This window comes from Maylandia zebra, linkage group LG13 (assembly GCF_041146795.1).
Source record: "Maylandia zebra isolate NMK-2024a linkage group LG13, Mzebra_GT3a, whole genome shotgun sequence".
Classification (NCBI taxonomy): Eukaryota; Metazoa; Chordata; class Actinopteri; order Cichliformes; family Cichlidae; genus Maylandia; species Maylandia zebra.
In genome coordinates this window covers 22,746,953-22,887,373 of record NC_135179.1, presented here as the reverse complement: position 1 = coordinate 22,887,373, position 140,421 = coordinate 22,746,953, and the positions used below count along the sequence as shown (strand labels likewise).

Sequence of the window (140,421 nt, the reverse complement as noted above, 5' to 3'; positions counted from 1 at the left end):
GCTATTTTTGAGTGCAAAAATGTGTGGTCTCCAGCTAATGGAAAAGGCTGATCGCGTAGTGCTCTTTAAATAGAACAATTTGCCCCATTCTCTTCGCCCGTCATGTGGCCACATGTGGCGGGCTAGCAGGCTAGCAACATACAGGCCCGGGTTCGAGCCCTCGGCTCACTTCCCTCTGTATGTTCACCTGCTAGGGGGAGGTCCAGGCGGGCGATCTTGGAGTGAAAATTCCAAGGGATGACCCCTCGTAGCCTGGGCTTCCCCTGACTTTTTTTCTTTGCTTTGCTTTTTTTCATTTACCTGCCAGCAACAAACACACCTCCTTGTTGTCATGGCTACCAACGACCACTCTTCTTGTGCCAACAAGTCATTGCCTGACAAAACATTATTTCCTATGTTTCCCTGGCTTTTTTGCCTTTTTTATTTCTTGTGTTTTAGACAAAAAGAAAAGAAAAAGATCTACAGATTCAGGCTTTTCTTTACCTGTGGTAGTCGGGTAGAATGACGTCACTGACACTATTTAATATGAAAACAAACTTTCTCAAACAAAAAACAAAAACAAAAAAGGAGTGGGTCGGTGTGTCATCTTTACCGAGCACCATACATGTTTTGCTTCACATTCAAATTATTATTTTTCCTTTTCAAAAATAATTCAGAGAAAAAAAAAACAGAGAAGTCAAATATATCAAATTTGCACGAATCTTCTAGTGAAGGTGCCTCCTCCTTCTGACCTTAGGGTAACTAATTTCTCAGACAGTGACATGACAGTGCGCTGGGAAGCTGCAGCTGATGATGATGTTTCTTACCTCACTAAGTGGAGGCGACCTGAGACAGGTGGGGAAGAACTATTGGATTGTTGGGGTACATATTATGAAGTAAAAAAAATACAATATCTCAATAAACTGTTGTCCTGTGTCTTAAGGAGTATGAGATATCACTGTCTGCACTCTATGGAGATGGAGCTCAGAGTGAAGCTGTGGCCATACGCTACAGCACCTGTGAGTCACACATTTTCTGATCCTGAACGTTTGTCAAACTCAGGAGGGGAGAGCCTGAAACCATTTACCTAAGTCACATTAGCAGCAGTGTTCAGCCTAAAAAATAGACAAGTTAAAAGTCATGCATCCATATTATTTGTTTATTTATTAAATTATTTTCGAGACACTGTTAGTTGTTAGAAGCCAGTGTTTTAATGACAGGACATATATGACAGTAATGAGACAACCTAAGATATCCAAGATTAGCACAAAAACACAAATAGAATCACAGAAAGCGTGTTTCTCTCCCGTTAGTCTTTAGGCCCAGTTACCTTTTACTTTTCTGTGGTCAGTAGCCCTTCATGTCATATTCTGTCTCTATGTACAATATAGCATTACTAATACAATAACCTATATGTAAATGAACTTCATTGTGTAATTGATGGCAGTTCTCAAAGTACTAGTCACTTAAAGGTTAAATTTCACATCGAAATTCTCATATTATATTGTATTTGAATGTTTAAAAAGAAAAATATCACAGTATTTATGCTTTCACTGAGCATATACCTGCATCAATGATGAACTCTCAAGGCTGAAAAGTCCTGGCTTTGGTCAGCCACGGTCCACGCACACGCACACGTCACCAATCCCTGACTGCTTGATCATAACAGCAATTGGGCTGCTGGGAACATGACGGGCGTTCTTCTTGATGTTAACAAGGTGCTCACCAATCTCCCTGGGAACAAACGAGATTCCTAAGACAGACCGACAAAACAGATGTTAACAACGCTTATTCTTGTGTGTGCATGCAGCCCGTTTCAGTTGCTCCTGCTTCTTTCTCCACGCTTTAACTTTTATTACTTTCCCCCTCTGTCTTTTACTTAAGGGTTAATAAAGTATTTGGATTCTGATGAGTCTCATTGTTTAGCAAACTTCTCACTTATCAGACGGACACTCACCAATGTGAGCGTTACGCAGCATCTTCAGCAGGCAGGGCTCCTCTGGGCCTGAGGGTGTTGTAAGAGGGGCTGTCAGCTGGCTGAGGTCAAGCTCGCCTATGTCCAGTGGAATATCTGCAGCAGAGCCCGCCTTCAGTGAAGTATGTTGGCTGGAAGGCTTTCAGGCCCGTCTTTGCCACTCCAGGGTCAGAGACCTTCACCTTGTTTGGATGACAGCCTGCTCTGATATTCATCTGTGGGCACAAACACCAAAACTCAAGAGACTTTTCAGTGAGAAGAAAAGGCAAACCTTGCATGCCAGAGTGAAAGTGAGAGAGTGTGTGAGTGCATACTCACCCTGAATGGACTCTCAGGGATGTTAGCGTCTCCCCAGGAGACCATCACAGTGTGCTTCACAGGCTTACGTGGGGTGCAGGTGTATGTGCTGTTGCTATTATCCTTAACCTGGACATCCACAGAATTGACTTCACCATCCTGTGCAGAAGACAAGGGATTATAGTTCAATCAGATTTAACACACTGTATTTTTCGGACCATAAGGCGCACTGTCGATGAACAGGTCTGGTTTCATACATGAGGCGCACTGGACTATAAAACGCATTAAGCGAAACAAAACAGCCAGATAAGTCAAACTTTACTCAACTCTTTCTTCTTGCTTCCTCCACTTCCGTACCATTGATTCATTCATGTTGAAATCTCTCGCAGCTGCTCTATTCTCATGTTCTACTGCATGACTGACAGCCTTGAGTTTGAAATCCGCTTCGTCAGCATGTCTCTTAACAGGTGGCATTTTGGGGTCATGATCCACACACAATACAGTAATATTATGTTGCAGCACAGTACGTATCACTCCGCCAGGCTCCTGACTACGTAGCCGTAATGCTCCGACAATCCATCAAGCGGTGCGACTTCATAGCTTACCAAAGTCGTACTAAAACATTTTTTGACAGATTTTTAAGCGCCGTGTATTACATAAAATCGGTTCAAGGTCAATAAGCACAACCAGAATTCATACATAAGGCGCACTGTCGATTTTTGAGAGATAATTAAAGGATTTTAAGTGCGACTCATAGTCCGAAAAATACGGTACATACAATATATTTAACATATTTGTGATCATATACAAAGCCAGATACACCTGGGCTATAATTTTCAGAGGAGCTTTTCCTCCTTGCTTGGCATCAACTGTGAGTTCACTGGGTTTTCCAACAGCCAGACCACTGCTCTGTAGGCCTGGACCGTACGCCTTAACCTAGAGAAAACTATTTTAAACAAACAATTAAAAAAGGAACAAGTCAAAGATCTACTATAGCCAAAAGATCATTTACAGACTATAGCGCTGTGAAAAAATATTTGCCTCCTTTCTCATTTCGTATCTTGTTCCATATTTGTCACACTTACACGTTTCAGATCAATAAATGTTAATATTAGACAAGAATGTCTAATATTAAACGGCAGTTTTCAAGGGGAAAAAGCTATCCAAACATACTTGGTCCTATATGAAAAAGTAATTGCACCGAATTAAATAAATTCTAACAACAGCTTATCAAGTTTAAAGGCGCTTCTGCTGTTTAACACGACCTCTGCTAGTTTCCTCTTTCTGGCGCAAAGCGGGAGATAAACAAGCAAGAGAGACGGGACTTGTGGCAGAAACGCCGATCAGCTGATCATTGATCAGTTTCATGATTGAAGTAGCAGCAGGAGAGGGAGAACGAGAGAAGAAGAGGCAGCTGTGCAGCAAAGACACAGAATAACTCCAGCTTTTTGTCTTTTTTTAATTGTAGCTGAAGTACGGGACAAATCGCTTTTATTTTCAGCTCAATACAAAACACATAATATTAACTCTGAATACCAGAGGATTCCGTTTTTTATGGCACGGTTGGCTCTACTAACTAACCATATGAATAAAATAAAGTTCACCAGTAACATCATAGCACCCACCCAACTGTACAGAAACTCCATCATGCTAGCTAGTACACAGTACGAGTTATTGTAACTGACTGTAAAAAGTTAGCACAAGGAAAATAAACTCCACCTAAACTTGGTTTGACCCAGATAGACTGCAGGTCATAACTTCTTACCTGAAGCTCATTTCACCTGACAGTCGGACTGGCGGCCGCCTTGCGTCTCTCCACCTCCAGTCCTTTCCCCCATCTGGCCTCCACCACTTGCTAATTTGACTGAATGTGTGAAAGCTCCACCATAGCCACTACCAAACAACTGAGTTATTTTTACACGTCTGCCAGCATCTGTCCAATCCGCCACCTTTCACTGTTTACACAGTTAGGAAAAAAAGACAACAACAACAACAAAACATTGGGCCATTTAAAAGGCAAAATTAGCATCGGCCCACCGGGCAAATGGCCGGTATACCCGATGCCCCACAGACAGACTGAGGCCCCGCCGCTATTTTTGAGTGCAAAAATGTGTGGTCTCCAGCTAATGGAAAAGGCTGATCGCACGATGTGCGCGTAGTGCTCTTTAAATAGAACAATTTGCCCCATTCTCTTCGCCCGTCATGTGGCCACATGTGGCGGGCTAGCAGGCTAGCAACATACAGGCCCGGGTTCGAGCCCTCGGCTCACTTCCCTCTGTATGTTCACCTGCTAGGGGGAGGTCCAGGCGGGCGATCTTGGAGTGAAAATTCCAAGGGATGACCCCTCGTAGCCTGGGCTTCCCCTGACTTTTTTTCTTTGCTTTGCTTTTTTTCATTTACCTGCCAGCAACAAACACACCTCCTTGTTGTCATGGCTACCAACGACCACTCTTCTTGTGCCAACAAGTCATTGCCTGACAAAACATTATTTCCTATGTTTCCCTGGCTTTTTTGCCTTTTTTATTTCTTGTCTTTTAGACAAAAAGAAAAGAAAAAGATCTACAGATTCAGGCTTTTCTTTACCTGTGGTAGTCGGGTAGAATGACGTCACTGACACTGCTTTAATATGAAAACAAACTTTCTCAAACAAAAAACAAAAACAAAAAAGGAGTGGGTCGGTGTGTCATCTTTACCGAGCACCATACATGTTTTGCTTCACATTCAAATTATTATTTTTCCTTTTCAAAAATAATTCAGAGAGAAAAAAAACAGAGAAGTCAAATATATCAAATTTGCACGAATCTTCTAGTGAAGGTGCCTCCTCCTTCTGACCTTAGGGTAACTAATTTCTCAGACAGTGACATGACAGTGCGCTGGGAAGCTGCAGCTGATGATGATGTTTCTTACCTCACTAAGTGGAGGCGACCTGAGACAGGTGGGGAAGAACTATTGGATTGTTGGGGTACATATTATGAAGTAAAAAAAATACAATATCTCAATAAACTGTTGTCCTGTGTCTTAAGGAGTATGAGATATCACTGTCTGCACTCTATGGAGATGGAGCTCAGAGTGAAGCTGTGGCCATACGCTACAGCACCTGTGAGTCACACATTTTCTGATCCTGAACGTTTGTCAAACTCAGGAGGGGAGAGCCTGAAACCATTTACCTAAGTCACATTAGCAGCAGTGTTCAGCCTAAAAAATAGACAAGTTAAAAGTCATGCATCCATATTATTTGTTTATTTATTAAATTATTTTCGAGACACTGTTAGTTGTTAGAAGCCAGTGTTTTAATGACAGGACATATATGACAGTAATGAGACAACCTAAGATATCCAAGATTAGCACAAAAACACAAATAGAATCACAGAAAGCGTGTTTCTCTCCCGTTAGTCTTTAGGCCCAGTTACCTTTTACTTTTCTGTGGTCAGTAGCCCTTCATGTCATATTCTGTCTCTATGTACAATATAGCATTACTAATACAAGAACCTATATGTAAATGAACTTCATTGTGTAATTGATGGCAGTTCTCAAAGTACTAGTCACTTAAAGGTTAAATTTCACATCGAAATTCTCATATTATATTCTATTTGAATGTTTAAAAAGAAAAATATCACAGTATTTATGCTTTCACTGAGCATATACCTGCATCAATGATGAACTCTCAAGGCTGAAAAGTCCTGGCTTTGGTCAGCCACGGTCCACGCACACGCACACGTCACCAATCCCTGACTGCTTGATCATAACAGCAATTGGGCTGCTGGGAACATGACGGGCGTTCTTCTTGATGTTAACAAGGTGCTCACCAATCTCCCTGGGAACAAACGAGATTCCTAAGACAGACCGACAAAACAGATGTTAACAACGCTTATTCTTGTGTGTGCATGCAGCCCGTTTCAGTTGCTCCTGCTTCTTTCTCCACGCTTTAACTTTTATTACTTTCCCCCTCTGTCTTTTACTTAAGGGTTAATAAAGTATTTGGATTCTGATGAGTCTCATTGTTTAGCAAACTTCTCACTTATCAGACGGACACTCACCAATGTGAGCGTTACGCAGCATCTTCAGCAGGCAGGGCTCCTCTGGGCCTGAGGGTGTTGTAAGAGGGGCTGTCAGCTGGCTGAGGTCAAGCTCGCCTATGTCCAGTGGAATATCTGCAGCAGAGCCCGCCTTCAGTGAAGTATGTTGGCTGGAAGGCTTTCAGGCCCGTCTTTGCCACTCCAGGGTCAGAGACCTTCACCTTGTTTGGATGACAGCCTGCTCTGATATTCATCTGTGGGCACAAACACCAAAACTCAAGAGACTTTTCAGTGAGAAGAAAAGGCAAACCTTGCATGCCAGAGTGAAAGTGAGAGAGTGTGTGAGTGCATACTCACCCTGAATGGACTCTCAGGGATGTTAGCGTCTCCCCAGGAGACCATCACAGTGTGCTTCACAGGCTTACGTGGGGTGCAGGTGTATGTGCTGTTGCTATTATCCTTAACCTGGACATCCACAGAATTGACTTCACCATCCTGTGCAGAAGACAAGGGATTATAGTTCAATCAGATTTAACACACTGTATTTTTCGGACCATAAGGCGCACTGTCGATGAACAGGTCTGGTTTCATACATGAGGCGCACTGGACTATAAAACGCATTAAGCAAAACAAAACAGCCAGATAAGTCAAACTTTACTCAACTCTTTCTTCTTGCTTCCTCCACTTCCGTACCATTGATTCATTCATGTTGAAATCTCTCGCAGCTGCTCTATTCTCATGTTCTACTGCGTGACTGACAGCCTTGAGTTTGAAATCCGCTTCGTCAGCATGTCTCTTAACAGGTGGCATTTTGGGGTCATGATCCACACACAATACAGTAATATTATGTTGCAGCACAGTACGTATCACTCCGCCAGGCTCCTGACTACGTAGCCGTAATGCTCCGACAATCCATCAAGCGGTGCGACTTCGTAGCTTACCAAAGTCGTACTAAAACATTTTTTGACAGATTTTTAAGCGCCGTGTATTACATAAAATCGGTTCAAGGTCAATAAGCACAACCACAATTCATACATAAGGCGCACTGTCGATTTTTGAGATAATTAAAGGATTTTAAGTGCGACTCATAGTCCGAAAAATACGGTACATACAATATATTTAACATATTTGTGATCATATACAAAGCCAGATATACCTGGGCTATAATTTTCAGAGGAGCTTTTCCTCCTCGCTTGGCATCAACTGTGAGTTCACTGGGTTTTCCAACAGCCAGACCACTGCTCTGTAGGCCTGGACCGTACGCCTTAACCTAGAGAAAACTGTTTTAAACAAACAATTAAAAAAGGAACAAGTCAAAGATCTACTATAGCCAAAAGATCATTTACAGACTATAGCGCTGTGAAAAAATATTTGCCTCCTTTCTGATTTCGTATCTTATTCCATATTTGTCACACTTACACGTTTCAGATCAATAAATTTTAATATTAGACAAGAATGTCTAATATTAAACGGCAGTTTTCAAGGGGAAAAAGCTATCCAAACATACTTGGTCCTATATGAAAAAGTAATTGCACCGAATTAAATAAATTCTAACAACAGCTTATCAAGTTTAAAGGCGCTTCTGCTGTTTAACACGACCTCTGCTAGTTTCCTCTTTCTGGCGCAAAGCGGGAGATAAACAAGCAAGAGAGACGGGACTTGTGGCAGAAACGCCGATCAGCTGATCATTGATCAGTTTCATGATTGAAGTAGCAGCAGGAGAGGGAGAACGAGAGAAGAAGAGGCAGCTGTGCAGCAAAGACACAGAATAACTCCAGCTTTTTGTCTTTTTTTTATTGTAGCTGAAGTACGGGACAAATCGCTTTTATTTTCAGCTCAATACTAAACGCATAATATTAACTCTGAATACCAGAGGATTCCGTTTTTTATGGCACGGTTGGCTCTACTAACTAACCATATGAATAAAATAAAGTTCACCAGTAACATCATAGCACCCACCCAACTGTACAGAAACTCCATCATGCTAGCTAGTACACAGTACGAGTTATTGTAACTGACTGTAAAAAGCTAGCACAAGGAAAATAAACTCCACCTAAACTTGGTTTGACCCAGATAGACTGCAGGTCATAACTTCTTACCTGAAGCTCATTTCACCTGACAGTCGGACTGGCGGCCGCCTTGCGTCTCTCCACCTCCAGTCCTTTCCCCCATCCACCTGCTGGCCTCTGTCATGATATGAGTGAACAGTTGTTGTTTAAGGTGCAGTTCATGTGGAAGCCACCGGAGGGTGGTGTGGAGATAATAAAAAAGTGATGGCTAAAACCTAAGACGGTGTCATGTCTGCTCCCTGAAGTAATATCGTAACATGGTGTCAGAAGTGAACTGATAAGGCTATAGAAGAGTGTCGCACACATGGAAGGGCTTAAGCCGCCAGCTGGACTTGATTTGCTGCAAGGGAACCTCTCGGAAAATTGGAGACGGTTTCGGCAACGGTTCCAGCTGTATCTCGCGGCTACAGGAGGTGCTAGCAAGCCACCCAAGGTACAGTCTTCACTATTTCTTCACGTTGCTGGAGAGGAAGCGGTTGAAGTGTATAATACCTTCACGTTTGCGGAAAATGGTGATGAGCATACGCTGACGAAAATAATGGAGAAATTTGAGGAATACTGTAGCCCAAAGAAGAACATAACCTATGAAAGGTACAAGTTTTTCACGTGTGTGCAAGGGGATATGCCAATTAGCCAGTACATCACGGAGCTAAAGCTAAGGGCCAAGTCATGTGAATTTGGACAACTGCAAGAATCCCTCATCAGAGATCGGGTAGTGTGTGGAATTACATCGGATGCAATGAGAGAAAGGCTGTTAAGAGAAGATGATATTACTCTCGAAAAAGTAGTTCAGCTTTGCATTGCAGCTGAGACCACAAAAGCTCAAATCAAGCAAATGCATGAGGAGGATCAAAATGCTCAAGTCTCTGCACATGAAAGTAAAGACGTAGATGCAGTGAGACATAAGCAGACATGCAAAAAAGACAGACAAAGTAAGATGAAACTGAACGACAAAGACCAAGCAAGCACGTTTAATTGCAAACGATGTGGAACTAAGCATGCATTACGCCAATGCCCTGCTTATGGCAAACAGTGCAAGAACTGCGGGAAAATGAATCACTTTGCCAGAATGTGTAGATCGAGAAAAGTGCACACTGTCGCCGATGAAGCTACGGATCAGCAGGCAAGTCTGTTCATTGGAGCTGTAAATGCAAAAACACAGACACGAACAGATGAATGGACTGTAGAAATAAAAGTTGGCCACAAACCTGTGAAATTCAAACTTGATACTGGTGCACAAGCCAATGTGGTTCCCTACAGTCTACTACGAAGAATAGGAAATAAGCAAATGCTTAGACCCACAAATGTCAGGTTGTCAACATACACCGGAGACAAAATAGCAGTTAAAGGAAAGTGCACTTGGGCAGTGAAATACAAAAAGAAAAGTTTTGCTTTGGAGTTCATTGTCGTAAAATCAGAAACCAAGCCAATTCTGGGAATTCAAACATGTGAAGAAATGGGACTCATCAAGAGAGTGATGGCACTGAATAAAAGTGATGAAATGGACATCTTCAAAGAATTTGCTGATGTGTTTGAGGGTATAGGTTGCCTTGAGGGAGAACACACCATTCAAATTAATGATAGTGTGGCACCAAAAGTTCATCCACCGAGAAAAATCCCCGTCACTTTGAGAGAAAAACTCAAGGTAGAACTGGACAGAATGGAAAAAATGGAGGTGATTACAAAAATTGAAGAGCCTACCCAGTGGGTAAATCCAATCGTCGTTGTGGAAAAGGCTACTGGACGACTGAGAGTCTGCCTAGATCCACGTGATCTCAATACAGCAGTCATGAGAGAGCACTACCAGTTGCCAACAGTTGAAGAGATAACGAGCCGACTGGCAAAGGCCAAATACTTCACTGTGCTGGACGCAAGCTCAGGATTTTGGCAACTTAAATTGGATGAAGCCAGCTCTCGTCTCTGTACATTCAACACACCTTTTGGTCGTTACAGATTCCTTCGCCTGCCTTTTGGAATTAATTCAGCTCCAGAAGTATTCCACAGGACGGTGAGGCAGCTGTTTGAGGGGATTGATGGCGTCGAGACATACATAGACGACCTTTTGATCTGGGGAGAGACTAAAGTACAGCATGACGACAGACTGAGGCAAGTGCTGGAGAGAGCAAGAGCAAAAAATTTTAAGCTGAACAAAGACAAATGCAAGGTAGGCCTGGAGGAAATTAAATACCTTGGCCACATCTTCTCGGCAGATGGTTTGAAACCAGATCAGAGCAAGATAGAGGCAGTAAAGAAAATGCCTACACCAGAGTGCAAAAAAGATGTGGAGCGATTTCTGGGTATGGTGACATACCTAGCAAAGTTCATTCCAAACATGTCACAACACACAGAGCCATTACGCGGCCTTACCAGAGATGATGCTGCATGGCAGTGGGAAGGTGAGCATCAGCACGCATTCAACAAATTGAAAACAATTCTTACTGAAGCTCCTGTGCTCAGATACTATGATGTACAGCTTCCAGTAACACTATCTGTCGATGCTTCTAAAAGTGGACTCGGTGCTGTCTTACTACAAGATGGCAAGCCAGTTGCTTATGCATCACGCTCATTAACAGAGACTGAACAGCGTTATGCACAAATAGAAAAGGAGATGTTGGCAATTGTGTTTGGTGCAGAGCGTTTCCATCAGTATGTGTATGGCAGAGAAGTGAACGTGGAGTCAGATCACAAACCACTAGAAGTGATAATGAAAAAGCCGTTGAGCAGTGCTCCAGCAAGAATACAGAGACTCCTAATGAGACTGCAAAAATATCAGGTACAAGTACAGTACAAGCCAGGAAGTGAAATGTACATCGCAGACACATTATCCAGAGCATATTTGCCAGTGACCAGCTCATCTGATAATGAGATAGAAGACCAGGTGCACATGGTAATTTCCAACTTACCTGTGACAAGTGCAAAACTAAAGGAATTCAGAAAGGAAACAAGGAATGATATGACACTGACTAAACTTACAAAGACAGTTCTGGATGGATGGCCAGAAACAAGAAACCAAGCTGCAACAGAAATCCAAGCGTATTGGAATTACAGGGAACAAATTTCAGTAGTGGATGGAGTTCTGTTCAAAGGAGAGCAGCTTATTGTTCCTGCAGCACTGAGAGCAGAAATGCTAAAGCGCATTCATGAGGGTCACTTGGGTATTGAAAGCTGCCGACGCAGAGCGAGAGAAGTACTCTTTTGGCCTGGAATGTCACAGAGTATCACAGAGATGGTGAACTGCTGTGATGTGTGCAGTACTCACCAGAAACGACAGAACAAAGAACCACTACATCCACATAGTGTTCCTGAAAGACCTTGGCAGAAGATAGGTGTGGACCTATTTACTTTTGACCAGCAGGAATATCTCCTCTTAGTGGATTACTATTCCAAGTTCATTGAGGTTGAGTGGCTGAAGTCAGACACAAGAAGTGCAACAGTTATCACTCATCTTAAGTCACAATTTGCCAGACACGGGATTCCTGAAACGGTGATTTCAGACAACGGACCACAGTTCAGCTCCCGTGAATTCCAAGACTTTGCAAAAGAGTGGGAGTTTTGTCACAACACTACGAGCCCCCACCATGCACAGTCAAACGGAATGGCAGAGAGAGGAGTACAAACAGTGAAACTCTTGTTAAAAAAGGCAAAAGCCGAGGGGAATGACCCGTATCTATCATTAATGAATCTGAGGAGTACACCGTTGGAGGACATTGGAGCGTCACCAGCCCAGCTGCTAATGGGTCGACGCATAAGAACAAGACTTCCAACAACATCGCAAAGATTGAAACCCCACATGGTCACTAAGACAGTGCAGCAGTTGTTAGAAACAAGACAACAGAAACAGAGAGAATACTTTAACCAAGGAACCAAAGCACTTAAACAACTGCAGGTTGGTGACACTGTCAGAATGTGGCAACAGGGTGTATGGAATCCAGCTCAGGTGACAGGTTTATCTGAACATCCAAGATCTTATGTTGTTCAGATGCCTGATGGACAGACATATAGAAGGAACAGAAAGTTTCTAAGGCAGTCAAGGGACAACCAAAACGTAACACAGCAAAATGAGTGTGATGAAACACAGGGACAAAGTGAGATGGACATGCAAAGTACAAATGTCACTCCCACAGAGTTTCCAAGTTCCCCACCCAAAACTGCGAGTGGACGTATTGTTTCCAAGCCCAGAAGGCTTATTGAGGAATAAAATGAACATTATGTTTTGAGCACATGCTGTGATTAAAAATAAAAAAATAAAATAAAAAAAGTGTTTACTAGAGAGAAATGTGAGTATGCCAAGAGGCATTTTTTTTTTCTCCCTTTCTTTTTTTCCCTCTGGTCATGGGCCTTGAGTGGTGTTGTGAGTTACTTTGTTGTTTGCCCCTGTTGTTGAAAAAAAAAAAAAAAGGGGGATGTCATGATATGAGTGAACAGTTGTTGTTTAAGGTGCAGTTCATGTGGAAGCCACCGGAGGGTGGTGTGGAGATAATAAAAAAGTGATGGCTAAAACCTAAGACAGTGTCATGTCTGCTCCCTGAAGTAATATCGTAACAGCCTCCACCACTTGCTAATTTGACTGAATGTGTGAAAGCTCCACCATAGCCACTACCAAACAACTGAGTTATTTTTACACGTCTGCCAGCATCTGTCCAATCCGCCACCTTTCACTGTTTACACAGTTAGGAAAAAAAGACAACAACAACAACAACAACAAAACATTGGGCCATTTAAAAGGCAAAATTAGCATCGGCCCACCGGGCAAATGGCCGGTATACCCGATGCCCCACAGACAGACTGAGGCCCCGCCGCTATTTTTGAGTGCAAAAATGTGTGGTCTCCAGCTAATGGAAAAGGCTGATCGCACGATGTGCGCGTAGTGCTCTTTAAATAGAACAATTTGCCCCATTCTCTTCGCCCGTCATGTGGCCACATGTGGCGGGCTAGCAGGCTAGCAACATACAGGCCCGGGTTCGAGCCCTCGGCTCACTTCCCTCTGTATGTTCACCTGCTAGGGGGAGGTCCAGGCGGGCGATCTTGGAGTGAAAATTCCAAGGGATGACCCCTCGTAGCCTGGGCTTCCCCTGACTTTTTTTCTTTGCTTTGCTTTTTTTCATTTACCTGCCAGCAACAAACACACCTCCTTGTTGTCATGGCTACCAACGACCACTCTTCTTGTGCCAACAAGTCATTGCCTGACAAAACATTATTTCCTATGTTTCCCTGGCTTTTTTGCCTTTTTTATTTCTTGTCTTTTAGACAAAAACAAAAGAAAAAGATCTACAGATTCAGGCTTTTCTTTACCTGTGGTAGTCGGGTAGAATGACTTCACTGACACTATTTAATATGAAAACAAACTTTCTCAAACAAAAAACAAAAACAAAAAAGGAGTGGGTCGGTGTGTCATCTTTACCGAGCACCATACATGTTTTGCTTCACATTCAAATTATTATTTTTCCTTTTCAAAAATAATTCAGAGAGAAAAAAAAAAGAGAAGTCAAATATATCAAATTTGCACGAATCTTCTAGTGAAGGTGCCTCCTCCTTCTGACCTTAGGGTAACTAATTTCTCAGACAGTGCGCTGGGAAGCTGCAGCTGATGATGATGTTTCTTACCTCACTAAGTGGAGGCGACCTGAGACAGGTGGGGAAGAACTATTGGATTGTTGGGGTACATATTATGAAGTAAAAAAAATACAATATCTCAATAAACTGTTGTCCTGTGTCTTAAGGAGTATGAGATATCACTGTCTGCACTCTATGGAGATGGAGCTCAGAGTGAAGCTGTGGCCATACGCTACAGCACCTGTGAGTCACACATTTTCTGATCCTGAACGTTTGTCAAACTCAGGAGGGGAGAGCCTGAAACCATTTACCTAAGTCACATTAGCAGCAGTGTTCAGCCTAAAAAATAGACAAGTTAAAAGTCATGCATCCATATTATTTGTTTATTTATTAAATTATTTTCGAGACACTGTTAGTTGTTAGAAGCCAGTGTTTTAATGACAGGACATATATGACAGTAATGAGACAACCTAAGATATCCAAGATTAGCACAAAAACACAAATAGAATCACAGAAAGCGTGTTTCTCTCCCGTTAGTCTTTAGGCCCAGTTACCTTTTACTTTTCTGTGGTCAGTAGCCCTTCATGTCATATTCTGTCTCTATGTACAATATAGCATTACTAATACAAGAACCTATATGTAAATGAACTTCATTGTGTAATTGATGGCAGTTCTCAAAGTACTAGTCACTTAAAGGTTAAATTTCACATCGAAATTCTCATATTATATTCTATTTGAATGTTTAAAAAGAAAAATATCACAGTATTTATGCTTTCACTGAGCATATACCTGCATCAATGATAAACTCTCAAGGCTGAAAAGTCCTGGCTTTGGTCAGCCACGGTCCACGCACACGCACACGTCACCAATCCCTGACTGCTTGATCATAACAGCAATTGGGCTGCTGGGAACATGACGGGCGTTCTTCTTGATGTTAACAAGGTGCTCACCAATCTCCCTGGGAACAAACGAGATTCCTAAGACAGACCGACAAAACAGATGTTAACAACGCTTATTCTTGTGTGTGCATGCAGCCCGTTTCAGTTGCTCCTGCTTCTTTCTCCACGCTTTAACTTTTATTACTTTCCCCCTCTGTCTTTTACTTAAGGGTTAATAAAGTATTTGGATTCTGATGAGTCTCATTGTTTAGCAAACTTCTCACTTATCAGACGGACACTCACCAATGTGAGCGTTACGCAGCATCTTCAGCAGGCAGGGCTCCTCTGGGCCTGAGGGTGTTGTAAGAGGGGCTGTCAGCTGGCTGAGGTCAAGCTCGCCTATGTCCAGTGGAATATCTGCAGCAGAGCCCGCCTTCAGTGAAGTATGTTGGCTGGAAGGCTTTCAGGCCCGTCTTTGCCACTCCAGGGTCAGAGACCTTCACCTTGTTTGGATGACAGCCTGCTCTGATATTCATCTGTGGGCACAAACACCAAAACTCAAGAGACTTTTCAGTGAGAAGAAAAGGCAAACCTTGCATGCCAGAGTGAAAGTGAGAGTGTGTGAGTGCATACTCACCCTGAATGGACTCTCAGGGATGTTAGCGTCTCCCCAGGAGACCATCACAGTGTGCTTCACAGGCTTACGTGGGGTGCAGGTGTATGTGCTGTTGCTATTATCCTTAACCTGGACATCCACAGAATTGACTTCACCATCCTGTGCAGAAGACAAGGGATTATAGTTCAATCAGATTTAACACACTGTATTTTTCGGACCATAAGGCGCACTGTCGATGAACAGGTCTGGTTTCATACATGAGGCGCACTGGACTATAAAACGCATTAAGCGAAACAAAACAGCCAGATAAGTCAAACTTTACTCAACTCTTTCTTCTTGCTTCCTCCACTTCCGTACCATTGATTCATTCATGTTGAAATCTCTCGCAGCTGCTCTATTCTCATGTTCTACTGCGTGACTGACAGCCTTGAGTTTGAAATCCGCTTCGTCAGCATGTCTCTTAACAGGTGGCATTTTGGGGTCATGATCCACACACAATACAGTAATATTATGTTGCAGCACAGTACGTATCACTCCGCCAGGCTCCTGACTACGTAGCCGTAATGCTCCGACAATCCATCAAGCGGTGCGACTTCGTAGCTTACCAAAGTCGTACTAAAACATTTTTTGACAGATTTTTAAGCGCCGTGTATTACATAAAATCGGTTCAAGGTCAATAAGCACAACCACAATTCATACATAAGGCGCACTGTCGATTTTTGAGATAATTAAAGGATTTTAAGTGCGACTCATAGTCCGAAAAATACGGTACATACAATATATTTAACATATTTGTGATCATATACAAAGCCAGATATACCTGGGCTATAATTTTCAGAGGAGCTTTTCCTCCTTGCTTGGCATCAACTGTGAGTTCACTGGGTTTTCCAACAGCCAGACCACTGCTCTGTAGGCCTGGACCGTACGCCTTAACCTAGAGAAAACTATTTTAAACAAACAATTAAAAAAGGAACAAGTCAAAGATCTACTATAGCCAAAAGATCATTTACAGACTATAGCGCTGTGAAAAAATATTTGCCTCCTTTCTGATTTCGTATCTTGTTCCATATTTGTCACACTTACACGTTTCAGATCAATAAATTTTAATATTAGACAAGAATGTCTAATATTAAACGGCAGTTTTCAAGGGGAAAAAGCTATCCAAACATACTTGGTCCTATATGAAAAAGTAATTGCACCGAATTAAATAAATTCTAACAACAGCTTATCAAGTTTAAAGGCGCTTCTGCTGTTTAACACGACCTCTGCTAGTTTCCTCTTTCTGGCGCAAAGCGGGAGATAAACAAGCAAGAGAGACGGGACTTGTGGCAGAAACGCCGATCAGCTGATCATTGATCAGTTTCATGATTGAAGTAGCAGCAGGAGAGGGAGAACGAGAGAAGAAGAGGCAGCTGTGCAGCAAAGACACAGAATAACTCCAGCTTTTTGTCTTTTTTTATTGTAGCTGAAGTACGGGACAAATCGCTTTTATTTTCAGCTCAATACAAAACGCATAATATTAACTCTGAATACCAGAGGATTCCGTTTTTTATGGCACGGTTGGCTCTACTAACTAACCATATGAATAAAATAAAGTTCACCAGTAACATCATAGCACCCACCCAACTGTACAGAAACTCCATCATGCTAGCTAGTACACAGTACGAGTTATTGTAACTGACTGTAAAAAGTTAGCACAAGGAAAATAAACTCCACCTAAACTTGGTTTGACCCAGATAGACTGCAGGTCATAACTTCTTACCTGAAGCTCATTTCACCTGACAGTCGGACTGGCGGCCGCCTTGCGTCTCTCCACCTCCAGTCCTTTCCCCCATCCACCTGCTGGCCTCCACCACTTGCTAATTTGACTGAATGTGTGAAAGCTCCACCATAGCCACTACCAAACAACTGAGTTCTTTTTACACGTCTGCCAGCATCTGTCCAATCCGCCACCTTTCACTGTTTACACAGTTAGGAAAAAAAGACAACAACAACAACAACAACAAAACATTGGGCCATTTAAAAGGCAAAATTAGCATCGGCCCACCGGGCAAATGGCCGGTATACCCGATGCCCCACAGACAGACTGAGGCCCCGCCGCTATTTTTGAGTGCAAAAATGTGTGGTCTCCAGCTAATGGAAAAGGCTGATCGCACGATGTGCGCGTAGTGCTCTTTAAATAGAACAATTTGCCCCATTCTCTTCGCCCGTCATGTGGCCACATGTGGCGGGCTAGCAGGCTAGCAACATACAGGCCCGGGTTCGAGCCCGGGTTCGAGCCCTCGGCTCACTTCCCTCTGTATGTTCACCTGCTAGGGGGAGGTCCAGGCGGGCGATCTTGGAGTGAAAATTCCAAGGGATGACCCCTCGTAGCCTGGGCTTCCCCTGACTTTTTTTCTTTGCTTTGCTTTTTTTCATTTACCTGCCAGCAACAAACACACCTCCTTGTTGTCATGGCTACCAACGACCACTCTTCTTGTGCCAACAAGTCATTGCCTGACAAAACATTATTTCCTATGTTTCCCTGGCTTTTTTGCCTTTTTTATTTCTTGTCTTTTAGACAAAAAGAAAAGAAAAAGATCTACAGATTCAGGCTTTTCTTTACCTGTGGTAGTCGGGTAGAATGACTTCACTGACACTATTTAATATGAAAACAAACTTTCTCAAACAAAAAACAAAAACAAAAAAGGAGTGGGTCGGTGTGTCATCTTTACCGAGCACCATACATGTTTTGCTTCACATTCAAATTATTATTTTTCCTTTTCAAAAATAATTCAGAGAGAAAAAAAAAAGAGAAGTCAAATATATCAAATTTGCACGAATCTTCTAGTGAAGGTGCCTCCTCCTTCTGACCTTAGGGTAACTAATTTCTCAGACAGTGCGCTGGGAAGCTGCAGCTGATGATGATGTTTCTTACCTCACTAAGTGGAGGCGACCTGAGACAGGTGGGGAAGAACTATTGGATTGTTGGGGTACATATTATGAAGTAAAAAAAATACAATATCTCAATAAACTGTTGTTCTGTGTCTTAAGGAGTATGAGATATCACTGTCTGCACTCTATGGAGATGGAGCTCAGAGTGAAGCTGTGGCCATACGCTACAGCACCTGTGAGTCACACATTTTCTGATCCTGAACGTTTGTCAAACTCAGGAGGGGAGAGCCTGAAACCATTTACCTAAGTCACATTAGCAGCAGTGTTCAGCCTAAAAAATAGACAAGTTAAAAGTCATGCATCCATATTATTTGTTTATTTATTAAATTATTTTCGAGACACTGTTAGTTGTTAGAAGCCAGTGTTTTAATGACAGGACATATATGACAGTAATGAGACAACCTAAGATATCCAAGATTAGCACAAAAACACAAATAGAATCACAGAAAGCGTGTTTCTCTCCCGTTAGTCTTTAGGCCCAGTTACCTTTTACTTTTCTGTGGTCAGTAGCCCTTCATGTCATATTCTGTCTCTATGTACAATATAGCATTACTAATACAAGAACCTATATGTAAATGAACTTCATTGTGTAATTGATGGCAGTTCTCAAAGTACTAGTCACTTAAAGGTTAAATTTCACATCGAAATTCTCATATTATATTCTATTTGAATGTTTAAAAAGAAAAATATCACAGTATTTATGCTTTCACTGAGCATATACCTGCATCAATGATGAACTCTCAAGGCTGAAAAGTCCTGGCTTTGGTCAGCCACGGTCCACGCACACGCACACGTCACCAATCCCTGACTGCTTGATCATAACAGCAATTGGGCTGCTGGGAACATGACGGGCGTTCTTCTTGATGTTAACAAGGTGCTCACCAATCTCCCTGGGAACAAACGAGATTCCTAAGACAGACCGACAAAACAGATGTTAACAACGCTTATTCTTGTGTGTGCATGCAGCCCGTTTCAGTTGCTCCTGCTTCTTTCTCCACGCTTTAACTTTTATTACTTTCCCCCTCTGTCTTTTACTTAAGGGTTAATAAAGTATTTGGATTCTGATGAGTCTCATTGTTTAGCAAACTTCTCACTTATCAGACGGACACTCACCAATGTGAGCGTTACGCAGCATCTTCAGCAGGCAGGGCTCCTCTGGGCCTGAGGGTGTTGTAAGAGGGGCTGTCAGCTGGCTGAGGTCAAGCTCGCCTATGTCCAGTGGAATATCTGCAGCAGAGCCCGCCTTCAGTGAAGTATGTTGGCTGGAAGGCTTTCAGGCCCGTCTTTGCCACTCCAGGGTCAGAGACCTTCACCTTGTTTGGATGACAGCCTGCTCTGATATTCATCTGTGGGCACAAACACCAAAACTCAAGAGACTTTTCAGTGAGAAGAAAAGGCAAACCTTGCATGCCAGAGTGAAAGTGAGAGTGTGTGAGTGCATACTCACCCTGAATGGACTCTCAGGGATGTTAGCGTCTCCCCAGGAGACCATCACAGTGTGCTTCACAGGCTTACGTGGGGTGCAGGTGTATGTGCTGCTGCTATTATCCTTAACCTGGACATCCACAGAATTGACTTCACCATCCTGTGCAGAAGACAAGGGATTATAGTTCAATCAGATTTAACACACTGTATTTTTCGGACCATAAGGCGCACTGTCGATGAACAGGTCTGGTTTCATACATGAGGCGCACTGGACTATAAAACGCATTAAGCGAAACAAAACAGCCAGATAAGTCAAACTTTACTCAACTCTTTCTTCTTGCTTCCTCCACTTCCGTACCATTGATTCATTCATGTTGAAATCTCTCGCAGCTGCTCTATTCTCATGTTCTACTGCATGACTGACAGCCTTGAGTTTGAAATCCGCTTCGTCAGCATGTCTCTTAACAGGTGGCATTTTGGGGTCATGATCCACACACAATACAGTAATATTATGTTGCAGCACAGTACGTATCACTCCGCCAGGCTCCTGACTACGTAGCCGTAATGCTCCGACAATCCATCAAGCGGTGCGACTTCGTAGCTTACCAAAGTCGTACTAAAACATTTTTTGACAGATTTTTAAGCGCCGTGTATTACATAAAATCGGTTCAAGGTCAATAAGCACAACCACAATTCATACATAAGGCGCACTGTCGATTTTTGAGAGATAATTAAAGGATTTTAAGTGCGACTCATAGTCCGAAAAATACGGTACATACAATATATTTAACATATTTGTGATCATATACAAAGCCAGATATACCTGGGCTATAATTTTCAGTGGAGCTTTTCCTCCTTGCTTGGCATCAACTGTGAGTTCACTGGGTTTTCCAACAGCCAGACCACTGCTCTGTAGGCCTGGACCGTACGCCTTAACCTAGAGAAAACTGTTTTAAACAAACAATTAAAAAAGGAACAAGTCAAAGATCTACTATAGCCAAAAGATCATTTACAGACTATAGCGCTGTGAAAAAATATTTGCCTCCTTTCTGATTTCGTATCTTGTTCCATATTTGTCACACTTACACGTTTCAGATCAATAAATTTTAATATTAGACAAGAATGTCTAATATTAAACGGCAGTTTTCAAGGGGAAAAAGCTATCCAAACATACTTGGTCCTATATGAAAAAGTAATTGCACCGAATTGAATAAATTCTAACAACAGCTTATCAAGTTTAAAGGCGCTTCTGCTGTTTAACACGACCTCTGCTAGTTTCCTCTTTCTGGCGCAAAGCGGGAGATAAACAAGCAAGAGAGACGGGACTTGTGGCAGAAACGCCGATCAGCTGATCATTGATCAGTTTCATGATTGAAGTAGCAGCAGGAGAGGGAGAACGAGAGAAGAAGAGGCAGCTGTGCAGCAAAGACACAGAATAACTCCAGCTTTTTGTCTTTTTTTATTGTAGCTGAAGTACGGGACAAATCGCTTTTATTTTCAGCTCAATACAAAACGCATAATATTAACTCTGAATACCAGAGGATTCCGTTTTTTATGGCACGGTTGGCTCTACTAACTAACCATATGAATAAAATAAAGTTCACCAGTAACATCATAGCACCCACCCAACTGTACAGAAACTCCATCATGCTAGCTAGTACACAGTACGAGTTATTGTAACTGACTGTAAAAAGTTAGCACAAGGAAAATAAACTCCACCTAAACTTGGTTTGACCCAGATAGACTGCAGGTCATAACTTCTTACCTGAAGCTCATTTCACCTGACAGTCGGACTGGCGGCCGCCTTGCGTCTCTCCACCTCCAGTCCTTTCCCCCATCCACCTGCTGGCCTCCACCACTTGCTAATTTGACTGAATGTGTGAAAGCTCCACCATAGCCACTACCAAACAACTGAGTTATTTTTACACGTCTGCCAGCATCTGTCCAATCCGCCACCTTTCACTGTTTACACAGTTAGGAAAAAAAGACAACAACAACAACAACAACAAAACATTGGGCCATTTAAAAGGCAAAATTAGCATCGGCCCACCGGGCAAATGGCCGGTATACCCGATGCCCCACAGACAGACTGAGGCCCCGCCGCTATTTTTGAGTGCAAAAATGTGTGGTCTCCAGCTAATGGAAAAGGCTGATCGCACGATGTGCGCGTAGTGCTCTTTAAATAGAACAATTTGCCCCATTCTCTTCGCCCGTCATGTGGCCACATGTGGCGGGCTAGCAGGCTAGCAACATACAGGCCCGGGTTCGAGCCCTCGGCTCACTTCCCTCTGTATGTTCACCTGCTAGGGGGAGGTCCAGGCGGGCGATCTTGGAGTGAAAATTCCAAGGGATGACCCCTCGTAGCCTGGGCTTCCCCTGACTTTTTTTCTTTGCTTTGCTTTTTTTCATTTACCTGCCAGCAACAAACACACCTCCTTGTTGTCATGGCTACCAACGACCACTCTTCTTGTGCCAACAAGTCATTGCCTGACAAAACATTATTTCCTATGTTTCCCTGGCTTTTTTGCCTTTTTTATTTCTTGTCTTTTAGACAAAAACAAAAGAAAAAGATCTACAGATTCAGGCTTTTCTTTACCTGTGGTAGTCGGGTAGAATGACGTCACTGACACTATTTAATATGAAAACAAACTTTCTCAAACAAAAAACAAAAACAAAAAAGGAGTGGGTCGGTGTGTCATCTTTACCGAGCACCATACATGTTTTGCTTCACATTCAAATTATTATTTTTCCTTTTCAAAAATAATTCAGAGAGAAAAAAAACAGAGAAGTCAAATATATCAAATTTGCACGAATCTTCTAGTGAAGGTGCCTCCTCCTTCTGACCTTAGGGTAACTAATTTCTCAGACAGTGACATGACAGTGCGCTGGGAAGCTGCAGCTGATGATGATGTTTCTTACCTCACTAAGTGGAGGCGACCTGAGACAGGTGGGGAAGAACTATTGGATTGTTGGGGTACATATTATGAAGTAAAAAAAATACAATATCTCAATAAACTGTTGTCCTGTGTCTTAAGGAGTATGAGATATCACTGTCTGCACTCTATGGAGATGGAGCTCAGAGTGAAGCTGTGGCCATACGCTACAGCACCTGTGAGTCACACATTTTCTGATCCTGAACGTTTGTCAAACTCAGGAGGGGAGAGCCTGAAACCATTTACCTAAGTCACATTAGCAGCAGTGTTCAGCCTAAAAAATACACAAGTTAAAAGTCATGCATCCATATTATTTGTTTATTTATTAAATTATTTTCGAGACACTGTTAGTTGTTAGAAGCCAGTGTTTTAATGACAGGACATATATGACAGTAATGAGACAACCTAAGATATCCAAGATTAGCACAAAAACACAAATAGAATCACAGAAAGCGTGTTTCTCTCCCGTTAGTCTTTAGGCCCAGTTACCTTTTACTTTTCTGTGGTCAGTAGCCCTTCATGTCATATTCTGTCTCTATGTACAATATAGCATTACTAATACAAGAACCTATATGTAAATGAACTTCATTGTGTAATTGATGGCAGTTCTCAAAGTACTAGTCACTTAAAGGTTAAATTTCACATCGAAATTCTCATATTATATTCTATTTGAATGTTTAAAAAGAAAAATATCACAGTATTTATGCTTTCACTGAGCATATACCTGCATCAATGATAAACTCTCAAGGCTGAAAAGTCCTGGCTTTGGTCAGCCACGGTCCACGCACACGCACACGTCACCAATCCCTGACTGCTTGATCATAACAGCAATTGGGCTGCTGGGAACATGACGGGCGTTCTTCTTGATGTTAACAAGGTGCTCACCAATCTCCCTGGGAACAAACGAGATTCCTAAGACAGACCGACAAAACAGATGTTAACAACGCTTATTCTTGTGTGTGCATGCAGCCCGTTTCAGTTGCTCCTGCTTCTTTCTCCACGCTTTAACTTTTATTACTTTCCCCCTCTGTCTTTTACTTAAGGGTTAATAAAGTATTTGGATTCTGATGAGTCTCATTGTTTAGCAAACTTCTCACTTATCAGACGGACACTCACCAATGTGAGCGTTACGCAGCATCTTCAGCAGGCAGGGCTCCTCTGGGCCTGAGGGTGTTGTAAGAGGGGCTGTCAGCTGGCTGAGGTCAAGCTCGCCTATGTCCAGTGGAATATCTGCAGCAGAGCCCGCCTTCAGTGAAGTATGTTGGCTGGAAGGCTTTCAGGCCCGTCTTTGCCACTCCAGGGTCAGAGACCTTCACCTTGTTTGGATGACAGCCTGCTCTGATATTCATCTGTGGGCACAAACACCAAAACTCAAGAGACTTTTCAGTGAGAAGAAAAGGCAAACCTTGCATGCCAGAGTGAAAGTGAGAGTGTGTGAGTGCATACTCACCCTGAATGGACTCTCAGGGATGTTAGCGTCTCCCCAGGAGACCATCACAGTGTGCTTCACAGGCTTACGTGGGGTGCAGGTGTATGTGCTGTTGCTATTATCCTTAACCTGGACATCCACAGAATTGACTTCACCATCCTGTGCAGAAGACAAGGGATTATAGTTCAATCAGATTTAACACACTGTATTTTTCGGACCATAAGGCGCACTGTCGATGAACAGGTCTGGTTTCATACATGAGGCGCACTGGACTATAAAACGCATTAAGCGAAACAAAACAGCCAGATAAGTCAAACTTTACTCAACTCTTTCTTCTTGCTTCCTCCACTTCCGTACCATTGATTCATTCATGTTGAAATCTCTCGCAGCTGCTCTATTCTCATGTTCTACTGCGTGACTGACAGCCTTGAGTTTGAAATCCGCTTCGTCAGCATGTCTCTTAACAGGTGGCATTTTGGGGTCATGATCCACACACAATACAGTAATATTATGTTGCAGCACAGTACGTATCACTCCGCCAGGCTCCTGACTACGTAGCCGTAATGCTCCGACAATCCATCAAGCGGTGCGACTTCATAGCTTACCAAAGTCGTACTAAAACATTTTTTGACAGATTTTTAAGCGCCGTGTATTACATAAAATCGGTTCAAGGTCAATAAGCACAACCACAATTCATACATAAGGCGCACTGTCGATTTTTGAGATAATTAAAGGATTTTAAGTGCGACTCATAGTCCGAAAAATACGGTACATACAATATATTTAACATATTTGTGATCATATACAAAGCCAGATATACCTGGGCTATAATTTTCAGAGGAGCTTTTCCTCCTTGCTTGGCATCAACTGTGAGTTCACTGGGTTTTCCAACAGCCAGACCACTGCTCTGTAGGCCTGGACCGTACGCCTTAACCTAGAGAAAACTATTTTAAACAAACAATTAAAAAAGGAACAAGTCAAAGATCTACTATAGCCAAAAGATCATTTACAGACTATAGCGCTGTGAAAAAATATTTGCCTCCTTTCTGATTTCGTATCTTGTTCCATATTTGTCACACTTACACGTTTCAGATCAATAAATTTTAATATTAGACAAGAATGTCTAATATTAAACGGCAGTTTTCAAGGGGAAAAAGCTATCCAAACATACTTGGTCCTATATGAAAAAGTAATTGCACCGAATTAAATAAATTCTAACAACAGCTTATCAAGTTTAAAGGCGCTTCTGCTGTTTAACACGACCTCTGCTAGTTTCCTCTTTCTGGCGCAAAGCGGGAGATAAACAAGCAAGAGAGACGGGACTTGTGGCAGAAACGCCGATCAGCTGATCATTGATCAGTTTCATGATTGAAGTAGCAGCAGGAGAGGGAGAACGAGAGAAGAAGAGGCAGCTGTGCAGCAAAGACACAGAATAACTCCAGCTTTTTGTCTTTTTTTATTGTAGCTGAAGTACGGGACAAATCGCTTTTATTTTCAGCTCAATACAAAACGCATAATATTAACTCTGAATACCAGAGGATTCCGTTTTTTATGGCACGGTTGGCTCTACTAACTAACCATATGAATAAAATAAAGTTCACCAGTAACATCATAGCACCCACCCAACTGTACAGAAACTCCATCATGCTAGCTAGTACACAGTACGAGTTATTGTAACTGACTGTAAAAAGTTAGCACAAGGAAAATAAACTCCACCTAAACTTGGTTTGACCCAGATAGACTGCAGGTCATAACTTCTTACCTGAAGCTCATTTCACCTGACAGTCGGACTGGCGGCCGCCTTGCGTCTCTCCACCTCCAGTCCTTTCCCCCATCCACCTGCTGGCCTCCACCACTTGCTAATTTGACTGAATGTGTGAAAGCTCCACCATAGCCACTACCAAACAACTGAGTTCTTTTTACACGTCTGCCAGCATCTGTCCAATCCGCCACCTTTCACTGTTTACACAGTTAGGAAAAAAAGACAACAACAACAACAACAACAAAACATTGGGCCATTTAAAAGGCAAAATTAGCATCGGCCCACCGGGCAAATGGCCGGTATACCCGATGCCCCACAGACAGACTGAGGCCCCGCCGCTATTTTTGAGTGCAAAAATGTGTGGTCTCCAGCTAATGGAAAAGGCTGATCGCACGATGTGCGCGTAGTGCTCTTTAAATAGAACAATTTGCCCCATTCTCTTCGCCCGTCATGTGGCCACATGTGGCGGGCTAGCAGGCTAGCAACATACAGGCCCGGGTTCGAGCCCTCGGCTCACTTCCCTCTGTATGTTCACCTGCTAGGGGGAGGTCCAGGCGGGCGATCTTGGAGTGAAAATTCCAAGGGATGACCCCTCGTAGCCTGGGCTTCCCCTGACTTTTTTTCTTTGCTTTGCTTTTTTTCATTTACCTGCCAGCAACAAACACACCTCCTTGTTGTCATGGCTACCAACGACCACTCTTCTTGTGCCAACAAGTCATTGCCTGACAAAACATTATTTCCTATGTTTCCCTGGCTTTTTTGCCTTTTTTATTTCTTGTCTTTTAGACAAAAACAAAAGAAAAAGATCTACAGATTCAGGCTTTTCTTTACCTGTGGTAGTCGGGTAGAATGACGTCACTGACACTATTTAATATGAAAACAAACTTTCTCAAACAAAAAACAAAAACAAAAAAGGAGTGGGTCGGTGTGTCATCTTTACCGAGCACCATACATGTTTTGCTTCACATTCAAATTATTATTTTTCCTTTTCAAAAATAATTCAGAGAGAAAAAAAACAGAGAAGTCAAATATATCAAATTTGCACGAATCTTCTAGTGAAGGTGCCTCCTCCTTCTGACCTTAGGGTAACTAATTTCTCAGACAGTGACATGACAGTGCGCTGGGAAGCTGCAGCTGATGATGATGTTTCTTACCTCACTAAGTGGAGGCGACCTGAGACAGGTGGGGAAGAACTATTGGATTGTTGGGGTACATATTATGAAGTAAAAAAAATACAATATCTCAATAAACTGTTGTCCTGTGTCTTAAGGAGTATGAGATATCACTGTCTGCACTCTATGGAGATGGAGCTCAGAGTGAAGCTGTGGCCATACGCTACAGCACCTGTGAGTCACACATTTTCTGATCCTGAACGTTTGTCAAACTCAGGAGGGGAGAGCCTGAAACCATTTACCTAAGTCACATTAGCAGCAGTGTTCAGCCTAAAAAATACACAAGTTAAAAGTCATGCATTTGAGTCATGCATCCATATTATTTGTTTATTTATTAAATTATTTTCAAGACACTGTTAGTTGTTAGAAGCCAGTGTTTTAATGACAGGACATATATGACAGTAATGAGACAACCTAAGATATCCAAGATTAGCACAAAAACACAAATAGAATCACAGAAAGCGTGTTTCTCTCCCGTTAGTCTTTAGGCCCAGTTACCTTTTACTTTTCTGTGGTCAGTAGCCCTTCATGTCATATTCTGTCTCTATGTACAATATAGCATTACTAATACAATAACCTATATGTAAATGAACTTCATTGTGTAATTGATGGCAGTTCTCAAAGTACTAGTCACTTAAAGGTTAAATTTCACATCGAAATTCTCATATTATATTCTATTTGAATGTTTAAAAAGAAAAATATCACAGTATTTATGCTTTCACTGAGCATATACCTGCATCAATGATGAACTCTCAAGGCTGAAAAGTCCTGGCTTTGGTCAGCCACGGTCCACGCACACGCACACGTCACCAATCCCTGACTGCTTGATCATAACAGCAATTGGGCTGCTGGGAACATGACGGGCGTTCTTCTTGATGTTAACAAGGTGCTCACCAATCTCCCTGGGAACAAACGAGATTCCTAAGACAGACCGACAAAACAGATGTTAACAACGCTTATTCTTGTGTGTGCATGCAGCCCGTTTCAGTTGCTCCTGCTTCTTTCTCCACGCTTTAACTTTTATTACTTTCCCCCTCTGTCTTTTACTTAAGGGTTAATAAAGTATTTGGATTCTGATGAGTCTCATTGTTTAGCAAACTTCTCACTTATCAGACGGACACTCACCAATGTGAGCGTTACGCAGCATCTTCAGCAGGCAGGGCTCCTCTGGGCCTGAGGGTGTTGTAAGAGGGGCTGTCAGCTGGCTGAGGTCAAGCTCGCCTATGTCCAGTGGAATATCTGCAGCAGAGCCCGCCTTCAGTGAAGTATGTTGGCTGGAAGGCTTTCAGGCCCGTCTTTGCCACTCCAGGGTCAGAGACCTTCACCTTGTTTGGATGACAGCCTGCTCTGATATTCATCTGTGGGCACAAACACCAAAACTCAAGAGACTTTTCAGTGAGAAGAAAAGGCAAACCTTGCATGCCAGAGTGAAAGTGAGAGTGTGTGTGAGTGCATACTCACCCTGAATGGACTCTCAGGGATGTTAGCGTCTCCCCAGGAGACCATCACAGTGTGCTTCACAGGCTTACGTGGGGTGCAGGTGTATGTGCTGTTGCTATTATCCTTAACCTGGACATCCACAGAATTGACTTCACCATCCTGTGCAGAAGACAAGGGATTATAGTTCAATCAGATTTAACACACTGTATTTTTCGGACCATAAGGCGCACTGTCGATGAACAGGTCTGGTTTCATACATGAGGCGCACTGGACTATAAAACGCATTAAGCGAAACAAAACAGCCAGATAAGTCAAACTTTACTCAACTCTTTCTTCTTGCTTCCTCCACTTCCGTACCATTGATTCATTCATGTTGAAATCTCTCGCAGCTGCTCTATTCTCATGTTCTACTGCGTGACTGACAGCCTTGAGTTTGAAATCCGCTTCGTCAGCATGTCTCTTAACAGGTGGCATTTTGGGGTCATGATCCACACACAATACAGTAATATTATGTTGCAGCACAGTACGTATCACTCCGCCAGGCTCCTGACTACGTAGCCGTAATGCTCCGACAATCCATCAAGCGGTGCGACTTCATAGCTTACCAAAGTCGTACTAAAACATTTTTTGACAGATTTTTAAGCGCCGTGTATTACATAAAATCGGTTCAAGGTCAATAAGCACAACCACAATTCATACATAAGGCGCACTGTCGATTTTTGAGATAATTAAAGGATTTTAAGTGCGACTCATAGTCCGAAAAATACGGTACATACAATATATTTAACATATTTGTGATCATATACAAAGCCAGATATACCTGGGCTATAATTTTCAGAGGAGCTTTTCCTCCTTGCTTGGCATCAACTGTGAGTTCACTGGGTTTTCCAACAGCCAGACCACTGCTCTGTAGGCCTGGACCGTACGCCTTAACCTAGAGAAAACTGTTTTAAACAAACAATTAAAAAAGGAACAAGTCAAAGATCTACTATAGCCAAAAGATCATTTACAGACTATAGCGCTGTGAAAAAATATTTGCCTCCTTTCTGATTTCGTATCTTATTCCATATTTGTCACACTTACACGTTTCAGATCAATAAATTTTAATATTAGACAAGAATGTCTAATATTAAACGGCAGTTTTCAAGGGGAAAAAGCTATCCAAACATACTTGGTCCTATATGAAAAAGTAATTGCACCGAATTAAATAAATTCTAACAACAGCTTATCAAGTTTAAAGGCGCTTCTGCTGTTTAACACGACCTCTGCTAGTTTCCTCTTTCTGGCGCAAAGCGGGAGATAAACAAGCAAGAGAGACGGGACTTGTGGCAGAAACGCCGATCAGCTGATCATTGATCAGTTTCATGATTGAAGTAGCAGCAGGAGAGGGAGAACGAGAGAAGAAGAGGCAGCTGTGCAGCAAAGACACAGAATAACTCCAGCTTTTTGTCTTTTTTTATTGTAGCTGAAGTACGGGACAAATCGCTTTTATTTTCAGCTCAATACAAAACGCATAATATTAACTCTGAATACCAGAGGATTCCGTTTTTTATGGCACGGTTGGCTCTACTAACTAACCATATGAATAAAATAAAGTTCACCAGTAACATCATAGCACCCACCCAACTGTACAGAAACTCCATCATGCTAGCTAGTACACAGTACGAGTTATTGTAACTGACTGTAAAAAGTTAGCACAAGGAAAATAAACTCCACCTAAACTTGGTTTGACCCAGATAGACTGCAGGTCATAACTTCTTACCTGAAGCTCATTTCACCTGACAGTCGGACTGGCGGCCGCCTTGCGTCTCTCCACCTCCAGTCCTTTCCCCCATCCACCTGCTGGCCTCCACCACTTGCTAATTTGACTGAATGTGTGAAAGCTCCACCATAGCCACTACCAAACAACTGAGTTCTTTTTACACGTCTGCCAGCATCTGTCCAATCCGCCACCTTTCACTGTTTACACAGTTAGGAAAAAAAGACAACAACAACAACAACAACAAAACATTGGGCCATTTAAAAGGCAAAATTAGCATCGGCCCACCGGGCAAATGGCCGGTATACCCGATGCCCCACAGACAGACTGAGGCCCCGCCGCTATTTTTGAGTGCAAAAATGTGTGGTCTCCAGCTAATGGAAAAGGCTGATCGCACGATGTGCGCGTAGTGCTCTTTAAATAGAACAATTTGCCCCATTCTCTTCGCCCGTCATGTGGCCACATGTGGCGGGCTAGCAGGCTAGCAACATACAGGCCCGGGTTCGAGCCCTCGGCTCACTTCCCTCTGTATGTTCACCTGCTAGGGGGAGGTCCAGGCGGGCGATCTTGGAGTGAAAATTCCAAGGGATGACCCCTCGTAGCCTGGGCTTCCCCTGACTTTTTTTCTTTGCTTTGCTTTTTTTCATTTACCTGCCAGCAACAAACACACCTCCTTGTTGTCATGGCTACCAACGACCACTCTTCTTGTGCCAACAAGTCATTGCCTGACAAAACATTATTTCCTATGTTTCCCTGGCTTTTTTGCCTTTTTTATTTCTTGTCTTTTAGACAAAAACAAAAGAAAAAGATCTACAGATTCAGGCTTTTCTTTACCTGTGGTAGTCGGGTAGAATGACGTCACTGACACTATTTAATATGAAAACAAACTTTCTCAAACAAAAAACAAAAACAAAAAAGGAGTGGGTCGGTGTGTCATCTTTACCGAGCACCATACATGTTTTGCTTCACATTCAAATTATTATTTTTCCTTTTCAAAAATAATTCAGAGAGAAAAAAAACAGAGAAGTCAAATATATCAAATTTGCACGAATCTTCTAGTGAAGGTGCCTCCTCCTTCTGACCTTAGGGTAACTAATTTCTCAGACAGTGACATGACAGTGCGCTGGGAAGCTGCAGCTGATGATGATGTTTCTTACCTCACTAAGTGGAGGCGACCTGAGACAGGTGGGGAAGAACTATTGGATTGTTGGGGTACATATTATGAAGTAAAAAAAATACAATATCTCAATAAACTGTTGTCCTGTGTCTTAAGGAGTATGAGATATCACTGTCTGCACTCTATGGAGATGGAGCTCAGAGTGAAGCTGTGGCCATACGCTACAGCACCTGTGAGTCACACATTTTCTGATCCTGAACGTTTGTCAAACTCAGGAGGGGAGAGCCTGAAACCATTTACCTAAGTCACATTAGCAGCAGTGTTCAGCCTAAAAAATACACAAGTTAAAAGTCATGCATTTGAGTCATGCATCCATATTATTTGTTTATTTATTAAATTATTTTCAAGACACTGTTAGTTGTTAGAAGCCAGTGTTTTAATGACAGGACATATATGACAGTAATGAGACAACCTAAGATATCCAAGATTAGCACAAAAACACAAATAGAATCACAGAAAGCGTGTTTCTCTCCCGTTAGTCTTTAGGCCCAGTTACCTTTTACTTTTCTGTGGTCAGTAGCCCTTCATGTCATATTCTGTCTCTATGTACAATATAGCATTACTAATACAATAACCTATATGTAAATGAACTTCATTGTGTAATTGATGGCAGTTCTCAAAGTACTAGTCACTTAAAGGTTAAATTTCACATCGAAATTCTCATATTATATTCTATTTGAATGTTTAAAAAGAAAAATATCACAGTATTTATGCTTTCACTGAGCATATACCTGCATCAATGATGAACTCTCAAGGCTGAAAAGTCCTGGCTTTGGTCAGCCACGGTCCACGCACACGCACACGTCACCAATCCCTGACTGCTTGATCATAACAGCAATTGGGCTGCTGGGAACATGACGGGCGTTCTTCTTGATGTTAACAAGGTGCTCACCAATCTCCCTGGGAACAAACGAGATTCCTAAGACAGACCGACAAAACAGATGTTAACAACGCTTATTCTTGTGTGTGCATGCAGCCCGTTTCAGTTGCTCCTGCTTCTTTCTCCACGCTTTAACTTTTATTACTTTCCCCCTCTGTCTTTTACTTAAGGGTTAATAAAGTATTTGGATTCTGATGAGTCTCATTGTTTAGCAAACTTCTCACTTATCAGACGGACACTCACCAATGTGAGCGTTACGCAGCATCTTCAGCAGGCAGGGCTCCTCTGGGCCTGAGGGTGTTGTAAGAGGGGCTGTCAGCTGGCTGAGGTCAAGCTCGCCTATGTCCAGTGGAATATCTGCAGCAGAGCCCGCCTTCAGTGAAGTATGTTGGCTGGAAGGCTTTCAGGCCCGTCTTTGCCACTCCAGGGTCAGAGACCTTCACCTTGTTTGGATGACAGCCTGCTCTGATATTCATCTGTGGGCACAAACACCAAAACTCAAGAGACTTTTCAGTGAGAAGAAAAGGCAAACCTTGCATGCCAGAGTGAAAGTGAGAGTGTGTGTGAGTGCATACTCACCCTGAATGGACTCTCAGGGATGTTAGCGTCTCCCCAGGAGACCATCACAGTGTGCTTCACAGGCTTACGTGGGGTGCAGGTGTATGTGCTGTTGCTATTATCCTTAACCTGGACATCCACAGAATTGACTTCACCATCCTGTGCAGAAGACAAGGGATTATAGTTCAATCAGATTTAACACACTGTATTTTTCGGACCATAAGGCGCACTGTCGATGAACAGGTCTGGTTTCATACATGAGGCGCACTGGACTATAAAACGCATTAAGCGAAACAAAACAGCCAGATAAGTCAAACTTTACTCAACTCTTTCTTCTTGCTTCCTCCACTTCCGTACCATTGATTCATTCATGTTGAAATCTCTCGCAGCTGCTCTATTCTCATGTTCTACTGCGTGACTGACAGCCTTGAGTTTGAAATCCGCTTCGTCAGCATGTCTCTTAACAGGTGGCATTTTGGGGTCATGATCCACACACAATACAGTAATATTATGTTGCAGCACAGTACGTATCACTCCGCCAGGCTCCTGACTACGTAGCCGTAATGCTCCGACAATCCATCAAGCGGTGCGACTTCATAGCTTACCAAAGTCGTACTAAAACATTTTTTGACAGATTTTTAAGCGCCGTGTATTACATAAAATCGGTTCAAGGTCAATAAGCACAACCACAATTCATACATAAGGCGCACTGTCGATTTTTGAGATAATTAAAGGATTTTAAGTGCGACTCATAGTCCGAAAAATACGGTACATACAATATATTTAACATATTTGTGATCATATACAAAGCCAGATATACCTGGGCTATAATTTTCAGAGGAGCTTTTCCTCCTTGCTTGGCATCAACTGTGAGTTCACTGGGTTTTCCAACAGCCAGACCACTGCTCTGTAGGCCTGGACCGTACGCCTTAACCTAGAGAAAACTGTTTTAAACAAACAATTAAAAAAGGAACAAGTCAAAGATCTACTATAGCCAAAAGATCATTTACAGACTATAGCGCTGTGAAAAAATATTTGCCTCCTTTCTGATTTCGTATCTTATTCCATATTTGTCACACTTACACGTTTCAGATCAATAAATTTTAATATTAGACAAGAATGTCTAATATTAAACGGCAGTTTTCAAGGGGAAAAAGCTATCCAAACATACTTGGTCCTATATGAAAAAGTAATTGCACCGAATTAAATAAATTCTAACAACAGCTTATCAAGTTTAAAGGCGCTTCTGCTGTTTAACACGACCTCTGCTAGTTTCCTCTTTCTGGCGCAAAGCGGGAGATAAACAAGCAAGAGAGACGGGACTTGTGGCAGAAACGCCGATCAGCTGATCATTGATCAGTTTCATGATTGAAGTAGCAGCAGGAGAGGGAGAACGAGAGAAGAAGAGGCAGCTGTGCAGCAAAGACACAGAATAACTCCAGCTTTTTGTCTTTTTTTATTGTAGCTGAAGTACGGGACAAATCGCTTTTATTTTCAGCTCAATACAAAACGCATAATATTAACTCTGAATACCAGAGGATTCCGTTTTTTATGGCACGGTTGGCTCTACTAACTAACCATATGAATAAAATAAAGTTCACCAGTAACATCATAGCACCCACCCAACTGTACAGAAACTCCATCATGCTAGCTAGTACACAGTACGAGTTATTGTAACTGACGTTAGCACAAGGAAAATAAACTCCACCTAAACTTGGTTTGACCCAGATAGACTGCAGGTCATAACTTCTTACCTGAAGCTCATTTCACCTGACAGTCGGACTGGCGGCCGCCTTGCGTCTCTCCACCTCCAGTCCTTTCCCCCATCCACCTGCTGGCCTCCACCACTTGCTAATTTGACTGAATGTGTGAAAGCTCCACCATAGCCACTACCAAACAACTGAGTTCTTTTTACACGTCTGCCAGCATCTGTCCAATCCGCCACCTTTCACTGTTTACACAGTTAGGAAAAAAAGACAACAACAACAACAACAACAAAACATTGGGCCATTTAAAAGGCAAAATTAGCATCGGCCCACCGGGCAAATGGCCGGTATACCCGATGCCCCACAGACAGACTGAGGCCCCGCCGCTATTTTTGAGTGCAAAAATGTGTGGTCTCCAGCTAATGGAAAAGGCTGATCGCACGATGTGCGCGTAGTGCTCTTTAAATAGAACAATTTGCCCCATTCTCTTCGCCCGTCATGTGGCCACATGTGGCGGGCTAGCAGGCTAGCAACATACAGGCCCGGGTTCGAGCCCTCGGCTCACTTCCCTCTGTATGTTCACCTGCTAGGGGGAGGTCCAGGCGGGCGATCTTGGAGTGAAAATTCCAAGGGATGACCCCTCGTAGCCTGGGTTTCCCCTGACTTTTTTTCTTTGCTTTGCTTTTTTTCATTTACCTGCCAGCAACAAACACACCTCCTTGTTGTCATGGCTACCAACGACCACTCTTCTTGTGCCAACAAGTCATTGCCTGACAAAACATTATTTCCTATGTTTCCCTGGCTTTTTTGCCTTTTTTATTTCTTGTCTTTTAGACAAAAAGAAAAGAAAAAGATCTACAGATTCAGGCTTTTCTTTACCTGTGGTAGTCGGGTAGAATGACGTCACTGACACTATTTAATATGAAAACAAACTTTCTCAAACAAAAAACAAAAACAAAAAAGGAGTGGGTCGGTGTGTCATCTTTACCGAGCACCATACATGTTTTGCTTCACATTCAAATTATTATTTTTCCTTTTCAAAAATAATTCAGAGAGAAAAAAAACAGAGAAGTCAAATATATCAAATTTGCACGAATCTTCTAGTGAAGGTGCCTCCTCCTTCTGACCTTAGGGTAACTAATTTCTCAGACAGTGACATGACAGTGCGCTGGGAAGCTGCAGCTGATGATGATGTTTCTTACCTCACTAAGTGGAGGCGACCTGAGACAGGTGGGGAAGAACTATTGGATTGTTGGGGTACATATTATGAAGTAAAAAAAATACAATATCTCAATAAACTGTTGTCCTGTGTCTTAAGGAGTATGAGATATCACTGTCTGCACTCTATGGAGATGGAGCTCAGAGTGAAGCTGTGGCCATACGCTACAGCACCTGTGAGTCACACATTTTCTGATCCTGAACGTTTGTCAAACTCAGGAGGGGAGAGCCTGAAACCATTTACCTAAGTCACATTAGCAGCAGTGTTCAGCCTAAAAAATACACAAGTTAAAAGTCATGCATTTGAGTCATGCATCCATATTATTTGTTTATTTATTAAATTATTTTCAAGACACTGTTAGTTGTTAGAAGCCAGTGTTTTAATGACAGGACATATATGACAGTAATGAGACAACCTAAGATATCCAAGATTAGCACAAAAACACAAATAGAATCACAGAAAGCGTGTTTCTCTCCCGTTAGTCTTTAGGCCCAGTTACCTTTTACTTTTCTGTGGTCAGTAGCCCTTCATGTCATATTCTGTCTCTATGTACAATATAGCATTACTAATACAATAACCTATATGTAAATGAACTTCATTGTGTAATTGATGGCAGTTCTCAAAGTACTAGTCACTTAAAGGTTAAATTTCACATCGAAATTCTCATATTATATTCTATTTGAATGTTTAAAAAGAAAAATATCACAGTATTTATGCTTTCACTGAGCATATACCTGCATCAATGATGAACTCTCAAGGCTGAAAAGTCCTGGCTTTGGTCAGCCACGGTCCACGCACACGCACACGTCACCAATCCCTGACTGCTTGATCATAACAGCAATTGGGCTGCTGGGAACATGACGGGCGTTCTTCTTGATGTTAACAAGGTGCTCACCAATCTCCCTGGGAACAAACGAGATTCCTAAGACAGACCGACAAAACAGATGTTAACAACGCTTATTCTTGTGTGTGCATGCAGCCCGTTTCAGTTGCTCCTGCTTCTTTCTCCACGCTTTAACTTTTATTACTTTCCCCCTCTGTCTTTTACTTAAGGGTTAATAAAGTATTTGGATTCTGATGAGTCTCATTGTTTAGCAAACTTCTCACTTATCAGACGGACACTCACCAATGTGAGCGTTACGCAGCATCTTCAGCAGGCAGGGCTCCTCTGGGCCTGAGGGTGTTGTAAGAGGGGCTGTCAGCTGGCTGAGGTCAAGCTCGCCTATGTCCAGTGGAATATCTGCAGCAGAGCCCGCCTTCAGTGAAGTATGTTGGCTGGAAGGCTTTCAGGCCCGTCTTTGCCACTCCAGGGTCAGAGACCTTCACCTTGTTTGGATGACAGCCTGCTCTGATATTCATCTGTGGGCACAAACACCAAAACTCAAGAGACTTTTCAGTGAGAAGAAAAGGCAAACCTTGCATGCCAGAGTGAAAGTGAGAGTGTGTGTGAGTGCATACTCACCCTGAATGGACTCTCAGGGATGTTAGCGTCTCCCCAGGAGACCATCACAGTGTGCTTCACAGGCTTACGTGGGGTGCAGGTGTATGTGCTGTTGCTATTATCCTTAACCTGGACATCCACAGAATTGACTTCACCATCCTGTGCAGAAGACAAGGGATTATAGTTCAATCAGATTTAACACACTGTATTTTTCGGACCATAAGGCGCACTGTCGATGAACAGGTCTGGTTTCATACATGAGGCGCACTGGACTATAAAACGCATTAAGCGAAACAAAACAGCCAGATAAGTCAAACTTTACTCAACTCTTTCTTCTTGCTTCCTCCACTTCCGTACCATTGATTCATTCATGTTGAAATCTCTCGCAGCTGCTCTATTCTCATGTTCTACTGCGTGACTGACAGCCTTGAGTTTGAAATCCGCTTCGTCAGCATGTCTCTTAACAGGTGGCATTTTGGGGTCATGATCCACACACAATACAGTAATATTATGTTGCAGCACAGTACGTATCACTCCGCCAGGCTCCTGACTACGTAGCCGTAATGCTCCGACAATCCATCAAGCGGTGCGACTTCATAGCTTACCAAAGTCGTACTAAAACATTTTTTGACAGATTTTTAAGCGCCGTGTATTACATAAAATCGGTTCAAGGTCAATAAGCACAACCACAATTCATACATAAGGCGCACTGTCGATTTTTGAGATAATTAAAGGATTTTAAGTGCGACTCATAGTCCGAAAAATACGGTACATACAATATATTTAACATATTTGTGATCATATACAAAGCCAGATATACCTGGGCTATAATTTTCAGAGGAGCTTTTCCTCCTTGCTTGGCATCAACTGTGAGTTCACTGGGTTTTCCAACAGCCAGACCACTGCTCTGTAGGCCTGGACCGTACGCCTTAACCTAGAGAAAACTGTTTTAAACAAACAATTAAAAAAGGAACAAGTCAAAGATCTACTATAGCCAAAAGATCATTTACAGACTATAGCGCTGTGAAAAAATATTTGCCTCCTTTCTGATTTCGTATCTTATTCCATATTTGTCACACTTACACGTTTCAGATCAATAAATTTTAATATTAGACAAGAATGTCTAATATTAAACGGCAGTTTTCAAGGGGAAAAAGCTATCCAAACATACTTGGTCCTATATGAAAAAGTAATTGCACCGAATTAAATAAATTCTAACAACAGCTTATCAAGTTTAAAGGCGCTTCTGCTGTTTAACACGACCTCTGCTAGTTTCCTCTTTCTGGCGCAAAGCGGGAGATAAACAAGCAAGAGAGACGGGACTTGTGGCAGAAACGCCGATCAGCTGATCATTGATCAGTTTCATGATTGAAGTAGCAGCAGGAGAGGGAGAACGAGAGAAGAAGAGGCAGCTGTGCAGCAAAGACACAGAATAACTCCAGCTTTTTGTCTTTTTTTATTGTAGCTGAAGTACGGGACAAATCGCTTTTATTTTCAGCTCAATACAAAACGCATAATATTAACTCTGAATACCAGAGGATTCCGTTTTTTATGGCACGGTTGGCTCTACTAACTAACCATATGAATAAAATAAAGTTCACCAGTAACATCATAGCACCCACCCAACTGTACAGAAACTCCATCATGCTAGCTAGTACACAGTACGAGTTATTGTAACTGACGTTAGCACAAGGAAAATAAACTCCACCTAAACTTGGTTTGACCCAGATAGACTGCAGGTCATAACTTCTTACCTGAAGCTCATTTCACCTGACAGTCGGACTGGCGGCCGCCTTGCGTCTCTCCACCTCCAGTCCTTTCCCCCATCCACCTGCTGGCCTCCACCACTTGCTAATTTGACTGAATGTGTGAAAGCTCCACCATAGCCACTACCAAACAACTGAGTTCTTTTTACACGTCTGCCAGCATCTGTCCAATCCGCCACCTTTCACTGTTTACACAGTTAGGAAAAAAAGACAACAACAACAACAACAACAAAACATTGGGCCATTTAAAAGGCAAAATTAGCATCGGCCCACCGGGCAAATGGCCGGTATACCCGATGCCCCACAGACAGACTGAGGCCCCGCCGCTATTTTTGAGTGCAAAAATGTGTGGTCTCCAGCTAATGGAAAAGGCTGATCGCACGATGTGCGCGTAGTGCTCTTTAAATAGAACAATTTGCCCCATTCTCTTCGCCCGTCATGTGGCCACATGTGGCGGGCTAGCAGGCTAGCAACATACAGGCCCGGGTTCGAGCCCTCGGCTCACTTCCCTCTGTATGTTCACCTGCTAGGGGGAGGTCCAGGCGGGCGATCTTGGAGTGAAAATTCCAAGGGATGACCCCTCGTAGCCTGGGTTTCCCCTGACTTTTTTTCTTTGCTTTGCTTTTTTTCATTTACCTGCCAGCAACAAACACACCTCCTTGTTGTCATGGCTACCAACGACCACTCTTCTTGTGCCAACAAGTCATTGCCTGACAAAACATTATTTCCTATGTTTCCCTGGCTTTTTTGCCTTTTTTATTTCTTGTCTTTTAGACAAAAAGAAAAGAAAAAGATCTACAGATTCAGGCTTTTCTTTACCTGTGGTAGTCGGGTAGAATGACGTCACTGACACTATTTAATATGAAAACAAACTTTCTCAAACAAAAAACAAAAACAAAAAAGGAGTGGGTCGGTGTGTCATCTTTACCGAGCACCATACATGTTTTGCTTCACATTCAAATTATTATTTTTCCTTTTCAAAAATAATTCAGAGAGAAAAAAAACAGAGAAGTCAAATATATCAAATTTGCACGAATCTTCTAGTGAAGGTGCCTCCTCCTTCTGACCTTAGGGTAACTAATTTCTCAGACAGTGACATGACAGTGCGCTGGGAAGCTGCAGCTGATGATGATGTTTCTTACCTCACTAAGTGGAGGCGACCTGAGACAGGTGGGGAAGAACTATTGGATTGTTGGGGTACATATTATGAAGTAAAAAAAATACAATATCTCAATAAACTGTTGTCCTGTGTCTTAAGGAGTATGAGATATCACTGTCTGCACTCTATGGAGATGGAGCTCAGAGTGAAGCTGTGGCCATACGCTACAGCACCTGTGAGTCACACATTTTCTGATCCTGAACGTTTGTCAAACTCAGGAGGGGAGAGCCTGAAACCATTTACCTAAGTCACATTAGCAGCAGTGTTCAGCCTAAAAAATACACAAGTTAAAAGTCATGCATCCATATTATTTGTTTATTTATTAAATTATTTTCGAGACACTGTTAGTTGTTAGAAGCCAGTGTTTTAATGACAGGACATATATGACAGTAATGAGACAACCTAAGATATCCAAGATTAGCACAAAAACACAAATAGAATCACAGAAAGCGTGTTTCTCTCCCGTTAGTCTTTAGGCCCAGTTACCTTTTACTTTTCTGTGGTCAGTAGCCCTTCATGTCATATTCTGTCTCTATGTACAATATAGCATTACTAATACAAGAACCTATATGTAAATGAACTTCATTGTGTAATTGATGGCAGTTCTCAAAGTACTAGTCACTTAAAGGTTAAATTTCACATCGAAATTCTCATATTATATTCTATTTGAATGTTTAAAAAGAAAAATATCACAGTATTTATGCTTTCACTGAGCATATACCTGCATCAATGATAAACTCTCAAGGCTGAAAAGTCCTGGCTTTGGTCAGCCACGGTCCACGCACACGTCACCAATCCCTGACTGCTTGATCATAACAGCAATTGGGCTGCTGGGAACATGACGGGCGTTCTTCTTGATGTTAACAAGGTGCTCACCAATCTCCCTGGGAACAAACGAGATTCCTAAGACAGACCGACAAAACAGATGTTAACAACGCTTATTCTTGTGTGTGCATGCAGCCCGTTTCAGTTGCTCCTGCTTCTTTCTCCACGCTTTAACTTTTATTACTTTCCCCCTCTGTCTTTTACTTAAGGGTTAATAAAGTATTTGGATTCTGATGAGTCTCATTGTTTAGCAAACTTCTCACTTATCAGACGGACACTCACCAATGTGAGCGTTACGCAGCATCTTCAGCAGGCAGGGCTCCTCTGGGCCTGAGGGTGTTGTAAGAGGGGCTGTCAGCTGGCTGAGGTCAAGCTCGCCTATGTCCAGTGGAATATCTGCAGCAGAGCCCGCCTTCAGTGAAGTATGTTGGCTGGAAGGCTTTCAGGCCCGTCTTTGCCACTCCAGGGTCAGAGACCTTCACCTTGTTTGGATGACAGCCTGCTCTGATATTCATCTGTGGGCACAAACACCAAAACTCAAGAGACTTTTCAGTGAGAAGAAAAGGCAAACCTTGCATGCCAGAGTGAAAGTGAGAGTGTGTGAGTGCATACTCACCCTGAATGGACTCTCAGGGATGTTAGCGTCTCCCCAGGAGACCATCACAGTGTGCTTCACAGGCTTACGTGGGGTGCAGGTGTATGTGCTGTTGCTATTATCCTTAACCTGGACATCCACAGAATTGACTTCACCATCCTGTGCAGAAGACAAGGGATTATAGTTCAATCAGATTTAACACACTGTATTTTTCGGACCATAAGGCGCACTGTCGATGAACAGGTCTGGTTTCATACATGAGGCGCACTGGACTATAAAACGCATTAAGCGAAACAAAACAGCCAGATAAGTCAAACTTTACTCAACTCTTTCTTCTTGCTTCCTCCACTTCCGTACCATTGATTCATTCATGTTGAAATCTCTCGCAGCTGCTCTATTCTCATGTTCTACTGCGTGACTGACAGCCTTGAGTTTGAAATCCGCTTCGTCAGCATGTCTCTTAACAGGTGGCATTTTGGGGTCATGATCCACACACAATACAGTAATATTATGTTGCAGCACAGTACGTATCACTCCGCCAGGCTCCTGACTACGTAGCCGTAATGCTCCGACAATCCATCAAGCGGTGCGACTTCATAGCTTACCAAAGTCGTACTAAAACATTTTTTGACAGATTTTTAAGCGCCTTGTATTACATAAAATCAGTTCAAGGTCAATAAGCACAACCACAATTCATACATAAGGCGCACTGTCGATTTTTGAGAGATAATTAAAGGATTTTAAGTGCGACTCATAGTCCGAAAAATACGGTACATACAATATATTTAACATATTTGTGATCATATACAAAGCCAGATATACCTGGGCTATAATTTTCAGAGGAGCTTTTCCTCCTTGCTTGGCACCAACTGTGAGTTCACTGGGTTTTCCAACAGCCAGACCACTGCTCTGTAGGCCTGGACCGTGCGCCTTAACCTAGAGAAAACTATTTTAAACAAACAATTAAAAAAGGAACAAGTCAAAGATCTACTATAGCCAAAAGATCATTTACAGACTATAGCGCTGTGAAAAAATATTTGCCTCCTTTCTGATTTCGTATCTTGTTCCATATTTGTCACACTTACACGTTTCAGATCAATAAATGTTAATATTAGACAAGAATGTCTAATATTAAACGGCAGTTTTCAAGGGGAAAAAGCTATCCAAACATACTTGGTCCTATATGAAAAAGTAATTGCACCGAATTAAATAAATTCTAACAACAGCTTATCAAGTTTAAAGGCGCTTCTGCTGTTTAACACGACCTCTGCTAGTTTCCTCTTTCTGGCGCAAAGCGGGAGATAAACAAGCAAGAGAGACGGGACTTGTGGCAGAAACGCCGATCAGCTGATCATTGATCAGTTTCATGATTGAAGTAGCAGCAGGAGAGGGAGAACGAGAGAAGAAGAGGCAGCTGTGCAGCAAAGACACAGAATAACTCCAGCTTTTTGTCTTTTTTTTATTGTAGCTGAAGTACGGGACAAATCGCTTTTATTTTCAGCTCAATACAAAACGCATAATATTAACTCTGAATACCAGAGGATTCCGTTTTTTATGGCACGGTTGGCTCTACTAACTAACCATATGAATAAAATAAAGTTCACCAGTAACATCATAGCACCCACCCAACTGTACAGAAACTCCATCATGCTAGCTAGTACACAGTACGAGTTATTGTAACTGACTGTAAAAAGTTAGCACAAGGAAAATAAACTCCACCTAAACTTGGTTTGACCCAGATAGACTGCAGGTCATAACTTCTTACCTGAAGCTCATTTCACCTGACAGTCGGACTGGCGGCCGCCTTGCGTCTCTCCACCTCCAGTCCTTTCCCCCATCCACCTGCTGGCCTCCACCACTTGCTAATTTGACTGAATGTGTGAAAGCTCCACCATAGCCACTACCAAACAACTGAGTTCTTTTTACACGTCTGCCAGCATCTGTCCAATCCGCCACCTTTCACTGTTTACACAGTTAGGAAAAAAAGACAACAACAACAACAACAAAACATTGGGCCATTTAAAAGGCAAAATTAGCATCGGCCCACCGGGCAAATGGCCGGTATACCCGATGCCCCACAGACAGACTGAGGCCCCGCCGCTATTTTTGAGTGCAAAAATGTGTGGTCTCCAGCTAATGGAAAAGGCTGATCGCGTAGTGCTCTTTAAATAGAACAATTTGCCCCATTCTCTTCGCCCGTCATGTGGCCACATGTGGCGGGCTAGCAGGCTAGCAACATACAGGCCCGGGTTCGAGCCCTCGGCTCACTTCCCTCTGTATGTTCACCTGCTAGGGGGAGGTCCAGGCGGGCGATCTTGGAGTGAAAATTCCAAGGGATGACCCCTCGTAGCCTGGGCTTCCCCTGACTTTTTTTCTTTGCTTTGCTTTTTTTCATTTACCTGCCAGCAACAAACACACCTCCTTGTTGTCATGGCTACCAACGACCACTCTTCTTGTGCCAACAAGTCATTGCCTGACAAAACATTATTTCCTATGTTTCCCTGGCTTTTTTGCCTTTTTTATTTCTTGTGTTTTAGACAAAAACAAAAGAAAAAGATCTACAGATTCAGGCTTTTCTTTACCTGTGGTAGTCGGGTAGAATGACGTCACTGACACTGCTTTAATATGAAAACAAACTTTCTCAAACAAAAAACAAAAACAAAAAAGGAGTGGGTCGGTGTGTCATCTTTACCGAGCACCATACATGTTTTGCTTCACATTCAAATTATTATTTTTCCTTTTCAAAAATAATTCAGAGAGAAAAAAAACAGAGAAGTCAAATATATCAAATTTGCACGAATCTTCTAGTGAAGGTGCCTCCTCCTTCTGACCTTAGGGTAACTAATTTCTCAGACAGTGACATGACAGTGCGCTGGGAAGCTGCAGCTGATGATGATGTTTCTTACCTCACTAAGTGGAGGCGACCTGAGACAGGTGGGGAAGAACTATTGGATTGTTGGGGTACATATTATGAAGTAAAAAAAATACAATATCTCAATAAACTGTTGTCCTGTGTCTTAAGGAGTATGAGATATCACTGTCTGCACTCTATGGAGATGGAGCTCAGAGTGAAGCTGTGGCCATACGCTACAGCACCTGTGAGTCACACATTTTCTGATCCTGAACGTTTGTCAAACTCAGGAGGGGAGAGCCTGAAACCATTTACCTAAGTCACATTAGCAGCAGTGTTCAGCCTTAAAAATAGACAAGTTAAAAGTCATGCATCCATATTATTTGTTTATTTATTAAATTATTTTCGAGACACTGTTAGTTGTTAGAAGCCAGTGTTTTAATGACAGGACATATATGACAGTAATGAGACAACCTAAGATATCCAAGATTAGCACAAAAACACAAATAGAATCACAGAAAGCGTGTTTCTCTCCCGTTAGTCTTTAGGCCCAGTTACCTTTTACTTTTCTGTGGTCAGTAGCCCTTCATGTCATATTCTGTCTCTATGTACAATATAGCATTACTAATACAATAACCTATATGTAAATGAACTTCATTGTGTAATTGATGGCAGTTCTCAAAGTACTAGTCACTTAAAGGTTAAATTTCACATCGAAATTCTCATATTATATTCTATTTGAATGTTTAAAAAGAAAAATATCACAGTATTTATGCTTTCACTGAGCATATACCTGCATCAATGATGAACTCTCAAGGCTGAAAAGTCCTGGCTTTGGTCAGCCACGGTCCACGCACACGTCACCAATCCCTGACTGCTTGATCATAACAGCAATTGGGCTGCTGGGAACATGACGGGCGTTCTTCTTGATGTTAACAAGGTGCTCACCAATCTCCCTGGGAACAAACGAGATTCCTAAGACAGACCGACAAAACAGATGTTAACAACGCTTATTCTTGTGTGTGCATGCAGCCCGTTTCAGTTGCTCCTGCTTCTTTCTCCACGCTTTAACTTTTATTACTTTCCCCCTCTGTCTTTTACTTAAGGGTTAATAAAGTATTTGGATTCTGATGAGTCTCATTGTTTAGCAAACTTCTCACTTATCAGACGGACACTCACCAATGTGAGCGTTACGCAGCATCTTCAGCAGGCAGGGCTCCTCTGGGCCTGAGGGTGTTGTAAGAGGGGCTGTCAGCTGGCTGAGGTCAAGCTCGCCTATGTCCAGTGGAATATCTGCAGCAGAGCCCGCCTTCAGTGAAGTATGTTGGCTGGAAGGCTTTCAGGCCCGTCTTTGCCACTCCAGGGTCAGAGACCTTCACCTTGTTTGGATGACAGCCTGCTCTGATATTCATCTGTGGGCACAAACACCAAAACTCAAGAGACTTTTCAGTGAGAAGAAAAGGCAAACCTTGCATGCCAGAGTGAAAGTGAGAGAGTGTGTGAGTGCATACTCACCCTGAATGGACTCTCAGGGATGTTAGCGTCTCCCCAGGAGACCATCACAGTGTGCTTCACAGGCTTACGTGGGGTGCAGGTGTATGTGCTGTTGCTATTATCCTTAACCTGGACATCCACAGAATTGACTTCACCATCCTGTGCAGAAGACAAGGGATTATAGTTCAATCAGATTTAACACACTGTATTTTTCGGACCATAAGGCGCACTGTCGATGAACAGGTCTGGTTTCATACATGAGGCGCACTGGACTATAAAACGCATTAAGCGAAACAAAACAGCCAGATAAGTCAAACTTTACTCAACTCTTTCTTCTTGCTTCCTCCACTTCCGTACCATTGATTCATTCATGTTGAAATCTCTCGCAGCTGCTCTATTCTCATGTTCTACTGCGTGACTGACAGCCTTGAGTTTGAAATCCGCTTCGTCAGCATGTCTCTTAACAGGTGGCATTTTGGGGTCATGATCCACACACAATACAGTAATATTATGTTGCAGCACAGTACGTATCACTCCGCCAGGCTCCTGACTACGTAGCCGTAATGCTCCGACAATCCATCAAGCGGTGCGACTTCATAGCTTACCAAAGTCGTACTAAAACATTTTTTGACAGATTTTTAAGCGCCGTGTATTACATAAAATCGGTTCAAGGTCAATAAGCACAACCACAATTCATACATAAGGCGCACTGTCGATTTTTGAGAGATAATTAAAGGATTTTAAGTGCGACTCATAGTCCGAAAAATACGGTACATACAATATATTTAACATATTTGTGATCATATACAAAGCCAGATATACCTGGGCTATAATTTTCAGAGGAGCTTTTCCTCCTTGCTTGGCATCAACTGTGAGTTCACTGGGTTTTCCAACAGCCAGACCACTGCTCTGTAGGCCTGGACCGTACGCCTTAACCTAGAGAAAACTATTTTAAACAAACAATTAAAAAAGGAACAAGTCAAAGATCTACTATAGCCAAAAGATCATTTACAGACTATAGCGCTGTGAAAAAATATTTGCCTCCTTTCTGATTTCGTATCTTGTTCCATATTTGTCACACTTACACGTTTCAGATCAATAAATGTTAATATTAGACAAGAATGTCTAATATTAAACGGCAGTTTTCAAGGGGAAAAAGCTATCCAAACATACTTGGTCCTATATGAAAAAGTAATTGCACCGAATTAAATAAATTCTAACAACAGCTTATCAAGTTTAAAGGCGCTTCTGCTGTTTAACACGACCTCTGCTAGTTTCCTCTTTCTGGCGCAAAGCGGGAGATAAACAAGCAAGAGAGACGGGACTTGTGGCAGAAACTCCGATCAGCTGATCATTGATCAGTTTCATGATTGAAGTAGCAGCAGGAGAGGGAGAACGAGAGAAGAAGAGGCAGCTGTGCAGCAAAGACACAGAATAACTCCAGCTTTTTGTCTTTTTTTTATTGTAGCTGAAGTACGGGACAAATCGCTTTTATTTTCAGCTCAATACAAAACGCATAATATTAACTCTGAATACCAGAGGATTCCGTTTTTTATGGCACGGTTGGCTCTACTAACTAACCATATCAATAAAATAAAGTTCACCAGTAACATCATAGCACCCACCCAACTGTACAGAAACTCCATCATGCTAGCTAGTACACAGTACGAGTTATTGTAACTGACTGTAAAAAGTTAGCACAAGGAAAATAAACTCCACCTAAACTTGGTTTGACCCAGATAGACTGCAGGTCATAACTTCTTACCTGAAGCTCATTTCACCTGACAGTCGGACTGGCGGCCGCCTTGCGTCTCTCCACCTCCAGTCCTTTCCCCCATCCACCTGCTGGCCTCCACCACTTGCTAATTTGACTGAATGTGTGAAAGCTCCACCATAGCCACTACCAAACAACTGAGTTCTTTTTACACGTCTGCCAGCATCTGTCCAATCCGCCACCTTTCACTGTTTACACAGTTAGGAAAAAAAGACAACAACAACAACAACAACAAAACATTGGGCCATTTAAAAGGCAAAATTAGCATCGGCCCACCGGGCAAATGGCCGGTATACCCGATGCCCCACAGACAGACTGAGGCCCCGCCGCTATTTTTGAGTGCAAAAATGTGTGGTCTCCAGCTAATGGAAAAGGCTGATCGCGTAGTGCTCTTTAAATAGAACAATTTGCCCCATTCTCTTCGCCCGTCATGTGGCCACATGTGGCGGGCTAGCAGGCTAGCAACATACAGGCCCGGGTTCGAGCCCTCGGCTCACTTCCCTCTGTATGTTCACCTGCTAGGGGGAGGTCCAGGCGGGCGATCTTGGAGTGAAAATTCCAAGGGATGACCCCTCGTAGCCTGGGCTTCCCCTGACTTTTTTTCTTTGCTTTGCTTTTTTTCTTTTACCTGCCAGCAACAAACACACCTCCTTGTTGTCATGGCTACCAACGACCACTCTTCTTGTGCCAACAAGTCATTGCCTGACAAAACATTATTTCCTATGTTTCCCTGGCTTTTTTGCCTTTTTTATTTCTTGTGTTTTAGACAAAAACAAAAGAAAAAGATCTACAGATTCAGGCTTTTCTTTACCTGTGGTAGTCGGGTAGAATGACGTCACTGACACTATTTAATATGAAAACAAACTTTCTCAAACAAAAAACAAAAACAAAAAAGGAGTGGGTCGGTGTGTCATCTTTACTGAGCACCATACATGTTTTGCTTCACATTCAAATTATTATTTTTCCTTTTCAAAAATAATTCAGAGAGAAAAAAACAGAGAAGTCAAATATATCAAATTTGCACGAATTCCACAGGCCGGCAGGTGGCGCAGAGCATTTGCCGGTGTTGTGCCTAAAAGTGATTGTCTGCCAGAAAGTGATTGCCGTCCGCGGGAGCGTGCGCAGCTGCTTAAAGCTGCAGCGCCCAGATTACTTGCGTTTCCAGCTACTTCCGTGCAACTGATATAACGTGGGGCGAAAAAAACCTCCAAACACATTTATGCCTTTGTTGTTAGGAAAAGGTATGCATTTATGGAGCTTTAACGTTTCTTGCATATCTTGTAACCGAATTATGACGTTTATCAGAAGGTTGCTTTCAGTGAGTAGCGCAGTCACGAATGACTACAGGCATCACGATGGAATAATTAATCCCTACAGGTTTAGTATGTCTACCATAGCTGGACTGGCCATCCCGGTGGGCCGATGCTAATTTTTCATTTTAAATGGCCCAATGTTTTGTTGTTGTCTTTTTTCCCTAACCGTGTAAACAGTGAAATTGGCGGATTGGACAGATGCTGGCAGACGTGTAAAAAGAACTCAGTTGTTTGGTAGTGGCTATGGTGGAGCTTTCACACATTCAGTCAAATTAGCAAGTGGTGGAGGCCAGCAGGTGGATGGGGGAAAGGACTGGAGGTGGAGAGACGCAAGGCGGCCGCCAGTCCGACTGTCAGGTGAAATGAGCTTCAGGTAAGAAGTTATGACCTGCAGTCTATCTGGGTCAAACCAAGTTTAGGTGGAGTTTATTTTCCTTGTGCTAACTTTTTACAGTCAGTTACAATAACTCGTACTGTGTACTAGCTAGCATGATGGAGTTTCTGTACAGTTGGGTGGGTGCTATGATGTTACTGGTGAACTTTATTTTATTCATATGGTTAGTTAGTAGAGCCAACCGTGCCATAAAAAACGGAATCCTCTGGTATTCAGAGTTAATATTATGCGTTTTGTATTGAGCTGAAAATAAACGCGATTTGTCCCGTACTTCAGCTACAATAAAAAAAGACAAAAAGCTGGAGTTATTCTGTGTCTTTGCTGCACAGCTGCCTCTTCTTCTCTCGTTCTCCCTCTCCTGCTGCTACTTCAATCATGAAACTGATCAATGATCAGCTGATCTGCGTTTCTCTCTTGCTTGTTTATAGAATAGAATACTTTTATTTGTCAATTTCTTCAAATGTACTTGCCATACAAAGGAATTGAAATTACGTTTTACACTGTCCCATGCGTAGACATTGACAACAATAAGGTGCAGATGCACAACAAAAACAGCCCTAACAATAAGGTAATAAATAGTAATATAATAATATAAATAGTGCTAAAAGAAATACTAAAAATATATATATAGCAGCAGGTGTGTGCAATTGCAATGCAAGTCAGGAATGTTTTCAGTTCTTGGTTCAGAGAGTGTTTCCTTGTTGGAGAGTGTGCGTGGGGGGGGGGGGGGAGTAGAGTCCAATCTGTCCTCCTATACTGATACTCCTATATTATCTCCCGCTTTGCGCCAGAAAGAGGAAACTAGCGGAGGTCGCGTTAAACAGCAGAAGCGCCTTTAAACTTGATAAGCTGTTGTTAGAATTTATTTAATATCACTTTCTAGTAACAGCTGATGTTTGTTGGAGCCACAGCTGTAAAAGCTGCTGGCCATGATATCGGTTTGGTTATCTGGTGAGAGGGAAACATGAAGATGAAACCAGGAGATTTCCTTACTGAATCATCAGCGCTGAACAGGTGATGGAGAAACAGGTTTTACCTTTTAGGTGACATGAATGGGTTGAAGGAAAGCCATGAACTGTTTCTGAGAGACAACTTACACCTTTTCTATGTAGCTGACAGCTGGTAACTGTGCAGGGGCGGGTCTAGCAAAGTTTTGCCATGGGGCCAGGTAGAGCATTAACAGGGAAAGGGGGCACAAAGAAATACTTTTCTTTCTTATTCTCATTTAAAATTTCTAGCTTTCAACAAATAATTATCCGAATCTTACAACCAAAGTTTTCATCCGATGTCAAATTTATAGAAATCCATTATTGTACATAGTAAGTTTTTTTCAGGGTCCCAACATAATTTCTTCAGAAGAAAGTACTGTACATGATGCCAGTATTTTCCCACATTTTCTAGATACTGTACTAGTACTTTGTGTAAAATGCCATCGAAAAGTCAGTTAAGTTTTATTCTTTCTCACCTGTCTTTCTGTCTCCTTTCACTTTTAAAAGGTTGCCATGTTAGAAAAAATATTTTGCCCTGCCATGCTGTTTATTGATGTGGTAAATAAATAGTTTATGAAAATATCACTAAATCTGTCATTTATTATTTTTAATATTCAGTAATGGTCATGTCTCACCTCTAGTCTTCTCTGTCTTAATTTCAGGTTTCCACCATATGTTGTAGATAGTTCAGGAAGTTAACTCAACCAAGCAGTCTTTGGGTTTCGGCTAAGTACTGTTTAGAATACCAGAATAGGGAGGATGGTGTAGGTTTAAGTTTATTAGATTGATACATATGTACCAACAAGACAGTGTACATCACTGTCACAACGACGTTTGTTTTCATTCAAAGGCTTTATGGTTTTTCCTATAATACCTGGTGGGCCGGTCTCTAGTCAAAATGCCCGGGCTGATTTTTTGTCCCAGTCCAGCCCTGATGTCTACTCTTGTTGTTCATATTTGTTATAAGACTGTCGAATAGTAGTTAAAACAATAAAGACCTATTGTGCCAGTATCACCATGACTCTTTCTTGTTTGTTCAGAATAACGACTGAACATGGCATTTTAGCGCTACCAAAAAATTATTGTGGCCTATAACCTGTCACTGAAACAATATTTCGGCTTCAAACTTGTTGGATATATTCCAGAAGGGTTACATGTGATATATTATATCCCAAAAACTCTCCAAGAACTGCTGAATAACTTGTTCAGGAACAGTAAAACTGATAATATGCAATTTCCAACCTGCCAAAAAGTGATTGGCGCCTATATCTTGTCACTGAAAAAATGTTTCTGCTTCAAAATTGTTGGATATCATCCAGAAGGGTTACACGTGACACATTATATCTCAAACAATCTCTAAGGACTGTTCAATAACTATTAAAGGACCATTAATACCCATAATATGCCATTTTCGACTTGCCAAAAAGTGACTGTGGACTATAACTTGTCACTGAAATACTATTTCTGCTTCAAACTTGGTGCATGTCATTCAGAAGGGTCATTGTTACGCCCCAGTCTAGGGGTACAGGGATGCAACATAGGTTTGGAAAATTGCCCCGCCCTGGTCCCCAAAACCATACACAGAGGGAAAACCAATCTCTTAGTGAATGGTGGTTTATTTTTCTACACTGCAAAAATGAAGCTCCGGGGTGAACAAAGGCCAAAATAACAAACAAAACAAGCTAAGTCAGGAGGAGGTGCTATCTAAACCCTATGTGAAATCAAACATCAAACAAAAGACAAGCGCTACACCTAACTCCCTAACTGAAATAAACAGGAGAAAACAGTGCAAGGAAAACAATAAGGCAGCTCACCCCTTCTGTTCCAGTGCTATTTACAATGTGCTATTTACAATGAAAACTAATGTACACACTATATACAGAACTCAGAAGGTCGCACAAATGTCTCAGGTTTTGGAGGCCAGGGTCAGGTCTGCTGCTGCTCCTGTCAGTGGCTGCCCCAGGACAACTGCTGGTGAGGGATTTTGAATGCGACCCATGATCGGCAGACCAATCGGCAGCCGTCTGCTCATCCACTCAGGGACCTGCAAAGACTTAAAGGCACAGACAAAGAAAACAACCACCAAAACAACCACCAAAACAGATTATGGCCAGGGCCATAACAGTCATATGTCAAATATTACATCTCAAACAGTCCCTCAGAACTGCTAAATTACCATTAAGGGAACAATAAAACTGACAATATGCAATTTTCAACCTGCCAAAAAGTGATTGTGGACTATAACTTGTCACTGAAACAATATTTCTGCTTCAAACTTGTTGGATATCATCCAGAAGGGTTACATGTGACATATTATATCCCAAACACTCTCCAAGAACTGCTGAATAACTTTTAAAAGAACATTAATACCGATAATATGTCATTTTCAACCTGTGCATAAAAAGTCAAATTTCAAAAATGTTGTAATTCAAAAATAATACAAAAAAAGGATTAGGAACACCAAGTAATAGGAAAGACAAAACAACGGTAATAAAAATGTCATTCCAATACAGCACTTATTAATTGAAACGAAAACCAAAAACAAATAACAATTACATCCAATTAAAGAAGAAACCACCAGTTAAAATAAACTAACAAATAGACCAGAAACAGGGGGTACAGCGGAAGCTCAACACCAGTAAACCATGGAACAACATATATATTAATTCTTTGCATACAGTAACTATGCTAACATGTTAGGAAACACAAAATAATTGAATAATCCTACAAACAAATTGCAATCAAAGCTGAACTCTAATGTTGTGAACAACACAGAAACACACACAGCAACACGAACATAAATTAATGAATTAATAAACAAATAAACAACCAATAAATATTATAGGAGACAACGATACAAAACAAGAAACATTTCAAAAACATTGAAAAATTGACAGCGACCCTAACTTTCTGACCAGCATGCTTCACAAACAAATGGGGTTTTTTTTGGTCTTGCGGGGCTTCTTGGCACAGCCCCTGTGGTACCACCGTGGGTAAATCTTGCAGCCAGTATGAATTAGACAAAACAAGGTAACACGAGTATTTTGTTAAAAGTGTTATACAAATAAGTATGTAAATAACAATCTTGCAAAATACTAAATCCCTTTGAGGCAATAATAATTTTAGGTTACTTTACAAAAGTAAAAAGAAAAAAGTTTATTTTGTGACCCAGAAAGAGTAATATTTCAAACTCCGCCACTCTGTGTTCCTCCGCCACTGCCTCGTTTGAGTTTTTGGACGAAATGGATTCTGGGATATTGCATTTCGTCATTTCGAGCTGATTGCAGACCAGAACAGGCAATCAGATTTGTCCTTTTTTGTGCTCCTTTATGTCATCTGCACTTGTCTGTTTGTGACGTCTGCACTGTGCCGTGTTTTTGTTATTCAATAAATGCATTGCAAAAAAAAAACAAAAAAAAAAACAGGCAATCAGATTTTTTTTGCATCCAAGTCTGTGATTGGCTGGTTTTGTGGCACAAATATAACGGTGTACAGAAAGAGTTGAGCGTGCACAGGCAGAAATGTTGAGAGCGCAAGCAACACAAGCACAAGTGCAAAAACTGAGCGACAGGGGCTGCTATTGTGTGTGTGTTTAGATAATAGCAAACACTGAAATACATTTTTTGCACGCAGCAATGAATTTAGTTCACTCAAATTTACCTTTTCTTCGCTCAAAATAAATTTCTCCTCAAAATGCAACACTTGCACCTGCATTTTTTTTTACGTGCGCTCAGAATAGTGGCACAAAAATAACGCCATAGAAAGGAAGGGGCAGTGTATGTACAACATTCAAAGGAAAGGAGAAATAAGGAGGTGGTCATATCGAGAATAGGATTTGGACATACTGGTGTGAACACTACACTTTGATAAGGAAAGATAAAACAGGGAAATGTGACAACTGTGGAGAAGACGAAACGATAGAACATGTCATCTTACACTGTCAGAAGTGCAGGTGGAGAGATGATAACTGACCCAAAATCTCAGTAAGATAAAAATGAAACTAGATCTTATTTATTTACTGCAAAAGGACTCTAGAAGTAAAGGTTATCAGGCCTTATTCCAGTTTTTAAAAGAGGGTAAATTGTTTGGGAGGATTTTAGTTGTTGTTTTGTTGTTGTTGTTTTTTTGTTTTGTTTTGGGGGGGGGGGGGGGGGGGGGGGACGTTCCAGTTCACACTTCATACCAGTTGGTGGCGGTAATGCGCCATTCAGTTGTTTACCAACCGTCAATAAAATTTAGAAGAAGAAGAAGTCTAGACTTTCATGACGATTTCGCTGACACCCAATTGGCGCTCCTTGTGTCCGTTTGCCTCACAGGTACGTTGAAGCAATTATAATAAAAAAAAAACTGCGCACGGGTGGATTTGTGACACTCACAACAGGCTGTGTATTTGCTTTTAACCAAGACGTTATTTGGCCGTGACAGTCAAACGTCCAACAGTTGAGCTAAGCTAAGCGGCTATTGCTTTTGCTAGCTAACGTCGGCTAACGTTGAACACCAAAGATGTACACGAGTAACGCGAGATATATAACTTTGCAGGACTTCCGCGTTCGCGTATGCAGGCATGAGAGGGTTCTGTTTTGTTAACTGACCTGTTAAAGCTAACATGACATAGTAGTCTTTTTCAAAAAGCAACTGTATGGTAAGATTTGCTAATCCGCATTTTATATTATATTTGGGCTGGGTTTACCACATGTAAGCACTAGCGTATGCGGATTTTTATCTTGATTTTTTATGTGTCTTTGGCTAAACTTTGAGAAAAACGGTGTGGCTACGTTAGGTATATGTACCAATAAAACATCGAGCATCTTGACAACCGAAGCCGTAAACAGACCGTTTCTGTACCCTGTCTCCAAGACTTGTTTTAGAAGGTAATAATTAGTCCTGTTCATCGATAGAAACGCGCTTTGTTTATGTTTGATTTCCGTCAGCCTGCTTCCCTTTCACAAAACACAGCCGAACTAGTGCGAGAGTGAAGATGAAGAGATCCAAAGGCGGTGGTGACGAGGAAGCTCCCCGGCATAATGGCTCAGCGGGCCGAAGGAAAGCAGACCAGCAGCAAAGTGACGGGGACGAGGGTGGCAGTGACATCGGCCCAGCCGACCTGCAAGACGACGACAATGACCAGGGCCTGAGGAGAGAAATAAGGAGCAAATACAGAGACCTCATCAGCTCAGTACAACGTGAGTGACTACAGGCCAGCAGGTTTGGGGATGGCCAAAGTTGTTGATTTGTATGTATTACAAACAAATCCTTGATGTGCTTTTCTTCTTGTTTTGTTTTTCAGAGAACAGGGAAGATATGCTGAGCCCTTCAAACAACAAACTAACAGAGGTTTTAGAGGAAGCAAACAAACTTTTTAAAGATGGTAGGTCTGATACATGTAAATGAATAACACATGCCAGCAGATCAATCCTTTATACTTTACATTTTTTTGGTTGGGTTTTGGTGGCAGTTCGACAAGCGAGAGAAGCAGCCCTGGATGCACAGCTCCTTGTTGTGGCTACAGACCTGGGGAAGGAGAAAGCCAGCCAGCTGTTCTCCGAGGGAACCGCTTTCGATCCCACTGCTTTTGCTGAGCATCTCGTGAGTATGATTACTGTATCATGTCTGTCCTTCAGTCACCTTGCACGAGTGGTCCATACAGACCTTGCAGTTTTGTACAGTTGCAGTATTTCTGTCTGGATTTGTAACTCGAGCTGCACATGCTTTTCTTTTACCTTAAGTTATGTATGGTTAAAAAAAGGCAAGGAGGGCAAAACAAAGCTGACAGGAGTTTGTTTAGTGGACTCATATGATGGCCAGACAAACCCCAGTAATCATGAATTGTTAAATATCTGTCTGTAGGGCTGTGTGATATGATTGAAATATATCAGATGATGAAATGAAAACATCTATTGTTTCATATTATACGCTATCATTTGTTTTGTGGTATCACAAAATACACTGTTTATGGCAATATTTTCTTAATTGTTTGGATGGTCATCATGTGGATGCAGGCACAGAGAATACCAGCAGAAAGAGTATGGAGAGAGTTTACGGATGAGAAGCAAAAAAATAAACCTTAGACTCAAACATTAGAACAGGCTTTTACCCGCCACACAGCTTGTAAGAAATACAAAGGAAATGGTGGCCGTTACAACTTGTATCTAAAAATATATAGTTTAATGTACTGCCCAAACACTTGACTCCAACTGAAAAGTGAAAACACTTCACACAAGTCGAGTTGCTTGAGATTCACAGAATTTACAGAAAATGGTGGATGAGAAATGTCTTATATTGGGATATGAGTCATATGGCACAGCCCTATGTTTCTTTATGATAACGCGGTAGCTATAGCAGCTTTGTACTAGTTTTTTTCCTGCTCATTTAAGTGAGTTATACAGACACAAATACTAATAAATGTAGGAAAATGTGCGATTTTAACACAACTTCCAAAGCATCACATACTGCAGTGGTCATGTCTATGTTTCTCTACAGTTGTCTTTCATGGGTCTGAACCGACTAGAAGATGATGAAGACGAGCAGCAGAACACCGCTAATGGCTACCTGCCACAGGACGCCTGGCACCGATTGGCCAGGAGAGCAGAGTGCTGCTTTAGGACAGCACCCTCTTTCCACTACATGTGAGTGATTTAGCAAGTCTGTTTACTAGCTGGGACTGCAGTGCCAGGGTCTTTGCCTGCCAACTAAAAATAGACTGATGTTCTGTGAAGAAGCAAATTAATAACACAGAAATTTTCTTTCGACAAGCGCACGTGGTCTTCTGCCAGTCCATAAAAGTAGAATAAGTGGTTCCAGATTTGCTGCCAGCAATCAAAGCGTCCTTGAACAGCTCTTTGTCGTTTCCTAAAAACCTTCCTTTCTCTTATTTTTTTTTCTCTTCCACCGTTTGCTCCTCCTGTCTCATGGAGTGCAAATAACAAGTGCTTGAGTGATGCCAGGTTGTGTCGTTTGCTGTCATAGCCTGGGTATACTCAACTTTGTACTTTTGTCTCAAATGGCAAAACAAGTTTGTTGTTTCTACCTTTAACAGGAGGAGATTTCTTGCATATTTTACAAAGTATTTTGTGGTGTTGGAATTTCTTGGCTGTTGTTTATGCAGTCTGGGATTGTGTCATTGTTGTGCCTGCTGGGAAATGTAAACGCATGACACTGTTGTACCACTCACATCAGGTTGCGACACTTTTATATCGCATAAAAATTTATGCTGGTATATTATGGATGGTATGATGTGGCACCAAAATTATACTGCAGCAGGGTAATGCTTACTCAGTCATACTCTGGCTTTTGTGATGCTATTTTGAGAATTTGATGCTGTACGATGACGTGAATAAGGTCCCAGTCACACAGTCAGCAACCCCCTGGCAACCAGCAGTCGTGATGGAGAGAGATGTGTATTTCCTGACCAGCTGGTGAATGGTTGCTGCCCGTCACATGGTGAAATTGGACACAAAGAGGTCTGCTGTTCTGCACAAATATCCTTCTTTTAATTGTTTTTCACTGGCAGATTGCTCCAGCTGCCTGTAGATTGCATGCAGGAAGCTTTTCTGTAGACACTTGCCAGCAACTCTCCGAGTGGTCATTTTTTTACTACCGCGATGGAGTTAGTTGGTGAGTGTTTGCAGACAAGTTGGTGTCTTCCATGGAAACTACAAAGCAATCTGCAGGACTAAAATGATCACAAGGAGGCTTTTGGTGTGGCACCCTCTTTATGGCTGATTCAACCTACCACTCACCAATCAGTCAGGGAAGACACATTTTTCCCTCCCTGGTGGCGGTGTCATGTCCAATATGGTGGACAACTCTCAACAATGTGAGCAAAATGTCATCAACGCAACCTCACCTGTGGATTTTACATATGAGAAGTTCTAAACAGAAGGCGCATTGTCAAATTATGGCATAAGATGGAATAACACAGTGGTTTTATGTGGATACGTTTTCTGATTTTCGGTTTTTTTTTTATTTCTCATCCCTCTGGTTCTTTGCAGGATGGGCTCGTTCTATGCAGAACCACCTCCCCCAAAACAAAGGATAGAACGGCAAAGAAAAGCACCCAGCAAAGAAGCCAAAAGGATAATGCCTACTCAGGTAACTGAAATGACACTTCCATGGCTGCTGTTACCTACATGTAGTTTAAGATAAATGTAGTAGCCACCCCGTCCCTGTTTCCATTTTCCACACATACACAAAGTTTCGCCACATTATCCACCACAATGTTGGTATTTGGACCAAATGATCCCTGTGAATCTTCTTCTGTTGATTTGGAACCCCTGGAAGTTTATTTTAAAGCTATTATTAGTGATCTTGATTTGAAGTTGGACAGTGATGTTAAATTAGACGGTAAATCAGAGCGGTCGTTAAGTCTAGTTTTCATCATTTAAGGCGATTGGCAACAGTCAATTTTTTTTCTTTCTAGGCAGCACTTTGAAACAGTGATCCATGCTTTTATTTCATCCCATCTGGATTACTGCAACTCTCTTTATGTGGGAGTCAGTGAGTCGCTACTCTTGCGCCTGCAGCTGGTTCAAAATGCGGCTGCACGAATGTTAACAGGAACTTGTAAAACAGAGCATATAACCCCTCTCCTGGCCTTACTTACTGGCTGATCGTATATTTTAAAGTTCAACTTTAATCTTTTCACAATCTTACCCCACCGTACCTCTCTGAGCTTCTTCACCCCTACACACTCTCAAGTCAGCTGACCAGCTGCTCCTGGAAGTACTGAGATCCACAAGGAATGTTAGGGGGACAGGGCCTTTTCTGTCGCTGCTTTAAATTATGGAATAACTTTCCCTTACATGTTAGAGAGGCCCCTTCACTGTAATCTTCATCTTTCAGTGCATATCTTGACTTTTTATTATCTAATTATATTTCTTACAAATGAAATCAACAGATTTTTAAATTTATTTTTTTAATTTTGTGGACCTATCCCACTTATTCGGTGTGTCATTAAATGTCTTTTAGCTGAAGAAAATGGAAGAGTCGCAACAAGAAGCGACAGAAAAAGAAGTGGAAAGGATTCTGGGGTACCTGAAGAGTTATTACCAAGATGATCGTGAGTTTGAAGTCGACCTCAGAGACATCGCACGGCTGTGTAAACTATTAGTTGCTCACGTGTACTTTTTTCCCCTCTCCTTCTATCACAGCAACCTCACCAATATCATATTACGAGTTCGTCATTGACCCCAGCTCCTTTTCCCGGACAGTGGAGAACATCTTTCACACTTCTTTTCTGATCAGAGTAAGGAATTTACTAAAGATTTAAAGTGAACTCCAGTGCCTCCTGGTGACCATAAACAGGCATGACAGTTTCATTTGTGTTTCAGGATGGACTGGCAAGAATGTATCTTGATGAAGAGAAATTGCCATGTATAGGTGAGATGATGTGACACTTGTACTGTTCTGACTGGGGGATAGCATAGAAAATCCCTTGAGGTAAATAATGAAATAAAACAATGTTTTCATGTTTCAGCTCCTGTAGAGGAGGGGGAGGTGGAAGCCGGAGGTTCCACCAGCCGTAAACAGTGTATCCTCTCTATCAGCCCAAAGATATGGAAGGTTAGCAGGTTTTGGCCTGAAGTGCACATTAATTAAAAGCACGGTAGCTACAATCAAGATTTTGTTTTGTGCCTGTGATATTAATTGTAAAGTTTGCTTTGTCCTTCTCAGGAGCTCATAGATGCCTTCGACATCAAAGATTCAATTATTCGGCCTCCAAACACACAGAATGACTGACAGACTACACCATCTTCCCCACTGAAAAACCTAAACATTGTTCTTAAACGTTTTAATTAATAAAATTCAAGTGATGTGTTACAGTTTTATCAGTTGAGGTCAATGTATAATAATCGTTCTATTGCACATTTGTTTATTTTCTACTGTGTTTTAAGTTTGAATAATAAAAAAGAAATGAATAAAAGTTTTTTAAAATTATTTTATTGCAACTCTTGAATATTGATACACAAAAGCCTTAACATAATATGCTTCTGATAATCTGAGCTTTGACATAACACATTGGTAGAAATGAAGGTTCCATGACTGGCAATGATCAAACCGGATATTAGCACAAACATCTCACACTAACTCGCCATGGTGGTGGAAGATTTTTATTTCGGCTTGGTTAGCAGACACATGGCTTGGGTACCTTGGATTTACTCAGTTGACCTTGAACTTCATTGTGAGGTCATCTGTACAACAGTTAAGATTTAACCAACATGGGTAATGTAACAGGACAATGATCCCAAGCAAGCAGCAAGTATGCAACAGAAAGGCTGTAAAAGAGAAGAATGGAAGTGTGGCAATGATCGAGTCAAAGTCCAGACCTCAAGCTGACTGAAATGCTGTGGCGAGACCTTAAAAAAAGCAGTGCAAATGCCTGCAAACCTCAATAAAGTGAAGCAACATAAAGACAAATGGGCTAAAGTTGTTCCATAACAATGTGAAAGACTGATGAAGTCACATAGATAGTGATTGCTTTAAGTTGCTGCTGACAGCAGTTCTACTTGCAGCTAATTTATTTTTCACAGAACTGTATATCGTTAGTGCAAGAAAGTTTGCAGTAAGGATTGTTTTGATATTTTGTTCATATCCCATAATTTCCTATGACGGATTAGTCTGTCCATGACATAGGAGTCTTAAGTCTTGCGCGAATCAAGGGAAAGGGAAAGTCAGGTTTCTTTTTACACTGGTTTTCTTCATGTAAACCTACTATGAAGCGTGATCACTGGAGTGCCGGTTTCTGCAGCTGGTCTGATCCCTGGACCATGTCAGAATCTTTTATCTGCCTGTATTTATGATGCATGGTTGTCTCAACTGGAAATTTTGTGAGTTGCTCATTTTTAAGGAGCCAAAATGTTATCTTAGTGATATTAGACTGCATACTGATGTTTTGGCCAACCTACCCTTACATATTTTTTAACCTTAGAGGTTCTATATCACTTCACAGTGTATTTATACACATACTCACGCACAAGCAGCCATTCAAAGCCCTGGCCTGGCACCGGGAACAATTTAGGCTTCAGTATGTCCAAGACCAGTCTGTTTTTTGCTTGTTTGTATAATTAGATTCCTTACAGTGGAAAGTCATGCTACATTAGACACAACCCAGGCCAAAACAGGCCAGACACAATGCTTTTCTATTGATCCTCCAAGTTTGGAGAGGAGGTTTTCATCACAGAAGAGACCACTCCCTTCAGGAGAAGAATGATTCATCATAGGATAAAGGTGATATCTCAAAACAACTTTGTAGAATCTGCCTTTATGCCTCTTTCTAAGGAGAAAAGGGACCCAAACAATGCCTGCAAAATACCTCCAGAAGCATAACAGGGAGCAGCCTCTGACCTCCTCTCTGTAGATGTCAGGAACTCATCAGGTATAGATATATCACTGTTACTATGCTACAAAAATGTAACAAAAAGGTTGAGTTAAACAATAAACAGCTAAATCGATAAACAGCTAAAAGATAAAAGTTCTTTATTCTGTTTTGCTATTGGGTTTCTTTGTTATTCCATATTGGCTGAGTGAATATCAGTATGATCGAATTCATTTGGCTGAATGCACTGATACTATCAAACATACCCATCATGATGATGTACCAGCATCATCTTGGTTCTTTTAAAGAGACAGGCACACTTCGTGCTGCCTCCCATCTCTTCCTCTCTCCCACTCTGAGCTTTTTTCTCTCCAAAGCAGTGCTTCAGTCTGCTCACCCTGTGCACTGATGTAGAGTGAGGCTGCATTAAGACTGGAAAGAGTGGCTCCCTTTTTTCACTCTGATTTGATTTAGGTTGGACTCCTTATGTAATGTAGATTTTATATAACAATGGCTTGAAAATATATGTCAGAGGGACACCATGGGCAATGCAATGCAGAGCGTTTATTAGTCGTTGAGGGACACACTCACACAGACACAGAGGCGTGCACACCCTCACTCTGTAGCTCCTGCAGAGATCTTCCTGCTTTGGCAATGCTGAGTCTGACTAACAACGATGCAGTTCTGCAGAAAGGTGCTTTGCCAGCCGTGTAGTGCCAGAGTCACTTCACCAGAGGAGGACATGGAATACAAGATGGGGAGCTGCATCGGAATCCCACACGGCAAGGTAAACAGAGGAGAGGTGGAAAACTGTGGGGCTGTCAGAGACTGGCTGCAGCATTGCATCCATGTCTGTGGGACTGAGCAGGGGATAGCATGGGAGAAGAACCATAGCAGGTTTTACTGGTCAAGTGCTGAGTCTTTACTGAGGAGAAAGCGGGGAGAGGGAAAGTGCATTCAAGTGTTGGAGGAGGGGCGATGTCAGCAGTAAAAAAGGAGCTGCAGAGACAGATCAGGGAGTAGGGAAAGGAGGAGCTGAGTATAAACGTGAGAGTGTGAGGCTGATCGTAGTCGAGGAAAGATGGGAGACAGACTGACAAGAGAAGGGATTGTTTACATCTGCAGATTCATTTAGTCCATAGCCTACAAATAAAGAAAATCTATAACAAGTGTGTTTGGTGAACAATGCGTGTACTGTTATTTATAGGGATGATGCTATCAGCACACACTGGGGCGCTTGGCTGAAAATAGCCTTTGAAGATGGCAGATGAGAGGATCCAAAAAACATTTAAAGCCTCTCTGTTGTCAAATCTGTAACTGGGGCTCCTGTTTGTTATTCTTCCCATCTGTCAGGTTGCTGTGTGAGTGTGTTGGTGTTGTCCTTACACGTCAGTCACAGGGAAATCTACAGGGAGGTGTTGGACTTAAAAGAGGACCACCAGACTGAAATCGAGGGGATCAGTAGATGTTAAGGTGTAGATATTAAAGGATGCTACAGGTGGTTTGGACACTTTAACGCCATCTGCAGCCTCTTATGTGACAAGTGAGGTCTGACATGCCGTCCTCCTCTCCATAACGTGTGTCTTTGTTTACAATCCCTCGGCCCACTGACTCCCTGAGCAGACATGGCTTCCCCAGCTCCAGTTCGGTCTCCTCCCCTCCCTCCCTCCCTTGATCCTGTCCCAACTTCTGTCCCTGTCCTGCGTCCAGTGCAAAAAATAGCAACAGAGGAACCGGGGCTCCTCAGAAGACAGGACAGAAACACTGGCCTTGAGTCTGACAGTAAACACAGGTTGGAGGGGTTTGTCAAAGCTGGGGGGCACACACTGTAGCAGAAAAAAGACTTTTGTTTGGCGTGGTGAGTAGTTTTTTGGTGAGTTGCAGCTGTGTTAAAACTTTGGATTATATTACGGTGACATTGTTAAAACCTGTACTGAGATTAGTGTGACTGTATTCGATTAAGTGTGAGTGTTTACGGTTACTGGTGGTGTGATGGTGAATATGGGTTTAATCACAAATGTATCAACTTTATATGCACATCAATGCTTTGCAAAGTTCTGAGAAATTACGTGTTGTGTTGTTTAGTTTGGCGGTTTGTTTACCCGCTGATGGACAAACTCATATTTGTCTGACCAAAGACATTCATGGCTCTGAGCCAAACCCGTGAACTTAAAAGATTACTCACGTTGAGTGATGGTCAGGCCGTGATGAGGTGAGAAGAGACCTGGCAACAGCCTAATCACATGATTTCCCCTCAGTGCTTTCTGGGCTGCCAAAAAGCCCCGAAACACTGCTGCCACTTAAAGTGCACACGTGTCACTATAGGGGCTGAAATTACACCCCAATCACACAAATAGCAAGCAGGCGAGCAGGGCCGATAAGCTGCCGCAGCACAGAATAGGTGTGATTTAATATGTGAGGATAGGATGTCCATTTTGTCTTTTGTTTTAATGTAAAAATGTGAGACAAAAAATGATTTCAGGCCATGCTTTGACTGCACGGATGGACTATACGGCCTCTGCGTTCTTTTGGAAATCTAGTTTGTGTGACAAAATTGTGCATAAGACTGTAATAAACGTCAACAGCAGTGAACAGGGCAAATATCTATTTATAAAGTCTTGCATATTCAGGTCAGTGCTTTCTGACTAAACAGAGCTACCACGCAGTCCCTGCAGTCATACAGGGAATGCATTAACGGGCCTTTCCCTTTCACGGCTCAGCTGCATTACAGACAACACAAAAGTATCCTCACGAGACAGGGAGATGATTGTGAGAGAATATTTCTGCATCTGATGTATCCTCCAATGTGCTGATGCATGGATGCTCTGATGCTGGGAGTCCGTTTGTTTCACGTCTTTTAGACACGAGGTTATACAAAGTTACTGCAGCTGGAGATTAATCTAACTAATACACATTTCTGTTTAGAACAATTAAAAAAAATAATTCAACTGTCCTTCTACCAACGAAGCTCCAGCTTTCCCACATTTAAGGCCACATCAGCAGACTTGAAACCTGCACTTTGGTCTTGGTGTAAGGTTCTTGCATCAGACGTCCCTAATCTCTAAAACAACACACACTTACAATTCCCCCTCACTCCACAGAAGTTTAACCTCATACCAAAGACTTTTAATCCTGTGACGCAGGAGTCTGTGACTACTGAGGGACGGCCGTTCAGACTCCAGGTCTCCTTGTTGACCTTGCTGTACGCTGATGGTGTCTCTGTTGCTAGTTTCTTACAGCCAGCTGATGTGAGAGGCTGTTGCTCTGGGCAGTTGTGGCCCTGCAGCTGGGTAAGCCATGGGGAACGAGAGCAGCACGACTGAGACATTGGTAAGGGCAAGCTTGCAGACGTTGGATAGCTAGGATCTCTACTTGCTGCTATGCACACCTTGAGCTCTTTTAACTAACACAGTCGCATGATTACTAACTTTTTGCTTCGGTGAAATACACGGGCTTTAAATGCTGAGGCTTGTCTAATGAGCATTTAGATAAGATAACATGGCTTGTCTTATTTTGTGATTTACCCTCGTAAAGCTGCGATAACGATAAAGATCAGATGTGTTATTTAATGACTCACAGCATGTGTCTTAATCTATGCCCATTGCTACACACCCTAATAATAATTCATGCCTTTATGATGTTTAGAAGGCCGTTGCGTGTCTCATTATTGCAATGTTGCTGTTGTGCACTTCTAATAACAAAGACAAACATACCAGAAGAAGGACACCTATAGAAAAACGGGAATTTAAAATGTGACTGAAGGACTTCAGAAGTGGAATTCTGGATTAACCTAATAGGATTAATTTAAACATTTGACTCATGAGCTATATGCTCCAGCACTAAGTACTCACAGACTGACTGAGCTTAACATGCTACTCCTCTTAAAAAAAATAGTGGCGAGTTGTTTTCAGTGCACTCTGCATGCAACTGCTTCTATCTAATGTAAAGTTGTTCCTTTAAAAATCTCTTTGTGAACCATTTCATTCCCTCGTTACAGCCAGAAGAGGGCGCTGCAGAAAATGTTGTTCTGTTGCCACCTAAGGAAAGTCAAAATGACTCCGTGCAGGTACAATGTGTGTGTGTACGTGTGACTGCCACTTTGATAATATTAGCTTGTGTGTGGGTACGATATTTGTAGTGCTCACAGGAACGGATGGCTGTGGCTTTTGTTCTTGTTTTTGCTTTTTTGTTTTTTTTTGTTTTGGGGTGCGGTATTACCACTCAAACTGTGCCTGTTCGTAGCAACTTTCATCATGATCAAGTCACCATAACCCATTCATGCCATGTGAAAGGTGAAAGTTGTTTTTTTTTTCATGGTAAAACCTTTAAAAACAGTGAACTGTCATATCAGTATGTTTAATCATGTGGTGATGACGCACGTGAACCTCATCGAAAGGTCATATTTAAAGCAGGAAGCTGCGGTCAATGCAGGAAGAAATTGTGGTGCACATTCATAAGTTTTTTTTAAACTACTCAACTATTATTGTGTGATGTGCAATGAACAATGAAATGAACGTTTATGCATATAAACATTATTTAACATGTTTTCAATAGAGTGTAATATTAGATGAAAAAGACAGAGAAAATGAAAAAAGAAAAGCAAGAATATCATAGCATTTATCATTTTAAAGATTTGATATAAAATTTCAATTTGTTCACGATAATTTGAGGCGTGGTTTCATAATTCTGCTTTGCATAAGAAATGTGGCTATACACAAAATAACATTACAGCACAATTAGTAATTTTTGTTTTATAAAATTAGGCCAAATCAGATTCTTCTTGGTTGTTATTTTTATATTTTCATTATTATTAAACTCTAGTCTTATGTCAGTCAGAGTTTTAAAATGAGTCTGTTGATTGAGTTTTTATTAAATTCTTGTTTTGCCTTCTGTGGAATAGTTTATCCGTGAGACGGCTTCTTATGGAGCTGTTGTTAAGTTTCTTATCCAGAATTGACATCCCTTGATTGACAGCGGGGTGAGCTGTGGCTCTAAAGGGCATACATGCCCACGTTTACGTGTAACCACAGCTTCCTAGAGCGTAACCTGATCCTCTCTTTGGGGGTCACTGCAGGCCTGATTCTTGGCCCAATTCCCAGCATTCACCTGCAGAGGCACTGTCAATGCTACCAACCACAAGACACAGCAGCAAGAGAAAGGGGGAGGAGGTGAATAGGGAAGGAAAGAAAAGAAAAGAGGGAAAGTTCTTAGACTAGGAGGAGGAGACAGAAGGAGAGCTGAGTGGAAAGAGTTTACAGTAGAGGGGGAGGAGAATGCTCAGCACTTCCACGAGGCCAGCACAAGTCAAGTTAGTCAGTCTCAGCAGCAGCAGCAGGTTTGGTAGTGTAGTGTTTCTAGAGACCACACACACACATACACACACTGGAAGAAACAGAGGAGGCTCATGGAAATTTAAAGGGGGAGCGGCAGTGACTCTACAAAGAGGACAGGGCTGTGGAGAGGAGGAGAAGGAAGTACAGGAGAGGAGGAGCGGGAGCGTCAGCAGCATGTGTTGCAGCATGTTTGTGTTCTCGACTGCCCTCCTTCAAAACACAGAGCCCTGCAGAGCCTGCCTGCACAGTGTGAGCATAGTATAAGGGTAGCAGAGAAGCTGCACTGCACTGTAGAGTCACCTTCAGGACAGTGGAGCACACTGCTGGGTAAGTGCAAGAGAGATGAAATGAGATAAAGCTCGTAGGACGTGCAATCAAAGGTGTGTTTTATACAGGAGGGTGGATGGAGTGGATATGTTGAGTCGGTTTTGTGTGTCTGTGGGTGAAGAGGGGACCTGTTCCTTCTTCAGCACTCCTCTTTCATGTTTACAGCAGTCATGTGTGAAGCATTAAGGCTTTTTTTCAGGGCTCGAGCATTGACGTTTTGAATAGAGAGTATTTGCTGCACAGGCAGTAATAGCCAGTCAGCCTCGCTGTCTCTCACTGTGGCTTTTCGTTTAGTTCCTGTGGGTTAAATATTAACAAAAGGTGCTTTCTGCGTAGGGATCGAACAAACAAAGAGCAGGTGTGATTTTCCACCTTCTTGACCTTTTAAGAAATGTTGAATGAGTGTTTGCTGTAAACTTTGGCGTGCTTTTCCTCGTCATTCTCTCATTTGAGAAAAGGTACGGGTTGTATGTTTTCTGTCTTTTGCATGACAGGCAGGAAACAGGAAACTCGACACATGGCAACATACAGTTTTCTCATGACTGTGCTGATCCCAGCGTGCATCACTGTTAAGGAGTGAAGGAACTGTTTTAACACCTGATTATATAACATTAATCCAGAAAATAGGAGCAGCAGGGAGATCACAGACATTCAGAGTGACACTCATACCTGCAGCAGGCCTTTTTTTTTTGCATCCGGTTTCTTTTAATGTTTTATCTTCTCTTCTGCAGCCAGTTGTGTAGCTGGGTTTCTTGCTACAACGAGAAAAAAAAGAATCTAAATTAGAACATTTAAAAATAAACTAAGACGGCATGACACCATTCTTGTGCAAATGTCTTTTAAAAGTCTAGCACACAATTTTTGCGTGTGTTCATGCAAGCACATTCTGTGCTTAACATGTCCCACAAAGGAGGCTCTTTGTGGTCACACAGGTGAGGCCAGTGACTCAGAGCCTGCAGCCCAAATTTATTTGTTAATGTGTCTCCAGTTTCCACATTAAGGAAATACAGCGCTAAAGCGAAGCTCCAGCGTAAGTTGGTGTTTTTCTAGTCGGTCTTGAATATATTTTTTTGTTTCTGGCTTGAAATAGTTTGCAGCATTACTGTAATCACATCATATGAGTGAAGACGCTAAAGCAAGTGTATATAAGGTCAAACTTGCTCTCGTGTAAGTGCTGCATTGAATTGATTTAACCTTCGTTTCTGCTTGCAATGACTGCACGCCAGCTATGAGTGATTCATAAATAATCAATGTGCTTTAATACTGAATCTCAGCAGATCCTCAAAGGATATCATTACCACTGTGTGGCTGTATCCATACTCACACGTGAAATCAACTCACTGGCTAAAATCAGGATCTCTGTGTAAAAAAGGAAACACTAAATATAACAGGCAGGGCTGTGTTAGATCTCTAAATCTGGACACGCGAAACAAATGAAAAGAAATAAGAAAAATAACCTCCGACTCTCCACCTCCATCCACAGACAAGAGCACCCCAGCTCTATTGCATTGCAGCTTAGCTGAGTGTTGTGCACCGTGAGGCTGTTATTGTCCTCATAGCGAGTGCTGTGGCTGTGGCTATATCCTTTCCAACTGACTGTTGAACAATCAGGAAATAAAAAGCAGATGAGAGTTCAGATTATTTCATTTACTGTATTTCAGGTTGCTTGGAAAAATGATTGGCTCAGATAAAGACACATCTGAAGCAGAAGATATCATCCAAAATACCTGCTCTTGTCTGTGCTGCTTAATTATGCTTGTCACCATCCAGCAAAACTGGTTTGGCTTTAATGATTATTATTTCAACACCTTGGGAAAAAATACATTTGTATTTCCTCAGAGGTGTTTGTGAGGTGGAAAGTACTTCTGATGACAATATTTTTCAATTCATTAGTTGTTTTTTGTCCCATTCAGAGGACATGCTCAAATGTGGGGTGTAAACAAAGCTGCAGAGATTAAACTGCAGTGAGCCGGGATAAATGCTAGGATTTAATACTGGAAATAATCTTTTAATAGCATAAGAAAAGCACGTTGAGAGACGTATCAGATAAGACGTCTGAGTGGAAGGACGTAGTTCAGCCAGTGTGGCCTTTACATTATAACAAACAAACACATGGGTGGAGTTATCTGCTCATGTGATGTCTGGCTTTGAGCATTAATTTGTGGGTGTTCCCGTGTTTGCCCGCGACATGATCACACTTAAGTATACACGTGTGTGTGTGTGTTGTGTGGCAGACTCCCTCGTGTAGCTCACTGGTATCCTTCACCGTTCCTGCAGGCTGAAGCTCGAGCCGAGAGTTCGACCCAGAGGGACGACGGAGCGCTACTGACCGAGGTTTCCACCAGCCAGCACAGCCTGCTGTCTCAGCCCGTGCTGCCAGACATCCCAGTCATCACCGGGGTGGAGGAGAGCCGAGGCACGGCCGCAGACCAGGAGGACAAGGAGGAGCTTGAGTTTCCTCACGACCTGCTGCCCAGTTTAGATTTCAGCAGCGAGCTCAACATCTGGGAGTCCTCACTGGGGTAAGTGGAGGGGTTACACACACATACACACAGACTTTTACACTTCAGAAGACATAACTTCCTGGATACTTACTCCAACTCTAACCATAATCACTACTCCTCTAACCTGAAGCCCTGCACTCACCCTAAACAAAATCTTCCCCCTTAAATTGAATCTTTTATATAATTGGTGACATCTGGTGGCGTTACATAACAGATCTGCGCCCAAACACAGACTGTACTTGTAACACCACAACCATTTTGGGATGGTTCCAAGTTATGCCGATTTACAGAGGTCCTTTTAACTACTCTGACTTAAGAATTGAGGTAATGCTCTGGCAATTTGTTTTTGGCTTTATCATGCATAATCAGATGAGGATTATCAGGTTTGATTTGCTGCTACAAGTGGCAAAAAATCATTGAGACAGAGCTGATTCTTAGTGCTGGTGGCAGAATTGATAGTGCAAGATTAAACCTGGCAGTTTTGTCAATGTCATCATAAACATCAGTGACGATCACAAAATGAAGAAAGACTCATTCTAGAAAGACTCTTTAGTACTGAGGAATGTAAACGGCTACAATTGTTTGGTTTCTTTGTCTACTTGCCGATAAAAGTAAGTATTCTTCTTTTTCCATTAGTGACAAATAGGCCTCATAAATGACTACCCACGCATTTTTTTGCTGGCTTTGTGTACCGCAGGTGATTTTAAAGGCCTGAAAAATGAATTTTCCTTTTTCTCCTTCTCACGACTTGAACAGATTCGTGTGTTTGGGATATTTTTTTGTCATAACTTTCTGGTTTTTCTCAAGTTTCTCTTTTTCTAGTTTAAAGTGAGCAATACTGAAAACATATATCTCCGAAAAAAAGGATAGAAGTTTGGGAAAAATATCAAAATAAGCTGACATGTTAACATATTTTCTTATATTGCCAGAACTGTCCGTCAGTTGTTCCTAATACTTCTCATAATAAATATTAAATGTAGATTCAGTTTGCCCTTAGAGCTTTAATTGTCTGTGTAATAATAGACAGTTAAATATATACCCGATCAGAATGCTCTGTTAGCTGGAACATCTGCAGTTTCCATGTATTTCCTTCATCGTTACATTTTTTTACATATAAAGGGAAAAGGGGTCCAACCTAGACTAGCAAGGAGTAACTAATAAAGTGGCCAGTATGTGCATACACTAATAATACTGTATAATACGTTAAATATTACTTTTTTTATGGCTGTGAGGAAACACACTTGTAACAGTTTATTTAGTCAGAGTGAAAGCAAACCTGTTGTTGATTTGCTTCATGTGTGAATATGTCTGCATATGTGTGTGTGGGTTTGTGTTAGCAGAGCTAAAACCAGCTCAGGTGACAGGAAATGTGAACAGGTGAACCCCCTGCTGGCGGGTCTGCAGCATCACATAGAAGTCAGTCAACCATTGCTGTTTCAAGATACAAGGTACCTCATAGGTTCAGCATGATGATGGCTAGACGGCTGTCCTCTGTGCTGTCAGCAGAAGGCGTGGTGATAAAGAGTGAAATTAGGGAGCATGGAGAGGAACAAGAAGTTGGCAGGGTGATCTAATGTTTCTAACTTATGCTCGAGCGTGATGGGTATGATTGCTGTGGCTCTGCAGCAATCACGCCTTAACATGGTCTGATGTGGTCAGTGTTGCCTGCTTTTATCTGAAGTTAAATGCACTAATTCTTCTGATGCTTTGATGTCTTCTGTCAACCAGAAGTATAAGTATCATTGCTTGATGTGAATTTGTAAAAATGTACAGGTAAAACAAGTGAAAAGCTTTGAATAACTAGAAATATCAAAACTTCAGAAAGGACAAATCATTTGAAAAAGCAGAGTTCCTGCTTTGTTGCGTAGTAAAACTGGACACCTGCACACAGTTTAGTCTGTTTTGCTTCTCCACCCTTTAGCAGAGACTGCCAAGTGAACATGTGAGGACAGACGCTGTGTTTACAAGGATCTGGCAGAGTCTTTATGCAGAAGTCATGTGTGACTGTGTTAACCAATCCCTCGTGGTGATCCTCGGTGATATTCCTACTCGCTTTATCGGAACTTCTTTAGAAAAGAATGCGTTAAAATAACGAAACTTGAACGGACTATGCTATGACGATTATAGCTTGATAATGATGGTTATTCTCTGTAGTCAGACAGCGTGAAAGATTAAAATGGTCCCTCATTTTCCTTTAATGCAGGTAATGTTTTAGCAGTGACTCAGCAGGTGCAGATGAATGGCATTAAAGTAGCACGAATGCTAAATTATTTAGGCTATAAAACTGTTTCCAATAACCCAGAAACTACCCATCACTGTAATCAGGATGAATGACTTGACACTATTTCTCATTATATATAATCAAACTAATGTATGATGAGACTACAGTAAATAATTTATAGTTCCAATAAGAAATTAAATCATTTTAATTAGATGATAAATTTCGCTAGGCTTTTAAGCTTTTGATACACACTGAAAATAAGAAAATCATACCAAAAAACTGAGATGCTGAAGGCGTGTTGCAGCAGGGTTTGAAATAGGTGAGTAAAACTGCACAAATGCTACTTACTGCAATGAATTTTGGAGTGCATGTCCATTAACAACCGTCTTGTATTCTTATAAACGGCTGATATTATTTCTTGTAAGAGAATCTGTATCTTAGAAAAGGCATCCCGGGTGCAGTTGTGTGTCATCTGTGCATGTCACAGAGTGCTGTGTCAGAGCATGGCCTTCTACTGGGCAGCTGTTTCTGTGTACTCCTAACTCTGTCACCCTACCCTTGCCTCAGGCCTCACGGCTGCGACCCACTTGTCGCAGATGTCCAGCTCTTAACTCAGCCTGCTGCCACACCTTACCCGGGTAACAGACCCCTGGCCCCTTCCCCATCCACATTCTTAGACCGGGAACTCCAAGAGGCCTTCCAAGAATGTGAAGAACAACTGGTGTCACTGGGCATAGTCACTCCCACTCAGCCTTGCAGCCCCGAGCCCGGGACGTGGTGCAATGAAGGGAATACAACCGGAAAAGTGATGGCTAACAAGTCCAGTGAGTCATCGTCTCCACCTCCAATCGTTGTCCAGCTAGGACATAGCAACGGGGGCCATGGAAACAGGAATGCACATGGAAACAGTGAGACAGCAGACAGTCAGAAGGATACAGTTGTGTTTAGTTTTAGGGATTACATACTAGGCACTGTGAATAATGATGGGACAGCAGAGACTGAAAACCTGAAAGCAGAAAAAGAAATTAAGACAGATGAAGAGAAGGAAGCACCCACGCAAATACAATTAGAAATGCCAACATATTCAGCTGGAGAACAACCAAAACAGGCTGTGTTTAGTGATCATACAAACGATCTAAGACAGGGAAATGCTAATTCCAGTGCATCTGTGGGGGGGAGTAGCACTGTAGACTCTGATGTAGTGATTAGGAAGAAAGACACGGAGGCAAAGACAGACAAAGAAGAAAATCTAAGTGATGATTTCAGTGCTGGTGTTTGTTTTGAAACAAAGGTAGGTAATTCAGCTATGGAAACATCAGAGCGTAGCCCTCGTTTAAGGGATAGAGACGCATTACCAGAGCTGCAATCAAAAGGACAGACAGGAGCAGGCAAGCACACTGTGGAGCAGGAATCAGACCCATACAAGCAGAGTTCAGCTGGTGATAAACAGGCCGCCCAGAACAAAGAGGCAAAGAAAAAGAGACACAGGAAAAAGAAAAAGATGGAGAAAAGCCCGGAAACTGGGCAGGAGGCACGCACAGCAGTGCAATCTGAAAATGAAGTCATAAATGCTGGAAATCCCACCGATTCACCTTCAGGTCCTGTGATTTGTGGGCAACACCCTGACAACAGGCTTGATTACAAGGAGCAGCTTGAAGGAAAACCCACATCCAGCTCCCTACTATCATCTCCTCATAGCAGTCAGGATCATCTTACTCCCTCAGCCTGTTCACCTGCACCCATGCGGGCTCTTTTGCAGAAGCCTCATCAATCAGACAACCATAATGATCCCCTAAGCAGCATAAATAAAAGCTCCAATGAAAGCCTGCAGTGGGGGCAACATGTAACCGGAGGTGAAACCAGCAACCAAAATATACCCGTGACACATGTCCAAAATACAGCGATCAATCAAGCTGCTTCTAGTGATAAGAGATCAGATACACAAACGTGCCAGGCTTCAGTTACAGAAGCAAAAATACTCACACCCGAGAATCACGTCCCACTCTCCAACAGCCGAACTTGTGTGGGAGAGAGTTGCATGGAGAGCGTCCTTGAAGAGGCTTTAGCGGTGGTTACTGCGTTGCCACTGACAACACCCACACTGCCAGAAGTGATAGAAAGCGAGGGAGAGGGAGAAAGCGTGAGGTGTGATTTAGTGGAGAGAGTAGCTGCTAGAGCAGTTGCAGAGAGTGAGGAAGGAGTAGAGGAGAGAGGGACAGAAAAGTGCCTCATTTCTGCAGACGGAGAGAGGGACGAAGTCCTGGGCAGCCCTTCTCGGCTCGCGTTAATCTGTTCCCAGGCAAAATGCTCACTTGCATTGTCAGCCAAAGAGGGACCGGCTGCAGCTGAGGAAAGCTGCACCAGCAAAATGCCACACAACTCGGCCGAGAGCGAAATCAAGGCACCGAGAGAGGCGACCGCTCGGAGTTCGCGCAGAGAGCTGTCACCGGCCGAAGAGGGAGATGCAGAAAAGGAGCCACAGTGCTTAGAGGCTTTTATCAATACTTCTCCCCTTGGGCTACTTACTGGTTCTGATTGTCAGGATCACATTGCTGCGGGATCAAAGAGAGAAGGAGAGGGAGGAGGAGAGGAGGTGGTAGAGAAAGGAGGGCTGGTGAGAGAGCACAGTTCATTCAGCCAGCCAGAAGGCTCTGCTAGTGGGCTGTCATCTGCTCAGACTGAAAGGTGTCCGCCCACCGATGTTGCCGAGTCACAGCTGAAATCACAGAGCTGGAGGGAGTCGATCGCTACCATCACTGAGAGCATCTGCACCGAAGAGGAGCGTCTCTGTCGACCCCGCCGGGAGCACCGTGGCGCAACAATTTCACCTCTCCTCCTTGACGCTGAGCAGAGCTACAGTAAAACAAGCGGAGGCAGACGGGCCGATCTCGATCAGAAGTTAGTGTCAGAGGAAGGGCTGGCTCTGGGACGCACTTTCGAGGAGTCATCCGTCACAGAGACAAACTACAGTCGAGTCTTCCCGTCTTTAACCTCACGCCAGCATTTGATCACTTCAGAGCAAATCCCAGTTAAGCAACAAGCGAGCAACAATCAACAGGTTCAGCCTAGTAGCACAACAGAAGCAGAGACAGTCGAAAGTGCAGCCAAGCTTCAAGTCGAAGCCTATAGCCAGAGCAACAGTGGTAGCACCGCTATGTCTGAAGTCGGTGTGTATCTATGTGGCAGGAGTGGAGGTAACAGAGTTCACTTCATGGATGCAGAGAAGGAAATGGGCAGTTCCTCCGTGGATCTCAAGACCATGCCGGTGCCAGCCCTGGACTGTGCGTCTTTACCCCCGCTGACTGTTCACGAGCAGTTGCGTCATCCTGTTTTTGAGGCCAGCTATACTTTCACAGACTTTCTCAACTCAAAGAAGCCAGACATCCCTATGAATCCAGCTCCTACCAAGGATGAAGCAGCTGCGTTTTCAGAGGCACAGAAAGATGTCTGTTTGGCTAAAGGGGACACGAGGACTAAAGAAACAAAGGAGAACATTGCCACAGATCAATCACATAGTGACAGTTTGAAGACAAACACTGTAGATTCACAGTCGGTGAACAGCTCACAACAGCTTCCACGTCCTGCTGAGGAGACTCAGACTGGTAATAAAGGGTGCTTTGATGTTTTACAACCACCAGGAAGTGCCATCTCTGAGTCAAATCATCTGACATTTGAACTGGTCACAGCAAAGGCAGAGGCGGAGACACAGAAAGATGCTGCAATTGTGTGTTTGCCCAAGGAGGAGGAGGAGATTAAGAAGGTGGTGGCAGAGTCTAAAGGTACAGCTGACATTGACCAGCCTCAGGAATCACCTTTAAGTGCTACTCCTGTCATTCTTGAAGAAAACAAAGGGAACCAGCATAACTGTGCACCTTTAAGTGGTGTTGACACAAGTTCAACATCTGAACCTGTGACCTTGACTTGCGCAGCTCCTCTGCAGATGAAGCATTGTGACCCAACTGATCAGCCTGTTATGCAATTAGGTGAAAAACCTCCTAACGAGCCAGTTAACCCAGATATTACGAAGGCTGGGGAAGGGCCCAAGTCCCCCACCGGCTCTGCCGATCCCACAAAGGACGCGTGGGTGACTTCAGAAGTGATGGCGTCTGACGAGTCAAGCACGTTTATCGGGCAGTGTGTCAGTAATCCTGCTTTTGAGCTGCAGCCTCCTGGCCCAATGTTGAGTCACCTAGAGTTCGTTACCGACTCTGATGCATCTGTCTCTGAAAAGGCATATAACTGCAGTGCTGATGGTGACAGCAGCAGTGACTCCAGAGAGGTGGATGCCCATAAGAGCCGAGAAGTGACACACACTTCATTAGCACAGCATGCTGAGATCGGCGATGTCTATGTTAACGCTAATGAGGTCTTGCCAAAATTGGAGAATTTAAATTTTGATACTAAAGAGTCTGCTGCTACCAGTAATGTAAATAGTCAGTTATCACAAGAGGAAAATCCGATTCCACCTCAGCCTCCCAGCGATGCAGTGACAAGAAATAAACCTGCTAATGTAATTCCTCTATCTCAAACAGTGCCAGACTCTGCTGGCATTAAACCTATTATTTGTGAAGCCTCCATTAGGGATGACATCACAAATGTCAGCTACCCATTTAACTCCGACCTGCCCGCCAACGAGGTTTATGATACAATTAAAGGGGACAATGTGAAAGAAAACCACACAATGGGAGATCAGACCGCCATGTTGTTTGAAGAGCAAAAGAAACAAGCTAAAGAGGCAGCAATGGATAATCAAATGGAAGCAGCAGACAGCAGCAAGCAACAGACAGGAAAGACAGGCACAATGCCACAACAGAATAATGAAGCAGATAAAGAGACTATAGAAGAAATTGGAGCCCTGCAGCCACCACACGCATATATGGGACAAAAGAGTGAATTGTCATTAAAGGATGTGAAGAAGGAAAAAGAAATAAAGAACACTTTTGAATCCAAAAGCGAGACTGAAACTTGTTCCTCATCTCCCAGCAGATTTCCGGGATCATCCGAGGACGTGCTGCGTGCTGACTTAGAGTCTAGTAGCGAACCTCTGACTGTTTATGATTCCAGTTTGCGCCAAATTCCGACAGCAGCGCTGGAATGCAGCTCTGACTCTGCACCAGATTTGGGTGCAGCTCTTGGCCAATCACAGTCCACACCAGATCCAAATTGTTTTGCTCAGCAACAGGAGCACCATCAACAGTATCTGGGATCCAGACATCCCACAGAGGCAATGTCAGGTGGCTGTCTAGAGGGGGGAGAAAAGGCTAACGATCAGACCCAGACACTGGTTAAGGGAGTAAAAGGAGCCACAGAGGAAAGAGACAGCTCTGCTGGGGATATTTGTCAGTCAGGAAGCAAGGATGAGTTAGCAGGTGATGCCAGCATGAGCAATGAAGGAGTGATAAAGTCAGTGAAAGGCGAGGATGCTTCACTAGAGGTTCATAGGTTGCCATCTTCCCTTGATTCAAATGAAATTGATGGGAGAAATGCTTCACCTGATGCAGGGATAGCAGCGGGTTACTCTCATGTAAGTGAGACAAGTCAGGAGACAGATGAGAATGAAAGCCCAGGGTTAGAGGGGTCAGGTAGAGATTTAATGCCAGACACTGGGTTTGTGAGTGATCTGAGTGATAAAGATCAGCAAAAATGTGATCTATCAGCTGTCTGTCAAGAGCAGAGTAGAAAATCCGAGCTGTCAGAGAATCTGGTTGTATCTGTTGAGCCTGTTTCACAGGAACACGAAAGCTCATCTTTTCATATTCCCATTTTAACTAAAGATAGCACAGCTAGTGATGCTATTCATGCAGATTTTTCACCAAGTACAAACCAGGCTGGTGAAATTTCTATGCACACATGCAGCTCTCTGCCAGATCCTGCCGCGCATCCAGAAACTGGAGGAGAGGATTTCAGTGCTGCTGTGGCTCTAAAAAGCACCGGTAGTGAAAGCGTTGCGTGTGAAAGTCAGGATACAGTGTCCAGGCCTCATGGGCTGCAAAGGCCCAATAAAACCTCAGCCACACAAAACAGCCCAATAGAACAAACACCCATAAAAGGGCCTGATGTTGAGGAGATGACAAAGGAAGATAAAGAAGCCTTGGATGAAGGGAATGTTAGCGAGCAGGGTGAGGAACAAAATTGGATAAAAGTCATAGATGGTGGGGCTTTGGGAAAGCAGGGGGTTGTGCATTTAGCAGGAAGTGATAAAGAAATGGGCTCGGGATCAATCACCGTTTTAGGCAACTCCCAAAGTGGGGAGGCACAGATTAGCACGGAGGTTGCTGTTTGTCACTCTGATGGCAACACCGGTCCTTGTAAGGCAAGGGAAAGTGACAGTGATGCAACAGAAAAAATGACTGCGGACGTGGACACAGGCCCATCTGTTGTTTCATCAAAATGCCTAGAAGATTTCGAAACTCTTACCCACTCAGAGAAACCACAAGATGTGGTGCCACTGTCAAAGCCCCCAGATGACACTGTGGTTAAACCCACTGCTGCTGCCTCTCGGTGCGAATCAGAATCACTCGATAGAGCTCCAGCCCGCCGCCCTCCTGCTGAACAAGTAGAAGCTGCTGAAGCAGACACAAACTGGATAAAAGCGCTCAGGGAAGCTGCATCCCATTCTCAAAGCGAACAAGTGAACCCAGTGGATGCCTTAAGGTAAACGAAAGAGCGTGTGCTTATTTAAAATGATCATATGAGCCAAATATGTTAGGAACTGCAGATCAGAGCAGCGCAGTCAGAACCTCACAGTGATACAGATGTATCATGTTGCATGTTAAAGCTCAGCGTGAAAAGGCAAAGAAAATAGAAAGAGGAAAGGAACGAATTATGAACTGGACAAACAGCTACATTTTTTTTTTGTGTCTTTTACCAAAGATTTCTGGCATTTTGTTCCCCTAACTTAGCATTCAAGTAGCACCATGTTCAAGGCTTGTTTGAAGGGATATTACAGAGAGCAGTGTGACAATGAATATGAATGAGGAGGTAAACACAGAGCTGCACTTTGTATTAACTCGAGCTCGGGTCAGATGACTGTGCCTGTTGGAGTCTAATGGAAGTAATGCAGCCCTTTATATTCAAAGAGTGACATCAGCCGTGACATCGTCCCTGGTCCCCGGGGCAAGAATGAGCCTTTCTTACACAAAACACACTGCTCAACACAATACAACAACATACCTAGAGCACTTCACCCACACACATCCTCTTGCTCACACACACATTTTTGATTTGTGAGTAATTCCTTGAGCATGTGCTATAAACTAAACAACAAACCCCCCACCTCTTCTCTTCTTCTGTTGTTTTTTTCTCAGACCCTTTCCATCTCTGGAGTCTCCTCAACAAGAGTTTCTCACTCCGACTGAGGAGATAGCAGCTCCCGTGAGACAGGAGAAGACCCCACCACCAGAACTAGCAGCGGAGGAGACAGCAGAGATCCCACCTGTGAATCTTGTGAAGAAGCCAGTAGACCTTCCCAGACCTTTAAAAAAGGCAGGAGATCTCCTAGAATCAGCACATGAGATAGCAGAGCTTTCCAAACCACCGCAGAGTATAAAAGTAGAAGAAGAAGAAACGACAAAGGCAGAGCTTCCAGAAGCAGCCAAGAAAGAAGAAGAAGAGCATCCAGATGAGGTTCAAGAACCAAAAAGGAAGCAAGTTACTTCAACAGAAGTAGTGAATGAGGAACAGGCAAGAGAAAGGACAGATGAGATCCCAGAACCAACAGCTAATGATAATGAGCTCGTAGAACCAGCAAAGTATGAAGAACAAGAAACAACAAGGCCGACTACAGAGTCCCCACAGTCAGAGGAGAAGCCGGTCAGCGAGCTGCCAGTGGAGCTAGTGGAAAAACCTTTAGACATCCAGCCCGTGGAGCCAGCTGAAGTCCTAGCTGAGGAAACTGCAGCGACAGAGGCTGTTCAGGATCCGGCTGCAGAGCTACGGGACAGTGGGTGAGTGTTTTTACTGTCTGTATCACATGCTTGTCATATTTTTGAATTGATGCCCACAGTTTCCAGTGGAAACACATTTCACCGCTTTAAGTAAAACAGCCAACTAATGTTTCCTTAGAAACTCCTTTAACCAACAGACTCGCTCTTCTTCACACCGCATTCGGGGTCTGGATTCAAGAAAAGACGTCCATTTAACCCCCAGCTGATCTGAAGTTTTTGTGGTTTAGTGATTTCCCAACTGGAGATCATTTATAATTCAAACAAAGGAGATTTTGTCATAACATTTCCTTTGTACTGATCTATCAGATGCATTTCATTGGAGCGAAGATGTGTGTAAAATAGGGAGCTTTGGGGGACATGTGCTTTACAGGTCAGCTGTGCGTGCCTCACATTTAAAACTGATTTCCGTGTGCTTGGAAAACAACCTTGGTGGATTTGTTTTGGCTTTCAGACACTTCAACGGTGTCTGGGTGACTGTTCTCTCTACAGAGGTTTAACAGTGCCTACGAACTAATACGAATCTCAGATGTATACTGATTTATATGTAGTTGTTGAAATTTCCAAGTTAAATAAGCGCTGTAAAGCAGTGTATCAGTCAGTGTTAATGTAAGCATTTCAGCAGCACAAGTTGGACTGACTAATTCCTTTAGCGAAAAGCCAGATTTCTCACTAGAATTAGGTAAAAGCACAATGCTTTTCCATTTACCTCTCCGTGGGATCCATCCCTTTCGGCCTATCTTCATTAACTCAAATTCCCTTATTTGTCACTGTCTCCGACCACATGCCGTGGAGCCATCCCACATGCCAGATTAGCACTTGCTGCCTGTCAGTCTCAACACTTGTCCCATCACTGCTGTTGGATCCACACAGCATTGTTCAGAGCAGGAAAAAGGAAGAATGTTATTTCCCTGAGGTTTCATCAAAAGATACAGTTACTGTTGCGTACATGTGCCACAGAAACAAACGTGACAGCATATGATATATGATATGATACGCGTGTGTGTGTGTGTGTCTGTGTGTACATTGTGTTTTTTTTCTCTCCGCCCCCGAAGGCTGTCCGAGCTGTCAGTCCTACTCAGTCTGTGCGGCTTTGTGAACTGAAGCTTGTAGTGGGAGGAATTTGGGCAGGCACTCAGCCCCACTGAAGTCATTTGCACAGACCAGACAGAGTGGAACAAAAGCCAGGGTTCAGAGAAACACTCGAGCATGTGCTGCGGTGCGAGTTTGTTTGACAGAGTTAGTCCGAGAGTCAAAGAGAGAGGAGAGGAGGACTGGGACGTGCGGTCATCGGCTCCGCTGTTTTGGAGTTCAGGTCATTTCCATCGCTTACTGTAATTACTGTAACCTCTGAAGTCGTGTGATGGCTGAAATCTGGGTGAGTTGACAAACAGTAGCTCTGGTAGTTTTATGTGTGCATGTGTGTGCGTGTTTGCGTACGTCCTTCCAGGTGGATGCAGCAGATGGTCTGTAGGTAACTAGTTCTAATTATGCTCTGCCTCTGCTGACCTCACCAGATGGGTGGAGGGGAGGGAAGAGCAGAGAGAGACGAAGGGAAGAGAAGGCTTTTCCAGAACTAAGTTGTGAAATGAAAGGTGCACCTCCTCCCATGTTAAAAGAAAAAACAGGTTAGAACACGTTATGCTTCCTTGGAAATCTCCTCAGTAATGGTAAAGATCAACACTAACAATCAAAGTTGTCCATAAATCCAGTCTAAATCATAGCTCTGTGATTTAATAAATGTTTTTGGGTCTTCCAGGAAACATTGAGGGCTCGTGACTGCATTACATAAAAGTATCATATAAATTTTTTTTTTCTAAAAAGCAGCACAGCTAGTTTTTTTTCTGTTGAGGAACGCAGGAAAACAGCTGTGACTCTTTAGCCCAGAATGTGGGATATTTCTCAAAACAGAGGTAGGATGTCCTATAACCCACATTGTACTGTAAATAGATGTGTTGCCATGGTAATAGTAGGTTCATTTGCCTGTGCCGGCACAAGTGGAGTAAAAAAAAAACCCACTTTCATGCCTGCCTAATAATACTTTAAGCTCAGCATTGGCTAATGATTATGAAACGCGCATTCGTGTGTTCTTAAACAGTCATCCTTATAAACACTCATTAAACACACTCTCTGGACTTTGTGTCTTGTTATTTCTTGTTGGTCGCTTTCAACTTGTGTGCGTGTGTTTGGTGTGAATGCTGTAGTTGGCAAAGTCATGAGCATGGGCGTTAGAGGATCGGTGCTTTTTTCTGAGAATTGTCATATCTGTGCTCTCTTTGAACTGCCCGTGAGGTGCCTTTGAGTAATGCGCACAGCTGAATTACTTACAGTAAACTCTGTATTGAGCAGACTCCAGGTGTTAATGCCAACAGTAGAACTAAGCTGTTTGATGTCTGGCTGTAAATGAGCACATGTGCTCCATCTAATTTGTTCATCCCACTCTGGAAGGAGAAGCCTCTGTTACTTCATGCACGTTGGATCTGGAGGCAGAACCCGGCTGGAAATCGCCAGCTGTTAACCTGAGCGGGTCAGCTGATATTAGCTACATTTAGAAGGCAGCGAGTCAGAAAATACAAAATGTTTTTGTCTTCATGCCCCCCAGGACTGCTTTTGTCCATCTTCGGAGGCAGCAGTGAGCTTTATGACACTTTTATGCTTCTATTTTCAAACTGCATGTGCCAAGTTGGCCGCAGATGCTGGCACATGTATAGCTTTGGCCTTCTGGTGTAAGTTTCTAATTGTGGGTAAAAAAAAAAGAGAGGAATGGGACCAAATTAAAAACAGAAAAAAAATCTGATTTGAACTCAGAGAACATTAAAAATCATGTATGCAGTGGCCTTGCATCAATTAGAAAATTCCCTGCTTTGTAGTGGAATGATAATAACCACATTGTTAAATGTAACCTGTAACTTGCTGCGCCCTTAAGAAAAGCACACACCCTCATTAAATGCTATTAAGTTCAGGCTTTGCTGCGGAGAGAGAGGGCGAATAACTGAGCTCTGTTTCAGTCTGACACGAGCTGGCAGGGGCATTTAAAAAGTGCAGCTCAGCAGATGGTTGAGCGTAAGCACACGATTCATGTGCTTTACTTTATGGAGGCATTGTGAAGCTCTATTTTCCAGAAGCGACTACTGGGATATTTTTAGCACTAAACAGGAGGCATGCCCCAAGTGGGGAACAGCTGCAAGGGCGTCCATCGCCTTGCCTGTCAGATTAGAAGAGCCTACCACTCCTGATAAGCAGGGCCTGGATCAGTGCCAAATCCACTCCACCAGGTGGCCGATGATGACAGAGCCGCACTCCCTCAAGTGGGCTACTTCTCCGTAGGGCAAGCATGGACTATCGTGTAAGGGGAGCGATGAGAGAGGTGACAAAACGTTCTTAGGATGGTTGGAGCGAGTCTTCTGTTTTTCAAGTCGCTGCTAGGTTTAAGTGATGGCACAGAACAGAGCGATCCTCCTTACATTTACTCTGCTCTGTGGTGAGTTTACTTCATGGGCCATTTGGATGGGAATTTGGAGAAAAACTGAGTGGGAACTCCAAATTTCCAAACTTGGCTTTCTTGTTTTGGTCTGTTTGTTGATGTTTTGTGTTCCCTCCCATGCAGGCCCTCCCTCGGTGACAAAGTAGAAAGCGGTCACCTGGCCCCCGCCTCTCCTCAACCACTACCCTCCGATCACCACCTCCTTCCTACTCACTTCCGAGACACCGCAGAGTTCCCTACCTCCGTCCCCACACTTCCAGAGGGTCACACACTTGAAGCCCTACCAACCCCGCCTGCGTCCCCCTGTCCTCCTCACCCAGCCCCTGCCTCCCCTCCTGCATCTTCTGCTGACCCCTGTGAGGATGTTTACCCCGCTTCTGCACCCTGCCATATCCCTTTAAGGTATGAACATGTGGCTGCTCCTGAACCTCTTCATCTTTTTGGCACTTGTAAAAAGGTGATGTGACTGTGTGTTCTCATTCAGTCCTTGACGTAGATTTGCTGACACTTGTCTCTTTAGCGTGCTTCACAAAAAGTAGTCTTCTCCTTATCCTGTTAACTGTCATTAGGTTCAGGTCAAATTACAGCATTAAACTGACATCTGGCACACTTGATTAACAAGTCTTGATTCTTAGAGGTACTAAACAGAAAACTAGTCAAAATCAATCATCTATCCTGTTCAAATATTCAAAGCTAAAGGACTATTTTAGCATTGTGGTTAATATTCTTATTATATTCTGTCTTCGCATATCTTTGTGTGCTTGAATATGTCTTTGGTGGCTGCACACTTTTTTCCAGTGAGAAGTAGACGCACATCAAAAAAGACACTATTATCCTTTGTGCAAACCAAGAAAAAAAAGATAAAATGTGTTGTTTTTTCTTGTGATTGGGGAGAACTGGGTTATATTTTGTGTCTTCGGGCTAAGTTAAGCTAACTAGCTACAAGCTCCTGCTTCATATTTACTATGAAGGTGGCATCAGTCATATCTAATTGTCAGCAACAAAGCATTAGGTGTGTTTGCTTAAATATTGATTTATTCCTATATGAAAAATTGTGACATATATTTCCTGACAGTGCTGGCCATATATAGATAAATGATACACAGCATTGTTGACATTTTCTATATAAAGAACCACAGCTATGTGAACACCCAGTCTCATTACACCACTGACAAAATTACAGTATACCATTGCTATGCATGTCCACCACATGGACTCAAAGAAAATAAGATTTGCAAAATGTGAACTTAGTGGTCATGGAAAGCCAAATGCATACTGTATAATTGTGGCTTGTTAATGGTGAAAATAGCAGAAACACCAAGACAAAATGTACCTATTGATGCTTAAACATTCCGCAGTTTTTACTATTGCAGTGCAGTCTAACCAAGTAGTCCTTTAATGTGGTATAGCACATATCTTGACCTTTAACTGGCTGTTTCAACTTAAGAAACATTATTTTTCTCACTGAATTACTTGACACTGTGATTACTATTTTATTGTTTCAAGTATAGTTTATTCATTTAAACATTCCCCCGCAGCCGCTTTTGGCCTTTGCAACTGTATCATAGACTTTATTATATTAGAAGGAATGACTCAGCCACTTTCCCTGTTGCAGTGTCATTTACCACCAGCAGAGGGTTTGCAGAGTCCAGTCTTCATGTTGTGTTGCCAGACTGTGTCTGCACTCTGCCGTCTGGATGCTGCAGTAACCTGAAGCACACATGAATACACCTCAGCTCTCCTGTGCCGGATTATGCACATATGCTCAATTAGAGCAAATGACCAAACCTGTTTTCTGCACATTTGGTTGTGGCAGATGTAAACTGTGTGACTGTTCAGCTTTGTGAGCATACCCCTCACTAAGAGTTGATTTTGAGAATGCAAGGCGAGCATATTGATGCTACATTATTTATATCTGAGAGGCCTGTTAGATAGAACTGGAGAGGAGTGGAGCACCAGTGCGGCAACATTGACTGAATATTCTGATTGGATGCTCGAGTTTCCCATTTATCTGCACGCACAGCAACAGTGCCAGTGCGGCTGTATATATAAATTTAATCTGTAGATTGCGTTTTGAGTTATGTGCACTGCAAAAACACCTCTTAAACACAGGTTATTATAGTATTAGAGTGCATGTGCCACACCCTCTCTGCTCCTAGACATTAATTTGACTTATACACTGGGCAGTATTAAAACTATTTTTAATTGAAAATTGACCTTTATAGCTATGAGGTAATGAAAATGCCAATACGTCAAAAAACAAAAACAAACTTATATTTTGTCCCTTTTTCATAAATGACTCATTGATTTTCAAGAGTAATAATTATATCACATTGAGATGAATGCAACAGAGCCAAAACAAATATTCTGAATAATTAATCCGTTAAAGCCTCCCACACATCTTAGAGACATGCTTTTTTGTGTGAAGTAAGTTCCTGACAGCTGACGGGATTCTGGCAAAAGCCCTCAAAACAAAAGCTCCTCCCATGCTGTTACATTAATTGGCAATTCATGTATTTCAGAATATGGACAAAGCAAGATTATAGGATTTAAACAACTCACGCTCTTCTTTGAAATGTGTTTGTGGCAAATGTGTTCTCGCCGCTATTTTACGTGACCACATGACTGTAATCAGGATACTAGACTGATGGCTATCTCAGCTCCAATTTAACAGCTTCTTTTTCATTTTGAGGTGCTCCACTTACTCACCTGCTCTCGTCTTTTACTTAAACAAAAAGAAATCCCACTGAATCTCAAGGTGTGGTGGAGGAGTGTACTGTAAGTGCCAACCCGAGGAGTCAGTCCCACAAGTGATTAATGGGAGGAATGCAGGTTTTTCTTGGCATATAAGAATTAAAGCTTGAGACTACTCTGCTCAGTCAGCAGCTCTAAGGCAGGAGGATCAGAGGAGCATGTGTCGTCATCTAAAGTCAAGATTCCTGTAAGATGTATCCTAGAACTTCTTGATTTAATGGAACGAAAGCATAGCTATTCCAGTCTCCCTGTACTTAGGAGTTACACTACAAACGTGAACAAATGCGGAGTTAGTGTCCCATTTTCGATTATTGCCACAGCTTTGTCACTGGTAACATATTTGTCGGTGACCCCTCGTGCACAGTGGATGGGAGCGTTGTGACCCGGAGGTGAACACTCCAATCAGGAGGCGAACTCTCAGTACAGCTTTGATTTGCAGTGACCCAGTGACCCATGGAAGCAAAAAGCCCCCTACTGCTTACAGAGCCATGGATCGTTCTACAGCTCACTGCTGAGGGCCAAATTTTTGTGGTCTCTTATGAAGTTTTTTTTTTTGGTGCCACATTATTCGATATATAATTGGTTTTGTTTGTTTTTTAACTTTGAGACTTTACTTGCTCTCAATGTGGACCCGCTACACTGAAGTTCCTTTCATAATGAAGCTTTCTACATCATAAAATTCTAGTTATGCTTTAAATGATTATTTTCCAACATGTCCTGCATTCTTCTAATCATATTTAATGCAGACAAAGCTGTATGTTGTGGATTTTTAATACACCTAAAGTTCATTTTGAAAGGACTTCAACAAGGCTATATATACATATTTATATTGTATATATGGATTGTGATGACCTGATTCTTCTTGAGTGGCGTTATGAATTTTTCAGATAAATCTGCCAGAGCTATATCTTCCAGTGCCTGAGTCTGCTGAATTTTTCATTTCTTTATTTTTTTCAGCGTGCAGTCGAAGCTCAAGTTTAAGGCCAGGCCCTTAAAGCTGCGACAAAAGGTGGATGTTTATGTCAGACATTCAATATGACAGGAACATGTACTCCACAAACAGCACTGCACTAGATACTACAGCCTGTATATGGAATCATCTAGAACTTGTATGTGCTGAAGTCTCAAAAGGAGTAGAAAAAGAATAGAAATAACATCTTCTTTTGTTTTTTTACTTAATTTCTCTGCACAGAGATTAGTTTCCATTTTCCAGATGTGCTAGGCTCTCTCCTCTTTTTTTGGTTTTACCTTGTGTGTCGACCATGTTCACCATGCTTCTGTCTTTGTGTAAAGCCTCTCCACTCTTCAGATGAAACATCACATATTATTCTAAGTGCAATAAAAGACCTAGTGAAGGTTCCACATAATGCCAGATGGGGAGACTTGTCTATACATGCTCCCACCCAGCACACCCAGTCTCCACCCACTTTCGTGTTGCCCCCCTTCCAAAGCATCCAATCTTGGGGGAACACTGGGCGATCAATATTTTTTAGAAGGGGTCTGTGTTGTGAGTTGTGGGTTTTGAGTTTGCTTGTCCCCTCGGGTCGTGGAATATCGATTGTCATGCCCATCAGAGTCTCAGATCACATCGATATTCTTTGTGAAAATCAGGGTTAATGGACTCCCATGTTTACATGCAAACACTTCCCCCTTTCAAATGCTGTGTTAGGTTTTGGGGGCGGAATTGGAGATTCCCCATTTCATTGTGTTTTTTTTGTCCTCCCAGGCAAAGATAAGATACCTGATACCTCAATACAGCAACTCACTGTGACTACCAGTCCCTCGGGCTCATGTTATTGTAGTGAGTCCTCAATTCCTCACGTTCCCATGAGTCTACAATGGATTTATTCTTCTCATATTTCCAGTGCCTCTCTTTCCTATTGCTCATTGACAGTCAGTAGGAAATATATTGTTTCTACTCTTATTTCCATTCTTTGTATGTCACACAGAAATGCATTAAAAAAAATTTTTTTTCTTTGTTTTTATAATTTGTGTTTTTTTTCATAGAGGCACTGTTCGACTGTCTTCAAGGGAAGACTATAGTGGAGCTGAACTTGAATAACACACATTCACACTCACGCATAGTTTCTCAGAGTCTATTGTTTACCCCGTGCATCACTCTGGTTGGCTAAGCCGAGTGCTGGAAGCTTCCATTGTGTGAAAAGGAGGCACAAAAATGACATTTTCACTATGCAGCTCATTGCACGAGTCAGAGGGACCCTGGCAGGAGAGAGCCAAATTTGCAAGGTGCTGGTAATGCGGGAGTGAGGGACAAACAGAGTGAAGGGGAAAGCGTCTCTTAATCAGACTGGATTTGGGGGGAGAAACTGCTATTGTTTGGCTCCCCCATAGTTGCAGTAGCAGATGAAAAAAAGAAAAGAAAAGCTGCTTGTCTTTTTAAAGGCACAGGAGGCTGGTGTCAGGGGAGAGAGTGAAGGAAAGAGGGGGGAGGAGGCAGCGAGAGCAGCAACACCGCTCAGCGATCTCAGCAACCAAAGAGACAAGAGGCACCTCTGAGAGACTTGCATGAAAACAGGATTACACTTACATCCTTTTTGTTTTGCTTCATTCCCTCTTTTACATCCTGCTCTTGGATATTTTGTTCCCTCCTGTAGCTTTATTTAACGCCAGATGTGAAGCAGGAACATTCCCCGTCTGTAGAGGTGTAGAGGATCGGGGATGATGTGCATAAAGTGAGGAGCCCTTAATCATCCCGTGTTTTGCTCCTGATGCGAGAAGCTCACTCATCCTCTGCACTGCAGCACTGTACGCTCAGCCAGCCTCCGGTACAGGCTCCCTGCCTGCCTGCTCTGCAAGGATCACCATCAAAAGGAGGAAGGAGTTTTGGGGGTAGCAGGTGGATGTGGAGGGTGGCCGGAGAACAGGAAGAGGCAGGGGGGGGCAGGGGTGCTGAGCTAGTTGAGGATGGGAGCCAACGAGTCCATGGAGCAAGGACAGAGTCCCTGTCCCTCTCAAGAACACATGTGAGTGAACTTAACTTTAACTCTTGCATCGCTGCTCAGTGTGGCGTCTGAAGATGTTCAGAGGTGTGATCAAACCCATTAACAAGGAGAACAACATCATAGATCCATTGAGAACTGAGGTGTACTGACATGTGGTGTGTTTGTTTTCTATGAATTCATGGCTTTGCCTTAGTCTTTCATGCCACACGAATGCTCAGTGTGCCGTCACTTGTGACTATAGGTGCATACAGGGCTGATTGTTGGTTATGTCACTGATACGGCTGAGAGATGAAGGCTGAAGACAATCCCTGTGGCTCACTTTTTTGTTTCCCTCCTCTGTTGTTGTTGTTTTTGAAACCTTCCCACTTCAGCCTATTAGCTCTTCCCTATGCATTCTGCCCACAAAACCTTTCCAGCCTGTAACGCTCCTGTGTAGCCAGCTGAGGATGCCAGTATTGTTTTGTTGTTTGTTATTGTGATGTCAACAAGGATGAGGAAATCGGAGCACGTGTGCATGCAAATGCACATCGTTTTGCCTGCGACTACAGTACGGATGAGACCTGGCTCAGCAGAGCCAGAATACAGTGCAGCAAGTACTGCTGGGAAGCTGGTGGGGTGATGTTTCGTTCTCTGGGAAGGAGGACGCGTCTGACGCGCTGGGAGTGGGACGTGGTGACTGTGTTGAAATAGAACACGCTGCATGTGTGTGTGGCTGCGTGTGTGGGGTGGGAGGGAGTTACCACGGGAATATCAGTGGATGAGAGAAAGGGAGTTAGAGGGAGCGAGACGGAGCAAGAGTGCTCCACTTTGCTTTGTTTTATTTATAACTCAGACACACTACTGCGCCCGGGGGAGCAACAGAGGAGAGAGATCAGGGAAATGGACTGAACGCTGGTGTTTGTGTGCTGTAGAAATTAAAGATTAATGGCATAATAAAGTCATTTTTCATCTTAAAGTCCTACAAAGTCTAGGCCTCGGAGGACTGGATACTTTTGTATTAATATTCACAACTCACTGCTGTGAGCTTTTATCACAGGCTAGCTGTAATAAAAGTCAGCAGCTATTTTTCTTAAAGGTGTGCAGAGCTTTCCCAACCATTAATAGTACGACTTCTACTTTACTCCATCAGTTGTGGAACACTGTTTAAGGCACTAATAAGAAGCTTTCACACATCAAAACATTATATGTTACTAATCGGAGTGTAAGAAAAAAGACCAAATGACTGACTTTTAGTTCTTTTCAGTCACATTTTATTTTAAAATGTAAAACAAGAGTCCAAGCTCTTTAATCATTAGTTATTATTAATCTCTGGTTCTCATGTCCTGTCTTTCTCCCTTCATCCTTAACTGATTATACCAGATGGCTGCTTCTTCCTGAGCCTGGTTCTGCTGGAGGTTTCTTCCTATTAAAAGGGAGTTTTTTCTTTCCACTGTCGCCAAGTACTTGCTCATAGGGTGCCGTCTGATTTTGGGGGTTTTCTGTCTATTACTGTAGTGTCGTTACCTTACAGTATAAATCATCTAGAGGTGACAGTTTTTGTGATTTGCTGCTATGTAAATAAAATTGAATTTAACTGAATGAGGACTGGGGCATTGTCTCTCGCCTACCTTTGCTTTCCAAGGTAGGAGAACGAACCAAGCATCTGATCTCATAATCCAAATGGAGAGAGATGTTGCAGCCCCCTACTTGCCGATCGCCTGCTTTACTGGCGTCAGCCTGGCCTGTTGCCTTTTAATGCGCCATCTGCTTACAGTCATTGGTCAGATTAGGCTAAGTGTGGTATTACTCATAAAGATTATCTTAGCCTGACATTCTATCTTAATGGCTTCCTTGTTCTGAGACTTTGGACAAATGACCCCAGATTACAGGTGATCGCTGATCAGAGTTGACGTCAGCCTGGATGGAGATGAGAGACGAAAACTTCAAACCATCTGCTGTTTGAGAGATTATTTTGATAGTGCAGGTTCAGTAATCATTTGCAGATGTCATAGTTGTTTGTTTTTTTTTCCACTGTAAATCCTCTGCAGGCTGCTCCCTGTTAATCCCATCCTAGAAACTGTGCACGTGCTTTTGTAAAATGAAAATAGGTTGTAGCGTACAGTGGCTATGATGCAATATTTCATATTCAGACTCATTCATCAGTAGGATAAATGTGTCGGAGCTCCCTCTGTTGGCCTCTGTAGTTAAACTATCTAGGACAGGCATAGTATGCCTCTATATTTCATTATGATGCCATATTTTCCTCTTCCTTCTCTGTTCCTAGTATAGATCAAAACACAGCGTTACCTTATTAGAAAAGACACTTTGTAAAAGTTGTGCCTTTTTCATTATCCATTTTCTTTGGTGATAATTAGTTTGTCACTCATAATTGCTATGAAGCATCCAACAGATTAAGATAAAGATTATTGCTACTGCTACTTTACACTGTTCTTTCCCTTTTTGTTGGGGGGGAAGTAGGTTCTTTGTTGGCCAAAATGCTAAAAGCAAATCACAAATCTGCCCGATGCTGAAACCCGTGCAGAGCTGAGAGTGGAAAAAAAATCGCTGGATCAGGAGCAGAAAACAAAGATGTAATGAATTGTAGAGGTTTAGCTTTGGGGATGTATGACAGTCAAGATTTGATGGAGGGAGTGTGCAGCAGCTAATCCTTTAAGGCTAATCAAACAGCAGCTTGGAGACCATCAGCCTGCCTCTAGTCCTCCCTCCCTTCTTCTTCCCCCCCCCCATCTCATTCCATGTCTCCTTATTTCTCTCTTTAGTGACAATGGCAGATTTACTCTTTTTGCAAAAAACGGACGATTGCTCGTCTCAATTTACAATTTAAAATTTATTCTTTTGAGCCGGATTCTGTTTTTGTGTCGGTTTTAACCCTGCTCCCCGTTTCTCCCGGCGGCTCTCCCTCCAGCGCTCTGAAAGCTGTTTAGACAGACTGCGTTGGATTCGGTTGGAAGCAGCGACACAGCTGGCTGTCTGAAAAGCAGCATCTTCCTGCCTCACGCTGCAGAGTTTCTGTCTCCAGGCAGTCATCTCAGCCTGCGAGAGGCTGCTATTAACTGCTGCTCTCTTTGTCTCCGCTCGTCCCCATATTCCCGACTGCTCTCCCACACCCTGCTCATCTTCTTTCTACGTTTCATCAGCTGCTATGTAGCACAGGAGCTGCTGCTGATATGGTTGCATGAACACAGTGGGCATTCCCCGGTGATTATTATTCATCTTATTAATTTCCATGATATCCACATTTAATTATATAAATTCTGTCGGTGTTTGATCGAATAGATGCCAGTGGAATAAATTAGAATAATGATGGCCAATAAGGACATTTACTGGATTAAGTAATAGAGCAAAAGTAAATAGAAATTGATCATGTTTTTCCTAATGAGCTTTGAACAAAAGGATGCTGATGCAACAGCTGCTTACCTCTGTGTAGATCTACAGTGTGCATTTATAGCATTTCACGTATCATAATATACTTCACTCAGTCAGCTGTGGGGGCCTTTTTAGGTTGTGTGTGTATTTTCAACAGCGTGGATCCAGACAGCTTTTCTTCTTCCGTATTCGTGGAACATATGGCGCGAGCAACCTCTAGTTACCATAGCAACACTGTGTTTGCAGTTGCATGAAAAATGCTATCCACAAGGACATAAACAGAGCTCTGAAATGAGCCCTAATTACTTTGTTATTGCCTTTTTGCTTTATTTGCATACATCTGGAAAGTAGAAGCTTTTGAGATTTTTTTTTTAATTTATAAACATTAACTAGGCGGCTAAATTTCTTTTTTATCAATGAATTAACTGAGTGGCTTTATTTTGTACAGTAAACCTAGATCGGTGGTCTGTAAGCTTATTTGCTCTTTGCATATTACTCCCTGTAAGTGGGTCCTTGTCCTTGAAGCTGTCTGTGTCACTGCCTGCCTGACCACCTGAATGTACAAAGCAGTTACTAGTGACTGATCCAGATGGATTTGTAGGCATACCCGTCTCATCCTGCTGGGACACACTAGGCCCTCACAGAGATTACAGCTCTGTCTCACATCTAGACCATGTGCTGTCTCATCTGGCATCACAGCACCTTTGTAGAGTTAAGATAAAAAAAACAAGTATTAATTACGCCCACCTAATATTTGATATGCTGTTGGTGTATTAACATTCATGTTTTAGATGCATGCGATATTGTTACAGCAGTATCTGCTGTTGCTGTAATGTAATGCTACATTACTGCTAGCTTGCTTGGTTTCTATTATTGACCACATTGAAGGCTTAAGTGGTGTCCCATGTACCCTTCTCATTCATGGTACACATTTATTTCAGCCATTGAAAGCTTTGGAATTTGCCTGGGGGGTAAATCTCTGTGTGTCTTTGCTTGAAGAAAAGCAAAATTTGTTGAATTCAGGCAGGAATGGACAGTATGAATAGAAAAAGATTAAAGGGTGCTGTAACATATATTACATGCCAGTTGAAATGGTGTTATTGCAGTACAGTATAATATACAATCCAAGAGAATGAGGTTTAACTGGCTGGTGTGTTTTAGACCTGTGCAGTGTGGTTATAGCAAAGATTTTCAGGAAAAAAGGAGGAAGGGGTAGAGGGATGGAGGAGTGAGAGAGCGAGAGAGAGCGAGAGAGAATATAGTGTACTGCTGGAGGTGGGCTTCTGCAGGCGGTCGCATTTAGATTGGGAGACAGCATTTCCTACTGAACAGGAGTGGAGACAAACTGATATGGCTACAGATGACAAAGAAGAGCAGCATGAAAGGACTGTAGATTAGAGACAAAGAGATCTGGATACTAGACGACAGAGAGAAAGAGACAAGGCAGAGGGAAGGCTGCATCCAGGATCCTATCTGTGGGCTCCTACCTGTGTGTCAGGCAGTAGCTTTGGTGCGGAGAGGTGCAACCCACCAGCAACCATGGCAGTGAGTGCGTGGCAGGCTCTGTCTCCACTGCAGTGGGCTCGATGGGGCTTGGACACTCTGCTGGGTGGGGCAGGAGACGGGAACAGCCCAGACGCTGATCCGGCTCTGGGGCTCCTTCGCCGTCTCTCCTGGGGCTCACGTCATGACAGCATGATCAGGGCTGCCAGGGAACCGGTCAGACAGAGGTGAGACAGGATGGGGGACCGGAATCATATACCGTCAGATAATCCATTGATCAGCATAGCATTAAGCTGGGTAGCCAGGCTATGTTTCCAGCTTCGCTGCCACTTGTGTACTTGAGTGTGTTTTGCTGAGAATGATCAGATGTACAGACTTTATTTGCACGCAGAAAGCTTTAATTTCTCATTGTTTTAATTCAGGTGTTTCCGTATTTCCTGTGTATTTCCTGTATTTTATAGCTGTCATATCTCATCAAGGCTCTTGAGGCTTTCTGGTATATTTGAGTCTTAGTGTGTGCTGTGTAAGGTAATGCTTTGTCTCAGGCGTGTCGTTATCTGTCACCTCACTGCAGATTCAGCATTCTCATTGGAGCACCTAGAAATGAAAACATAAACTCATCATAGCCTGGAGCTTTTTAAATTTTTTAAACCATCACACATGACAGGAAATACTCTTACTGCCATTCCCACATGATGTACTGCAAGCGTGTAATAAACTGTGTAGCCTCTGATTAAAAATACCTCCAACATACCGTGACATAAAGAATAACATTAGAGCTGCACGACTGGAAAATAATTCTGTCCTTCGTGATGATATTATCTTTCACCTTTTTCTTGAGATGGATGGATATTTATGTTAATGAGCCTGATATGGGTCGTTATAGTCCAGTGGGTATCGGCCTGCTTCACAGCACCTTTCACTTAATGTTTCCTCATCTTTTATTGTAGGAGCTCAGACTCTGATGGCGCTTTTGAGACCCCTGAATCTACAACTCCAGTGAAGGCTGTTTCTCCAGCTGAGCCTCAGATAAAGCAAACAACATCTGACGAGAAAGGTACAGCAGGACAATTATTTCATGACCTTTGCTTAGTTTTATACCGATTTAAGCTGTTTCACTATTGAAAAAGTGTTGTTACTGGATGGATTGTTACACCACCTAGTGGAATGAAGTTGTAATTTAAATCTGCCTTTTTTTTTTTGCCGTGTCAGCCTACAGCGCTCAGAGCTACATCTCTGGGGACACTTTATTCTCTCTTTTATGTGTTTTTTTTCATGCCTTTTTGTCCAGTTGGGACATTCATTGAATTATTTATAACACATCCATCTCTAGAGTTTAAAGTGTCACACAAAGACAATCACAGAGCAGTTAAATTCTACCATAATCTACAGTACTGTGCAAAACTTCACCCCTCATTTCTTTATATTTTTCAGAAAAGCAGGAAATAGGCCCAGCAGTTTATTAAAATATGTGCAAATACAGATGGGAATAAATAAAGCTTTTACAATTCTACTGAGCTTAGTCAATATTTGGTATGACCATCTTTATTTTTCAACACAGCCTGAACTCTTAGCAAAGGTTTCGTGCTGAAAAATGAAGCTGTTGCCATTCAGATGCTTACCAGATGGTACTGTATGGTGGATCAAAATCTGACCATATTTTTCTGTATTCATAAATCCCATCAATTTTGACAAGATTATCAAGAAAAGGCTAAAACGCCTCCCCATAAAATGATAGGGTCTTCACTGTACTTTATTCTTTGGCAATCACCTTGCAAAAATATGATTTCATGCATGTATAACTGTATCTTTGGTATTTTTCACTGATTCGAAAAAAAAAACAAGCAAGAAAAAGCATGTTATGTTCGACTGAATGGTTGGATTAGTTAGACTCTAGAAATCTTTGTCTTATGTTCCACATCTTTCAATCTCCTTTTGCAGTAGAAGACACCTCAATCACTGATCCTACATCTGACTTCACTGCAGCCGAACTACCATGCCATTCTGCGTCAAATACTTTTGATGAAAACAAGCCCATCGCTGCCAGTGGTACATATAACATTGACTTTTTTGCTGCAGAATCAACGACTCACACTCTAACCCGTTCTCTGAGCCTCCAGGGAGGAGAACTAGATAGTTCTGCTCTGTTGGACGGATCACCTTCAGGAGGTTTCCGTCCACACTCCGAGTCTTTCAGTGTAGGCACTGAGAGTGCCCCAGGGACACTCCGCAGGCCCAAGAAAGGTCGTCCTGGGTCTGTAAAGAAAAAGCCTCTTCTCAGACAGAACTCTAACCCAGAGAGCCCAAGGCCAGACTCATCCAGCAGCACCCCAGAAATTAAGAAGCGGGCGAAACCTCGAACAGCCAGCCCTCTCCAGGCTCAGGAGGAAACTGAAGGAGGCTCTGCAACACCGAGTCCTGGAGGAACGCAGCGAAAAGCCAGAAAGACCCGTGTTGAGACTCCTCCTCCCCTGCCAGAGGAGACCAATCATACCACCCAAGAGGAGAGCCTTATTGTTCCTGCCTTACCTTTATGCCAGGAGGAGATACCCCTCCCTGAAAGTCAAGCAGACAAAGAAGAAACCCCCATCCCTCCCAGTGGCTCCTACAAATGGGATCCAGACAACTTTGAGAACATCAACCCCTTTAAAACCGGAGGTAGTAAAATTGCCAATTCCCCTGTTTTGGGTCGTAAGGAGCCTGTGTGTGCCCCCATTTCCACCCCTCTAGAGAGTCCCCCCGTCCCATCTGAGGAACCACATTACCCCAGTCCACCCGCTCCTATTAGAGAGCCAGTCACGAATCCTGAGGAGCAGCCCATTATACCCAAGCGTCAGTCACTAAGACTGGAGTTTGACTACTCCGAGGAAAGTGGTGAGGCATCACATCAGGCCTCTCCTCCACCTAAGAAGCTAGGCAAGAAGCCAGGTGCCAAGATGCCTCTGAGGAAACCAAAGCTGGGGCTGAAAAAGGCGCCTCCAGCACAGACAGAGCAGCTGGACAACATTCCTCCGGCATCTCACAACAGCAACGAGGATGAAATCCCGGCAACTAAAGCATCTTACACCTTTGAACTCGACAAGTATGAAGATCCAAACTTGAATCCATTTACTTCAAGGAAAAATATCACCAACTCCCCCAAACTATCCAGGCCGCCTTATAACTTTGATGACTCCATAGACCCTTTCAAAAGCTCCAACAAGTTGGCCAATTCCCCTCCTAAGACTTCTGCCTCATTTGAACTGTCATCCAATGACAATGATACTGAAAATGACAACCTCGGGGAATTAGAGGACCAGAACCAGAACAAACCTGCCAAGAAGAAGAAAACTCCCATCAAATCGTAAGTTCACTCTGTATTACCAGAGGATTGTCTATTCACAGAAAAGTCTGCATCAGTCTGTGAGGATTTTAGGTTAGTCTGTGTTTGTATGTGGTTCTCTAGCCAGTTTTGCCAGTGTCCTCTGTCTGTCTGTCTGTCTGTCTGTCTGTCACCTGTGTCTGTGTATTCTCATATGTCACAGGAAGTCCAGGGGTGTGTCTTCTCTATGTTGTTTTTTGTAAGTACAGGGACAATACAGCCATCCACCCTTTTGCCCTCTAATTCAATCTGGCCCTCTTTGAACCAGCATGTTGCCCTGTTGTCCCTATTAACAGAAACATCAAAATCATTTGCGCTCGCTATTAAATCACTGAAACTCATCAGAAACGTACCCATTTTAACTGGAGTATCCATGCCAGTTTAAATCACCCATAATCCCTCCAATAGAAGATCCAGTTAGTAAATTAATGCTATATTTCTATTGACTTATGGATGGATAGTGGTGAAAAACTCTCTTGTTTTTTGTTATTTTGCTTTCCTTTTTTACACTGAAGTATCTGCAATAATTTTGTTCATTTGTATCCAGTTGTAAGTGTTTAACAAAGAAGGTGCTGGTGCCCCCTCTGGTGTTCATTGTTTGCTATTGAGGAAAGAACGAAAGCTACAGTGTATCAGCGTGTGCCAGGATCACATACAGTTTGAAACAGGCTGGACCAGAAGCTACCTTTCTTTTAATGCAGTGAACTACAACTTAGTGATAATATTTAATCAAGGACCCAGATATCATAAAAAACATGTACAATGTCAACAGTATGTTTTATTGCATGTGAATTAGAGCAAATTTGGCTCAGACCACATACTGTATCTGATACTACTGCTATTTAATATATTTTTACAGGGATACATAACCCTTTTATTAATTCAGGCATGCATTACACATTAAACACTGAGCATAAAAACAACAGGGTCTATGCAGTCCTGTGAAAAACTAAGTACATCATTACTGCTTTGATAAAAATTAAGGGGGTAAGTAGTAGCCAGGTGCTGCTAATGCACCTGATTAACTGATCATCACTGAAGCAGCACTGTAAAGAAAGGTTGGTCAAAATTCCTCCACAACAATGTGAGAGACTGATAAAGTCTGAGAAAAAAGAAAACTGCATAGAGCCGTGTGAAAACTTGTTTTTGCACGTGACTGTATGTATTTACAGTGTAAGTAAGTGTAAAATTGGATAATTCCTTCTAAAGGTTGTTGCAAAGTTCTAATAATTAAGCTACAGTATTGTTTACCTCATCATCATGATCACTAAACCTGGAAAACCAAGCTGCTCATAACATAATATTAATTTTCCATTACTCTTCACTGTCCAGTTACTAACTATAGATTCAGCCCTCTTCAGAAGCATTTACTGTTCTATCCATTTCAGCCACACACAGTAAGCAGCACTGTTGCACATGTGGAAATGAACTATGCAAATTAATGTTTTTTGCAATGATGATTTTATGCAAAATCCAGTCTTTCCAACTAGCTCATATTTTAGCATCTACGACTACACAAATGCTATATAAATGTGCAGCAAATGCAGAATTAAATACAGATAATGATTGACTCTAGAGTTTGACGGTGGATCTTTTTATATCCCCTCAGTAATACTTTCAGAGTGAAGAGGTCGCCAAAGAAATCACCCTTATCTGACCCATCACAGGTATGTATCTGATATGCAATCTCGCTTGGCTCTCCCGCTTTATCTATGTGCATTTCTCCCTCTTTCATGTGTCATCACTCTCTGCCGCCTTTTTTTGTGTCGCAGGATCTTATACCCGCAGATGAACCTTCCTCCCTTCACCAGCAGGATGACCATGCCACAGATGAGGAGAAACTAGCCTCCTCCACCAGTCATAAGTGGGCAGCCCTGCACGACATGGATGGAGATTTAAACTCTGACCAGCAAGACTTTCCTCAACCGTGCGACCTTACATCCTTTGTTAATGAGAACAGCCTTCCTAAGGAGACTCCAGGTGAGGCATAACTGTCTGACTCTCTGTAACTCTCGGTAATTCAGAGCTTATGTCTGGATAAATCCTTACATACTGTATATGAATCAGAAACTTTACCTTTTATTCATACTTCTGTGTTATTGATTTTTCTTGTGGCAGCGATATAAGTCTGCTGGCCCAATTCTGTACTACCCTCTGACCTTACGCAAGAGCCAACGCTTCCCAGAGGCTATCTGGTTCACCCCATCTGGGTCAGAGATGGGAAAACAAACAGCCCTGCTTCGTCCTCTGAACTCGTCAAACCAGAGCTCAGCACACCACTGATGCGTCTCTTCATTTTGTTTACTGTATCTAATGCTTTGTTTTGCCTTTCCCTCTCAGTACAAGACTATGAAATTGAGTACATGGAGAAGATTGGCTCCTCTTCCCCAGTGAGTATTTAATATTACAGAGAGATTGTATTTGAGCTTGTCTTATGGTCACTACTTTTAGTATTTATAGCATTTATTTTACATTGTTTGTGTGCTATATGATATTTTAGCTTTTAAAAGTAGATAGTCTTCGTTCTTGTTTTTAACCTTGTGTGTCTTTTAGCCTCCGTCTGCAAAGAAGCCATCTTTGTACTTGAAGTTGGACTCAGTATCTGACAACTTAACCAAAAATACATGTGCGCATGGATCTGAACCCAGCTCCCCCTGCACAGGGTAAAATAGTTTACTTGTTACGCTTGCAACTTTGTTTCTTTGCTGTACTACGTAATGGTTTTGTTAACGTATACTATGTGAGTTTTACACTGCATTTTTAAGTCCCTTTCTTATTCTCGTGTGTGCTAAGTGTACACCACAAATAATGTATAATGTATTCGTTTCAGCTCCTTCAGCAATGTTTTCATTAATGCTGTCGTCCATCATCTGCGATGCATTACATGCCGTGCCTTTCCCCGCCTCATCTCCTGTTGGGTTTTTCTCATTCTGTGCAGGAGTTTTGAAGAGATGGAGGCCCAGATTACAGCAGGTATGAAGACACCGGTGCTCAGCTCCCGGCCTGGCCCCGAGGGCTCTGCTGCAGACAAGGGCAGGAAGAGAGAAAGCGAGGTGCTCAGTCGAACACAGAGCACCGAGATGGAGGAGCAGGTAAGTCAAGTGCCTTTGCGGACATTTAATTACAGTTAATTTGTTGTGCATAAATGTAATTTACACTCATGTCTAGTCATTACCATTTAAGGGGAAACTGTCATGTTTTTTGATTTCGGAGCATTTGCACCATGCTGTTGTTTAGTCACAAGGGGGAGACAGTGCCACGCTGTAAATGCTTTGTCATAGGCTGTGACTCAGCCCTCCAAAGTGAACACCATCAGTCACAGGGATTCTTATTAAATCCTTGTCACTGATAATGAAAAGCCAGTCAGTCACACTAGGTTCCCAGCTCAGATTCAGCAAACCACCTCCCAATGCTGCCACTCAAAAAAAAATCTCAGCGCTTGCTTTGCCATGCTGTCCCCCTGCCCCCTCCTCCCTCCCCTTCTGCCTATACCTCCTGGTGCCCTTGAAGCCCCCTAGCCAGGGCCCCGTGGAGGCACTTGCGCCAGCCCTGGCCATGCCCCTGTTAGACAGGCTGTCTGAGTGTGACGACCCCCTGCAGTACCTGGAGCCTGACCTGGCTGAGACCAACCCCACAGCATTCGCCCAAAAACTGCAGGTGTGTTGAGAAACCACACAAGACCCTACTTGATAAATTTGCCGACCCATATTTGGGCCTTGATATTTGTCTCTGTGTGTGTTTTTGTACAAAACATTATTCCCCGTTGTGTCACTGTGTTACATCCTGCCTTTTCATTTTCCCATTTTTTCCTCCTCCTCCTCCATAAGTTGCAGGGTTTTTTTTTAGCTTGCTGGGTAAAATAGATTACTGGTGCATAAAATGTAGATGGCAGATCAACTCAAATTTCATGTGTTTCCCTCTTACTCTGTCATTCTTGGGCTGCAACCTCTCCTCCCTTACCACTGAAATTCGGCCCTCCCAATGTGTGCGGCCAAGGAGGAGCTGGTGCTTGCTGCCCTGAGGATAGAGGCTCTGCAGGTAGCCAAAAACATCTCTCAGTGCCCCTCCCTCTCCACTGTAACCCCCCAGGTACTGCGCTGAGTCAGCCTGCACCTGCTGTATGCAAGTGTGTGTGTGGGTGAACAAGTGTGTTTGCAAGAGCAAAAGATGCATCTTGAATGAGGGATTAGCGAAACGCAGGTGTGTGTGAAATGCACATGTGCGTGACTGTGTGTGCGTGTGTGTGTGTGTGTGTGTGTGTGTGTGTGTGTGTGCATGAGTGTGTCTCAGCCTGCCTCTCCCTCCCCTTAAACACACCATTTTGAGTGTGACTGTGAATCCATGGCCTTATCAACATGGTGGCTGTACAGCTGCATCCACAGTCCCGCCACCTTCCGCGTCCCCACATTGGACTCTAACATGGCTTGATGCGTCCCAGCTCCCACCCTGACTACCAGCGAGCTCCATTAAGCCTTAGGAACCAAGTGCTGTGTCTTAGTCCCTTGCCTTTGTGATGCATGTTGGGCAACATGCATGTTGCCTGTTTCATGAGAAACTTACGTCAGCATGAATGTGACTGGGAATGTCTCACATTAGACTCGGCAGCTGAGGAGTTACATATTACGGTGCAGATCTGTTGACGTTTCATGATCACCTCCCCAAATCCCAGGTCACATTCTTGTTTTGTGATTTGGTCCATCTATTTGACTAACAGTACTAACAAAACAGCGTTAGGCAGGGTAAGTAGTACCTGGGAATTTGCTGGTCCAAATTCTGAGGCAGGTGCTGAACTTAAACTCTTGCAAGAGTTGGAGCAGGGCACGCACTTCCCACCTACGTCTTTCCTTCCATGTCTCATTCTGTTGTCCCACGCATTTTACAGTCTCGTCTCAAGAAACCCAGTACTCGCCGGTGGAATATCAACGGTTCACCCTTACTCAAAGTAAGCGCAACATAGTTCCCCCTGTGATGTGTTCACGTCCACCCATAGCGCAGTCCAAGTACTTCATTATAAACACATAGTTTTAATGGCTCAGTATGTCAGCAGACCAGATTAATGTCCTGAATATAAGCTTTAAAGGTGATTAAAGGTGTTCACATCTGCACTGGTTAAGAATTATAGCTTACTTTTTTGTAAAACCAAGATAAGGGCGATAAACGCTATTATTCATAGAGTTTGAAGGTAATTGCACTCCAATTATAGCTGAAATTCAGCACTTTAGCCTCCTAGTAATGGACTGTGAAGCCAAAACTGTCATCCAAATTCTTGCAGACTCCACTAGATCGTCTAGTCTAATAGATCCATAAGTTACAGAGAGTCCATTAATTTGCTGCCTACCAAAAGCTCTTTGTGAGCTGTTATGTGCAGTTACAGCTATGTAGTATGTCTGTTGTAGCCTTTGTGCATCTAATAATCAGTCCTCTCTGTCTTTGGGGGATGTGGCTTCGACTTGTGTTTTTGGGTCTTTTTTGTTAGCATTAAATCTACAATTAAGGCATTTCGTGTAAAGAGAGGTTAGATTTCAGTGTGCTCACCTTGTCTGTGTCTGAAATTGCGTACTAATGTGTTATTTATTATGCTGATATCATGTGTGTGTTTTTTAGCCAGTCCAAAACATCTTTGCATTACCTGTAGTACATGTAGTATATTACATGTAGTACCTGACGTGCAGACTGTTTCTGGAGGATTATTAGAGTGTGCCAGCAGAAAACACATCTCACAACATAACAGACATTGCTCAGTGATGAGTAAGGCAGCAGAAATTAAACAATCCAGTTTATTTTCCTTTTTCTATTTTTTAGTCATTACTTTGTGCATCTCAGCTGAGGTTGGGTTACCATGGTAACTCATCTCCAACTTGAAACCTGGCTCTCACTTCAGTAGATAAACAACAGTGAACATTTTGAGTGTTTAGTTCATGGCATTTGGCATGGTATTTCAGGTGCATCATTGAGGCTTTATAGACGTGAGTCTTTCCTCGCAAAACAAATACAAAGCAGGTTATCGTTAAAAATCTGAATCCTGCATGTTTTGTCCCATGCAGTACAGTCAGTGCTGTTAATGAAAAGTCTGTGACATTTGCCTGAAGTACTACTAAACGAAAAAAGCTCTTTATTTAACATGTGATTCAGGATGATTTACTAAAAGGGGCTTTTTGTTAGCGGATTCTTGCTGCAGCTTTACCAAAGAACCACAGGTTTGATTTGTTTCCTTAAAGTCTCTGAACCTGAACCTTTCTGTATTGGTAGATAAAAACCTAATCAGTATCTGACTGATGTTTGTTGTTATATGTACTTGACCGTTTCTGTTCAGAGAAGTAATGCAATTAGCTGTACAGCCGGACCAAACACTTAACTCTTTCCAAAGTAGCGGTAGACCTCTCCTTGTCTCCTGTGACCCCCCCATCATCAAATCCTCCTGTAATCCCTATCTACCAAGGATAGCTAAATCCTTTTCAGAGTTTTCAGGGACCCAAACGTGGTACTAGAACAACTGTATTTTAATATGATAAAGTGAGGAGGCTTTTATTTATTTTGTCATAGGTTGCAACGGACACTTGGAGATGCATTTGGGTTTGTAGTGTCTATACTTTAGATCCAAAGTCTGACTCTTTCTAATGATTAACCCTGAAGATTTTCTGATTCACCTTAGCCCTCATCACATTACAGTCTCTGTAGCTGTAAAAAAATGAGTTAAATCCTGTGATTCTAGGAACAACGGGTAAGACCTGTTAACTATGCTCTAACATGCTTTAACATTAGACTAACATATCTATCCCTTGCTGCCCAATCTGCCCCCCCCTAACCTCCCTCTCCTGTATACTATCAGCTGCTGCCCACCTTCCCCTCTGTCTTGCTTGGACCCAATCACATTCAAGCTCTTTCAATGAGCAGTTGACCAGGACTGCTCGGCTGGGGCCAGCATCAGCCAATAACACGGCTAATACTGTGGCAATGAAGACTGTTTCATCCAATCATGTAGCAGCTGACCAAGTCTTCAAGAACATCCCTGGCTTGCCTCATTTTGTATTGTTTTTGCTGTGTGGCACATTTTGATATAGTTTGACGCTGCCTAGCAGTTTGGTTCAGTCCAGAATGTGCGAGTGACCCTGAGGGCGAGGGTGTCCTGCGGTTGCCACAGCCTCGTTGGTAACAGGTTATGTTTGCGTTCCTTTCTCTCCTCTCCTTTGCTTTCCGGAAGCAGCACAGAGACGTGTCATCTTCACTAGAGAGTGGCGTGTCCAAGAACTCGCTGTACTCCAGGACCACGGCCAGCTACATCGAAGGGGAGAGTCCCCACTTGCCCAGAGAACTGGACCACTCTTTGGGAATTGCACGAGAGGAGGTGCCCTGAAAATATTTCTTGTTCCTCCGTAAGTCATTGTTTGTTCCTTTAAGTCTGCATCTCACATTTAATGAAATGATTTTGTCTCCATCCTCAGATTGTGACAAAGGAGAAAGAAGTGCTGGAGTGGCAGAGGAAGTATGAAGACAGTCGACAGGAAGTGGTGGAGATGAGGTAAGAAGAGACACCTTGGGTTGTTATCGCTTTCATACACCAGGATCCCACACGCAGACACTGAAGCATGAATCTAACACCTAGCTGTGTTTCGGACTCCGCCCATTATCAACCGCCGAACCTCTCAAGCGGTTTATCTCGCTTAAGGTGTCAGACAAGGCCATGATTAACGGGAGACTGGATAGCCATTTAAAAAAATCAACACCTCGTCCTGTTGGCAAGGAGTAGAGATAAATAGATGGAGATCATGTGATGTAAATGTAGAGGTTTTACTGTTAAAAAGTTATATGTGAGAAAATATCCTAGGTTATGCTCAACTGAGCTCGTAACTAGCAGTAGCTACACTTGTTTCATGATGATCAGTCTAGGTTAAATTCATAGCTTCCAATTGGGGTTTTGGGAAAGATGTACAGTAAAGAAACTTTACTGTGTGTCAGCAGGTGGCGGGTGTCAGCTGTCTGCTGCTCAGTTAGTGTGGATAAGTCGGAGCTTACTTCATTTGAATGATTAGACTTTGGATAAGGAGAGGCTAAGAGGCTAAGGGGAAGGCATGGCTAATCTATCCTCTTACCTCTGGAAACTTGCTTTTAAAAAGACGAAGCTTCGTACTGGGTCCTGTTGCTTTTCTACTAGTTGTGTCGAGACACTTCAAACAACAGAAATTCAATTTGATTTTGAAAAGTTGTGCAGTAAATTTTGGAGCTAATTCAAAGCAAATTCTCCATTTCCTCTAAATACGGTGCATTTACTGTAAACCTGGACGGCGATAAGTAGCTTACAGGTGTTTGCTGGAAGGGTTCGAGCAACAGGCGGGTGGTGCAGGGCTGCACATGTCAGAGGGAGAGATGGGAATTTTTGGAAAAAATAGACTTCTTGGTATTCGATGTGAGGAGTCTTCTTTTTTGACTTTTTATGTGACATATACTGAAGATTTGCAACTTCTCATCCACAGGAGAATTGTAGCTGAGTATGAGAAGACGATTGCCCAGATGATAGGTGAGTTCACGTAACCATAAGCACGCAAATTTCATTTTAAAGCTGCTATTTTTGTTTCCCGTACTCTTCCACTTTATTTTACTCTTGTTCATTTGCAAACTGATCTGCTATAAGGTCCTTGTGAGGCCTTACCCAGTGCTACTGATCACAGATATTTGAATCTTATTTGAATTTTTTTTCTGTCCTTTGCAAAATTTCGCTTTTCTCTGTGTTTGCTTTCATATTTGAATGACGTGAACTGAATCCTCATGTCAGTGGAGGGGACAGCACTCTCCTTTGCCCGCTCTTGTTCAGCTTCTCTGGACTCATTAAATTTCACCGCAGGCTCACACTCCTGCATTATTCCTGCTCTCACCCACATCTTCCTTTCCACCTTTGAACATCCCCGAAGATTTGATTTTTTTTCTTTCACTGCGACCGGCTTTTTCTTTTTCCTACTCTCATTAAAGCACTGTCGCACACAGGAACAGTCTGCCTCTGCTAATGTCTAACACTCGGCTCTGTCACGTGTCTTGCCCTCCCAGCTTGACTTAACACAGTCCCTTCTTTTCTGTTCTGCTCCCATCTTTGCCCCCCTTACTATTTGATAACCCTGACAGGCATGCCAGGTGAGTAACGAGGAATTGTCTTTCATTTGTTTGTGTCAGCTCGCATCTCTCCATCCGTCCATCAGAGAGGGGAGCAGCTGTGCTCAATTTCTTCATCTCATTCAGAGCCATTCATTCATTTGTTTGGTTTTTGGGGGGGGTTTGGCTTTCACCCTGTAGGCTGAGACTAGTTTTTAAAAGAGAGACAGGACTGAATCTAATGAGTTTTAAAAAATGACTTTGTTGTTGTTATTGTTCATGTAAAGTACAATATTATACATATTCAGTCAGATGTAATACACACTGTAAATCTGTACATGAACACGTGCACTTCACCCATGACTGGCGATGGCTGTGAAGTCATTCATGCAGATTTGGTGAGTTAACCGAGTTGCTCATCGATGGGAAATGAAAGGGATATTTGTAGGCTGAAATAGTGTAGGCACATTGATATTTAACACTGAAAGGTCTTGAGGCCACTCTGATGTTTCTCCTCTGTTTTTCTTTTCTCATTGTTCAGCTTTTTGTGTTTTGCATGCTACACTGGTTTATCAGAAATCCTCATATAGTGCAGTAAAACATCTTGTTGAATCATACTACCACAAATACATTTAGATATATTGTGAAAAATGTCAGAGAAGTCTTTTGTGTGTGTGTGTTTGTGTGCTGATTGGGGTCTTTTAACAGTATTTTTACCCATAACAGCAGTTTCTTCACCTAGTAGACTCTTTATCTGCATCCTCTCTATGTGTGTCCATCAGAGGATGACCAGAAAGAGAAATCTCTTTCCCATCACACCATCCAGCAGCTCATCATGGAGAAGGACCAGGCACTGGCCGACCTTAACTCTGTGGAGAAGTCTCTTGCCGATCTCTTCCGTCGTTATGAGAAGATGAAAGATGTGCTGGAGGGCTTTCGCAAAGTAACACAATTTATTCCCAGGTTTTTATCAATATGAACATCTCGGTTGGTCATCTCAGATTTTTTTTACTTGCCCCCTTGTGTCACCCATATACAGAATGAAGAGGTATTGAAGAAATGCGCTCAGGAGTATCTTTCAAGGGTTCGCAAGGAGGAACAGCGATATCAAGCCCTGAAAATTCATGCAGAGGAGAAACTAGACCGGTGAGTCTGTGCATATTCTTATTATGTCACATTTTCTGCAATAACTGTGTTATTTTCGCCACCACACTATCTACACTGTAAATGCAGTAAATGTAGTACAGTAATGCAGTGTCTTATGTGAATGCAAGTAAATGCTGGTGCTTTTTAAAGCTGCTAATTTTTTCACTATGTGCATTTCAGTTTTTCTTACTTCCTGAGCACAAAAGCTCATGAACAATATAAATTTTTGACTTCAAATACTTTGGTTTAAATGCTTATTTCAGTTCTTTGTAGTCATATTTTATTTATTTATTTTTTCTCGATATGTGATGTGATTTCTAGCGTTTGTGGGACTGAGAACAGTGTTGAAGTTTAGCTAGCAGTGAGTCTCCATAACATTGGTACTTTCCTGTACCAAAAACTGTTCTTTAAGTGTACAGCATAACTTATTGTCTGAGCTGAATTATGTTTGTATATGAGTCAGTGTAATTGGAAACAAGTCTAGCTAGCTAGCTAGCAATGAGTCTAGCTAACATTGCTAGCTGAAGCTAAACCAGTATTTACAGTGGCTCGTATCGAAACATATTTCTATAGATTACATATGATCCATATTAACTCTTTGTTGACTTTTATTTGCTTTTTAGATTTTATAGGCTTTTGTGAGTTGCGAAAAGGTGATTTCTTGTATCATTTGTGTGCCTCCAGGGCCAACGCAGAGATAGCTCAGGTGCGGGCCAAGGCCAAGCAGGAGCAAGCTGCCTCTCAGGCCAGTCTGAGGAAGGAGCAGATGAAGGTGGACTCTCTGGAACGCACTTTAGAGCAGAAGGTCAGTTTTAGGATATAAGAAGATATTAAATTAAAATTTTCTAAAGTTATCCAAGTGTATAATTTTTTGTTGCTAACTGTTTTACAGAATAAAGAGATCGAGGAGTTAACAAAGATCTGTGATGAACTAATTGCTAAGATGGGGAAGAGTTAGCAGGCCACATCACAATGAAGCCAAGCAGAAAATGAAGAGAAGCACTCCTTCTCAAATTGATGGACCTCTAAGACCAAAGTGGTCTTGGGGTTGTATTTCCTACTGACCATGTGTATACATCATCCACAGGATTGGCTTCCTCCTAATTACTCTGTATATTTTTGATGTTTCAGTGTATCGTACTGTATCAGGGGGTCTGCTTTCAAGTTTTATCATATCACTAATGAGTATGCCTGTGTGCGCGAGTGCGTGTATGATAATGAGAAAGTGCAAGCATTGTTTATGGGTTAAATTATCTATTATGATGTTGCCATGACAGCCACTGAGGGAGAAGACTGTTTACCCACTCCTGTTATTGTCTCCTCTTAATAAAGAGAAAGATAGACTTTGAAGGTGAGAACCAGATTGTTAGAGTTATCCATAAAATGGTGATGCACCACTAAGAGAATACAAGCGATCACTATAGATTCTTGCATGTGAGAGATAAAGAAGAACTTGTAATGTTAATGTTTGTATATACTGTAGGAAACAACAAGACTTGTGCATTTTTGATAGTTATTCTGTTGTCTTCAGCCACTCCCCTCACATAACATTGTAGATATTTGTCATACTTGTCATAGCTTTTTTGATGAAATTGTGGAACTTTATTTTTGGGATTTTATTTTGATAAAAAGCAAACTAATTGTGACTGTGTTCAGTTGTGACCAGAAGTAATTTAATTTTGGATGAACCTGTCCTAGTCCTGCAATGGTTGTTTGTCACACTGAGGAATAACTTCTCTGCACAGCTACTGTACAGCATCTGCTTACAAAGTGCAATAAAAGATGGCAATACAGCATGCTGAGTTTAATTTGGTTCTTTTTTCCTCATTCCCCATTTTTACATCTTTTATATTCCTCTATGTGATATCCACCCATCTTAATAGTACCATGTTGTACCCCTTCTTTCCCTTTAGAGATTTTGGCCCATATTGACATGACAACATCACACAGTTGCCTCAGATTTGGTGGCTGCACATCCATGATGTGCTTCCAATAACACCACATCCCAAAGGTGCCCTACTGATTTAGATCTAGTGACTGGAGGCCATTTAGGGACAAATGGCACATTATCATGTTGGGAACAGGAGAAGAAGTTTACACTGTGCTCATAAACATGGTCATAAACATGATCTACATGGTAAGCGTGAAGTAATCAGGCTTGAGTGTTTAGTAAGGTGGTAAGTAAGCAGACACAGCAGAGATTTTGGATTCCCAGTGAGCTCTGTTATACGTGAAACATAAACCAAACCTCCCCCAAATTAACTAAAAAAACAAAAAGCACATGGAATAGGACTAGCCCCCAATCATAATGTCATGCATACAGTGCCCTGCAATTAACACTATTAGAATATGCTGCATGCAAACATATCCAACCCTTTTCACTATAGTGAACTTCAATTCAAATCATGTACACTTTACAAATTTACTTTCAAATTCAAAAGAATTAGTTGAATGACTTGTTGTAATGCTTAAGAATAAATCAGATTGAATACTCACAGATTTGATAACTGTGGACCCCATAGTTATCAAATCTGAGACACAGTATCAATCATGTTGATTACAACTTTCCAGAAAGTTGAGAAAATACTTAAATTAGTAAAGCAGGGAAGAGGTGAAAGATGCACAACATTGTTTTAGCCTCTTAACCATTTAGAGGCAGTCCACCAAATTATAAAGCAATTAAGTAAGTAGTAGCATTCAGCAGACACATAACAATCACAATGCTACTCCATGCACACTGGACAAGAAGCAAGCTGGTAAGAGAGCTGCTTTTATATCAAGCTTCTCCAGTTTATACAAACCCTCGCTTTGTGCAGGCTCATCACAGGGCATCATTTTTTTTAATTTTAATTTTGCTAAACTTTAGTTTTTCCTCCTAACTTCTGGCAATCTGCTCACTTTGTTCTTCTCTCAGTCGTCACTCTCTTCACGCTCCTCTTTTGCACCTAAAATCACATATAAACATATTATATTTATCAATAAATTGCCATAAAAATAATTTAAGTTAAATGATTCTAATTGCAGGCTGGGGATGTGTGTTTGATGACGTCACTTTGACTTATTACCTTGACTTTAACTGCATCCACTGTCCATACGTCCATTTCATTTTGCTATGTCTCCTTCTCTTCCTGTCTCTGTCTTTGTGTTGTAATCCAAAAGGTCAAAGTAAAAGTGAAACCGAATTTATAACCTCAATAACGTTTAGAACTACACTCAAACTGAATGTGGGGTGCTGCTGGCCATGTACAGGAACATCCATCTAAGTTGCTCTCACCTGGATCTGAAGCTGTACTGTAATCAAACACAGAAGCCTAATTCGACCAGAATAGGCAACTTTAACGAAACTAGACAGTAAATATCGGCTCCTTGCCTGGCAACTAGTGATAGTGCCAGCAGACTAAGAAAGCTAAAATTAGCTAATAATCTCTGGTGAGCTAGCTGATGTTAGCTAATGTTTTGGGTGCTATTTAGAGAGCAAATATATACAAACAGGCACTTTTTAAAGTCACATCAGTGACCCTGTGTTATCAGAAGAAGTTTCCCTTTTGCTTCCTAATGTTTCAGTAACCTGTGTTTTGAGCATACTTGTGTCAGGAAATTATCTCTTCATCTTCTTCTTTCTGCTGCAGCACCACAAATCTTCTCTAATAATGATAAGTCACTGCTAGTGAAGCACACAGATGATGTAAAAAAAAAAAAAAAGAATAATAACATGTAATGCTATTGCTACTGTTATGGTTATTTTTAGTGGTGCTTGAGCACTCCTGAAATGGGTTTAAACTTACCAATGGTGGCCATTCTCATATGATCTATGGACTCAACAGGGCACTTTCAACCAAATAAGTTTCGCTCACAGGATATTTTCTCATTTTTGGACCATTCTCTGTAAACTCTGGGGACGGCCGTGTGGGTGATCTACAATTTCTGAAATGCTCAGACCCGACAAATATGGCAGGAGCAGTCATGCTCTGGTCAAAGTCACTTAAATCAACTTTCTTTTGATGCTCATTTGTAACTGCAACAGCTTTTTCCTCACATGAGAAATGCGAGTTTAGACCAGGCAAAAAAAAAAAAAAAAAAAAGTATTATGATGAAATACACTTGCACAGCACTTCTTGTTTTTGAAACTTTTAATTTTTCAAAGATGTAAAATGAGGGATACATATAACTCAGGGTTTGTTTTTGCAATCAGTAAAAGGTATGTGAAGACATGTTGATTAACTATGCTTTGATTAAATAAAATAGACAAATTTGGGTTCTGCAATAACACGAAATCCCAAAAATAGAGAAGGGGAAAACCATTAGAACTTAAAAACAACCAACAAGAAACATCACAGGGTGGAATAACGAGCACACCAGGAAGTGATAAGAACTGCAGGGCACAACACAGGTCTGAGACTGGGGTAAGTAAACCTGAATACTAAACACACGAGACAAGTGGTTGACGACTTAAAACAGTTAGTAACTTAACAGGAACAACTAACCTAAGGATTAAGGTTAACCACAACACAAGGGAAGTGGAAATTATGACGAAACCTTAAACACTAAACTGAGTGAAACCAATGAATCTTGTTTAAAGAAAAATTATGCAAAGCTCCAAACACTGTGCGAAGGAAGAACAACTCAACAAAAGATAAATCAATCTACACCAGTAACCAGAAATAAATACAAAGGAATATATGATGGGGGAAAACTAAACTGCGGACAGAAGGCATTTGAGTTGTCCAAAATTTAGTCAAGCTTGAAGGTGCTGATTTTGGAGCAAAGGCTTTTTTTATTGTTCAACACCCTCTTAAATCCATGGTGAAAACTCACTTAATTGTGGGCAGTGGTGCAGGTGTCCCAGCAGTTTCCACTGTATGACAGTCTCAAACCTTCGTTGTTCTTCAGTTGTTCATGAACATCCTTCTTCTTATCTGAGGGTGACAGTTTGGGGCTTCTTCCAGACTTTGACAAAGTGAAAATACATCCAAAAAAAATTTGATACAATTGTTTGAACTGATTATCTTGGAAGATTATCTTAGAAATGGCTCCAAGAGACCTTCAAAGGTTGTCTAGATCTGCAATTCTCCTTCTTAGATCTTCACTTGGACTTTCCCACTGTTCTGAGTATTGGTCAGTCTAATGAGTGCTGTGAACCAAATCCTTGCTTTGCTGGCAAAGATGAACTACCACTCTTCACTCTGGCACAGCTGGCTGCCGGCAGAGCCCGCGGGCACACCATTGCAGCCCCCCCTGGCTTCTTCTCTGTGGCTGCTGGGTGACCCCTCGTCTGGGGCTCTCCACAGCTCTTACCGGGAGGGTGGCAAGGATGCACCTCCGATGGTCCTCCTTGGGCTCTCGCACTCTGGGTCCTCTGGATGTCTGGGGCCTGGATCTCCTCCATGCGCGCTTCATGCCCTGGGGGACAGGCCTATGGCTCCCTACACCCTCTAGCAGATCATTACATGGAGAAACCTTTTGAATACAAGCACGCTCATCCACACAGGTGTGCACGCAGGTGTACACACAGGTGTTCACTATTCTGACACAAACTACACCTTTCTTGGCTGCTACCTCAAAGCACATTGAGCGCTGTCAGTCCTGCGTGTTGCACAACAACGTTCATTATTTAGTATTTACTGTTATTTACACTTAGCTGGATTAATGCAATGGTGTTGTGTTTATTATGTCGCTTTTTTGCTTGTTTTCTCTTGATCCGGGAGATTTTTTTTTCTTTTTGTTGTTGCCCCTACCCAACACCTGCCATACGTAAGTACTTTGGCACGACAACCAGCAGGGACAAGAAAGCAAAGAGCCAAACTCAGGATGGGTGTGGCCTCAGCAAACTGTTAATGCGAGAGAGTCAGAATGAAATCCATTATGTGTCCTCTGTCCATCCAGGCTGCAGAAGCAACTGTTGTTGTTTAAGACAGAGTGGTGGGCCCCAGTTGAGGGGCTAGTAATCTCCTGGCTAGTACAGGAAGGAATATCAGCTCATCTGATAGCTCAGATTAAGCTCAGGGGGCTTTAGGAGCAAACAACCTGCTTTTCATTGTGTAGTCGGGACAAGTGAGGACCATCAGCGCCATGAGAGCTGTCCACTATTGTCTGCTGCTTCTGTTTTCCCTGGTCCTGCTAGCAACCACCTGTAAGAACTTTTTCTTCTTTATGCACCTCTGTTTGCTGGTTAACTGTTTGTCCATCTTTCATTTCATCTCGCCTCCTTTCAGATACTGTACGTTTCAACCCTTGCATTATAAATAATAGTTTGTGTTTAGCGTTTAGTGTATTTAATGTGTTCCTGAAGAGTAAGACCGTGTTAAACAAATAACTAAAATGAATGGCTCCACTGTACATTCTGACTTAAGGAGCGTAGATGCTGGACATGATGGACCTACAGTTATTTCTCGGGAAAAACCTGACATGTTTCATAACTTCAGTAGGATCATTAAACATTAAGTCCTTTTACTGACCTTATACTTTATTTATGTCATGTTCACTAATTGCTGTCTGCAGTGATTCTGATGGGTTTCGTGTCGCTTCAGTCCATCACTCTCCACTATACACCCAAGAAGCACGCACTCCCTGCAAATAATCTCTTAATAGGCCTGGAGGCTAATACTTACAGCATGTGTGTAGAGCGACAATGCCGCGGGGATAGATTGGGGCCAACTGCAAACAACAGAAAGTATTTATATACCAACTCAGTATACGTGAGAGCACATGTGCAGAAAACGGGCCGATTATGCAATTTCTTTGTTTCACACGTGCTTTTGTAGCTTCGCTGTTTATTTGTGGTTAGGTTTTGGTAAGTTATTAGATAATTTAGCTGGTTTCATTTAAAAAAATGCCACATCTTGTTGTATATATGGAAAAAACTTCTCTTTTTAATATCTGTTTCTATCAAAACTTAATGATGACAGACCTATCCGGAGTTGAAGGAGGTTATTTTGATGGCCAGTACAGGAGATATGCTGCTGCATATGTTTGAAGCTTTTGGTGACTCCAGTTCTGATCCTCTTAGGAAGCAGCCTTAAGTTTGTCTGGAATTTAGGAGATGGATGGAGAGTTTCAAAAGGAAGCCTTTAAGTATTTCAAAGGTCAGTTAGTTTTCAAATAACAGCTCCCTCCTCGGGAGAGCTTTAGAAAGATATTTAAGTGTTTTATGTGCTGAAGTGGGCTCTGAGGCATTAGCTAAAGTTTAGAAAGATGTATTTTTTTTAAATGTGTGGGCACTGGTGAAACACTTTGGTTGATTTGGGAAAATTCATATGAAGGAAGTTAATTAATTTGTGCTGTTTCTCTTCATATTCCCTCTGGACCCAGGGAAAGTCACACATTTATAAGCCCTTCATGCACTTGCCAACCTATAGATCCTGTGTAAATATGAATTAGAAATATCTAAGCTTCGGACACTTGTTGGCACTATCCCATGCAATCATCTTCAGTTATCTAAAGCAAACATTTGTGTCCTATGCTGTAGAGGTTTTTCACCCTGACAAGATATGCATGTACAGCTGACTCTTTCTTATATAGTAGCGCTCTGTTCCCTTTCAGGTGAGACTATACGATGTTATACATGCATGGGCTCCAATAACGATGACTGCAACCGACAAGGCTCCAAAGCTTGTCCTGGCTACTCTGATGCCTGTGCTGTAGTGGTGGGCCATGACAGTGAGTCCAACAGTGACAGCGTAGTAGCCTTTCTTTTTACTAGTTTAATTCCAACCTTCCACCAAAAAACTCCATTTGTTTCTCTTGTATATGTGCGTGTGTGTCTTTTTTGTGTGTTAAATAGACGACAGCCTGCTCTCTGTAGACACATCTCGGGCAGCAGGGGGTCTGAGGCTTTTAAGGGAATGAAGAGATTTGCTACTCCTACTCAATGAATGTCCTTAATTAGGACACAATGTGTTCATGGCACCAAGACAGATTTACCAAATCTCAGCCAGCAGATCTTTTTTAAAAAAATTTTTTGGCTGTAGATATGATATTTTTATTTTAATATTTTATAATCAATAAAAATCATTTGGACTAAATTCTTAAAAGGTGGTAGGTTTAGCATTAAACCTGCAACTTGTAATATTTCAGCTGGGAGTTGTTTACTCTAATGCTGTGTTTAAACCTGCATTAAGTGTTTCAATGGTCTGCTGTGATGAAAACAACAACAACAAAGAAATCGCTGAAAGCAAGACTAGCCAGGAGAGTTTCTTAAAGCAACAATTTAGCATCGACTTATATTGATTGGACGATGGCGGACAGCTTCTAAATGAGAGTAACTGGCTTCATTTTCTGTTTGTTAGGTGGCGTGATGAAGTCATGCTCTTACAAGTCCTTCTGCAGCCAGGCCAACAGTCAGGGCTACAGGGCACCAGGTGTCAGAGTTCACTGCTGCTACAGCAATGACTGCAACGTAACAAGCTTCGCCAACCAGCTGCCTGGACTTACCTACTTACTGCTGTTTTCTTCCATTTTCCCACTGCTTTTTTAAGTAGACAACTCAATCAAGCCCGCATGTATCCGACTGCCAAATAACACTGCCAAATTCCATATTCCATGCCATCCTTGTTACCATTTCACTTTGATTCACCTTATTTATCTGCTAGATATGACTGTGTGGATTATATTCACCGTGTTCCACTGAATCTATTAAAAAGTACTCAAGTGAATATGTCTTTCAATGGATTTCACTAAGCCAATAAGTAGATCCTAAGGGAAGTGCTGAAATAACAGGCAGATATATATATATTTTTCCTGCATTGAAGGGGAAGAAATAGCATTTGAATTTTGAATTTCTCATGTTACTCATCCTGGTTCCATGCAAACCCTATAATTTTTTGAAAGTGCAGGAAAAAAAGAACTAGAGTAAGTTTTTACCAATCATCTGTCAAGGTATTACTCCGTGCATCTTTCAGGCTTCACATACCAATACAACCATGAATGTCAATGTAGTGTGTCACGTACAAATGCAGCACTAAGAGTTCACGCCACTGGTGTGTTGTTATATTATTAGCCTTACCTCTCAATCTCATGGCTGAGCTGTGTGAAATATGATGAAAGAATGCTACTCACACACTGAAAAGCCATATAATCCTTTTATATGGTGGTGGCCAGATGTGTTGCTCTGATGAGGTTAATCCATGTTAGAGAAAGGAAGTCTGGCCACACTTTAACAGTGGATGGTGAACAGGTAGATGCTATATAATAACTATCTGTGCTGTCAATTGTGTCATTGCTTTTAATTTTATTACCAGCTTCTTTCCAATTTCATTGTGATGTACATTAAACTGGGCTGTTGATATCTTTATGTATTTTATTTCGATCATTTATTTTAATATAGTTCCTGTGTCTTTCTTTCTTTTTTTTACATTTAAAAAATACAATTTAATCCTCTTTGAAAAAGGGGATTCTTATCCTTTCTGTGTGGTGTATATACTATGTTGTAAATAAATATATATTCAACTACTGAGTGGTACAAATGTCAAATGTAAAGATACATTTATCTTGCAGTAATTCTATAACTACAACCATTAAAAGAAATCTTTTGTGAAAGTCGCTGGGTTAACGTCGTTTTTCTGTTCCCAAATATCAAAACAGAATGAAAACTATCTTCTTTAATCAAGTTGATTTATGTTTTTGTGTTTTTCTAAAAATCCTGCTGATTTCAGCGTCAGACTGAATAACTTAACCTGATTGCTGTGTTTTTGCCTTCATATATTTTTTAAAAGGGTTATTAACTGGCTGGCTTAAGCTCTGTTTCTGACACAACGCTGGTCAAATAATGGATTGTTTGTTGTGAAGCACCTTTTTACTCACTTGCACACTCAAAGGGCTTCCTACAGCAAGTCTCATTCATCCAATCAAACACAAACACTCACTTTCATACAGCCCTTTTATTCATGCCTGAGCACTTTCTAACATTTGTGCACACACTTGCACTCCGATGGATACATCAGAGGTAACTCTGGGTTCAGTATTATGCCCTCGGATGCTTCGGCATGCAAAATGGAAGGGTCGGGACTGAGCCACTGACCTTCTGGTTGGTACACCTGAGCCACAGCTGCCATCATTATTCTTCCATTATTATAACATCACTGACTGTCAATCTCACGCACAGTACCCGAGGAGAAATATGACTTCCTTTTTCAAAGAGCAAAAATGTATTAAACATATGACTGTGTTAATACTGAGAGATCTTTTATTTGACCAAGACTTATTTTGTACAGGAATAACACTCCAGCACTCCAAGGTTCTATGTGAATTTGGCACTAATGCACCATTTACGTGAGGTATTGCATTTAAATGTGTGCTGACACATTTAAATGCACCAAATATTTGCAAACCAAACAGTTGGACACAACAGCTGCTGTAAGATTGATGCTAACACTCTGCATTATGTTCATACGTGGAGAAGCTATAACACTGAAATCTGTTGGACTGATGATTCCCGCTGGTTATAGCAGAGCTTGTTGAAATATAAAGAAACTTCTTGTGTGTTAATATGAATGCTCGTTTATTTCCTAGCTTTGACCACACAGTGAGGGTCACTAGGAGGACAACATGATATAAATCTCTGTATTCATTTGTGTGTGTGCTCACCATAAGTTCCTGCTCTGGTACTTCTCAGTTTCTCCACTGTGGGGCAGTCTGGCCACACTTGTGACTGCAGCCGAAGCCATCGAATATTATTGCAGTTCATATTGACCAACCACGCCTCATGGGTACTGCTGAATCAATAGTGATAATAATTATACTGTTTTATTGCTGTCTGATGGGGACTGTGCTTTATTTAAATGTGAAAACACCCCAAACCCCCCTCACGCTTCCTGCTTTCAAAGACTCACTCTCTTTTTCCGTTATGTTTTTTTCTCTCGTGATGTCCTGCTGCTCTCTCCTTTGACAGGTAGGTGTGAGAGTGTGAACGGATTGCCCCGGTGGGGGATAGACACTGACCCCAAACCGTGAGTCTCCAGGACTGCTCAGCCATAGCATGTTTTGGGTATTCACGTCCACAGAAGGCTAAAAGAGCGGCCCCACGTCAGCCCCCATCAGCTTCATTTGAAAGGCCTCTTTCACCTTAATTAGGATGGGAGGTGAGGGTTTGCCTAAACATGGAGGGCCGATGGAGGGTCAAGAGGTCACGGTGCAGGCGGGCTGGGTGTCCAGTGTTTGTCTTTTCGGACTCATAGTTCACTTCAGAGTGTTCAACATTGTTAAAGTCATGCTTGCAAGTTCGTATCTCGGTTGCACGACTGCCATGACTGAAATGTCACCTGCACTTTTCTCCAACAGACATATTCTAGGAGAGAGTTTCTAATTTGATGGAGGATTTGAAAGTGCAATCATGGACAAAGCCCCCGCTGAATAGGAGCGTCTCCGGACAATAACACCATGCCCTATTCCCCACATGTGTGAGTTAAAACTGAAGGTCATTGCCATGGTAACTTTGCTGTTTAAATTGGAGTATGTTTAATCCCAATCCTCTGGCACCTGAAGACATTATCACTGCAAATCCCGCCGTCAGTCATCAAAAGGATGAGCCGGCTGCCCTTTAAGGGAGGCTGTGCGAAAGTAACAAGGCTGAAGAAAAGTCGTGTCTACAGTGGTTTCTAAAGTAAACCAGACAGGTTTCACTCCTTGAGAATGCCACCAAATGTCCCACATACTGACATATCCGTGATTATTATTATATTTTTTTTGGATGTGTGGGTTTGTGTGTGTTCTGTCTTTTTGTTAGAGGTTTTATCAACGGTGTGAGTGTGTTTTGATTCGACTATGCCTTGGAAAAAACTGACATCTTCCAAGGAAACTCATCTGCTGTCACACATATCATGCTTCAGTATTTTTGCTCTAAGTCTGCCTGTTATGGTTATGGTCTTGTGATATTTATTAGGCTGTTATGCTGATTGTATGACCTGTAATGTTGGCAGAAAGTAGCAAAACTCATTAAGTTGGAGAATGCAAATCGTTTTTTATTTTTTAAAGGTATCGTTGTAGCAAAAATGTGTTTTTCAGTAATGATCTGTTTTTTTCCAGCATGCAAATAGCTTGTTGGATAAATTAGGTTGATGACATCAGGCAGATGGTCTGGTTAGAGGCTCCTCCCAATCAGTGAAATGAACTTATGAACCACTGGTGGAATCCAGGTCCTGTCCGCATAATCAAACCTGTTCATCTAGGACAGAAAAGGCTTTTCTTTTTTATTATTTGTTCCAGGATAGATTAGACTGTCTTGGGAACACTGAATTTTGGATGCAAGCCACCCAAATAGCTATAACAGAGATAGCAAAACAAAGAGGTGTGTCGAGGCCAGCAATCTAGCTTTAAATCATTGATCAGTCACTGTCAGAGTAATGACGGTCAAAATCACTTACGTGGTAGACACGATGACCAGGGGCTTTGAAAAACAAGCAAACACATCCCAGATGAAAGCGTACACTCTGCTTAACATCAAATGCTTGTGCTTTTTGTGGAGAGAGCAACAAAAGCACTCAGGGGGAATGACAATGGGTGAGACGATGACTGTGTTTACAAGTGCCCAAGCCCTGGCTGGTTGGCCCGGGTTCACCCAGCGGTCACTGGTTCTGAGGTCTCTGGGTCTCTGGTCTTTTTGAAAAAGAGCCGTGAAGCAGAATTAAAGTGATCTACCTCCGGACTCTGGACAGAGGACCATAAGGTCTCCTGGTCTATGAAACAGGGAGAGGAACGATACAGAGGGAGTGAAAGGGGGAGAGTGGGGTGACTGAAGAGGGAGCCAAATAAAAGAGGAGAGGAATTATGTGTAATGAGTGTGTTCCCCTGCCAAAGCTACTTTGAAATGTGACTAAATAGCCCACCTTCCGTGAGGCTGGTCTACGGCTTACGGGCAGCGAAGCCGCCCACTGAGAGAACCTGAAGCTGACACATTATTGTAAAGACTCAGGCAGTGTACAGCTTAGACGTTTGGATAATATTTTGCATTATAAAGCTTTTCAAGAAACATAAAGCCAAAACGATTTGCATGGACGTAATGTGCTTGAGATGAAAAATAGTAAGTCTTTCCATTAAAGTTAATCCCTACTGCCTAAATTTCCTCCAGACGAAAGAACTAGTTTCTCTGTTTTTGCCTTAAAGTTTCTACGGTAATTAACTTACATGCTCAAGCATTGCCTTTTATTACATCTACCATACTGGGAAGATGTGTATGATAATTGTTCCAACCTCTAAAGGAGTATTTTAATTGAAAGAAAAGCAGGCTGTTTTGAAATCATGAGCAATTTTCATGAAATATAAGCATTTTTTCTGCCTCATAAACAACAGATTTCAGATTTCACAGCTGTTCATTAGTGGATGCATCCCATTTAATATGCTTTGAGATAAAACATATACAGAATCGCCACTATATGTCCTCTGTAGTTTTTATATCCTGTCTTTGTCTTCTTATATGAGGAGACACTGTTTGCACTGCTTGTGTTTCAGCTATAGCTGCGTTACAAGCTGACTTATTTGTGTTATCCCCCACAGAATGAGCAAAGCAGCAGGATTATATGGAGCGAGGGTTCCTATGATGAGCTTTTTGTAGAATTAACACAGCTCTGCTATTTTTGTCTTTACAGGAGGAACAAGATCCAGACTCTGAGTTTTTAGTTTCTTTTCCTTTTTACTGGGAAATTTTAAAACTATGACAATTTATCATGAACAATTTACATAATGCAAAGAGTGTCAATTATATCATGGAGAGTTCTGGAGAAGGACTATATAACTGTGTTGAATGAGCAGAGAGGGAAAAGGGTAACAAAAGAGAAGACAGGAAAGCAGACCTTGGAGCCAAAACCAAATCACATCAGTAATCGGTGCGACCCGGGGTGAGGGCAGACTCAGTCAGCCGTACCATGCAACTAGGATAATTAGTTTTGGAAAGGAATATCAACTGATATAATTGAACACTCCCCACTAATGAAGATCCTCTGTGTTGTCGCTATTGAGGCGCTAATTGACGGGAGAGGAATGGATGGGATGGGTGCAGGTTGGGGGGTGAAGGGCTGTGCAGGATATGATGGTGGACGTGCTGTCAACGCTGGCAACCAGAAGTTTTTAGGTTTGCTGATCTCTATTAGACAGGTTTTATTTAGTAGTGGGTGACTCACTATCTGCTTTCGCTCACATAAAGGTCTGTTAGTGTGTGCATGGCGGGCTAACTGTTTACTGTGTCTCCTCTTAAGGCTTGCATGGGGATGAAAGAACATGCCACAGCATTTAGACTGTTTAGAGCGGTAGAGAAAAAGGTGGTTTCTTAAAAAAAAATATTCACAGGAGGCCGCCGGTTGAAGGCGGTGGGAGCATAGGGGTTGCACAGGTCGTGTTGGGAGTTTCGATTGAGGGAAGCAGAGGGTCGAGGATTTGTGGAGGGAGGGCGGCGAGGAGGGGTCGTGGCGAAATCAGTTCAGGGAGTAATAGGAAAGCAAATTGGTTTTGACAAGTTTGGGGAACTGGAAGTAATGCCGTCTTTTTAAAGGGGAGTTGAGGGAATATCCAGCAAACCTATGAGATAATCAGGGGTACTATTCAAAAAGCGGGTGAGCGGAAGGACTCAATCCAGAACACAGGGCCTGCTGATGACCCTGAAGGGACAGAGGAACCGGGTCAGGATTCATGCACGGCCAACAGGGGGCGACAGGTGGAAAGCAGAGTGATATATTTATGAAAAAGGGAAAGGTATGTCAAGACAGTCACAGTTTTTGTTTAAAATTTTCAAAACGCATAAATTTTTACTTCTTTTCAGTCACAAATAACGAAATAATTAAAAGTTTGATGACTGAGGACCCCGTTCAATGTTTTTATTGGATAGAAGACATACAGTGAATAGAATAGAATAGAATAGAATAGAATAGCCTTTATTGTCATTGTACAGAGTACAACGAAATTGGAGTGCCACTCCCTTGGTGCAAGTTTCAATAATAAATATAAATGTAAAATATAAAAAGTACAAAAAAAACAATCGTAAGTACTCAAACAATAGTATGTACAATATATACAGGATAGCAGCATTAATATAATGACAGTATGAATAGCAGCATAATATAATGACAGTGACGGTATGGAATAGGTTCAATTGTTTTTGTGCTTATTTACTACGGTGATAGCTCTGGGAAAGAAGCTATCCCTGAATCTGTTTGTCCTGGTTTTATGTGACCTGTACCGTCGGCCTGACGGTAATAGTTCAAACAGTTGGTTGCTGGGGTGAGAGTGGTCCTTGATGATATTGCCAGCTCTGCTGAGGTACCGAGAGTTTGCAGTGACCTCCAGGCTGGGCAGAGAGCAGCCAGTGATCTTCTGGGCTGTGTTGATGACCCTCTGCAGTACTTTCCTGTCTGCAGCTGAGCACCCTGCATACCATGTTGTTATGCCGTACGTTAGGATGCTCTCTATGGTGGCTCTGTAAAATGTCACCAGCAGCCTCTCCTCCAGGTTGTTCCTCCTGAGCACTCTCAGAAAGTGGAGACGCTGCTGGGCCTTTTTAACCACCGCTGTAGTATTTGCAGTCCAGGAGAGGTCATCAGATATCTGCACGCCCAGAAACCTCATGGAGTGTACCCTCTCCACACAGCTCCCGTGAATGTAAAGTGGGGCCGGGTCTGCTCTGCCCTTCCTGAAGTCCAAGATAAGTTCTTTAGTTTTCGTGGTGTTCAGTTGGAGGTTGTTAACTGAACACCACTCAGTCAGTCTGTTGACCTCATCTCTGTAGTCCGACTCATCCCCCCTTGAGATGAGTCCAACCACTGTGGTGTCATCCGCGAACTTTATGATGGTGTTTGAGAGATGGGTAGGGGAGCAGTCGGATGTGTAGAGCGTAAACAGGAGGGGACTCAAAACACATCCTTGTGGAGACCCGGTGCTGAGTGTGATGGTGCTGGACCGGTGGGGGCCGAGTCTGACAGACTGTGGTCTATTTGTCAGGAAGTCCTTGATCCAGAGGCAGATGGGGGTGGAGAGTCCCAGGTGAGACAGTTTCTGGACCAGGATCTCCGGGATGATATGATTGAATGCTGAGCTGAAGTCCAGAAAGAGCATTCTCACATAGCTTCCTCGGTGCTCCAGGTGACTCAGCGCAGTGTGGAGTGCTATGGTGATAGCGTCCTCGGTGGAACGATTTGTCCTGTAGGCAAATTGGTGGGGGTCCAGAGTGGGAGGCAGACCGTGCTGACAGACCAGTCTCTCAAAGCACTTCATCACTACAGGCGTAAGTGCAACAGGCCTGTAGTCATTTGGGCTGGCCACAGTGACTGAAAGAAGCCGTGTACCAATGACTAGATGTCCCAGAAATACAGATGCAGCCATAATAAATCAAAGGAGCCAATGAAATCAGTTTGCGGGCTGCATCTAATTTGTAAGTGATGGTGATGGGGAATAAGATTTTACCATAAAATCTACATAAAAACATACACATAACCACTGTGAACCCATTAATTTATGTTTTAAAGTCTTGATTATAGTTTTGGGTCCCCATCCCATGTTTTCCTGGAGTCAGATGTTATCAGTTTCCATTAAAGGCACTAAAACTAAATCACAAAGTAAAATATAAGAAATAACATCACTCACTGAGAAAAGGCAAAAACATCCTGTATGGAACACAGCTAACCATATCATTGGTCAGGTAACTGCATTAAGAATACTTTGAAAGGACCAACACTTTGAACATGCTCAAGAGGTTGCTCTCAGTGACTCAGATTACCTGAGGTGACACCAGCTGCCTCCTATCAAAGGTTAGCGCACATAGGACATGCGGCCACATACTCCCGGACATCCTGAGAGAGAGAAGGCCACCAAAACAACCTTTGTAAAAAGGTGACAGTTCGATTCCTACCCGGATGGCAGGTAAACCGCGCGGTGTGTGCCCAGTGGATAACCTTACCCCTGACCGCCGAGGGAACATACAATCTACCTTCTGAACCAGTTCCGGGGTCGGGCTCTTGTTGCTGAGCACCCTTTCTATCTCCCAGGTGAGGGTCCCCACAATTCACGAGGCCGGCAGAATGGGCTTCTTCTTCTCCTCAGGGTCTGTGTCTGGCGCGAACTGGCGTGACAAGGCGTCAGGTTTCGTGTTCCGGGACCCGGGCCTGTAGGTAATGGTTAGGCTAAACCGTGCAAAAAACAATGCCCACCTGGGCTGTCGGGCGTTCAGGCGCTTAGCCGCTTGGAGGTAGGCAAGGTTCTTGTGGTCCGTCCAAACGACAACAGGACGTTCGCTCCCCTCCAGCCAATGCCGCCACTCCTCCAGCGCCAACTTGATGGCAAGAAGCTCCCGGTCGCCCACGTCACAATTCCTTTCGGCCTGAGAGAGACAACGGGAGAAAAAGGCACAGGGGTGTAATTTACCTTCCTTGCACTGAGAGAGAACCGCCCCAACTCCCGAATCAGAAGCGTCCGCTTCCACCACGAATGGCAGGGCGAGGTCAGCCTGGGCCAGGATGGGGGCCGAGGCGAACAGGCGTTTGAGACGGTCGAATGCTTGTTGAGCTGCTGGAGATCACAGGAACGGCTGTTTGGGCGATGTAAGTTGTGTGAGAGGCAATGCTACCTTACTGAAGTTCCAAATGAAACGTCTGTAGAAGTTGGCGAATCCAAGAAAACTTTGCAACTTCTTCCGGGTGCCGGGCACAGGCCACTCCAACACAGCTTTGACCTTAGCCGGGTCCACTCGCAACCGGCCCTGTTCAATGATGAAACCCAGAAAAGAGACAGTTGAGGCATGAAACTCACATTTCTCCGCTTTTCAAAGCAGCCGATTCTCCAGCAGACGGTGCAACACCAGTCTCACATGCTTAACGTGCTCAGCTCTGAATCTGGAGAAAATCAGAATGTCATCAAGATAAACAAACACGAAGTGGTTCAAAAAGTCTCGTAGAACATCATTTACCAGGGCCTGGAAGACAGCAGGGGCGTTTGTGAGTCCAAACGGCATTACCAGGTACTGGTAGATGGGTGTTGAAGGCCGTCTTCCACTCGTCCCCCTCGCGGATGCGGACCAGTTGATAAGCATTGCGGAGATCAGGTTTGGTGAAAAGGGTGGCTCCTTGAAGGAGTTCAAAAGCTGGGGCGAGCAGAGGTAGAGGATATTTGTTTTTGATCGTGATTTTATTTAGTCCCCGATAGTCAATGCAGGGGCGTAGGGTCTTATCCTTCTTGCCAACAAAAAAGAAGCCTTCGCCCAAGGGAGAGGTGGAGGGGCGGATGATGTCAGCTGCCAGCGAGTCCGTAATATAGCGCTCCATAGACTCGCGCTCGGGTTTCGAGATACTATAGAGTCTGCTAGTGGAGAAGGGGGTGCCTGGAAGCAAATCAACCCCGCAGTCATACGGACAATGGGGAGGCAGCGATTGGGCCCCGTCTTTGCTAAAGACTTGACCTAGGTCGTGATATTCGGCGGGCATGGTTGACAAGTCGGGGCGAGTGGGCGGCCCCGCAGGATCGTCACACATGCAACCCGGCACCGCAGAGCGTAAACACTGCTCATGGCAACGGGTGCTCCACCCCACGATACATCCCTTGGCCCAATCAATCTGTGGATTGTGTCGCTGTAGCCAGGGGAATCCCAAAACTAAAGGTGTGTCAGGTGCCTTGAAGAGAAACAGGGACATCTGCTCAGTGTGATTGCCGGAGATTTATTATTTATTATTTAGGAAGCTCTTCAGTAGCCAACTCACGTTTGACGTTCTCATTTAAGCGGTTTAGGAAGGCTCCTCGTAGCGCCTTCTCCTCCCAGCCAGTCTCCTCAGCCAGGATCCAAAAATCCATGGAGAAGTCTGCCACGCGCCGCCGGCCCTGCTTTAATGTAAACATGCGATGAGCAGCTGTCAGGGTTACATCCTTTGTCAAACACACATCGAAATTTGCTCAAAAAAATCACTATATGAGATGGAAGGCCCACAGCAGAGCTCATCCGGTCATGAGCTCAACCATGAGGGTGATCTTGGCAATATCAGAGGCATAAGCTCGAGTCTGCTGCCTAAAAATCAGAGAGCATTGAATCAAAAATCCCCGTCTTTTGTCCAAATCTCCACTGAATTTTTCAGGTACAGGTAACGTGTGTTCTCGCTGTGGCGGAGGTGGAGATGGAGGTAGAGGACAGACTGCCGCTACATTTAGAAGCTCTACTGGTGGTTGTGGTTGTGCAGGGAGCTCTGGTGGTTGAATAGGTGCTCTGGGTGACACCCCCATTCAGCGTGTCAGGCTGAAACAAACATGCTTGTGTTACCCATTTGACAGCAACTCATTATTTCAAGTGCAATAAAAGCTTCCCAACAAGTGTTAATCCATCTAAATTGTTTGTTTGTGATGATAGTTTTGTGTTGTTTCTGGGCTGCCCACAGCAAAGGAAATGTTTGCAAGGGGCAGCAGATGTGTGTGGTTTTTGTGTTCCCAGTCAGAGCTGTGTGCCTGAGATAACCACTAAAATCCTTTTTTATTAATTCAGATCATATTTGGATCAAGGTGGGGACCATCAGTCGACACCTTGGACAACTAAAAACTGACCCAAAGCAATTTGCTACAAATGTGGATCATTTTTTCAGTCAACATCGCAATTGAGATGTCAAAAATCTAGCCCAGTCTTATTACGTACAGATTAGAAATACTACAAACATCAAGACGCTGCTTCCAAATAATATAATTGAACTTCTTATCCACACCCCCCACTGCCTTAGATTACTGCAAGTCATTGTATGACTAAACGATGCTGCAGTTTCTCATCTATTGTTAGCACACAAAGGCAGCTGCAAGACTACACTGCACACCACAAACACTTGACACAGGGAACGCATCCAGCATTATACTGGCTTCCCATTTGCTACAGAATCCAATTGAAGATTTTACTGATTACTTTTAAATCACTACATGGTATGGCTCCACTTTATATCTGACAGTTCCTAACACCTTATACCGCCCCCAGGTCTCTCAGAGAGAGAATCAATTACTGTTACAGGTTCCACAGTTCGGGCTTAAAACAAAAGGGGACCGTGCTTTCACTGTTTCAGCTCAGCGCTGCTGAAGAGACTTCCTCCTACATTTAGATCAGCACATTAAAAAGAAAAAAAAAACCTTTATATATTAGGGATATCCCATCTCTTTGACATCATATAGATATAAGAGTTAAAGCCAAATGTGTAAAGCAGTGTAAGCCTAAGCTTTTGATGATTGTGGTTACTTGTAGAGATTACTGAGCTCATTCTTGAAACTTTGGCTGTATTGAGTATGAGTATAAGGCAAAGCATGATAAATCCAAAACACATTCATCAGCCAGTGCTGTGTCTCCCTTCAGCTTCACTGAAACAGAGAGCAAGTGGGGTAAAATTGCAGTTATTGTTGAAGCACTGGGTACTGCTTGCGTGAAAAGTGACGTCAGCACAGAGCAATAACCGTTTACACTTGCACTTGAGGAGCACTCCACTAGCTGCAGTCTTTGCCTAAATAATAGGTGTTACTGCTCAGAAAAAGAAAAAAACAGGACAAGTCAGAACAGGAACAAAAGCAGTTGGAGACATTTTTGAAAGTTTTCAGCAGAATCTCTCACCTTTTCCAAGAATTTCAGCAATTCCCCTTTGTGCCATCAAGGATTTTGTCTATTCTCCTGCAGTGATGTGTCATAGATGTGCCTGCACCCAGTTCCAAAAATTGCGCAGTCCACAACAAGCTGAAATGATGCTCAAGTGCACCAGTTGACAGCAGTAATGACGTCACTGACAGTGAAGCACAAACCATGCTTCAGCTGGTGAGGGGGCAAAAGGGCTAGGATTAATTTACACAGTGTCTTTTTGACATGTTGGGAACCGTACAGCTGTTTAATTACAATTATAAGTCATGACTCACTAATAAGCATAGCATGATGCATTTTTGGAACAAGGGTTTGTTCATACCAGGTTTTACTTTAACTGCAAAAAAAAAAAAGAAAAAAAAAGGTGGTGGTGGTGGGGGGGAGTAATCTTATAGCTGATATTGAAACTGTGTGAAATTAAAGGTCAAAGCAAGGCGTAGTTTGCTTTTGACTTATCCAGCCACCTTCATGAGCACAATGTGACATGGTCCAAATACAGGAGAACAAGTATCCATGCAGACTGTTTCGTATTCAGGTGACTGTGCCACTCATGCACAGATGCCATTAGAAAAGCTAAAACTGATCATTTCTTTACCTACACTTCAAACAATTTCAATACTCCTTTGAAATTTTTGAAGGTTGTTCTGAAGACTTAGTTGGACACTGGCATAAAGCTTCTCCCATACAATATTAAGGACTTGCACCAAATTTCTGACAAGGCTGACATGCTTGGTTGCTTTAACAAGCATTTATTACCTCTGGTCCATTGTTTGAGTCTCTAAATATCACTCGCGAGGACTGCTGCTTTTTTCGTTTTATTCCTGTGACAGTGTCAGAGGTGCATAAAGCCCCCAAGCTTTTAGATATTAGATAATCAGCATTTCTTTACCTTTATTTTTGAGCATCATAGGCCCATGTCCAAATCAGCTCTGGTTAATGTTTAAGCTCTGTTAGTGAAAGAGTTTCTTTATCTATTTATGACTTTTGACTGACTTGTAGAAAAACCACTGTACAGCTTTAAAGTGATAACTGTGTAGATTCAATAGACAAAAAGTAAAATGCCTACAGCTCTACACACCTTTACTGGATCATAATAATTAAAGCAAAGACTTTTCCATACAAGTCTGTCAGAAACATTCAATTTGAAAAAGACACGTCACGTCAGTAGAATAAGGCTGTAGTGTAGTGATCAGTGATTGCTTCTATTTATTTCACTCAGGAATTTCAATTTATCTTTATAACCTGACATCCAGAAACTGGTGAAAAAATTGAAGTTGAAACTTGCGTCTGTGTTTGCTTTTTTGTGTCTTCATCATTACTTACACATGCTGGATATTGTCTACTGTGGTTTGCTTGGATTAATCCGAACCTTAAAACATTTACTTAGCATTGCACGTTATGTGCTCGAGTTGGATGGTCTGCTTTGAAGACGCAACCACTGAGACATTCATATTCTGCTCTAGCCTGCTCCCAGCTTACTTACTTCCATCCATCAAAAAAGTTTTCATTTTCAATCCCAAGACTTCTTTTTATTATTCCTAAAGCCTAGACTGAATTTGAAGAAACTGATGTTCAGATTTTAGTGTCTCTCGTCTTGGAAATTTACTAAGAAATAACTAAACGAGCAAAGCTGGTTGCACAAATGTTGGGTGTTCGTTTTAAATGACCTGGAGACATTTGAGGCTGTAGATATTATGCCTGAACATTATTCCCTGAGACATTTACTTATTCTCATGTTAGGTTTCCTCAGCTTTGAAGTTTATAATTTTAATTTTCAGTTTTCCTGTTGTAAATAAATAAACGAAATACTTTTTGTTTATTTTGCTGTTGTTTTTGTGAGCATTACTAGTCTATATAATTAATTGGGCCAAGACACATCTGCACAAGAGATTTTCACTATCACATTTTCCTAGTGGGGTGGTCAATCCCCCATTTAAGAAGGGGAACAGGAGGGAGCTCCAACTATTGTGGGATCATACTCCCCAGGAGAGTCGGTGCCACGGTGCTGGAGAGGAAAGTTAATTCGTTAGTCAAATCTATGAAGAACAATTGTGATTTTCATTTCAAAATCGAGTTACTACCTCAGGTGGAGGTGTTTAAGTATCTCAGGATCTTTTTCACGAGTGAGGGGAGAGTGAAGTGTCAGATCGACAGACGTGCCGTCGCGGTGAAGCGAGAGCTGAGCATAAAAGTGATGCTGTTGATTTACCGATCAGTCTATGCTCCTACCCTCCCTTTTTGGTTCCAAGCTCTGTGGTGGAATAGAAAGAGTGAGGACATGGATACAAGTAAAGGAAATAAGTTTCCTTCAAAGAGTGGCTGGCCTCTCCCATAGAGATAGGGTGATGAGCTAGTTCAATGGAGAGGGACAGAGTAGAACTGCTCCCGCTGAATATTGAAAAGACCCAGATGTTTTAGGTATCTGAGTAGGATGCCCCCTGGATGCCTCCTAGATGAGGTGTTTTGGGGATGTTCTACTGGGAGCAGGCCCTGGGGCAGACCCAGGACTCGCTTGAGAGATTATCTCTCGGCTGGCTTAGGAACACCTCGATGTACCTCCCTGATGAGCCGGAAGAGGTGACTAGAGAAAAGCAAGTCAAAGCTTCTCTGGTCAGACCGCTGCCCTCATGACCCAAACCTGGATAAGCGGTAGAAAAGTGGTAGAAAATGGGTGGATGGATGGATGGATGGATGCACACTTGTATTAACTTTCCTAGTTTAAAAAAATGTAATTGCCAAATGAGACAAGATAAGTAAGACGCAGAGGTACATCTAAGTTATTTTAGGAATGACGGGCTCATTTTCATGAAAAAGTTCGCTACTCACTGCTAGACATTTTCACTTTTGATAAAGAAAGATAAGATTTTTTACGGGTTCAATCAATGTCTGTAGAGGAAGTTTTTTAACAGACTAACTAGCAGACAGACAGAATGAAAGACAGAAAAGAAGATGTGAACAGTGACAGACAAACAGATATCCTGAGAGACACAAAGGCAGGCAGGAGGGCAGGCAGACGATATCAAACTACCGTCCGCTGTCACACATCTCTGAAATCAGTCATCGTCCCTAACAGCAGGCTGCCAGCCAGATCAGCTCCACTGGCAGCCGACTAAACAGACTGCTCACAGCAGCCAGCATAGAGATGGACTGATGCAGAACAACCAGCTAAGGTGTTTGAACACAAACAGAGGATTAACAGAGTTCTGGGCACTGAGGTGACAGTAAATAAAACACCAAACAGGTCCACTCCACGGGACGGCAGGTCCAAGCAGGCGTATGATTTCACACTCATTTCAAATTAATGTTGGAAGATAATGGAGTCATGTTTATGCTTCGTGCTGTCCAGTTTGCTGGAGCTGATTTAAATTGGAAAGAGGGAAGGAAGGCGTCCGTTTATAAAATCCACTTTCCCCAGTTAGACCAGAAAGGCAGAGGATGATCTTTTGTTGGGCTGAAATTGAATTCCTGATGGTGTCAACACAGAAGTAAATGGTTGAGATAATGTCAAATATTCTTCCTGTGCCTGCTGATAACTGCGTGACTTGATCCCTTTCTTCAGATAACATCACTTATATAATGCGGCAAGAGAAGACACACAGGTCTGATGCAAGGATGCTACCACAACCCTTCAACCCGTAAGAGTCTGACTCAGAATGCAATTTGCTGTTATTGTCAACTTGACAATTCCCAGCTGGAGAGAAAACATGCGCACACCTGTATACATGCACACATACGTTAGCTGATGTTTCACAATGTGGCAAAAACGTAATCAGATTTGTGAAGTGTTCAGCACTTGGATATCGCACTGTCAGATAACTCTATTTGGTGAGACCAACATCTAAGGGTACTTTAAAATTATTCTAGTCAGGCCAGCATGTCATCTTACCACTAACACTAAATTCATGTTTTTCATATTCACTAGGTTGCACCTAAGATTATTATGTCTCTTAAAAATGCATCACCTGACCAAGTTTTGGGGATTTTTCTAGTTAAATCTGAGAAGTAGAATTTCTTAAGGAGGCATTTTAATACATTTATAGTGATAACAGGTTATACCAAGGAGTCTTGATTCAGGACTGATTTGCTCCTCATTGCTAACAGCCTCCTTCGCCATGTTTTCCATGTGACTCCATATCGCTTCACATTAGTGCAGCTCGCCACAAAGTAGCTGCAAGAATCAGCACGCGGTCAGAGAAAAAAGACGGGTAAAAAGAGAAAATATTCAAGGCCTTGCTCCCACTGTCAGCTTTCACCTCCTTTCCCTTCTTGTTCTTGTTTTCACAGCCCTTAATCCTGGCGGCTCCAATGTGAAGCGGTCACAGGTTTTGACAGCAGACTGTAATGACCTAAGCTGTTCTCTGCAGGAGGCGAGGAGGGTAGCTGGGGTAAGTAATTGGGAGGGGTATGGCCGGATAGAGGAATGTTGTTGGGGAGGCATTTATTTGTAGGTGTGATGCAGTTTTATATCTTGCCCATAAGGGCCTGTGTGGATAAAAAAAACTCTGGCTGTCTAGGAAAAATAAAGAAATGCCATCTTATAAGGCAGATCATCAGCATCTATTTGTGTTTTAGACCAAGATTGTTGAGTGATGATGAGTATATTCACAGTTTGATCATCATGCATGCATGAGATCACAAAGCATGAGCTCCGTTGTACATTTAAAATATTTCTAGTCAAAGCAACAAATTAAATGTACCAGTAGCATCAGAATCCAGTCTCTGCATCTTGCGTATGATGTGGTTCTGTTGGCTTCGTCTGGTGGTGGTCTCCAGCTCGCTCTGGGGCAGTTTGTAGTCGAGTGTCGAAGAGTGTGAATGAGAGTGGCCTGAAACCATGGTCCTCAGCTGGGAAAGGATGAAGTGCCTGCTGCAGATCAGGGACAAATTGACACAGGAAATGCCAGAGTTTAAGTACCTTCATGAGGACGAGAGACTGGCAGATGGGTTGGGGCTGCATCTGCAGTGATGTGGACGCTGTGCCGGTCCATCATTGTTAAGTGAAAGCTGATCATAAAAATGAAGCTCTCAACTTGCATGTCAAAATACGCCCCTACATTCACCTATGGTCAACAGCTATATGTAGTGGCCGAAAGAATGAGGCTACAAGCAGCGGGAATGGGCTTTCTCCAAAGGGTGACTGGCCTCTCCCTTAGAGAAAGATCAGTCGTTCAAGAGAGGCTCAGAGCAGAGTTGCTATTCCTTCAATAGAAAGGAACCAGAGACAAGGTGGTGTTATAGGCTATATATATATATATATATATATATATATATATATATATATATATTATATGATACTAGAAGCAGGCCCCGGGGTAGACCTAGAACCTGGGTCACAATGCAGCAATTCAGTTGATTTAGGTATGAAGACGTGCTCAAACCGAGCATGGGGATTTAAGTGACATGAATGCGGCATGGTTGTTGTTGTCACGCTTGTTGGTCTGAGTATTTCAGAAACTGCTGATCTAACAGAATTTTTCCACACAATCATTACTGGGGTTTACAGAGAATGATCTGAAAGAGAGAAAAGGTCCAGTTCTCTGAGCAAAAATACCGTGTTGATCTCAGAGGAGGACTACTTCAAACTCGTAGAAAGGCAACAATACCTCAGATTACCACTCATTGAAACCAAGGTGTGCAGAAGAGCATCTCTAAATGCTCAACATGTTAAGCCTTGAAGCAGATGGGCTACAGCAGCAGAAGACCACACCATGTGGAAGTCCTGTCAGATAAGAAGCAGAGGCAGCAATTCCCACAGGCTCACCTAAGTTGGACAAACTTTCTGCCAAAACATTCAGCTGGTAGCATCAGAAACTTGTGTAACCAGTATTAAAGCATGGATCCATCAAGCCTCATATCAATGGTTCAAGTTTCGGATGCCTTAGTGCCAGCTGAGGATTGTTTAAATACCACAGCTTACCTGAATAATGTTGCTGACCATGTTCATCTCTTTAGGTAGAGCACTGAAATGGCCTCCATAGTCCCTAAGTCTCAATCCAACAGAGCATCTTTGGTCTGTGGTGGAATGGGAGGGTTACATTAAAAACAAGCAAAAGCAACTGTGTGATGCTGTCATATCAATATGGACCAAAATGTCTGTGGAATGTTGCCAGCATCTCGTCGAATCTATGTCACAAAGGGTTAAGGCAGTTCTGCGGCCAACAGGGGGTCAAATTGGGTCCAAGTATGCTGTGTAGGCTTTTGTCAATAAATAAGAAGTCACTTTGGTATCTGAAAAATAAATCTGATAATTTAATTAATTCTATTTCTTCAAGTATGAATTTGCGACCCTAAATGTGCCACTGTTCATTCATGAAAGTGATTCTAGAGGCAGTCTACCTCTGACAAGGTAATTTGCTTCCTTTTGCTGCTCTTGGTTTTATGTTTATGAGTTCAGTTTGGGCAGCTTCTGTATAAAGTTTTCATTCCTCTGTAAAGTGTGAGAGAAGCTGTGACCCACGAATGATGGTCAAGCACATCAGTCAAGCTGAAATGAAACAAAACTAGGGAGCGGCAATGTGTGCAGCCCAGTGATGGTCTGCATAATTTTGTGAACCAACAATTCCTGAAAACCGAGCCAATAAACGCTGATGCTTGATGCATATTTCATTGTAGTGCTAAAAGTTTTAAATGGGGGAAAAAAAATCCTCACATGCCAGATACCAGGCCCTGAACACATATTCCAATATTGAAATTCAGTGTTGTTCACCTTCAAAAGATTTTTTCTTCACTGCTGTTAGTGTAATTGCTTTCTACCCCCAGCCACTGAAATAAAATGTCCAAGGTAATAAGGCTTGCTTTTCTTCCACAGTGTTCTAGTCTGATGGTAGTGTGTTTCAGCCCCAGACAGATGCATTTTTGCATTATTCCATACAACAGGCAAAAATATGAGAATCTTTATCAGGCGTGAATTGCTCTCTTTTTGTTTATTATTTTCATTCCAGGGTCTGTTCCTCAGTTCTATCTTTATTTCTTCCACTGTTTTACAAACCTCATCTCATTACTTTTTATCCCTCCACAGGACCACTAGCTGCCTCACCTTCCCATTATTAAGCCTCTAGCTTGCACACCTATGCAAACTATAGCACTCAAAGGGCCCGATGTTCAAATTATAAAGGCCTATTCCCTCAGGGCCGGGCCACTCAAGTCCCAATATGAGATAGAGAATTGCAGAGTGTCCCTTCTTATATACCAATCAAGTAGATAAATAAAGGTTTAATTAAGAAATGCTCCTCAAAAGGGATATAGGGTTTGGGGGTTGGTGAAGGAATGGAGGAGGGGGTTTGAAAGGCACTTTGAGCATGAGAGGCAATACTCGAGCTTAACCAATGGAGTAAAGCACAATAAAGGGATATTTATTAAATATCTTAGAGCCCACAGGTTATTGAACATCCCAGACAGCATAGACCATTTATAATGGGAAAAAACTCCATTAAAAAGAGAACCATTACAGCTTGGTCATTACAAAACATAAATTAATCAATTCAATTATTTTGCATTTTATCACCTCTACCAAAGAGCGGAATGCATCTTATAGGTGACGCATCAAGATTAATTGCTGTGAAAATTAATTTGGAGAGTAATTCTAATCATAAACAAAATTACATTTTGCTTTATCAGGATGAGTCACAGCAGCGGTATATGCTGTGCGGATGTCCTCTCCCCACGGCGAAGTTACTCTATGAATCCAATCTGTTATAAGCTTGCTATTAATTTGAACGTATTGAAATGCCCGGTGAAAAAAATTCAGTCATACATTTAATGAAAACTGCAAAAAAAAAAAAAAAAAAAACAAGTTTAGGAATAAAATAGTCTTGTGTTTACAGGTGGACAAAAAACAAAACTGGGGTATCCAAAGAGAGGAGGTGGTGGGTGGTTCTTTGTAAATTCAGTTTTTGTATCTTTCCAGGGACGGTGATGATAATTAGAAAACCTTCAGGCTTTTACAACACAGATCCTAAATTTATGCAAGTGCACCCAGGATAACCGGTGCCACTTCTAAGGACAAAGAGATTTGCATCATTTCACTTTTTAGTTCAATGCACTTTATATGAATTTAATTGATAAATAAAGATGAATCATTGTTTTGTTATTGATACTGTTCTCATGTTGAGCCATTCAAACCTTTCCTTATTTGGCCAAAGAGTTTCAAATCTTTATCATGTGAATAAAATTCGATGAATGAAATGAATGCAATCATATCTGGCAGCACGGCGAAGATCCTGAGTTCCATTACCGTCAGGTCAGCGTCTTTCTGTGTGGAGTTTGCATGTTCTCCCTGAGTTTTCGTGGGTTCTCTCCGGGTACTCTGGCTTCCTCCCACAGTCCAAAGACGTGCAGTGGGGATAGGTCACAAACTGCCCATAGGAGTGAGTGCAAATAGTTGTCTATGTGTTAGCCCTGCGACAGACTGACGACCTATCCAGGGTGTACCCTGCCTCTCACCCTAAGACAGCTAGGATAGGCTCCTGTGACCCTGGAAAGGGATAAGTGAATGGATGGATGGATGAAACCATATCACTTAAAATCTTGGTTATACACTTCAAAGAAGAAAAAACATTTTCTTCTTTTTACAGATTTTCAAGAAATTTTGAAATAATACTAATTTTGAAATTACTATTGTGTAAAAGATAAATAAATTTTCACCAACAAAATGCCTCGAACCAAAATCACTCCCCCTGAGGTCATTGTTTTGCTGAGCCTCTGTGACCACCAGTAAACACCAGTTCTGGTTTCTCACACACTTGTGATGCCCATCTTTTGGAAATTCCTAATTTTCTCACTTCTATATCTATAAGCACAGGGACATTTTTGGAGTTGTTTTTCTCAATATATAATTACTCTTGGAGAAGTTGTGCCCATTCTTCAAATCCAAGAAATGTTTGTTTAGTAGCGTCTTCTCTTTGTTTTGCCATGTTTACTTCTCAAACTCAAACTGAAGGAAATCACAGTCAATACAGTCTTCAAACACCTACCGGTGTTCTGCAAAAATGTACTTGTCTTTGGAGAATAAAAATAGGAGCAATAGGTAAGAGTTTGATAACCATACTATATCCATAAGGTTAAACTCAGAAAAACTGTATTCAAACTGGAATGAGATGTGTGGCAAAATGGAAATGGGTTAAGGAGAGAATGAGTAACATAAAATAACAGAAAGAAATTTTTGCATGCAATAGTGGCTCACGTTACCCTTTGCTAAAGGCAAGTTAAACAACAACTGGGTGAACAGTTATTTACTTTATTAAACAGATGATAAAGTATAACTCTAGCCATAATTATTAGTAATCAAATTTCCCATCCCACTAATTTTATTGGTATTCATGAAAAAATACTACAGCTAAGTTGTTTACACTTCTAAAACCAGAAGCTTCTCTGCAACTTTCAGAAGGAATATGTACGGGGTCTTAAACTGAATGAAACATTTTTAAGCATCACAAAAAATAAAACAAACCCCCCCAAAAAACAAGCTCAGTCTAGCAACTCTGAGTTACAATTCATTCACGTTTCACTCACTGCCACTTTATTATCACTTCTAATATAATTAGCTAAAATGAAATAAATGACTTTTGATGTGAGGTTATATCAGTGGGTGAAAACAAGCATCCGTCCATTTTTTTCCACTTATCCAATTCGGGGTTAAAGCTGTCACGGGGCGAGAGGCAGAGTACACCCTGGAAAGGTCACCAATCAATCACAGGGTTAACACATGGAGAGAGACAACCATTCACACCTTCGGTCAATTTAGAATTGCCAATTAACTTTACCCCACGAATGTTTTTGGACTGTCGGAGGAAACCGGAGTGCTCAGAGAAAACCTACACAGAGACGGGAAGAAGATGGAAATTCCACAACAAAAGTCTTCAACTTTTTTGAAGTTGTACTTAAGCTACTTAAGTTATTCTTTAGCAAGATGGAAATGAAAATTGGGAATAAATTTTGAGTAAGATGACAAAAATTGTGTTTGGTTGCCAAGATACGGTGGTGGGTCATCCTATCTGCTATAGTTCATTTGTCAGTATCAGTTTCAGAAAACATGTGCTAACTTTTATATACTCAGCAGGTTCGTCTTTCTGTTTGTACAGACTATATCTGTAACATAACTTGACCAGATAAAAATGTATTTTCTCAATAAATCTCCATAAGGGTTCGCATGGCAACCATGTTATGAAAACTTAATGGTAGACTTCACCAACCTCTCTGCCATTATACAGTACTTTCCATAAGTGGAGGCTTTCTGCTCCATTGTGCTCAGTGATTACAGGCCTGTGCAGTGGTGTGCACTTGAAAAAATGCTGCTCCTTTTTTCTTTTCCCCCCCACTGGCTTAAGTATTGACAACTGCTCTAAATTGCAACAGAGAAAAACATGTTTTCAAAGTGCAGTTTTGTTTTTTTGTTTTTCTGGGAATACGGTCCAAAAACCTGAGATTAGATTACGCATGTCAGAAGTCAGACTGGTTTTGGATCTCTCTGTGTATCTGAGGTGAGAATCATTTTTTCTTGCGTCATCACACATTTGCACCTTTTTCCAATCTGGTTGGTTTTGGAAAATATACCCAGAGGTGACAATACAAGACCAGTGAAATGGTGTAGCCATGCTTGCAGATGTGCTCACACCTTATCCTGTCTGTCTGTCTCGTTCTGTCACTCTGGATATCTCCAGCATCAACACACACACGCGCTCGCGCACATACGCACAGAGAGCATATGCCTTCAGTCGCTCAAATGAGTATTGTGTGGTCAGATCCCACTACTGCGTGTCACAGTTTATGGGCCTGCTAGCTTTTAAGTGGCCTTTTAAGATGTTCTGCTGAGCCATTAGTAGCACTTCACCATAAAACTACATCATTTAGGGAGCTGACTCATTGGATTGTGCCTGTGCCCTTAAAGACTGAGGTTGCCCAGCAGGACTAAGCACAGTTCTGTCCTTTGTGAAGTGAGTCTGTGCCAGCGCATGCTATTTTGTTTCTGCACTCACTGCACATATATATATGTACCACATCTATGTCTGCAAGTAAGCAAATGTTTAACAGAGACACTGAAATAAATTGTAATCAGTCCCCCACATCTCCACCAGGGACCTACAGGGTCCAACTGACCCACGTCCATCCTCCATCCCTCCCTTTCTGTCCACAGCCACACTACACACATCACACTCCTGCCTGAGGCCATGACTGACTTTCTCTGGAGTTTGCCATGATGTAGCATGCAGTGTAGACAAGCTCTCTCCATGGTCCCCTCAGAGAGGGGTGTGTGTGCAAAGGTTGACCGATTTAACAGCTGCTGGGTAATACACAGAAAGTCATTTGTTAAAATCTAATTGATTGCTCCATTTCCACCTCTGCACTCAGTGGATGTTGTATCGGCTGTGTGAGTGTGGCTGAACAAAAAATGTCGTCTGTCCGGTGTAAGACAGCCCTTTTGTTTCAAACATTGAAGGACTTCTATTGAAGTCTATCAGACTACCCTTCACTTTGAAAAATGAAAAAGGGGTTACGCAGTGCATTAACATGTGATGCCAACAGCTTCTGACCAGTTTTCAGCCTTTGGATGACTGTGTGTGTGACAAATAGGGGAAGATAAAAAAACACTTTGCACTGTCATGTTGTCCCCATATATCTGGAAAAATATGAGTGTTTAATACCCCTTGTGTCGTATCCCTTAGCTATAGATACTGTGTTTGCACATGCAGGTATCTGTTTATAGTTAAATAAGTGCAATATAGTGACACAAGCCTCTGAAGTTTGCACTTTTATTGCATGCTCTACTACTTCTTGCACCATTTATTTTCACATCTAATCAGCAGTCCTTCTTCTAGCTATTCGCCGACATTGGAGGGATGTTTCAGGGATCAAAGCAGTGCCCTTGCTATCCCATGCCAGAGAGACCTTTCTTCCCGTTTCATTTTCACCTCCTTGCAAGTACCAGACCCTTTTATCTGGACACATTACCCAGAGATGCAGCCGGCAGCTGTGTTCTCACTCCTCATAACACATTTGTATACCAACAGTTGGATCTAACCCCCCCATCCCTTTGGACTCTTGGGGAGCAACTGGGATTGGGCTAACTTAAGCCTGTCTGACCATGTGACAATGACACCAGGGCCATGCCTGTGGTCCATGTACCTCAGAGCCACTTAAAACGCAATCATTTCACATCAAAGCAATCAGCCACCACCTCCAGGCACAATTCTCACC

At 42.4% G+C, this 140,421-nt stretch overlaps 3 protein-coding genes across 19 annotated transcripts; all 3 read left to right on the top strand.

The window, feature by feature from the left end:
- The first annotated feature begins 54,553 nt into the window (after positions 1-54,553).
- On the top strand, positions 54,554-60,314 carry nsmce4a (NSE4A component of SMC5/6 complex). Of its 4 annotated transcripts, none has more exons than XM_076891819.1 (11): positions 54,554-54,694; positions 55,335-55,561; positions 55,666-55,746; positions 55,834-55,964; positions 56,859-57,004; positions 58,370-58,469; positions 59,346-59,436; positions 59,528-59,622; positions 59,708-59,756; positions 59,854-59,939; positions 60,051-60,314. In XM_076891819.1, exons 2-11 carry the CDS (start codon positions 55,357-55,359, stop codon positions 60,114-60,116), a joined length of 1,050 nt encoding a protein of 349 aa, XP_076747934.1. In that variant the 5' UTR covers positions 54,554-54,694; positions 55,335-55,356; the 3' UTR covers positions 60,117-60,314. The 4 variants fall into 4 exon arrangements, with proteins under 4 accessions (XP_076747934.1, XP_076747933.1, XP_076747935.1 ...); XM_076891818.1 differs by having other exon boundaries at positions 54,560-54,694; positions 55,310-55,561; XM_076891820.1 differs by lacking the exon at positions 54,554-54,694 and adding an exon at positions 54,765-55,020 and having other exon boundaries at positions 55,310-55,561.
- Positions 60,315-62,079: 1,765 nt separating this feature from the next.
- On the top strand, positions 62,080-109,474 carry tacc2 (transforming, acidic coiled-coil containing protein 2). Of its 14 annotated transcripts, XM_076891805.1 has the most exons (26): positions 63,410-63,550; positions 64,922-65,022; positions 65,690-65,758; positions 69,630-69,874; positions 71,197-71,304; positions 72,645-78,731; positions 79,385-80,023; positions 83,628-83,906; positions 95,041-95,147; positions 96,032-97,433; positions 99,061-99,118; positions 99,224-99,431; positions 99,792-99,841; positions 100,005-100,114; positions 100,390-100,543; positions 100,962-101,108; positions 101,448-101,540; positions 102,334-102,393; positions 103,995-104,024; positions 104,656-104,796; positions 104,894-104,970; positions 105,923-105,966; positions 107,315-107,475; positions 107,572-107,678; positions 108,363-108,483; positions 108,571-109,474. In XM_076891805.1, the coding sequence occupies exons 2-26, from the start codon at positions 64,990-64,992 to the stop codon at positions 108,634-108,636; spliced, it is 10,596 nt and encodes a 3,531-aa protein (XP_076747920.1). In that variant the 5' UTR covers positions 63,410-63,550; positions 64,922-64,989; the 3' UTR covers positions 108,637-109,474. The 14 variants fall into 14 exon arrangements, with proteins under 14 accessions (XP_076747919.1, XP_076747930.1, XP_004556144.3 ...); XM_076891804.1 differs by lacking the exons at positions 63,410-63,550; positions 64,922-65,022; positions 65,690-65,758 and adding an exon at positions 62,080-62,479 and having other exon boundaries at positions 96,035-97,433; XM_004556087.3 differs by lacking the exons at positions 63,410-63,550; positions 64,922-65,022; positions 65,690-65,758 and adding an exon at positions 62,081-62,479.
- Positions 109,475-113,542: 4,068 nt separating this feature from the next.
- On the top strand, positions 113,543-117,195 carry ly6pge (lymphocyte antigen 6 family member pge). The gene is made up of 3 exons (XM_076891803.1): positions 113,543-113,808; positions 115,218-115,334; positions 115,964-117,195. Exons 1-3 carry the CDS (start codon positions 113,748-113,750, stop codon positions 116,149-116,151), a joined length of 366 nt encoding a protein of 121 aa, XP_076747918.1. The 5' UTR covers positions 113,543-113,747; the 3' UTR covers positions 116,152-117,195.
- The last annotated feature ends 23,226 nt before the right edge of the window (positions 117,196-140,421 follow it).

Coding starts and splice junctions, on each gene's coding strand:
- nsmce4a (XM_076891818.1), top strand. CDS start 54,577: ATGCGCCATTCAGTTGTTTACCAACCGTCAATAAAATTTAGAAGAAGA. Junction 58,470..59,345: donor AAAGGATAATGCCTACTCAG/GTAACTGAAATG, acceptor AATGTCTTTTAG/CTGAAGAAAATGGAAGAGTC. Junction 59,437..59,527: donor GAGTTATTACCAAGATGATC/GTGAGTTTGAAG, acceptor CTTCTATCACAG/CAACCTCACCAATATCATAT.
- ly6pge (XM_076891803.1), top strand. CDS start 113,748: ATGAGAGCTGTCCACTATTGTCTGCTGCTTCTGTTTTCCCTGGTCCTG. Junction 113,809..115,217: donor GGTCCTGCTAGCAACCACCT/GTAAGAACTTTT, acceptor GTTCCCTTTCAG/GTGAGACTATACGATGTTAT. Junction 115,335..115,963: donor TGTAGTGGTGGGCCATGACA/GTGAGTCCAACA, acceptor TCTGTTTGTTAG/GTGGCGTGATGAAGTCATGC.
- tacc2 (XM_004556087.3), top strand. CDS start 62,369: ATGCAGTTCTGCAGAAAGGTGCTTTGCCAGCCGTGTAGTGCCAGAGTC. Junction 99,432..99,791: donor CCTTCCTAAGGAGACTCCAG/GTGAGGCATAAC, acceptor TTTCCCTCTCAG/TACAAGACTATGAAATTGAG. Junction 104,797..104,893: donor TGGGAATTGCACGAGAGGAG/GTGCCCTGAAAA, acceptor CTCCATCCTCAG/ATTGTGACAAAGGAGAAAGA.